We start from the raw sequence: 128,090 nt of genomic DNA, 5'->3' as shown, positions 1-128,090 counted from the left end.
TGCTGTGTTAATTTTGTTTTTTCCTAAAGACACTGTTTTTATGTAGTATTTCGAAACAGGAAAAAAATTATCCCTTTTTCTTAGCCATGCATTCCTCTCAATGCCTTTCTGTTTGCTTTGCAACCCAAAATACAAACATTCCTCTCATGCGTTTGTTGTTTTAGTAAAGATCGGGTGTTGCAACTTGTAGGTCACCATTCATGTAAGTGTATTTCTTTACTCAGGTGTAAAATAGGTGAAACGACAGTAGTCATGTACTGAATTACAGGTGCTTTTTACGGCAGATGTGCAGTTATTGATCAGAAGTATTTTGTTGTGGATAGAACACGAGTGTGGAAAACTGGCAAAATTCTGGTGGAGATGCATCACCTCGTTAACGGTGACCACTAAATAGAGGAATGCTGCTGAAAAGCCACCAAGAAAAAACTCTTGCTGTATGACCCCACAAGGCCTTCTTACGACCTGCTATGAACTGCCTTCCTCTGTTATCTCTAGTTTTCCTCAGTGTTGGGCTAACTGATTTAAATCACTAAAATAGCAGAAAACTGATTACTAAAATGGGTGAATAACACTTCCAATTTAGTGAGCTGAATCATCTTGTGGAAAGTGTTGGACAAGTGGCTGAGCCAGAACAAAGGGCGAGGAACAGAACTGACCAGAGATTAAGGAGAGAAGGAGTTTGAATTTGGAAATCAGGGGGATGGGAACACCTTGCCATTGACAGTAAACAGATAAGTCAGCTCAGCTGCAGGTCAAGATGCGGTTCTAAGAGAAAGCAAAAAACGAACAAAGAACCTCAACAGATTCTAGAATACATTTCCTAGCAGAAACACCTTCTAAGAATCCAAACTTTAGCAACCTACTTCAATCAAAAGGGATAATACTGGTTTTAACATAATTTGAGAAATGGATTGCTATTTATTCTGGTGTGTGGTCTTCAGATTTTTGTGAAACGTTACTAAGAAGTGGAAAATCACTACAATTCAATGAATTACCTTTTAACACCTTACTTGCAGAGTCACTGAAAATAACGAGAGTTTCAAACTACTTCATGTTGCTTGTTATTTTGAATTATGTTCCTTATCATATTGTTCACGTGTGAAGTATATTCAATTGATATATGTAAATGATATTCCCCTAGGACTTTTTTGGAACTACAATGTGTATGACAGAATTAATATTTAAATATGTGAAAGTAGTAGAAAATAAAAGGCTACAAGAAAGAATGATAAGAGCATGTTGCTTTGTGCTTTGTAAGGAACATATTGATGCTGAGAAAAGATGATGCAATTTTCCTGCGCTTCTGATTTTATAGAGGCTAATGTTGCTTCCTGGAAAAAAACCAAAACCTTGTGATTATGAATCTACCAAAGATTGTTCACAGTGAGAGAGAGACCACCTCTTTTCTTTCTCCACTCCTCCTTCCCCTGACATCCAATCATTCTGGAGTCTTTTTAAGGTGGCTTTCACTGCCTTGTAATAGAGGATTTTGTTGTGTATCTGTGAAAGAGATGTGTACAGTTAAAATTCTCTGAGGATTCACTTACCAAATTATCACATCTGACAGTTTTGATGATGGTTGTGTGGTGTATTTTCTACCTCTAGCAGAAGCCATCCCTCCCTCCTATTCTGCCTCCTCTCCATTTTATTTCTGTCTCAGGAGCTATAGAGGAGAAAGTGAAAATGGAAATGCTTGGTCATCATACTCTTAGGTTAGGTTACAAAAAAATCAGGATGGAAGCAAAAATGTTTCACAGAGCTATACAGCATGATAGGAAGAAGAAATTTAGGAAAAGCTGTAATGAAGCAACCATGGAAAAAGGAGGGGGGAATCAGTAAGACATTCTTTCCTTTCCTACCCTGTGAAATAAATTTCTACCTGGCAAAATGATCTTGTCAATGTATGGGAACAGTCATTCCATACAGTGTTTTCCAAAATGTAACTGTGAATAGGAGCTGATGTTAATCATGCCCAGCAAACTTAAAAGCCTCATTTTCTCCTACCTCACCCAACCTGTAGATGTTTATCTAAGCAACTTAAATATAAGGTCTTCCCTAACTATCAAATTGTAAGTTTTAAAGTTAAAAGTACGTTCTCTTACCTAAAAGTACCATTCTGATTTGATAGGATCTTATGTCCAGTGGCTGTTATGCTTTCAGAGGTAGGTATGACTATACAAGACAAAGACAATGAAGAATCAAGTCCATCAACTATGATGAGAAATAACATTGTTTCAGCTGTTGACTGTTACAACAGTTCTAACTTGAAAAAGCATTGCCAGCAGCTTAACTACATGTACGCTCAAGGGCAAAGACATCATCTCATTGGCGAAATAATGTCATTTCCTAATACAGGCAAGATCTACATCCCTCTGCTGCCCTGGGGTGATGCCAAAGTGCAGACCCTGAGAGGGCTTTGAGTCAGCTATGCTGTGCTGGCCAAGGAGGCACCACCAGGGAAAGGAACCTCCTCAGCACAGCTGGTTGGCAATCGCAGGAATGGAGTCTTGGTTTCTCTCGCGTTCTGCACCTCTTCGCTTTCTGATGTGCTTTGATTATTCTGTACTCCTCTGCTTGTTCTTAACATGGGGCTCCTTGTTGCTTTTCTTCACATAAAAACTTTTGTCTGAGTTAGCGTTGTATGAAATCCAAAAAGTGATGGTCCATCTTCTCTGTCTGCATCTATTGTCAGTGGCCAAATACTATAAAATTGGTTGCAAATTTAGAAGGCTTTCTTTTTTCTTAAGCGTATGGAAATGAATTGTTGTAGTTCAATTACATTTAAAAGATCTGGTTTGGGTTCTCCCAGAGATTTTGCCTTTAAGGCAAAACTGGCTTCTTAGCAATGCTGACCTTGTTGTTGAAATCAAAATTATAAAGGTCACAGTGCTTAATATTTACTTGGAGTTCACTGTGCAGAAAGCATCTCCTTGAAAAGGCAGCAATGAAGAAGCAGAATACACAAAATTTCCAACAAGATGTTTTGTTGCCTTCGGCTGTAGTGTATTCAAAAGTGTAAAACTAAACTCTTTAAAAGAGAAAGATAAGATTATTTGTCATTATTTGTGGGTCTGAATTTGTGTGCAATTAACATTCAGAAAGCATTCATGAAGATGGTAATGATTTTTGAAAGTGCCTTTTTTGTAGTATTAACAGTCATCTGAAATTTAATCTTGAAAGTGAACTACTGATTATTTTCTTGTTTACAACATTCAAGTTATTCTGTCGGGAAATGAGAAAATAGTGTGTGCTTTAGCTGAATAGTTGCAATAAAACAAATTACAAATGGGTAACTTCAGCACAGAATTAATTTTTCAATCTGAAATTTGTTAATATAAACTGTATAGATAATAAGAATAGCAAATATGTCTCAGGAGTCTTAATGGGAAGAATCCATAAGATATTATTAGACTATGACCAGCTTTGTGTATCGCATTTCTATTTTTCATTTGATCACCTGTAAATCTTGTAATTCATCTAGTTATGGTTTGTGCTTGTGGGTACCATAAGCTCTGCAGACCATGCGGCAATGTACCACTTATTTCTAAATTTATTTTCTGCATACTGCGCTGTAAATTTTTAAGAATGTGCATGGCTAACTAACTTTATGAAGTAGTGTATTATGGCCTGCTGCAAAGGAGACAAAGACTGTTCTATTTCACAGAGACAGTGTTTCATTTATTTAACCTAAATTGGTTACCATTCTGCAGCAGATGCAGAACCTTAAACATGTGTTTAAGTACACCCTTACTTGGAATCTGTGGGATTTAAAATGTGCTCTACGTCTGGTTGTTTAAAAATATGTGCTTGCTATGTATTATTATGGTTTAAATCCATTGGAAGACAATGTATATTCCCTCTCAAGACACATTCAGTTCTTTCAGGGCCACATGGTGTAAAACTGTTCCATTGGTTTTAGCAGGATCATTTCTTCAAAGAAAGAACTGTCATTGGTTTTGTTTGTTTTCAATACAATACTGTTTATTCATAAAAAAATATATGAATGAATATTTCCCAGCAGCAGGCACTTTTCTTGTGCATTATTTACAATTCTATTCCTTTAGTCAGTTGTTTACCTTGGGGAGCTGAGTGACTGCTTCTCAAGTAGCTGGCTTTCTTTATACTGGCTTTTTGTTTGTCAGATGGCATGGCTACTTGGATAGGCTACCATAAAACAAGGAAGGATGTGTGTTCGTGGTGTGGTAGCTGCTTCATGCAAGTTGTCCCAAAGTGAAAATTTGTGTTTGCTCTGTCTTCAGTAGGAATAAAGTAAGACATTAACTGCAAAATAAGAGTGTTCACGGAGGCAATTACTGCAGAGTAGCTAAAGTAGTGTAAACCTCTACTCAGGCTACCTTGCAGTGATTTATGTAAACATGCTCTTCTAAGCAGGGACTGCTGAACAGTCACTCAACTGCTCTGTTGTGTGGTCTGAGAATCTCATCTACTGGACTTGGTTTCTAATTGTTCATTTCCCTCTGGCCCAGTCCTTGGGTGGTATTTCCAAAACTGTGTATAAAAACTGTAAAAGGGGCTAATGTTACAAAATCTGGAGTCCTTTGAAGACACTGAGCATTTTTAGCTGCCACCTAAGTAAGCATTCTAGAGTACTTAGCTTGGAAAGAAATATTGTGGTTATGTGAGTATTAAATATGTTTGGGTTAGGTTTTCATCATCTCAGTGGCTTAATGATCTTGACACATACTCCTGTTTTATGCTGCCTCTGCACAGGAGAGTTTACATTTTTTGTTACAGCTTTTGTTCTCTCTCTTCAGTTTGCTATCTGTTAAAAAGCAAAAACTTTGCAATATGTTTTATTTAGTTACACAAACCAATGTGAGTCTCTCCATTTTTCGCTTTCAAAGTCTAGTCATTGAAAGCCTGCAGAGTTCAGAGATATATATACTTCCTTAAACTACTGGGTTAGAAATTGCTATTTTAGCTAAGTAGTATATTGTTTCTTGTGTTGTTTCATGGTTGGAGGAGGATATTCTTTCCCATATGACTCTTTCTGTGAATTGTGCATAGTATCTCTGATAAGGATGATGTCCTTTTAAATAAAATTTCATGCTAAAATCATCTTGATCCTCACAACTCCATAAATGGATGACTTTGATTGTTATAATCAAGTTATGAATGTAAGACCAACCTGTGCTCTTACTTTCCGTGAATTGATAGAAAAAATGCAGCCCAAACAAAATATAAACAAAAATTGGCAATAGGGAGAATTGCCCTAGAATAGCCTCACAATGTCTTAGAATGATTAACAGAAAAACAAATAAAAAAGTTATTAATGGGGTGAGAGTGGAAACACTGGCAGTAAGAGTTCTCACTTGAAAGCCAACCTTAGAGAAATTATATATTCAGTAAACAGAATTAAAAAGGTTCTTTGGAGTGGAAGGGGGCCTGTTTTGGGTTTTTTTTGGCATTTGTTTAAATCCTGATAAAACCTATCCATATGTTGTATTAAGAGATGTGATGCACAAAAACAATTAGCAGAACTGCACCCAGAGTGCCAAGATTATGCATTGCTGAGACACATTTCTAACATATAAGGCAACAGTTAAAAAATAGGGATGGGGATATCATGTCATGACTGGAGTACATGAGATCTCGGCAGGAGGCATTTGTAGCTGTCCTTGAGATAAACAGAGTAATGGGACAGGGCCATCATGGCCCTTTGCCTAGCTGGTTAAAAATAAACACTGCACACATTTCATATGCATCTCTCCCTTCAGTGTGTGGGAGGAGAGAAAAATCCACACAGAACAGATGCTTTGTTCTTGTCCCTTTTGTGGCACCCTCCCAGGTTCTTATCCCTGCCCTTGGCTCAGTGATGCTACAGTCAAGGGAAAGGCCTCTGTTTAATTCTTAATCTCTGTGTGATGGGAGCAGGTCTGTGGATATAGCTGAGGATTAACTGATTATTTTATATGTTTATTTACTCGTAATAAAGGAATAAATCTTGCATCTTGTGGATAATAAAAACAATTCCTCATTACTTTGGTAAGAATCTTGACAGAGTAAAGAAAAAGGATCAAATCTAAATTCAGAGAAGTACCGTCCTATGAAACTGATTCACAGCAAGGATACCTGGGTGAGAAAAAGTACCAAAGAAAATAAAGGAAAGAAAAATTCTAGGTTTATTCAGTGTGACACACTTTGTAAGACAATCGGAATTTTTTTTTGTCAAAACCAAATATATAGCTGTCCAACATTCTGTTTTGCGTTAGGGGTTGCTGGATTTGGTTTAATTTTTTTCCTTCAAATTATTTGCAAACTGCCAATGCAGCTTCTGTCTTTAAGATGATGATTTATGGTGAAAATTCCCTGACCCTCTACTGTAGGACTAAAGTGAAAGTGTTCTAGCTAGATACTCTGAAAGTTTTGAAGTGAGTGTGGATATTTATTAATGCAATGTTCTGTGTTTGGGAAAGAGATTAACGGTGGCGCTTCAGTTGAAGATTTGTCTGGCTCACATCACATTACATTCAGATTGCATCTGGAATCTCTGATCGCTTTGTTTTGCCTTTGGACAGGCATTCAGAATGCTGGTCAGGAACGTTAAGGCCATGTTGCACAGGTGTATGGGCTCAGTGGTGGTGAGGCTGATTCTTCTCTTGACTTGAACTAAATCAAGTGAAACCTCTGTTAAGCCAGAGGTATTGCTGCAACGCAAAACAAGCGTGAAAGAATACTGCAGCACAGAGACTTCCTGCAGGCTTTCCTCTTATTCATTCATTTCTTCAGTGTGTAAGGAACACAGAAGTCAGCTACAGTGGCAGTAGGACATTATGATGGCAGAAAGGGAATGAGGAAGTACCACTGTCCTGCTTCCTCTGCTAAGCAAATACAGATCTTTCTAATTACATGGTCTGATTTCAGATATGTGTTATATATTTCCAAAATATATGTTAAGGTATAAATTACATCATTTTGTGGTTTCATATTGGGGTAAATACATATAGTCTTCATATTCAACTTCAGTAACATTTTGCTTGCTTTTGTAAGATTAAATACGTGTACACAGCTATTATTGTTATGTGGTGATACTCAAAAACTAAATTTAAATTTGTGCAGAAGACCACACATTTAAAAATATAAAATCTCCATTTTGAATGTTTTTCAGTCTGTCCTTTCTCTTAAGCCACTTTGTTTTTCACAGCCCCTTTCTAATTAATTTATAAAACATGAATGCCCCTCATACTCCCATCCACCAAGTTGTTCTAGGTCAGTAGGGTCCTGGAGCTTCACATGTTGTGCTGCTTAGGGACCTGGTTTAGTGGTGGACCTGTCAGTGTTAGGTTAATGGTTGGACTCAGTGATCTTAGAGGTCTTTTTCAACCTAAATGATTATATGATACTATATCTCATTTGCTTTGTGATAAAACTTTTCTTACTGTATCCCTGCGTTTTGGAGCCCTTTTATGCCTTCAAATCCTTCTGTAAGACTTTTGTTGCTCTTTGTGCTGGTCTTCCCTTCATGCTTGTGTCAGGATAGAATCCATTGCCCAAGCAATTGCTCTCATTCCCACTCCTAGTCCCTGCCCTTCCTGAATTCATAAAAAGTGCTGATATGACAGTGAAGCATCCAGTCAGATAAGTGGTAGACTTCCTGAAACTGTGTTCTCTATGCAGTGTCTGTTAGTAGGAGTGACTTGCAGCAACAAATCTGCAGTGTGGAACAGAGCCAGAGAAACCACAAGGAATGAAAGATGTCCAGGTTAACTAAGCAAATTGGCTTGTACAGGGGAAAGATTGGAATGTGTGAGAAGTTAAGATAGACTGCTCTTAAAAAGTGCAGAACCATGGTCAAGGGTTCTGTCAATCTTAATTTCCTACTGTTTTAACGTCATTTCTTCCTTTCTCAGGCATCTCTTAGGAAGTCAGTGATAGTGATACCAGTTATCTACCACTACTATATTAGGGAGAGGTTTCTTCCAAAATGATAAGAAGTGATGTCATTCTCATAATAGAGTTGTCACTAAGCTTCAGAATAATTGTAGTGACTCGCAGGGCTCAGCATTCCAGCAAAGGCATCGGTGCAAACTGAAAATCTTTTCAGTTTGCATGCCAAAGATTATCATAGACTTTGAGAAGTATGAAAAAATTGGAGTCTGTTCCGTGGAAATTCTGCATTCCAGAAAGGCAAATCAGTACAAAATCAGTGAGGAGAAAGAGCATGGTGATCCATGGGATTAGAAGTGTACAGTGTGAGTCTGGGAGCATAATTACACTACACAGTGAAGTATGGTATAGAAATAATTGATCTAACCACCACTAAACTATTTCCAGAAGTGAATTAGTACAGCCACGTTAGTTTGGCTTTGAATACATGTTGAAGAAGACTGGCTGTCTTGGTGACAGGGCACATTGGTTTGAAAGGAATGTGCTAACATATCTGTACCACTCTTAGAACAAGGGGCATGTGGGTATAGAATGTCCACAGTGTCTGCACTGACTGGCGTGGTGTCCCAGTCAGCTTGGACCTCTTCACATTGCATACCATGTTGTAAGAGAGCTGTGCTGTAACAGAGCTTGACTTGAGCCAAGCAAAATGAGTATGAACAGATGATACGAGTCCTTTCTCTGAACGTACCACCAAAGAGGTAGAGCTCTGTTTAAATTAAGGGACTGCGTTAGGAAAGAGTGTAAGTTGTTGACTGACTAGGAATACATGAAGTCTAAAAATCAAAATGAATTTTCAGTCAGGGCAGAGACACCTTGAGACTGCCATCTGATCGAGTTATGAAAGGGGCTTTGGTCAGCTTCTGAAAGGGATTGAGTGATATGACTGCAAGTGTAAGAGTTGATTATTTGCAGTGATTCAGGAGTTCCCTTCTAGTCCTGTGTTCCGGTGTCTCACAGTTCTGTTCAAGTGGCACAGTCAACAATATATTCCACTATTGAATCATCTGGGAAGAGCAGGGTCCTAATTATAACCTTGTGGAGTTGTATTCTTCTTTTATCTTTCATATATTTATTATCTCGATATATTTCAACTATTTTTAACTATTGTGTGTGTGTGCGTGTGTATATATATATATTTCAGTTAAGGTGTGAAAGGAGTGATTTGTCTGGTAGCCAGAGTATATAACTTTAAAAATGTGTAGGGAATTAGGCTTCTTCAGTTGTACATTTAATGAAACAATTTTGTTTCATCTTGGTTCTTTTTAAATAGCAATGATAGAACCAGGGAGGTCCTGGTCAAATTTCTTGTAAAAATACACCAAACAATATACATCATGATTTCAGTCATTTTAGTCATTAGGTTTTAAGAACTGCTGATTTCAGCCAGATGACAAGTCTCCCTAACCTAGTAACTAGATACTTATGGAAAAACATGTCTGGAAGCAGTCATGCTTACAGTGATTTTTCCATCATGCTCTTCTAGCCTTCAGTGGCTAGGAGACTCTTTTGTTTAATAGTTACTGCTGACCTACTGAATAGAACTGCTGAATCAATGAAGTCATGATTTTTTTGATCCATGTACAGTTTCTGCCTCACACTATCTAATGAAAATTAGTTTAATTTATTACTACCAAAAAAATGCATGCCTTCAAGTATTTATATTATGAAAACTAGTGAATAACAATTCCCAGCTTACCTTTTTACTAAAATCCATGGCTTAATACATTGCTGTCATATTCTTTTTTACATATTTTTCTAATTCTACCATAATAACCTTTTTGATAATGGAATGACTAAAACTCCATAGAGTATTCATAACGTGTCTGTGGCCTGAGCGTTTACAGGGCAGATTTTTCATGTTTTTCTCTATTAATTTTTAAATAATTCCTAAGTTTGTTTGCTTCTTTAAGCACCAGATGTTTTCAGATTTCTTTCCTGGTGATACTAGCACCTTATGGATATACATATGTGTGTACTTTCTCTTCCTCTCTTGATGTGCATTGCACTTAATGGCACCGAATAGCCTCTGGCATTTTATCACCCATTCAGTATTGAACCAAACTCTAAAGCTTTTCATAGCCAGCCCTAGATTTTCTCAGCCTAATAGTTTTGTGTCATCTGATTTTTTTTCTTTGTCTTATTGTGGGTGTACTTTTCCACATTGTTTATGAATATATTGAAGGGCCCTCATCTCTCAGTCGAGCCTGTGTCAGTGAATCCTGAGAAAGAATACAACCAATATAAAATCTGACCTGTAAAAATCACTCAGCTTTTTTTTTTCTTCCTAAAATGAATCTTACCATTTTAGTTTTATTATTTATTTATTGCTTAAGTAGATGTATTTTAAATTAATTTTCATGGTGCAGTTCTGCTTTTCAAAGCGTTTATAGGATAATGGGAAAAGAAGACAACAGAAATTCACTGCTTTCTGATGATTTAAATATCACACATGTTGACTTTAATGACTCTAATTAACGTTTTTATTTCATCACTGTATGGGATTCTGACCCATACTGACAATTGAGAGCAATTGTCAGGAAAAAAAGTATACAAAAGAAACTGTTCTTTTTATTTTTTGAATGTTAGCATGTAATGGTTGTCTTTGACTGTCTACAATCTTCTATTGGTTTAATCCACTATGCTTACTTATTAAGCTATGAATACCTGCAAATCCTTTAAAGGATTAACTGTATCTGCCTGCTAAGCTTTCCAAGGCAGTTAAAAATAACTGCAGGCTGATTCTACTGACACACTAAAAATGGGACCTACTCTACATTTTATGTTGTATTTGCTGCTGCTTTGACAGATGTAATACAGTCTGGAGGTACTTAAACCTATGCAGTTTGGTCTCAAAACCCCCATTTATAACTAGCAGCTGTTTTCCCTTACAGCCCATAGAGAATTAGCATTTGCTTTGTCATATAAAAAATACCAGTGACTGAGGACATGCAAGGTGGAAAAAAAAATTCAGCTTAATATCAGTTCATGAAATAAAGGTATTCTCTGACGAAAAGGCCTTGACTTGCCCAAGTGATCTGCAGTGTATGAGGTGGCTTTTGCTAGCTGCAGTCATTGACTTCAAAAAATGTGTCTCTTTTCCACATTTACAAAATTGTTATATTCTAATACAGTATGAGCATGTTTGCGGGGTGCTGGTTGGTATTATTAGGAGGAGAGCCAAACAGATGAGATTCACTAGAGTGGAAGCCTTACAAGTAACACACAGTTTTTCTCTTGATGGTCCAGAGTGCATGAGACAGCAGTACATTAAAGGTACCTCTATGCTCTGCTATTCCTTCTGGCTCTCAGGGAAGAAGAGTTGGCAGTCACCACCTTCCTTGGTCAGATATTTTCTATCTTGCCAGATATTTTCTCTCTGAAGTCTTGTACTGGTACAGCAGAAATTCCAAATTGCAAAAGAGATGCTGGTATTTTCTTGTTGTCAAAGGACAGAATGCCTGATGTGGATCCTTCTTTGCTTCAGTGATTCCTGCTTTCCTTAACAGATTCTTTAGGTTCTGGCAAAAAAAAAAAAAAATAGAAGAGCTGAAACTGGTTCTCACACTTTTAAGAGCTGAAGGAATATAACGTAGCATAAAGCTATTTTGGTCCCAAGTGTTAGGCCTCGGGCTAATTAATACTAAAGGGGGTGTATGAAACCAGCATTTGTTTCAAATGGTGAAGGGGAAATACTGAAAACAAAATGCAGCGAGATTGAGGTACTCAAAAGGGACGACTCTGTCAGCATTCCTTTCTAGTGAACTCCTGACTGCAAAGCAATATGAACTTGGTTTGTGGCTTGCCAGCCACCCTGTCAGGGTGTAAAGCATTGACACAAGTGCAGAAGGAATATTGGATTGATCAGTGTGGATTCAACCTTCAATCCCCAAATAATATTTTACACGGCTGAAGGCTGCTAAAATTCTTCAGTTTAGCTACTGCAAGAGCTAAGTTGTTGCTACTTAATTATTCTTCTGTTCAGTAATGGGAGGTCTGTAGATTTTCCTTCTCTTCTAAATAGGTAAGCAAACTGCAGAATCCAAGCCGAAGGTTCTAGCTCAGACACAATATTCAGTGTAACTCTGTTAACATGTGCTACTTTATGTCTAAAATACTGATTAAATTTTGTGCTGAGACAACTTCATACTGAGCTGTATCAGCAGATTACATTATCCTTTTACTAATTCTTGCGTAGGGAAGTTAACAAAAACTTGGGAGAGTTACAACATTTGAAACCATTATTATAGTCAATGTCTGCCCATGTGTGGCCCTAGCATGCCTGAGGAGGTGCCACAGTAGAGCAGCTTCATTGCTTCTGATACTTCAGCAGTGTTTCTTAGAACTATTTGCAGAACTTCTACAGTATTGCACTACTCTGGCAATAGATGACACAGACTTACTAGGTATATTGTACAGTTCTTATTTCAATACTAATTTTTCTAATTAGGCATATATTGTTTGTTTTTATCTGACCTTCATGGCAAACTGTCAAGTTAAATTTTACTCAACATACATTTTGGAGACAGGAAATGGACTTTTACAAGGTGCACTTCCTAACATAAACTACTTGGAACTTTGGTATGAATAGAAACTAGCATTCTTATGTTTTAAAAATAAAAAAATCACGTGGAACCCAAGCTTGTCAGATTTTTGTCAGAAACTTGCTGGTTGCCTGCCAGCTTATCTACCCATCCACTTGGCAGGTGGCCCAGCCTTCCAAGAGCTGCAGCTGCCTCTGCGTCAGGGATGGCAGCACTTCCAGGGCTGCCGGCTCCAAAGCAGGTGGCCAGATGGACTTCCTCTCAGGTACCACCCAAAGGGTCCCTGTCATCAGGGGGTAATGTGCTGCATGTGCAGCCTGTCTCCTGGCAGGGTGGAGAGCTAAGGAACTTTCAGGTCTGGAAATGTTTTCTCTTGTGCCAGCTTTTGGTAGTTTTCTAATAAATTGTTTTGTAAGTGGACATCCTATTTCTGACACTATCTGAAAAGAGGGATGTATGCCTTTAACACATCATTTTGTGGCAGTCCTGCTTCCAAGGTTCATGTAGAAATAATACAAAATCCAACAGCATGTCTAGAGGAATGTTGCTTTTTAAGTTGGAATTTGGCTTCCGACAGAGCATTGGGTTTCATTCAGGTTTTGTGCTTTCGCTTTTTCTTAACAGACATTCTTGATTCTCCTACAAATATCTAATCTTGTTTTAGATTGAATCAGACCTCAGCAGTATCTTGTGGACCTACATGCAAGTTTTTAATCAGTTAGGTATTCATGGTAGTTGATACAACCTTGGTATTAATAATGTATTGTGAAAGAACTGTAAGAATAAATAAAAGCTGATAAGCTTTATGTTGGTGTGTACATGGTTGTTGACCTTAATAGTTTTTCTCCTATCTTTTTAGGGCTGAGAACAGTACAGTTTAATAGCACAGAGTATTATGGGGCTTGTAACTCTTCGTGTTTGTATAAAAGTAAGTGCTAACTCAAACAGGTTAATAAATAATAAAAGCACAAAGCAATTTTTCTTTCTTTTCCTGATTGTTCTTTAATATTTTACTGCATTTTGAATAGCTTGCTAGAAAACGTATCTTTCCTAATGGAGCTCTAAAATAAATCAATTCACAATAATAGGCATGGTTGGAGAAGAACCATTTTTTCTGCTCCAGCTATTGCTTGTAGATTGCTACTAGATGCCATATAAATAAATAAATCTCAACTTTATTGAAGCTAAATAATGATATTGAAAGACACATGTTAATGAAATAAAGCAACTATGATACACCAAATATTTTATAGACTGTTGTCTGGAGATGATACCTTTTTTTATGATTGCCCTCAGTGAAATTTAATGAAGAACTTTTAATTAACATAATACACTACAGCATAAGATAATGCTTCTTATAATTAATTTGTCAAACAGAAACATGATACTACAGAAGATAATATTCTGATAAAATTTCTCCAGCTTGGTAACTTTTTCAGAAACTTAGTGATTTAACTTTATACCTTGCCCCACTAAAGTTAGTAAGTTCGTTCCTGAAGTTCCTAGTGGGGTAGAATAACAGTTTCAGGATCAAGGTGGATAGTCTTTTTGCTTGTATCTACAATGCAAGAAGTGAAGGAGCAAACATTGTCTTCTTTAATGGGTCCAATGGCCTGTCAAAATCAATACAAAAGATGGAAGCATTATAATTAAAAAAAAAAAATCCTCTCCTGTTTTTCATCTATTATAATATGTTGGGGTAGAGAAAGTTGGTTGTCTTGTACATTTAGCAGATGCTTCCAATGCTGTCCAAAATGAAACCAAGCTCAATTGATTTGCCTCTGTGCTATGCTGGCTTTATGTGCATTGAAAGCATTGGAGCTCTGTTAATAATAAAATTGGAATGAAACAGAAATAAATCGTGCACACTGTTTCTTGCTGACGTGATGACAAGTAGTTTCTCTTTGATTTTATTATTCTTTTGCACTAGCCAATATAAAAATTTTGCTAATATGTTTTTCACAACACTTACAAATAGTTGCCTAACTCCATTTCTGCTTACGAACTTAGTAACAACATGCTTACCTGAAGTAAACTAGGATGGTCACATCTTCGGCTGCACACTGGCATAGCTCCAACAGCATAGCTGTTGACTTCAGAAGGATTTAGATACAAACTTAAAGTTAAGCCCATGCTTAACTGTTTTGTCAGTATGTCTCTCTTCCTGTCTTATGGCTCTTACTATCAAATAACATCTATGAAATTTAGCTCATGTGACATATGAGTGAATGTTCGGGTATTCCTGTATGCTCTTTGTACCCAAGACCGTGGTGGATTTATTTACTCTTGTTTCAAGCCTGAAGAAAAGACTGTATCCACTGTGACTTCCAGGGTGGTGTGACCCATGTGTGCTCTGGGTGTGAGCATGTGTGTGTGTATCTGTTTTCAAAGGCAATGTATGTGCCTCTCATCTAACCAAAACTTCTGTAAGCAGGTAGATTGTATTTCAGAATAAAACCTTATCTGGGAATCTGCTCTAAAACTCATGCTTTTTGCAGCAGTTCTAAATTAAATCCCCTTTTTTGTGGCTTTTGATTTAAATCACAGGCATCAATAACTTGATAAACATTTTTAAATTGTATTTAAAAACGTTTACAGCAAAATACTACACCAGTAATAGCAGCAAAGATTTAGAAAGTGAGTTGTGTAAGAACTATTTTATAGCCTGAGATTGTAATCTCATACACAAACCAAAAGTTATTACACAAAGGAAAGTGTAATCAAATTATGACTGTATGCAGTGGCTTTCATAAAGATGTAAGTTTTTCTAATACTTAATAAACTAAGAGATTTTATCAAAAGTGCAACCTTGTATTTTTGTGATTTATGTGCATTCTTCCCCAAAATACCATTCAGATACAATAAAGTTTAGTTGGGCATTTATGCATGAATGAATGAGTGTGGTATTTGACTGTCTGGAGAGCTGTGGATATATTTAAACAAAAAGTTTTATAACTGCTTTAATTATCTTGATAAATCGGGAGCTAAGTGTTATTGGCATATATTAGAGTAAAAAAAAAATATTTTAAGCACACATTTCCTTAAATTTTAGTTCCTAAAAAGCATGTCCACATATCTCTTCATATTTTACTATTTGCTAGATATACTGCAGTTTCCCCTGGCATGTGTGTCCTGTAAGACAAGGGACAACAGAATCAAGAAATAAACATCTGACCATGTCACAAATCCAATTAACTCTGACAAGGGCTAGTAAAGTCAAGTGAATAACAAAGCACTGCTGTCTGGAAGCAGCTTTGTGGACAGTAGAACACCAGCTGGACAAAGCAAAAGTACTTCAGGCAGCTGAATTTTCTGCATCCACTAAGACCATCTTATACCCTGTTGAGGTCACAGCACTGTAGCATTTTCAAGTGTCAGATCTCATCTCTTCACTGTTTCTTAGCAGCAGAGAGGAGGGGGGAAGCATTCCCCTCACAGAATGTAAAATATTTGCTAATGTCATTACAAGGTAATGCAGTGAAGCAGAAACTGCTGTTAACATCACACGGCCTCTCCTCAGCCACCACTGTGGTGGGTTATGGTAAACCTTCAGTAGATTTCAGTGCAGCAATCCTCAGGCAGAAATTCTGGTGGTTGTCTAATGCCAGGACCCGTGCACGTTAAAAGTAGCTCTCCTTTCCCTAGCTCTTGACACACATAGTTATTTTTTTTATGTCCCGTGTAACGGAACCAAACGATTAAATGAGTACTTTGCTGCATTCATTCATGCTTGAGACTCAAAAACGTGGGTGAATTTCTCATCTTGAGTATAGCAGGGTCAATCTAGTGACATTCCTTTGGCAAAGTTATTTTGGATTTATCTTGAGAGGAGAATCCGATCCCTGACCTTCTGACTGGAAATTGAAATTTTTCACTGCTTGTTTCCAGATAGAAAGGAAATATGTGCTCTGTTTACTTCATCTGTGTAACTCAGACAACACTATTACACTTGGAAGTTCTACAGCTTGGTTTCTTTTCTTGCTCTAGCCTATTTCACAGTCGTGCAGTATCCCTATGCAAAATGCTCGCTTGCCATTTACACTGGAGTAACGGAAGAAATTTTAGACCCACCAAGTATTATACAATATTCAGTGTTATTACTGCTAATTGTCAGAATTATTTGCAGCTCCTAATAACCTACTTTTCTAGTTGCCAGAACAGTCAAATGTGTAGTTTCTCAGTTTTAACATGGGCACTAAAACTGAAACAAACAGCTATCCTCAGCTTTGGGATGGAGGAAGAAATGTTTCTTCGGGAAACAACATGAGAATTTGGGTTAGCTCATATCTCACAGCTAGTTTGCAGCTGACTAGCACTGGAAATTTCCCAGCACTTTTCTAATATTTCTATTTAATTGAAACTAACATTATATTAACTTCAGCAAAATTTTCCAAAGGGAGAGTTCTCAGGTTTAGAATGGGATTTCTGTTCTAGAAACCAGAGAAAAATACACACAATGACTCAGTGGTTAGGTTATTAAATTATTAGATTTAGAGCAGGAAGCTGAAACTGTTTCCTCTCTCCTAATTCTACATGCTTGTATTCACAGCACCTTTTGAATCTTGCAGAGGGGCAAAAAGTCTGTGTTTTTTTCTAGTTAATCTTAGTGTTGGTCCTATCTTTCCTGACACTGAGAAATTAACATGGGGTGAGATGGGAAAATTTACTTATAAGCATCAGGATGGTCTCTGAAGTCAGGAAAAGGAGCAAGGAAATAATAATGTGCAAGATTACTTCTACAGAAAATCAAAAATTAAACATATCATCATGCTTCTACATTGAAACTTGATCTTCTTGCTACAACTTTGGACACAAATAGAATTTAGCAAATGGATATATGCTGTAGATGCAGCACAGGCATATGCTGACATACGATTACCATATGTCAGTCCACAGTGATTCTCGAGCTCCTGAGACATGTTTTGTTCTTTAAATAGCTTTCTGTCTTTTTAACATTTTGGAACACATTGACTACTTTCATTATGCTTTTTTCTCTTTCCTTTGAAGCCACACGCATTTATGACTGACTTAGATTAGGCAAAAAGGACTGATAGAACGAAGGTAAATTAGCTTTTGGAGATTACTACTACAGTCAAATATATTTAGCACTCTAAGAGTCAACATGAACTATTGAAATAAAATGAAGTCTACATTAATCTTTATAAATAAAGAAAACATATGGATTGGGATTTTTGTCCTGAGTTCATCCAGGATCACCTACAGTATTTTATTCCTGGTATGTAACATGGCAAGTTAAAATTTAATTTAAAAAAAACCAAACCAAAAACTTTTGTATTTAATTACGTATCATTAAAACCTGAGATTTTGACTTGAACTGGACACCATCTGAGTCAGAAGCTCACAGACTCACAGAGAGAACAATGGTATCTGTCAACTGGTATTTCCTGTTGGTTTTCACTACAAACAAACAAATTTGATATTTTCATATGATCTGCAGATGTGCCACATGAAGGCATTTAGATGCAAGTTTTAGAGAGGCCTACAATTTTAGGCAAATAATAGGTAAACAAACTTCCTATCTCCTAAAAAAACCTCTATCACAATAGTGTTAACATATTTCAACAAATGGTGTGACGTTCTTATGTTCATAAGTTCCTACAAGTTTTACAGGAAAAAATACTTTAAATTTACTTAAATGCCTGTGAGAACTCTAAAGAAGTAAGGAAGAATAATGAGAACATACACAAAGATTCTAATGCACCGTGTGAAGGTAAAAGAATTGTACTGAACACATTCTTTGGCTTTTGCAACATCTTATATAGGCTTTATTGGCAACATAATTTGTATCTTTAGTGAAAAAGGAATTGCTTTATACTTCTCAAGAGAGAAGTCATCTTTTTCTGAATGTCTGAAAAAATGCTGAGAATAATAACTACCATAAACAAGTCATTAGTAAGAATTTACTTTTCCCATTTAAAGATTATTCCTGCCTGGAGACATAATTTCTCAATAAACTTCAGCCTCCTAGGAACTGCAAACCAAAGACAGCAAGTGTTAGACTTCCCTACAAAGTGTACATAGCAGCTGAGGCCGGCACAGGAAGAATTTTTAAGACTGTGCTGAAAGAAGCAGCGTTTCCTCAAAGCCTCTGATTTGACACAGGTACATTGGCTTTCTATTTCAGTGTCTCAGAAAGGGTCAAAGCTCTGCAGTGTGGAAGGGCATAAAGTAGCGCTTGACACATTGGACATAAACACATATGTCATGCAGACATCCTCCTGTTATGAATAAATCAATTCCTGCTTGCACTAAAAGGCACTGATGTAATCACAAAATGTTTTAGAGACCTTTTACTCCTGTGTAACACTGGAAATTTTGCCCCTCTGCAAGTTATTGATTGGGCCTTAGTATCCTTCTGTTGAAATAAAGGCACTTCTGTCAATTTGAGTAAGTGGAAACCAAAGGCCCCTAAGCTTTGGGTTAGCCTTCTGTACAGGAAAGGAAACAACCCCAAAGGTATGGGGATATGGGGATAGTTCTCCTCCCACAAACTCTTTGGTTTCCAGATTCATTGTAAGTGGGTGCACAGATTTCTTCTGGATGACACTGGAAGGGAAAAAGGACAAAGATGATATGAGGCCATGTTTTGTTTCTTATCCTAGGAAAGCCTTGGCACAATTTGGGTGTTCTCTGGACTTAAACCCATTAGCAGAAAAATATAATGATGCTATTATGAGACCAAATGGAGGGACAACACATAATACCATATACAAGCAAAATCAGAGCAGAGCTAGAATGTGGAAAGGGGGAGGTAAATAATGGCATGAGTTATTTATCAGGTACTATAATGTGAGGAAAAGAAGAGCACCTCTTTTCAAAAGGGAATCATAGAAATTTATTGAGGATATTATGACATCGTTCCTCTAAATCCCTTATGTTCCACTGTTCTCTATGTTTCTCAGTGGTACCCCCTTGCTCTCAGGAGTTTTGCACCTGCTTGTTCTATTTCTACATCCCAATATTGGCAAGGTCCTGTCTGTCTAAGCTTGTCTCTCAGGCTCAGCATCTCTATTTGACTGTGAGCAAAACTGTCACAGTGGTAAACACTGTCAGAAAAATATTATCTTTTTTTTTTTGCATGTGAAAGCAAGGGGTAAGAAGGCCTTACTCAAGATATTTTCCTGGCAATGTGGCTGCAAGGCAAAGGCTTTTGTTCCTCCCCTGCACCACCAAGCAACGCATGTTCCAGCATCAGAGTGAAAAGCAGGATCTGAAACAAGTAAAACAGTGTCACTCAGAAACTGCAGGAGTGAGAAAAATTAGAGGACTTCCTTCTGCCTGTTTCTGTTTGTGTAGACAGTAGAGGCTGGTGTGAAACATATCTACATGAGACAGGTGAAAGGGGAACTTGATGCTTCTTAGAAGTCCCGTGGTTGAAGTTTTGTGAGATCGCTTTATTTCAGGTGGTTTCAAAATGGTGATAGAGATGTGTGGTATTGTGCCAGTTCTCACCTGATGCAAAATAATTTCTGTGTGAAGATATACTGGAGATGTGAGGAACCTCAGCTCCTGCTGTTTACAGCTATCAGTCTACTCCTGCTGCTCTGAGTGACTTGCTAAAGTAAACATAGCCTATGCTGGTTTATTCACTGCACACAGACAGAACAAAAACTAATAGCTTGTGATGCACCATAATTTTCCAGGAAAATATAGCACTCTGAAAGCAAAAATACTGAATTTAGATGAGATTCACATCAGTGTGTTTTACTGACTTAGAGAAACAGTTTCAGAAAAAGAGGATTACCTAGCTGAGACTAATAGCTACATTCAGCATACTTACACTAGTTTACATTGTAAATAAGAATTCCATCAGCCCAGCAGAAAAGGACCTGGGGGTGCTGGTCGATGGCCAGTTGAACACGAGCCAGCGGTGTGTGCAGGTGGCCAAAAAGGCCAGGGGAATCCTGGCCTATATCAGGAATAGTGTGGCCAGCAGGACCAGGAAGGGATTGTCCCCCCGTAATTGGCACTGGTGAGGCCGCACCTGGAGTACTGTGTTCAGTTCTGGGCCCCTCTCTACGAGAAAGACATTGAGGTGCTGGAGGGAGTCCAGGAAAGGGCAATGGAACTGGTGAAGGGTCTATAGAGTAAGTCCTATGAGGAGCAGCTGAGGGAGCTGGGATTGTTTAGCCTGGAGAAAAGGAGGCCCAGGAGTGACTTCATCACTCTCTCCAACTACCTGAAAAGGAGGTTCTAGCCAGTTGGGGGTCAGCCTCTTCTCCCGGGCAACCAGCAACAGGACAAGAGGAATTGCCTCAAACTGTGCCAGGGGAGGTTCAGGTGGGACACTGGGAATAATTTTTTTACTGAAAGGGTGGTTAAGCATTGCAACAGACTGCTGATCCAGGTAGTGGAGCCACTATCCCTGGAAGTATTCAAGAAACGACTGGATGTGACACCTAGTGCTATGGTTTAGTTTGTATGGTGGTGTTCTGTCAAAGGTTGGACTCGATGAACTTTTAGGTCTTTTCCAACCTTAGTGACTATGATTCTGTCACCTGTAGGGGGAAAACAGTATTTAAACATGCCTTGCTTTATTGTATAGTGCCACCTAGGGGGTAAAGACTTTTAAACTTTACAGTGGCAAAGGAGAGGGACCTCTATTAATAACAGAGAAAATATTTCTTACATTAAATCATTTGTCTTTTGGAATGTGGGCAAACAAATTGCTGCTGAGATTTCCACACTGTGGAATCTGGCAAAAGAATTGTAACTTTCACAGCTCCCTCTGGAGCTGGCCATACTCTCTTCCATAGTCTGACAGTGATTGAAGGTGTCACAAATCCTGATTTTCTCCTCTACTAGCCAGGTCTTGCTCATATGATCAGTGGAGAGGTTATCTACATCTCATCTACTGCTGCAAAGCTGGGTAGGAGATTGCTGTATTACTGCTTTTGAATCTCCAAGAACTTAAAGTAGAGCCTTGAAAAGTTTGCTTTCTGGGGCCAAAAGCAGAGAGGAAACCCTGGCCTACTTCTGCTTAATCTAGTCTGCTGAAGGAAGGTACTGTACAAGGCAGGAATGAGATGCTGGGACTACTCTCTGTCTGGGAGCAGCTTTGTTTTATTCCCCTGAAACTTCCCCCCCTCCCCTCCCACATTACAAATTACATTTGGCTCCTTTGGGCTTCTTATGATTCAGCCTAGAAATGGGCAAAAGAAACCTAGAAAAATCTGCCTGTCTCTGTACCATATTTGTTTTCTTCAAAATGAGTTTTGGATTAAAAGCCTGAATTGTGGAAATTTCTTTCCTGAAAGAACAAAACTCCAGGAGAGCTAATATTTTAGAAGTGGGGTTCCCCCCCACTACCACTTTTTTAGTCTCTCAAATAGTATTTGATTTTATTCTGTACCTTCCACAGCAGATGGCGTGCCTGCCTCCCTGAGTCCAGAGACCCCAAGCAGAATGCAAATTATACCTTCATGTAGGCAAGAAACCCACTTCCTTGTCCTTAGAGGAAGGTAGTGATGCTACCACAATATTTTTGAAGGAAAAATGTCAACATTTTTGATTGCACGACTGTATGTTTGAACTGCAATAAAGGGCAGGTGTCTCTTCCTTTCCTTTAGTACTCTCCACAACATAAACAATTAAGATTTTATTATTAATAAGAAGAGAGGAAATACCTGATTTTATTTAAGTTCCTTTTTAAAATCATACATACCGAAAAAAAGAAAAAAAGGCCAGCTGACACAAATGCTTTGTCTGTCCCTTAGAAATGGAAAAAAAGAAATTATTTTGGAACTACAAGCCACAAACGTGGTAAAATGATGCGGGAAGATATACCAAAGCTTGCTGTAAGTACCCCTCAGGTAAATAAGTTCTGTGGTAAAATAATGGCAAGATGGATAAAGCAAACTCATACAACTGTCCTCTAGATGTCATGATGTAGAATAGAGAAGCAGCTGGATACCAGGGCTGCCACACTTGAAGCTAAATGGGTTTTGACAGGATTGTTAGAGAAAAGCTACAGTAGGGAATGGTAAATTCACAGTGGTGCCCATCCTGATGCGGAATGCTCCAGAACAAACAGGCTACTGCTCAGGTACTGGCAGTAAACACTGTACCAAGCCTAAGGGAGAGGGACACACATCCACATCAGGTCCACATAGGGCATTCCAGCTCTGTCACTCAGGGTGAATTTTTGGTGACTTTATTGTTTTGATAAAAGTCAGAGAGAATATGCAGCTACTCTCATAACACAGTGCTTTTGCCTCTATTTCTTACCAAAACAGCATGGTTTTTACATATATATGTACCTATAAATAAAATGACAACATAATAGCGGTGATAATAGAAGTTGTTAAACACAATTTGGAGTATTCAGAACTTCAGTTATAAAACAGAAAGAATCATACCGCTGTCCAAATTCTTGAAATAACCTTTTCAGAATCTTTCATTTTACAGGGCCTGGCTCATTAAAAGCTGTGGCTTAAAGGTATTCAGAGCTAATCTGTCTTAAAGTGTGTTTCTTTTTTTCCAACTGTATCCCTCTGTTAAAGGAAGCATCACCTACCCTTGCCTACAAACCTTACCTCTCTGAAGTAAACCTTTATCTAATGTACCAGAGGCATACCATAGGTGCAGTCTGCCTCAGATAGTCTGGTCTTTCTTGACAAACATTGTCTGCTGGCAGCAAGGCCAAAATCATATAATGTAAAACCTGTTAATCAGAACTGGGTATATCTACACTTGCTGTCACAAGTAGAAAAACAAGTCAATGTTTAACAGGAATAAATGAAGAAGAGGCAGAGGAAGTCTTGGAGAACCACATCTGGAGAAATAATACAAGGAAGTGTTCCCATATTAAGAGGTGACAATATTGTGGAAGCAGTGTCCACACTGTGACACAGAGCAAGCACACAGAGGTGCAGCACGATGATGGTGGCAATTAAGGGTAACTGTCCCTGTGTCTCAGGAGCTTGACTCCAAGGGACAGACGCACAGGAAGCCTTTTGGTGCCTGAGAGGGGACACCCCTGGGGCCTTTTCTTACCTCATCCCTCCTCCCATTGTATATATATGGGGGTTGAAAAAAGAACCCCCTGTCTGGCTCCTCTGCACTAATCCAGAGAGACCCTACCCAAGAATCTGAACAACACGTGGCTGCTGAGCCCACAAAGATACCTCTTAGCACAGGTGAATGCTTAAATGCTGTAGATAGTATATCCAAGTCATCACAGAATCAATTAGGTTGAAAAAGACCTCTGAGACCATCGAGTCCAACCTGTGACTGAACACCACCATGTCAACTAGACCAAAGCACCAAGTCATTTCCTGAACACCTTCAGAGATGGTGACTCCACCACCCAGAGCAGCAGCCTGTACCAGTGTTTAACCACCCTTTCATTGAAGAAATTCTTCCTAATGTCCCACCTAAACCTCCCTTGACACAGCTTAAGACTATGTCCTCTTGTCCTGTTGCTGGTTGTCAGGGAGAAGAGGCTGACTCCCATCTTGCTACAAACTCCTTTCAGGTAGTTGTAGAGAGCAATAAGGTCTCCCCTGAGCCTCCTCCAGGCTAAGCAACCCCAGCTCCCTCAGCTGCTCCTCATAGGAATTGTGCTCCAGACCCTTCACCAGCTTTGTTGCTGTTCTCAGGACCCACTCCAGCACCCCAGTGTGCTTCCTGAACTGAGGGGCCCAGAACTGAACACAGTACTCCAGGTGTGGCCTCACTAGTGCCACAGAGGTACAATAATTTCACAAACATTTAAAAATCTTTAATATTCATGACTCTGGCAATGCCATTTATCCCATGCCTGGTACTTTAATGACAAAGATAATGACAACCACCACAGATGCGATTTGGACATGACAAAGGAGGTGCTTTGCCCCTTTCCCCCTCCCCACCCCAGCACTGAATTCCAGGGACACTTCAAACTCCTGGTGTGAACCTGGGCTTCCTCAGGTCTCTGGTGCCCAAACAGCCACTTGGGAAAGAATATAGGATGCAGACACCGGGCCACATTGTCTCTTTAAACTACTATGGTGATGAGCACCTTTACAATACTTTAGATAGTCAGGCTGATAATCCACATAAACTAGTGAATATGTTGAAGGTTTCACCATCAGCAGCTGGTGACACCTGATGGAAGCCTCCAGGTCACCACTACCAGCAACTGGCTGCTCCGGAGGGAATCACAGAATCAAAGAATGGGCAGGGCTGGATGGGGCCACAGTGGGTCCAACCCCCTGCTCCAGCAAGGTCATCCTAGAGCACATTGCACAGGATTGCATCCAGACAGCTCTTAAGTATCTTTAGTGAGGGAGACTCCACAACCTCTCTGGGCAACCTGTTCTAGTGCTCAGTCACCCACACAGTAAAGAAGTTCCTCCTTTTCAGGTGGAAGTTCTCGTGCATCAGTTTCTGCCCGTTCCCTCTTGTCCTACTGCTGGGCACCACAGAGAATAGCCTGGCTCCACCCTACTGGCACCCCTCTTTTAGATATTTATACACATTGATTAGGATCCGGCACGTCCGAACCTGACAGCAAAGACAAAACCCATCCGAGACAGCAGCGCCAGGGCACTTCGTGCCGCCGCAGTCCCGGCCAGTGCCCCCCCCGGCCGCTCCCGGCCCCTACACGCCAACATGGCGACCCCGCCCCTCCCCGCTCCCCGTCGGCGTCCTGACGTCACGTCCGCGCTGCCCCGGTAACGGCCGGACGTCGCGGGCGCGCCGGGAACCCGGAAGCGGCGGCGAATCGGTGCGGGCGGCGCATCGGCGGGGCGGGCCAGGCGCGCGCAGGGCGGCGGCGGCAAAGTAGTCCCGGGGGGACAGTGGCCGGGTGTCGGCGGCGGTGGTTGAGGTCGGTCAGCGCCTGTGGCGCAGCGCGAAGGGGACTCTCGGCAACTACCGGCGCGCTCGGGCTGCGTGGTCGGGCACGGAGCGGCAGCGGAGATGGCGGCGGACAAGTCTGCGGGTGAGTGCGGGGGGAGCGGCGCGGCCCTGCCGTGCCCGCCCCGGGCCCGGGCCGCCCGCGCGGAGGGATACGCGGCCGCGCGGGGGGCGGTGAGCACCGCGAGAAACGGTTGCTGGGATTGCGGCATGCTGTGCCCTTCCGCCGAGGAAGTAGTGCCCCGCTGTCCGGGGCCGCGGTGGCCGCCTTGAGGGGGCCCGTGTGACACCTGCCGGGTCACCGGCCGGCCCGTGTGCGGACGGGGCCCTCCGTGCCCTCGGCAAGCGGCGCTGGGCTGTTGCCCCCTTCTGGCCTGGAAGGGTTCGGTGGGGAGCGCCCTATGGACTTACTGGCGGGGAGGGGGTGTTTTCCAGGGTTTAATAACCCCTACAGAAGTCGAGCTTCTGGGTTAATTTGTTAAACTGGGGCATGCGGAAGGTGCGACAGAGATTATAACTCCTAGTGGTGCTGCTGGAGTTCAGTCAGATTCCCTCAGGGATGCTGCTTTGGTTCCAGGGCACGAGTGGGTCCTCACTGAACTCGGGCCGGAAAGGACCCTGTAGAGAGAAATCACCGAGATCGCTAAAAAATAAGTCGTCATCTGGTAAACAGGCAAAATAAATTTCAAATGCAGTTGCTGTGTAGCTCCCTAGCACTGATAAGCTCCTGTTTGTCCCTCCCCCATAAGATTCCCCATCGTGCAAGAAGTCCTCGTTGCAGGAATGGTCCTTCCCTCAGATGGCAGCTCAGGACAGGTTGGAGAAGAGGGCGATGAGGAGGAAAGCCTTACTTACGGAATTACACGATTCTACTTAATAGAATTGTAGAATATCCTGAGTTGGAAGGGACCCACAAGGATCATCGAAGTCCAACTCCTGGCCCTGCACAGGACCATCCCCAAGAATCACACTATGTGCCTGAGAGCATTGTCCAAACATTTCTTGAACTCTGTCAGGCTTAGTGCTGTGACCACTTCCCTGGGGACCCTGTCCTAGTGCCTGAATACACTCTAGGTAAAAAAGTCTTTTCCTGATATCCAACCTAAACCTCCCCTGACACAGCTTCATGCCGTTCCCTTGGGTCCTGTCACTGGTCACCTGTGTTCTTTGGGTTCTTTCAGTTGGTTTTATGTGATGGGAGCATTATTTAAAATCATGTTAAGCATTTTTTTCTCTGGATGCTAAATATGAAATGCCTCAGTATCTGGAAAATAATTATGGGGAAGATTAGTATACTGTATTGAGTGATGTTTATTAAACTATCATGTGTATTTTATAAGAACTGTAAGTGACTCCTAAACTACAAGAAAAAAATTGGCATTAATTTTTCAATATGTTTTATTGCTGTTCTTTGAAGTGTTGAAAGAACTTTTCAGTTCCTTGAGAGATGTGAGCTATGGCAAGATATTCTGCATGCTGTACTTGTTCATAACAGCAAGCTACAATTAGCTTTCCACTGAGAAGAGTTTGCTTTTTATTGCACAACACAAAAGAAGCCTATTATACCTATACTGCTAGTGAAGGGCTTCATACAAAAACTAAAGTGTAAGTCTTGGTGCCACGAACTGTTATTATCTTATAAAGGCTGGACACCAGCTGGTCTTCATACCTTTCAAAATGCTTTTGGAGCAAGAGTCACGTGATAGATTCCTCACCTTTCAAGAAAGAGATTATCCCCCTGCCTGTAGAGTTTGGAAATAAAAAATAATTCCAGAGATACTCTGGTGTTCAACAGCACAGTTCATGCAAGATGTAATTTACAGGGCGTAGGAACAAGAGAGCTCAGGAACAGCAGTCCTTGGAGAAACGGAGAGCAGGTATGAGAAGGATAATGATTGCAGTCACTCTCAGGTGTCTTCAGGTATGTGTATGTGGGAGATGTGACTTCTTGTTGCTTTTATGATATTGTGGCAGCAAGCCCATGAGGAGAGCAATCTCCCATGTCAGGTGGCAGTCTCATGCTTTTCCTTGTTCTCCTCTCATAGAGCCAGTTTTCCTGAAGTTCTGCTGTCCACCATGATGTAACTTCTCCACTAGGAGCAGCTGCCTGCTTGTGCAAAGCAAACCAGCCCCCGTGACACAGTGTTTCTGCTTCTCAGCCCCAGGATCAATAGCTAGGAAGATAATTCCCTAGCTTGATTCTTTGACTTCCAGCTCAGTGCAGCAGCTTCCTCCAGATCAAAATCTGAGTGGTTGATTTTTACATACTTTTCCAGGTTGCCCTTTTTTTGCCCCTCATCACGAGCCTGACAAGTTTTAGTTTTGGAGTTGTTCTGTGCTCATGAAGGTTGGACGAATGGAAAGTTAAACAAACGGGTCCATACGTTAATACAATTTACAGACACAAATCAAGTCCTGTCATTTGTGAAGCAGAGAGTGTGCCCAGTTCTGGATATTTCAGCTGATGGTTGTAGCTGCCGTACGGATGGGAGCGTGTCGGAGGTGACTGGTGTGCCGGGTGTTACCCACACCAGGGGCTTCTGCGAGAACGCCGGATGTCTGTAGGTCAGAGCAAGCAAGCGGCGTGCTGTATCTTTTGCCAAGGAACAATTTTCCTACCTCTTTCACTTTGAAATGCCTCAAGGAGTATGGAAGTAATAGTTTTATTTGCAAGCACTGAGACAGTCATTTGCAGCCAAGAGGAGTACTTTCCCCACCCATGTAGGTGGAATTGGTGGGTTCTGTTCAGTATCTTGTGCCGGCTTTCAGGTGACTCCTGTTGGAGGGATCTCTTGCTAATAAAGATGAGCTGAAGCAGTAGATCCCAGGCTAAACAAGAATGTCCATATTATATTAGACTGGAATGACTTTTAAGTCTTTAACATGTTTCAAGTGTGTTTGGACAAAAAGGGTAGAGAGTATCCAAAGCATTTTTTTTCCAAAGGATAAAACTATGCTGTGAAATAAGTCAGCTGGACTTGAGTTTTGTTTTCTTGATAAGCTTCCAGTTCAGGTTTCACAAACCTGCTTTGTTTACTGAGTGGTAGTAGGCGTGATTGATTGGATTACAGCCATACAACTGACTCTACACGAGAAGGGACAGCTCTGTTTTTGCTTAAAGTAGGGGTTTTTTTTTAATGTACCAGCAGGCTAACAGACACAGTGAAATCTGAAGACCTGTCCTGATTTTTTCCCTAGGAAATATATAAAACAGCTGTGTAAGCAGTGCTTTTATTGCAGACCTTAGGCAAGTGTCTCTTGGTTTATCTGTAACTTAACTGAAGACATTTTACTTCAGGATTACTTCATTTGAGATGCTGGTTTTACGAACCCTACGTACAATGGCAGTAATCAGTAATGCACTTGGTAGTTGATGGCTCTCTGCTAGGTAAACTTGTATGTGAGGAACCTGTTGGTCAGACTGAGTGTTATCAGCTTCAAAAGTTTTGGAGTCCCAAGGCTCTGCACTGTGTTTACCTTTACTAGCACAATGTCGAAGTCATGCTGAGCAAGTAAAGCAGATATTGCCACTGTTAGTGTGAAAGTTTGAGGGAAGTTGCATTTGCTTATTTGCTGCTGTTCTAGAGATCCTTGGAGGGAGATAGCTTTCTGTTCATCTGTATAAACCAGAAGGTTTAGAAGGTTTAGAATGGGAATTAAATCTGTGCTATATTTAGCTTGAAGGAGAGGTGCTTCTTGTTCCTTTCCTTTTTTGTTGCAGAAAGCCTTTGGCACATCAAAAATTTTCTGAGCTTTTTTGTGGTTTAAATCTCTCTTCTGCCTTTCCCTTTCAAGGAGAAGGCAGTGCAAGTGGTGTTGATCAATGCCTTATGCAGTCAGATTTTATAGCAGGTGTAGGCTCCTGGGGGTCCATCCCTCCAGAGTACTGAAGTTGCTGAATCCTGAATTTTGTCTAAATCACAGTGGGTCATGCTTGCAGGTGTAAGATTGTTGAGATTTTAAAATCTCAACTTTGTTGACATCTTTATGAAGGATGAAAGTCACAACCAATTTATGATTCTTGTTCAAATATGTTATTGCAGAGGGCAGTGGAAGGGATGTCACCATCTTCCCAGCAACAGGCACAAACTTGATAGATTAGTAAGTCTGTTTTATGCTCACTGTGGATGTTAATTGATGAATCTTCTGAATTTTGGCTGCCCCTTACTGTTGTTGTTTGTCCTATATTTGTAAATTTTCCTAGTCGCTGCAAGGCGATCCAGATATATTGGTGATGATGGGGAATGGATTTTGCAGAGGAGCTCATAGCTAAGTGTTTTCATTTGTTCAAAGTGAAAACAAAATTAGCAGAGTTTGCATTATGTCTCTGAATTCTAGGGAAGAGAAAGAAGGCATTAATTTTAGAAAGCCTACCTAGACTGTTAAGATAGCAAAAGGTAGCTTAGAGCAAATCTTCCACTGTGAAATTCAAGAAAAAATTTTCTGCAAAAGTGGAAACCATTGCTGTTTTATAAAGTCTTTGTTTGAAAAACGTTAAATGATTTTTGTACGTTCTGGCACATTAGTTAACGCTCTTAGAAATAATCTGTCTGGTGTGGTGGTTGTGTGGTTGGGTTATTTTCTCCAGTAGTTTGTGTTCAGCACAAGGAAGGGCTTAGTGATTTGGGGTTTTTTTCAGCTTCTTTGACATGGAATATCCTTACTGTGCTTTTTAATGCAACCTCAGTGAATTCTTAATTACATCATGAGAAAAGGATTTAGTTGACTTCTTTCTGAAAAATATACTCAATGGTGAGTGAAACAAACTATTAGGAATTCTATTAAAATAAATTGAAGACAGTTATAACCTTATTACATTGCTATATAAATGCATAAAGGGTCCACCATTATAACTGCTGCAGGTTGTTCTTGGTGTCTTAGTCTGGAAAAGGATATAGCAGAACTGGAAGAGATTCTGAGAAAAAAAATGTGAGGAAGATACAGAATAAACTGCTCCTGCTTACCTTGAAAGAGAGATGATTCAAAGAAAGTTCTGTAAGATTTGGAGTGAGGCTGAAAGAGTGAATAGGCAGTATTTGCTTGTGCCTTGCAGTATAATCACCAGACAGCATTGGATGGAATATATTGAAGGGTACAAAAGTATAGAGAGTTTTCTTAAATAATGTTTCAGGTCTGTCAGTGATTATTAACAATGATGGTTCTGTTGCAGCCTCTTGTTTAAGGAGATACTTTTCCACAGGGAGCTGTGTGGAAGTTCCAGTGTTTACTCTGGTTTTTGTTGATCCCTAGAGCGTCCCTTGCTTGCTGTTTAGGAAGCAGTGTACAGGATGCATGGGTTTTTCATCTCGCCCACTGTGTGGTACCTATTTTATGATGCATGGCCCTCACTGCTGGTTTTTGAGCAAAATAAGACAATCCTAGTGTATGGTTGCAGCTTTAAAGAGAAATCTAAAATGTATGGATTGTCAGTTAACTTGGAGGAGTTTGGTTATTGATTGAGCACAGTAATTTACATTTTATGGAGAGGAATTCACTAGTATAGAGTAACTTGGGATACTGTAGTAGGAGATGTAACTTGGGATATAGATAGTGAGTGTAGTAGGGAGATTGCTGGAGTTATCTGGAAAATTGTTTGTACTGGCAGGAGGATCTTGAGAACTGGAAGAAGCAAAATGTTTAAGCTGCATAGCTGTCATCACACTTGCAAACTTTCTTGTAATCTTCTGTCCACTTTACAGATCAAGGTACTGAGAAACATGAAGGAGCAGGTACTTCTGGGATTACTGATCAGGAGAAGGAATTGTCGAGCAGTGCATTACAAGCTTTTCAGGTGAGACAAAGCCAAACTCTGAGACTTCTAATTTACCACATAACTGCTAAGTGGGCTTCAATAATTGTTTTTGCTGTTTTCTTAATACAGTTGCAAATGCATCAAGAGAATATTATATCAAAGTAGCATTAGTTGGGTTGTAAAACCAGCACATGCATTTTCTGTGTGATGTGAGAAGACTGAACGGGACACTTGAACAAGAGCATGTTTAATCTTGATTCTAAAAACTTAGTAACCTTCAAAGCTGTATGATGATTTAATTAGAAGAAGCAGGCTGCTATTCTGTGTCAGCATTGGAAATGCATGATCTCTGAAGAATTAATCACTTCAAACTAAAAATGTTAAAGGGTCTAAAGGAACCACATGTATTTAAAAAACAGCAAGGAAGCAAACCTTTTTGTGTTTTAGCATCATTCTTCCACATAAAGCATTATATATACTGTTCTGTCACTTCGCATTAAAACATATTCTTCTATGCATAACATCTACAGGAAATATTTACTGCCTGTTTTGTGTTTCTCAGAAGATTTTTTTTTTGTGTGTGTTAAAATTCAGGTACCCGGACTTCTGGTTTATTTCTTTCCTTATATTGTCTCCTATTTATATTTAGTGTGACAGGAAGTATAATTGCTTTTCTTTTCAGTTGTTGTATCTCTGTCTCCAAAATGCCTTGTGTTAATTCAGTTTTGGATATGTGAAATAAATTGGGGGGAAGAATTTAAATACTCTCTTTTGAGATTCCTGCTTGTATGTGTCACTCAGTACTTTAATTTTGCCTGGAATGTTGTCATATGAAGTGCATGCAGTTGGTCATTAAGCTGACTGTAGCTGATGCTGTTCACCAATGTCTTCTTGAATGCTGTCTAGCTCAATTATTCTTTTTCAATAACGTTTTTATCCCTGTCATTTGATCCTGAGAACTGAAGGCACATGAAAGAGTAGCTTGTTCTCCACCTTGCCCACAGATCTACATGCCTAAAATACTTTTGATCTGCTATCGACTTCACTTTTACTTTTATACTGGTCCAGTGTATCTGGTCTATCTCATGATGTTTTTCTTGCTTTAAGAACTCCCTAAATTCATGAAGTTCTGAGGTAGCAACAGATGAGAGCAGAATTAATCTGATGCCTTGTTTGCCAATTTTCTTACACTTGAGTAGCTGTGAATAGCGTTGTGGACTGTCTTGCATGCTGCTTTTTCATATTACGCTTCCAATTTCAGTCTTGATAGAATTCCCATAAAGTTGGTTATTGTATTCTAGATCTTGTCTAGTAGAGGGGCATAAAGGATGCTTAGCTGATAAAAAACCATCACAAAATAAGCTGAGCATTCAAAGGTTCAAGGTTTGTAGTCCAACCATGATTAGAAGCTGTGTTGCTGTGATCTGAAAGCTACTCCTGATGAAGAGAAGCTCGGAGCGTGAGCACGGGAAGAGAATCACTGGGAGATGAACTATCTCAACTTAAGAACACACCAGCAGTTGAGTTCCAAGTCCCCATGTTTGTGCACATGATCACTAGGCAATCCATGCTGTTGGTGCTTAGAGCTGTGAAAATGCCTGTCAAGGTCCTGCTGCATCTCTCTGTAGGTTGTGTGACTGTGCTTTCATGGGAGACTGAAGAAACTGGAACGGTTCCGTTGAGAGTAACTGCAGAATGGCAACTTTCTTGGGAAGAGGAGAAGGACCCCAGAACCCTTCTCTGTTGTATTCTTTCCTTAATAGAGGAAGTTAGTCAGGAGCCCAGGAGAACCTCTATGGAACAGAACTTAAAAAGGAGGAGGAAGTGGAGGGTGGTTATGGTACTTAAGAGCTTAGCTTTTGGTTGTGAAGCACTGACAGAGATGGAAATGAATCTGCTTATCTGTCTGACCAGATTGGAGGTACCCCTGATATGGAAGAGCTGAATGTGATTATTACTGTGTAGGAATTGAGCAGTTCAGAGTGAAGCGTCATTTAGGCTTAATGTAGTTGAAAGAGTCAGGAATTCTCTTTCATTCCTTGATGCCACTAAATTCCTCCTGTACCAACACAGAAAAGACCAAAACTGAAAGCAGGCAGAGGTGAGCCTTTCTGAAGTCTTTGTTTATTCCTGAGGTCAAAGAAAGGGATTTTTCGATTAAATCACACATCAGCAGAGCATCATGCTTGGCTCCTGGTTTCTGTTTAGGCGTGCCTGGGTGATTGAATACTTCATCCAACAGCTGAAGCTTGTAAAAATGTTTTTTAAACCTATACTGGGAAAGTGGCAACCTTTTTTTTCCAACCTATCTTAAGCTGACTTACATAGATTAAATTGTAATTCGCTATATATCCAGATGAAGTGAAGGATGAACATAAAATGTTGGGCTGGGACTTGTGTAAGCAACTGCAACCACTCAACGTTCACATAATCGAGAAAAGTTTATGAAAACTGAGGAAATAAGAGTATTGAAATTTAACACTTTTCATGGAAACATCTGTTTATAATAATCAACTGCATAATTTGTCCTTCCTCCACCAAATTATTTTTGAAGTTTGGATATTTATATTTAGTTCTCATACTTGTTAATCTGCATAAATAATGAAATGTGTGTTTAGTCATTTAGTTCACTTAACTTGCTATGGATAAAGGAAACACTTTGTATTTTCTAATGCATGTTTCTGGTATGTGTGCAATTTCCAGGCTGGAAACTATGATGCTTGCTTACAACACCTAAATACCCTTCAAGACATCAACAAAGATGACTACAAAATAACTTTGAATACTGCTGTTGCAGAATTCTGTAGAAGTAACCAGACTACAACGGACAATTTGAGACAAACCCTTAACCAGCTGAAAAACCAGGTAATGCAAATATATTGACATGGTATTTGATTTTGAGTACTACTAAGGATGGTGAAATCTTCCATGAAATAGGAGTAAAACTTCTGCCCCTTGTCCCTTGGATTTAATAAAAGAATAAGAAAGTAACATTACTTTTAAACATCTGAGTCAGTTTAATCTTTTATAACATATTTGGTAGTTATGTTTTTAGTTATTGTTGCAACTGATATGAGGTTATAACAGTAGAAAGACCTGCTGTGTTCTTTCAGTAGAAAGTTCCTTAGCCTGGAATAGTTTGTGAAATAATAAAAAAGTGAAAATATTATTTTACTACTCAGTTGACAGCTTTCTATTGGATTGTATATTTTTTTGCTGGGTTTATGTGCAACAACAGTAAAGTTTATTAGATTGTAACTCCTACATATCTTTAGAGAAATTCATAGTTTTGGATTATTTTTTTGTTTAATATCTGACACTTTAAAATCATAGGTACTGAAAGTCTGTAGTGAAATGAATGGGGGTTTTTTCAGGTTCACTCTGTTGTTGAAGAAATGGATGGTTTGGATGATGTTGAAAACAGTATGCTCTACTACAATCAAGCTGTTATTCTGTATCATCTGCGTCAGTATACTGAAGCTATATCAGTTGGGGAGAAGCTGTACCAGTTTATAGAGCCTTTTGGTATGTAGACAGAAAGAAGGTTTTTGTTCACACAATAACTACAGAAAGATCATTCAGTCTTTCTCACTGTCAGACAAGTGATTTTTTTTTTATTTGCCTAATATGCTTTTAAAAAAGTAGATAGGGTTTGGAATGAAGAATGTTTTACTTATATCAAGGACAACAACCAAATTTGGGGGGAAGGTACTTCAGACACATTTAGCAGACAAGTATAAGGAAACTGAAATGGGTTTTTTGCAACTTGAAAAGGTATTTATGTAAATGATATGTACAAATTAGTGAAATTATTTTAAATCTGGTATTTTGAGTCATTGTGTGTCGATGTCTATTTTTCAAGGGACTCACATTTTTAAATACCTGCACTAGGTCATACATAATTGTATGTGCTCATATGTGAATATATATAAAGTCTGCAGCTCTTATGAGCTATGAGACCTTGTGTAGTGGAATTGCCATACTTGTATGAAATAACTTCATAATCCCTGTTGAATTTTAGAAGTGAGAAGGCTGAAGAATGTGTGTTCTTATCAATAAATTAAGTAAATGCTACTGTGTTTCTCCTTCAGTTCCTCACAGTTTTCAGTATGCATAATTGGGACTTACTCTGTTGAAGTCAGATATATTTGTACAGAATCTTTTCAAATTCTGTGAGATTCTGTGTTTTCATGTGACTCTCTCTATTCATCTTTGGTGCTGATCTGCCTAGATCAATTCTCAGAATCTGAACATGAAATACTTGTTAAGCTGTCTTTAGTCTATGCTTCTATGCTGATGCCATTTGAATGAATGAGCTTTGTTTTCAGTATATGTACCTATCTACGTGTTTCACTATATATATTTATTTAGATGGCTGCATTTTTTTTTCTTATGTAATATATTGATTTTTCTCATAATGTTGCATAAATGCACTTTGTGGTAAATTTTTTTTTTCTTAGTCATGTTTGGAAGGATTAGTATTAGAGCTGTAAAATCATTTTTACTTCTTTGCTTTATACAGAAGAGAAGTTTGCCCAGGCTGTGTGCTTCTTGCTTGTAGACTTATACCTGTTAACTTACCAAGCTGAGAAAGCCTTGCATCTGCTTGCTGTTCTGGAAAAAATGATTTCACAGGGCAACAATAACAGCAAGAATGGAAAAAATGAGGTAAGCTTAAAATCATATGAATGCCACTAAAACTTTATCAGAAGTATGCTTTAACTCAATCCAAATTTAGTCTTTTAAAATACTTTTGAATTTTAAAACTCTGGTAGATCATCTGTAGCTTTAGACACCAACTTAGACCTGTTGATAACTGAGTTAATTATGTACAGCAGTTGTTTATTCCTTCTCTTTCACCCTTTTCTCTTACACTGAGGGAGCTAAGATGTCTTTGAGTCAGAGACAGGCATTGGAAAGACAGCTGTCTTCAGGGTCAAATATACATGGTTTTCCTTGTTTGTCTTGGATTATGACCACATGAGACCCTAAATTTGAGAGGGAAGGGTCAGTGTCAAAGAGGCATTGTAACTATGTAGCATGGGATGGGAAATCAAGTATCTCTCTTGCACAGTATCTGAAAGTATGAGGCATACTTTCAAGTGAAATCTTTTATGTGTCTTTTGGAAAAATCAGTAGAATCAGTAGTGACTTGGAAGTGAAAAAGGGACACTTCAGTCTTTTCCTGTTGATGGCATGTTACACTTAAGATAAAATATTTTATCTTTAAGTATATAGTAATTCTGCTAAAGGAAATATTAAAGAGGTACTCTAGAATGTGCAAATCATCCTTCTGGGTAAAAGAATTCTTCTCAACTGCAGAGCAATGTAATTTAACACTAATGTTAATATAGAATTTTGCTCTTCATAGACTGGTGTGGTTGTTTGTGGATTTTGATTGTTAAGTTCAAGTTACAATTTTTGGTGGTATGTGTATATTTTGATGTTAAATACTGTGGAATACTATTAAATACACATTTGTCTTTGTGTGAGTTTGAGTCTGTCAACTGAACTCAAAAGGTGACTAACAGTAACAGTTCCATTTTTTTGTTTGACAGTCAGGTAATAATACAAATAAAGATTCTTCGAATCAAAAAGCTGAAAGTGGAGCTTTAATAGAAGTTGCTAAGTCTAAGATACATCAGGTTAGTGTCTGCATATTATTTATACAAGAACATTACTTCAAGGGGTTTTTTTAACATGAAGTCCCATCTCCAAATCTAGTTCAGCATGAATTGTGATACCCCATCTATCCTTGTTGTAAAACAAAGGAATGAATTTATCTAACTCTTCTGTTTTGTACAGGAAAAACTGGCCTAACACACAACCCCTTCCCCCATTTCAGTCCCTGCAGTTTATGAAAATTTCTTTAAACTGCGGTTGGCTGCACTGATTTTGTATCTGTTAGACCTCCAACAGTCTAAATCAGCTGACATTTTATTTCATTGTACTGTTCTGTTGAAAAACACATGAAGAAACAGAATGCTTCTCTATCAGCATTCACTTACTGGTACTTTCAGTTTAGTAGATAAATATCTGGAGATTAAGAGGTTAGATTATTTTAATTAGTTTGTCATTTTAACTGCTAGTATCTGTGTTTGAATATAGAGTAGCCGTTGAGCAGTGAACAAAATGTTCATCTGCTTATTGTAAATACAAGGACTATAAATGTGTTGTTTTAAAGTCTGAATAGAATTTCTTTTTTATGAAGACTTTTTGAACAGCTTTTTACTACCCAAAATTGTATATAAAATATTCCATAGTAAATCCCTAGATACAGGTCATCTTGCAAACTGCACCAGTTATTGTATATTATTTAACAAATTTCATTTTTTAACAGTATAAGGTGAGAGCCTATATCCAAATGAAGTCCCTAAAAGCATGCAAAAGGGAGATCAAGTCTGTTATGAATACAGCTGGGAATGTAAGTATTCTTAAGGCTATTGTTTTTCACATCTAGATCTGTTCTCTATCTTAAAACTGAATTTGCTAATGTTCTTTACCAAAAAAAGGTCTTATTGAGGGTAGATGTCTGAAGCAATGCTTTATGTAGTGAGTTAATTACACTTTTTACAAGTGTAATTAATGTAGAATTTTCTTATTTGAGCTGTTTTCAGTTGCTAAAAAATGTCCTGTGTTGTTTGCGATACAAAAATAACAGTGAAACAGTGTATAATGAACAGGTTCAGCTTGCTTTTTAACTGAAATGGCACAAAACAGGTTTTAGTTTACTACAGATGTTATGGTTATTACAAATTTTGTCATTGGTGATTTAAACCGGTTCGTAGAAGATTAATTCTGGCATACACAGAAAGCACTTCCCTTTTGTTGCCCGTTTCAACAGCTGCTAGTTTAACAGAAATCCTTCTGGATCATGAGGTCTCTGTTGGCAGACCAGGAAGATTACAGTCCAGGAGTAATTGCAGGGAGGGAAGTGTGGGGAGAAATGTACTAGAATACAGGTGGAAGAAAGTTTGGAGATCCTCTGCACTTAGCCACTGCCATAACAGAGTTCTCTAGAATAACAGTGGGTTTGAGAGCAGTCATAAAGAGTTTGGTAATTCGGAGGTGACTGTTAATCATGTGTTCAACAAAGAAATGCTACTTCTTGAAAGTAATTGGGCCTAAGCCCATTTATTTTTAAAATGGCAGCAGAGGCAAGCTGTTTGTGAAGTGATTTAACACTAGCAGTAGAAACCATAAACCAAAAGAGGACTAACTGTTGTTTTCTCCTTCACAGTCAGCTCCTTCTCTTTTTCTTAAGAGCAATTTTGAATATTTGAGAGGCAATTATCGTAAAGCTGTCAAACTTTTAAACAGTGCAAACATTGCTGAACATCCAGACTTCATGAAAACAGGTAAAATAGAAACCCTTCATCCTGCAAATACTTAAATGTGTAGTATAATAGGACTACTTGTTGATATTGAATTCAATCATTAATAGATTACTTAATTGAGAAGGCCCTGAATGTCATGAGTTTATATGCTGGATATGTTTTTAACACTGTGGTGTTTTTCACTGAATGTTCTTGTAGACAATGCTGTGATTGTCTACGAAAATGGATTTGTGAAGGTGTAATATTTGCAAGGCTCATAACTGAGTCTCTAAATCAAGAAATGAAACAAAAGGCAACTTACTAGATCTAGAATTGAGATCTCAGACTGTACTTGGAGAGGAGACTGTAGATGTTGTAATGATCATAGAATCATAGAATAGATTGGGTTGGAAAAGACCTCCAAGATCATCAAGTCCAACCCCTGATCCAACTCCAGTTACTATATCATGGCACTAAGGGCCACGTCCAATCTCTTTTTAAAAACCTCCAGGGATGGTGAATCCACCACCTCTCTGGGTAGGCTGTTCCAATGCCTGATAACCCTCTCTGTAAAGAATTTCTCCCTAACATCTAACCTAAACCTCCCCTGCCAGAGCTTGAGCCCATATCCCCTTGTCCTATTGTTGGTTGCCTGGGAGAAGAGACCAACCCCCGCCTGGCTATAACCTCCCTTCAGGTAGTTGAAGAGAGTGATGAGATCGCCTCTAAGCCTTCTCTTCTCCAGACTAAACAACCCCAGCTCCCTCAGCCTCTCCCCATAGGACTTGTGCTCAAGTCCCTTCACCAGCCTCGTTGCTCTTCTCTGGACCCGCTCCAGCACCTCAATATCCTTCCTGAACTGGGGGGCCCAGAGCTGAACACAATACTCAAGGTGTGGCCTCACCAATGCAGAGTACAGGGGAAGGATCACTTCCCTGCTCCTGCTGGCCACACTGTTCCTGATGCAGGCTAGGATGCCATTGGCCTTCTTGGCCACCTGGGCACACTGCTGGCTCATATTCAGCTTCCTGTCAATCAGCACCCCCAGGTCCCTTTCCACCTGGCTGCTCTCCAACCACTCTGTGCCCAGCCTGTAGCACTGCAGGGGGTTGTTGTGGCCAAAGTGCAGGACCCGGCACTTGACCTTGTTGAACTTCATTCCATTGGAGTCAACCCATCTCTCCAGTCTATCCAGATCCCTCTGCAGAGCCCTCCTGCCTTCCAGCAGGTCAACACTCCCTCCCAACTTGGTGTTATCTGCAAATTTACTGATGATGGACTCAATCCCCTCATCTAAATCATCGATAAAGATGTTAAAAATAACTGGGCCCAGCACTGACCCCTGGGAAACACCACTGGTGACCGGCCGCCAACTGGATGCAGCTCCATTCACCAGCACTCTCTGGGCCTGGCCCTCCAGCCAGTTCCTGACCCAGCACAGGGTGCCCCTGTCCAAGCCATGGGCTGCCAGCTTTTCCAGGAGCATGCTATGGGAGACAGTGTCAAAGGCTTTGCTGAAGTCCAGATAGACACATCCACAGCCTTTCCCTCATCCACCAGGTGGGTCACCTGATCGTAAAAGGAGATCAGGTTGGTCAAACAGGATCTGCCCCTCCTAAACCCATGTTGACTGGGTCTGATCCCTTGTCCATCCTGTAGCTGCTGTATGATTTCACACAGGATAATCTGCTCCATAACTCTGCCAGGCACTGAAAGGCCTGTAGTTACCAGGGTCAGCCTTGCAGCTTTTTTTATGGATTGGGGTGATATTTGCCAACTTCCAGTCATAAGGGACCTCCCCAGTGAGCCAGGATTGTTGGAAGATGATGGAGAGCAGCTTGGCAAGCTCTTCTGCCAGCTCCCTCATTACCCTAGGATGGATCCCGTCTGGTCCCATAGACATGTGAGGATCCAGATGACTCAGTAAGTCACTATTTCCTCCTGGAATACAAGGGGACTATTTGGTTTCCTATCTGTCTACCAACTCCAGAGGCCAGTTGCCTTGAGGGCCACCTGTCCTACTGGTAAAAACTGTGAGGGAAATGTTGTTTCATGAAGTGTTAAAGTTTGGCTTCTATTGTATGTGATTTTAAATTACTTTTATCTCTAGAAGGTATATGTGGACATGCTCAGACACAGAACAGCACGTAAACGTGTAATTTTTTGGACAGAAAAGTTATTTGTATACTATAAGTATATCCTCTGTATATATACACTCACTGTATACAGTACTTAAATTTATTTGAGATTTAATTGACAGTTTAAAACTTCAGTTGAAAAATACAGAGAGAAAGCTGTCTTGGGTCAGTAAAGAGCTAGGATTTAAAAAAGTGCTTGTGCTGTAAAACTAACTGAATTTCTTTGCTACTTTGTTCAATGCTGTTTTTGTGATAGTACTATGAATTTCTTGTCCTGTAGGACTTTTTTTTACCTAGTAGGTATGGCTGCATAAATTACTGTTAGATGATAGAAGTTTGAGTTGACCCTCTCAGTAAATTGTTTAAACTTCTGTATTTTACAGATAAGTTTCATAGAAAACATTAAAAAAAATTGCCAGAGTGCCTATTTGCACAGTAGAATGTTCACTTAATAGTCTTCCTATGTTTTGGCTAAAATAACATCTGTTGAATTTGTTAATGATCTGTTTCTTGGTTATTTGGATTTTTAGGGTGAGTTTTTTTCTTTATTTCTTTTTTATCAATGGTAACCCTTCAAAGATTGTTACCAGCAAATAAGTTTTAAAGTTTAAATTTTTGTCCTTTATTATTTAGAAGGAACTTTTTACAGTGTTACCTGAACGTGATATATTTAGAAAGAGTGTATTTCCTGCTTGTGTGGTTGGGTTGGCTTATTTGTTTACTTTATAAAACTTAGGCAGGTAACGTTACTTGAGAATTTTGCTTTTACAAGAGTCATCTATTAGAAAACTTGAGGTGCTTGCTTGCTAATTTCTATGGAAACCTCCAGGTGAATTCACTTCAACTTGCAGTCTGTCAAACTGGCTTTATATCTGGCTCTCCTAGAATATGGTGCACAAGATCTGGAAGTCTGTGACTGCCTACATATAGGTCAACTCTCCAAGAGAACTAGAATGGTGTGCAGAAATGTATGTTATTAAAGCTGATGTGACACTGGGACGTAGTTCCTTAATCCATGAGCATCTCACTGAAGAACATGTTTAATAGACTGCCATAATATGCTGACCCGTGAGAGAGTGGTTGGAGCATTTCATGGGCTCACCAACAATTTTCAGTTTCTGGAAATGGTCTTTGCTTGTTCTCCTAGGTGAATGCCTAAGGTGTATGTTCTGGAACAATCTTGGCTGCATCCACTTTGCAATGGGAAAGCACAATTTAGGAATTTTTTACTTTAAAAAAGCCTTGCAAGAAAATGATAATGCGTGTGCACAGCTGGGAACAGGCAGCTCAGATCCAGGTAAGGAAGAGATTGTAATAAGTGGTGGAAGAGGGGTGGGTGAATCAAGAAAATAGAGGGCAGAAGGTTTCAGTAGTTATCAGCAAAATTTGTGTTCCATCTCTTTGTGGAAGACAGTAAGGTGAGAATTCTGATGATAACTTGATTTCAGAATATAGTTGCTATTTCCAGAAATACATGATGACATGGTGATAATGAAATATGTTCTTTTGTTTTTCCTGTTTTCCTTGATATTCCTTGGAGGGACTGGGACAACTATGTCCCTCATTTATAGACTTTGACAATAAGTTAGGGAGGAATTACAAAATAAAGTTTTTGTGACATATTTTGTATAGGTTATTTGTAGTCCTGCTGACTGGGTAGAATCGTCAGGGCATGAAGGATAAGTGGGGTTTTGTTGTGTTTTGTTGTTTGGTTTTTTTTAACATGGAAGCTATAGAAAATGTGGAGTATAATACTGTTAAATTAGCATCTGGAAGATGATGTGTTTCTCAAACTTTCCTACTGAACAATTTCCTACTTGCATGAGACATGTTTATCTATTGTTTAGTTCTATGGGTACTTTTATCCATCAACTTTTGTTGTAAGGATACAAAAGCAAGAAAATAAACATAATGAGTTTTCTTGCTTTGCTTAATAATACTTAAGTTTGGCTGGGTTTTTTTTTCCCAAGTAAATGATTTCATAAAATCATAAAATGGTTTGGGTTGCAAGGTACCTTAAAGAACATGTAGTTCCAACCTCCCTGCCATGGGCAGGGATACCCTCCACTAGACCAGGTTGCTCAAAACTCCATCCAACCTGGCCTTGAGCACTTCCAAAGATGGGACATCCACAACTTCTCTGAGCAACCTGTTACAGTGTTTCACCACTCTCAGAATAAAGAATTTCTTCTTAATATCTAATCTAAACCTACCCTCTTGTCAGTTTAAAGGCATTCCCCCTTGTCCTATCACTCCATGCCATTGGAAAAAGTCCCTCTCAAGCTTTCTTGAAGCCCCTTTTAGGTACTGAAGGGTCTTCCCACAGCCTTCTTTTCCCCAGGCTGAACAGCCCCAGCTCTCTCATCCTGTCTCATAGGAGAGGTGCTCCAGCCCTCTGATCATCTTCCCAGTCCACCAGTTCATGCCCAGCTGTGTTGTCCCTTCAACAGATAGCAGAACCAGGGCCTGTGAATGTGAGGCCGCTCCCATCTGACTATAGAGGGCCTCATTACTCAGTCTTCATCATTTCATGATCAAGTTATAACTTTTTTCATTTCTTGTTTTCTTTAAAATCATGCATTTCATTGTTTTTCCTGTTCCTCCCCTGGACCTAAGTGCAGCCTTAGGTATCAGTGTGAAGACAAGAAAACGTTTCATGCTTGTTAGCAGCAAAGTGGTTTTCTTCTGGAATTTCTATGAGTAACAAACGTGTATTCTCACATATCTGGGATTCAGTATTATTGTGTAACATTTATCTTGAGTGACAAGGAACATTCGTGGTTAGCATTTAATGTACTTCAGTCTTTATTAACAATACAATTAATTTGACACCAGTTGTGATGTGAAAGAAATTTGTTTACAGAGGGAGCCTAGTGAATTTCTGCAATGAAAGGGGTTTTTGGTAATTTTGGGGTGTTTCCCACAGCTTCCCTCTTCCTCTTGGAGTTATATTTTCTGCTCTCCTGAGTTGCACATCCAATATGATGTAATCCTTTTCTGCAGGTAAAAAATTTTCAGGGAGACCCATGTGTACACTACTGACTAACAAACGGTATGAGTTGCTCTATAATTGTGGAATTCAGCTCTTGCATATTGGGAGGCCCTTAGCTGCCTTTGAGTGCCTGATTGAGGCAGTCCAGGTATATCACTCAAACCCTCGTCTGTGGCTGAGAATAGCAGAATGCTGCATTGCTGCCAACAAAGGGGTAAGTAGCTTTGCAAACTTCTTTTAAAAAAATGACATGTGGTCATGGGTAGAATTGATACCTAGAGTTAAGCTATGCATTTTAAAGACCTAATATTGCAACACCTCTGTGTAAGTCCAGATTTATTATTTTTTGTGTACATGTATTTTGCATGTTTAATCTGAAGCTGCAACAGGTGGAGGGAAATCTTTGCATGTGATCTTCTCTTCATGCAACCAAAGCCCATCTAAAGTTTCAACGTTTCCTCACTCATTTGCCACTGGAGATTTGAGAGGGGTGAGACTGTGCTGTGGGTAGCCTGAAAGTGGCATAGTCTTAGGGAACGGTGATCAGCCTTCTCCATCCTGAAGCTCTTGTGATCACAGCTGATGGGGAACTGAATGTCTTAACTGCTGAGACTTCACCTTCTTCTGCAGGCAAAGTTGGTGGAAACCTGCTGATGGCAGCGTATTGCGTGTCCTCTGGGGCATCTTGGTTTCAAGTCTATTTAGGATAAACCCCTATGTTAAAATTCAGAGAAGTGGGGACAGGATTGTTTGCTCTTAGAAGAGCAAACTGCACTAAAATAGTATGTCTGTGAAACTGATTCCCTGTGAAACTGTAATTCACCCCTTATGTGTGGGGGAGTGAGGTTGTAATCTGTGATTGCATGATCCTATGCAGTTATTTCCACAGTGTGCCCATTTCACTCACTGCACAGGATGTGTGGGATTAATTGAACAAATACCTAAATTGAACAAATACCTATATCACTCTGTTTTCCCCTCACCCCCTGAATTCTATTTTCCTTCTCTGGGTGGTCTCTGTGCATTTATTTACAGCACATTATCAAAATCTTTCCAAATACAAAATTTGTAACTCTTCCCTTGGGAATTTCAAAGGTACTCATTATTTTGGTATCTCTATTTCAGAAAATTTAGGAAAGATATAACTTTATAGCTTGATAGAGATTTGCTTATACCCCCATTTCAAAGGCACGGCACTGAAGTTTCAAGAGTGTGGGGTCAAAAATGGGCTAACTTTGATTGTATATGTGCTAGCTGTAGTCAGATTGCTCAAGTTTTATAAAGCACAGAGAATGCAGGAAGAACAGCTTTCTTCATGCTCATTTTGCAGTTTTCTGCATCTGTCCTACTGGCTACAGGTCACACATAGATAAAGAAGACACATGTGATCATCTCTAGTGAAAAGCTGAGTATGAAAGAGCGGATTAGCTTAGGTTTTGTGGCAAAAAAGCCAGTGCTAGGATTCCTTTCACAAGGATAGTGTTTAGCAGTCTGGAAAAGGGAAATACAGATCATTATGGAGCACTTCTCTGTTTACTGCAGAGTAGCCAAAGCAGTTGATTATGCCAGACTCCTGAAGCTTTCTTCCTGCTACGGTCATGATCTTGTGTGGTGTACCAGAGAGCCTTGAATTCATGTCACAAAACCAACTGGTTGTTTCCTAAATGCATGATCTCAGAAGAAAAAAATTAACTTTGGATGCAGTTAATATTATAGGCAATGAGGAAGTGTCTTTAAATTATAAATTAGATTTGTAACATGACAAGTGAATCTCTAAAGTCAATACTGTGCTTAATTTGACCTTGTAACTCAATTTGCAATAATATTTCTTGCAATATATGTGTGGATTCATATTTATGCTCTGAATACCATGTAGAAAAGTAATTTCACTGAAGCTAGTTTTACCCACTTTAATATTTTCGTTTATAAAATATAGATGGAAGAATATTCCCTCTTAAATGCCTGCATTTTAAACACCTTTTTTGAAATATGCGCTTTGTATCCAAACTCATTGTATTTTTATTTGACATCAAATGCCATTGTTTCAATATTCTTTTTCACAATAGATTCTGATAAATTTTCTGAGAAGTGATAGCTGTTTAAATTGGAGATTTAGCATAAATTTTTCCTTACAACTGTGACTCTTCATCACTGATTCTGCTTACCAGTGAAGTTAAGATGGCTCATCCTAAAGCAACCAAACAAACCCCAGAGTAAATATGGTGTAGAGATAATTTTTGTGACTGACAATTAGAGTGTTTTAAGTTCATTTGACCCCCAGAATGTCTACATACTCAAAAATCTGTTAAACCAGTTAATTTAATGTATCTTTGCATGTATTGTTGTTCAGCTTCTTGCTCCTCATGGAACTGTTTGAGACCAGCTTTTTCGGAGAGCGTTTTGAATGCTGTGTAAGCAGGGAGAGAAGATGGCAAGCGTTGCAGTGTCAATTCTGAATATTACTTGGCAGATCATATTATTTCTTTTTAGATATCCTGTCAGTTCTTTTAATACGACTTGGTTCATTGTTTTTGTGCTTTCAAAACAGAGGAGAAACTAGGTCAGTAGGCTATCAGACAAGCTGTCAGAACTAATCTGTGCTTACACTGTGTGCAGTAAAACCCCTCAGCAACACAAAGACAATAGAAGGTACTTGATCCTTCATTGTACTTAAGATTTAAAACTGTACCCATTATTAATTCTTACATTTTAGCAGGGTTCAAGGTCTTCTAGCTTTCACTTATTTGTCAACCTCTCATTCAACAGCCTTGATATTTTAGTTCATTTTCCCTTTTCCTTTTAGACATCAGAGCAAGAGACTAAAGGTCTTCCCAGCAAAAAGGGTATTGTGCAATCTATAGTGGGTCAAGGCTACCACCGTAAGATAGTCCTAGCATCCCAGTCCATACAGAATGTTGTTTATAAGTAAGTATGTTTTCCATGGGTTATTTATTTCGTTGTTATAGCTTTGATATGTATCTGTTTATCAGAGGTTTTAAAAGTGGTGTGGAATAACTGTTCATTCATGTAGTGAAGAGAGAGGCGTGCTAAAATGCATTGTGAGTCCCTACTTAAACATCATTTTGTGCCTCCTCTGTGATGGCCAGCAGAGGGCTTAACTGTGTGTTCCTTGTAACTAAGAGGAGCATTAAAGCTTGAAATTGATTATCTGAAATTTATATTTCCTGCTTACTAAATCTGGCCTCTTTTTCTCACTTAAATCTTTATTTTTAGTAATCCACTTTACAAAAGTGCAGGAAGAATCTAGTTGTTCTGCCATAAAACTTCAGGAAGTGAAATCAGGGAAAACAAGAGAACTTCTTAGAATTACATGGTTGAATCTATTTGGGCATCGTGTTGTGCTTTCAATATGTAAAAATAGCAAGATACATGCATCCTCATAAGTTAAATTTGTTATATTAAAACATTATTTAACATTTTTAGGATAAAGTTTTCTCTGCATTCAGGTATTTCCAGAGCTTTGTTTTTATCTTTTAATTTAGTAGGATTGCTACTTACTGGTTAAAACTTCTGTGTCTTTTTAAGTGATGGGCAGTCCTCAGCAATACCTGTAGCCAGTATGGAGTTTGCAGCAATTTGTCTAAGAAATGCCTTGCTGCTACTGCCAGAAGATCAACAGGAGCCAAAGCAGGAAAATGGATCTAAAACTACTAGTCAACTGGGGGGAAATGCAGAAAACAGTGAAAGCAGTGAAGCATGCAGGTAAACAGAATTGGATATAAACCTTTTTTTTTTTGTCCAGAGTAACTCTGGGCTGACAGTCTGTGTCTGCTACTTATCCTGTTTGGCTAGCAGAAAAAAATAACATATTTGTAAATTGTCTTAGCAGTGTTGGCCTCTCCAAGGAAATTGTTTAGCTGCTCATTGTTCAATTGCTGGTATGCTAGTTTAAGAATAAAATACTGAGTTGATTCCTGCTATTCCTAACAACCTTATTAAATTAGACAGTGAAATTATTTTTTTCACTGACCATCTTTTTTTCTGTGCTGCAAATGTTATGTTTTCCCACACCCTCCCGCTGTGCATATTGGTATTTCTCTAATTGTAAGTGAAGTTTCACATGTTACAGTGATTTAGTGTGCATGTGCACGTGCACGGTGTACTTGATTCAATATATATATATAAATGTCTGGCAACTCAGTTGTAAACATTTCCCCGTGATCAGATTTGACATTCATCAGCCCTAGTATGCTTTGTTGTGTTTGTTTTAGACTAAAAATGGGAAATGAGATTTAGAAGGTAAGAAGGAAAGCAGCATGGAGCTATTGCTTAATAAATCGTATTTTACAAAAAAAGAGTTTAAGAAAAACCTTTTTTTTTGTCCTTAGTTTCAGAAAATATAACTTGTAGACAGTGTATGTCAAAGGAAAATGTCTTAATTTTTTGCATCAGTCCTGATGCATTCTGGACTTCCTTTTGAAGAGTAACTTTGAGCATAGTCTGCACTTTCATTACAGACTATTTTGAAAGGGAAAGTGTTACAATAATTAATCTGGAAAGTGTGTTAGAACTTGAACTACTTAGAGAGTAATGAAAAAACAAAGTGTTTTTGTCAGACCCAAGTACAGATAAATTTTAAGAAGTTAAAATCCATTTGTCACATGGCAGGATTTACTGCACACATGCTGTATTGCATAGGCACAAAGTGCATCCTTATATATTCAGAAGTTGACTGGACATAGAGTGGCTGTTACTGCTACAACAGTATTTGAAAGCTATTCTCTGTAACCCTTTATTTTCCCAGTTACAGTTTATCTTTTAAAGTGACCAATGATTTATGAAAGTCTGGGTGGGATTGTAGTTTGTTGTTGTTGTGGGGGGTTTTGGTTTTTGTTTGGTTTGGGTTTTTGTGGATTTTTTTTTTTGTTTTGGGTTTTTGTGGATTTTTTTTTTTTGTTTTGGGTTTTTGTGGATTTTTTTTTTTTGTTTTGGGTTTTTGTGGATTTTTTTTTGTTTTGGGTTTTTGTGGATTTTTTTTTTGTTTTGGGTTTTTGTGGATTTTTTTTTTGTTTTGGGTTTTTGTGGATTTTTTTTTGTTTTGGGTTTTTGTGGATTTTTTTTTTTTTGTTTTGGGTTTTTGTGGATTTTTTTTTGTTTTGGGTTTTTGTGGATTTTTTTTTGGTTGGTTTTGGGTTTTTGGGGATTTTTTATATTTTTCGGTGGTTTTTCTTTGGTTGGTTGGGTGGGTGGGTTTGTGGGTTTTTTTGTGGTGTTTTTTGTTTTTTATTTTTTCCTTGCTGAGGTTGGAGGTTGTGAACTAACTTCCCCTGGCAAGTATGTATGCAGCCTATTGAGACGAAGCTTCTCTTGTTTAACTGTGACTTCAGTTTTAAGCTTATGGGGCTCACTAAGGAGCAGTGATGAAAACAAAATGGTGGCCCTCATTCAGACAAACCCCCTTTCTTGTTTTTTGTTGGGGTGGGTTTTGTTTATTTTTGTAGGAGTGAAAAAAGGAAAACATGTCTTGTATGGGAAGATCCTTTACTACCTTCTGTTTTCAAAACCAGATGCTTCTTCAACTGAAAAAAAGCTAAAGAAAGGACTCCCTCATATCTCCCAGCGGTCACTGCCAATTGCAAAATATCCACAACAAAGGAGGCTGTTCTTGAATTTGTGTGTCACATTCTGAAAGGTTCTCTAAGGATTTGTTTCTTCTGACAAGGGAAGCTCTGTGAGAGAACAGTAAAACATATAAGGCATTTGAAGAAAATCACACTAATTGAACAGGATGGTTTTGAAGCAAATCCCACTAATTGAGCAGGCCGACTCTTAAGGCAAATTCTTATTCACAAGAAAACAGTGAACACTTTTAGTGGTTAAGGGTATTTTTTTAATCTAATTTTTGGCAAAGGCATTAAGTATATACTCTACAGCAGTATTGAGTATAGATTTCTTTGGAGTTTTTTTGCTATCTGGTTTGAAAGTCTAAGCTGGTGTTATCTTACCTGTTTGCAATAGACAGATATAAAACTCATCAATGAAAAAGTTCTCATTAAGTGGATGGACTCAGTTTCAATTCTGAATTTTTTTTTAATCAGTTTCCAAACCTTAGTGTCTCTCTCTGCCAAGGTACAGCTATTATCCATCTCTTCAATTCTCATTCCAGGAGGTTCTTTCAGCTTATTGGAAAGTGAAGTTTCATGCTCTTAAAATAGAATGAATATGTGCTCCCCCAAAAAAGCCAAACATAATTTTAAGACAGTGGAATTTTATTTTTTAAAAAAGGCATTTTGAAATAAAAATAGAGGGAACTAGGAGTCTAAAGAAAGATGTAGCACTTTGTGGGTTATCTTTCTAGAATATTTATGTAACTAGTTTTTAGATGTCTAGAGAGAGAACTAGTTTACTGCTTTTCTTACAGTCTGAAAGAAGAGGCTACAAATGCAGCGAATTCTGTGTCCCTCCAGTTAAAAATGCATATCTTACACTGAACTTCAAAAATAGCTCAAGGCTGTGGAGAATGGTGTGGGTTGTTTGGTCTGTCAGTCAAATCCTTTCTAGCAAATGTCCCACTTCTTCCTTCTCAAATAGAATGGTTAGAATAAGAGCACATACCTCAGTCTCTGCATTGCCTCAATTCCCTGTATTTTAGGCTGCAGAATTTGTGTCCTTTTAAATGGAGTGAATAAATACCAATGCTTTTTACACTGAGAATTTTTTAATTAATTACTATAATAAGTCATTCATTATCATTAATACACTGTTTTTATTCTAGCAATAAAAGTCATGAAGGGGATAAATTCATTGCAGCTCCTCCTTCTTCGCCTTTGAAGAAACAGGAATTAGAGAATTTAAGGCAAGTAAATAATATAAAATATTCACCACTAAATGAGCCTCCTCCTAAACTGTGATTCCCAGCTTTTTTTGTAGGCACTTGGCACGTTGCATTGTAGCTGTTAGCGTAATCTCTTTTCAAATGTGTGTGCTTCCTTTCTTCTGGGCTTTGAGTCTAAACAAGTAGAAGCCATCCAGAATTTCAATTTAGGAGGTAGATAAATCTACTTGATCCCACTATTGGAAGTTCGACGCTATATATTGGGCAAAACTAATATCAAGTTCCATAAACAACAAAACTAAAACCCTGACAATGGCTGTTGTCATTGGTGGAAGGGGATGGAAAGTATTGTATGGTACCTTTTCCCTTTCAAGCTATGATAAGGCTAGTTTGGAATTCATTCCCTGTGGAAAGCGGCATAGCTACTTTAAACCAATGAGAATGGTGTTCCTTTCAGCAGTTTGCATAAAATAGGAAACAAAAATGCCTCTATCCCAGCATTTGACTTTCTTACCATGGAACAACACTGGTAAAATTTGACTGTAGATTTTTTCATGTTCTCAAAGATCCTCAGACTACTTTTTCAGCAGTCATAGTGTTCTCCAAACAGAGTAACTTGCATGTGTCTAAATAAGCATGACATTATCTGGAACCTCTTTACTTGTCCACAACAAGATTATAATTTGCTGGCAATGTTAGTTATTCCAGGTGGCTGCCAGCCCATTGAAAATCTCTTACGATAGCGCTTGCACCTGTTAAGAAAAAAGAAATCTGTTTTAAGTTTCTATATACTGGTTTTCATACAGTAATTTCCCACTTGAACTCTTGAGCAAACACTCTGTTCCAGCCTAGCTCCAGGTAACTTGTATTTCATAATGACCAGCTTAACCTTTACTTTGCTCCCTATGTGTAGCAAATCTACTTGTATTCACTTAAAAGCACTTTAGAAGGAATCTGTGAGGAGATGCTACTGAGACCTTGATTATTTATTCTGAAGTGGTGCAAGTGTGCTACCCGAAATAGAAAGCGCTAGATTAAAAAAACAGTGATGTGGGTTGGTCGTGGGTTTTGTGGGTTTTTTGTTTTTGTTTTTTTTTTCTCTCCTCCTGACTGTTGAAAATGTGGCTGCCATGTGTCAAAATTACGTGGTGTCACTTTGTGATTATTTTTTTTTTTAATACGTAGTCTTTTCTTTCACAATCAGCTTTTGTTATCTACTGATGAAGTCTGACAACATATCAGAAAAAACCTATCAGTTTAGCAAGAAGTACACTTCTTGATGCAAGAACATCATATAAGGAAGGGAAAAGCATTGATTTATTTTTTTGCGCTACTTGCTTTGGTTTAATTTTGAGGACTTGAAATCCCTAGAAAGTGATTCTGCTGAAACTGTTTCTAAATTTCTGAAGATAGTTGTGAAAAGCAAAATACGTTACACTCAAATAGTAGACTTGTATGTATATATTGTATATAGTTAGAGTGTTCCTGTAGTCTTGCTCACTAAGGAACTAAGTGAGAAAATTTAAATTCTTGTCGAGTCAGGGAAAATGAAGAAAAAAATTCTGGATATTATCAAGGATTATCCTAAGGAATAAGTGTCTGTTGAATTCAGTTTTTCCCTCTTAAGTCACTGGACTGAGAAACCTCTATTGCTTCTAGAACTGAAACGGGCAACTTAAGTGCCCTTTTTTCATGATTTTGTGCAGTTGCACATCCTGGTAAGAGTTCAAAATGACTGAGTTAACTTTACCCCTGAACAGTTCTTAAAAAAGTTTACATGTCATATGTGTTGTTTGGTACTTGTGCCTGAATTCGTTGAGTGGACTGTTCTCATAATAAACAGTAATTCAATTGCAGGATTTTAAAAGTAACAAGCAGAAGTCTGAGTACACCAAACATTGCTAAGAATGTATGCATTCAAAGTAGAAACTCCAGATTTTTCTTCTGAGTTTCTTCTAAACAATTCTCCTCCTTGCTACTTCTCATCCTCCAAGAAGCCAACTCTATGGTCTGCTCTAAGCCTGTGTATGTTCCAGCACACCAGAAGAACCCAACACTGTTAGGGTACTTTGAGAGTAAAGGAGTTCTGGTAGACCACAGTGCTACATTTGGAAAATTTTTTGGATTTTATTATAAAAGTTAAGGTGGATAGCAACAGACTTCTTGTAATCTTTTTCTCCCTAGATTGAAGGTCTTTGTGTGAGAACGTTAAATTTACCCTTCAAAGCAGCTGGAAATAAAGGAATCATTTGATCACCCACTTTGTCTTGAATAGATTTGATCTGTAAGCCCTTGCTATAAGGCATGTGATCCAATTTGACCCTTTTTTTCTTTTCTTTGACTCTTCCATTGGCCATTTCAAGCCCATCATTATCCTTTATTTATTTTATTTACCTACTTATATTTTTCAAGCATATATACCTGGTATTGTATATGGTATTCCAAGAACATCACTGACATTGCTAATAACTTTACAGGTAAGTTTGTAAGAACTACCACTACCAACCAGTGCATTATCTCTTCTCCATACCTTCCCAGTTTCACCTTATTTCTCTGTTTAAAGGTTGCAGTGGTCTGTTTGGCCCTGTCACAATACTGAAAGCTTACAATGCTTTCAGTATTGTGAAATATTGATCAGCTTACAATGATCATCACCTGTAGCTGTTTCACACTTTTCTTCCTCACTCAGACACTGTAGTTCTTCCCTATCTCCCCTTTGCTGGTGCTGAATTTCCCCATTGACTAAGCACAGTCTGCATTCTGTATTTCTTAGCATTTTCTATTGTTTGCTTGTGTTGAAACATAAAAAGTAGATAGTTTGTATCCACTGTTGTGCTTAGTTAGGTATTTGAAATTACTTCAGGTTAGTGATGTTCTCAAATGGTTTATAAGTGTCATTTTTGGTAAGTTTTGAAGAACTAGATTGGCTCTGGCTCACCCTTTTCCTGAGAAATAAGGCAAGTCAGATGTGGAGTTCAGGTTCCATAAACTTGCAGTCTGTGTGGGCTGACAAATCTTGTTGCCTAGACCTACACAAGAGGCTGTTTGACATAATCTGGCAGTTTAAAAAAACATTTTTCTTTTTCCTACTGCAAAGGCAGTTTTATTTAGGGCATGCGGAGGCTCGGTGATGCTGGAAGTCTGCCGTGCTCAAAGGCGACCTGTGGAGTTTTGTCAGAATCCTGACCGGGGTGAAAAACTAGTTTGTCTTTTCCCTTGTGGTGCAATTCTTCTGCTCCGGTTAGCTGTCAGCTCTCCTGAGCATTTGGTTCAGCCAACTCAACAATGGATCCAAGTGTGCAGGAACATTACTGCAGGGAAGAAAACCTGGATATTTCCCTCTTCAGATGGCTGTTGCTGAAGAATTTTGCCAGCTCTTACGTAGCTTTAACAGTGACGAGTCCTTAGAGCAGAGGAGTAGGTTTCAGTTTTGCTGGACTTGCCTATGGTGTGATTGGAGCATGTCTTGCAATTGAATTTACACTTTCAGAAATAAAAATAGGCTTTAACAAAGTTGTGGGAAGTATAAAACACATTGATGTAAAGGGCAGTAGCAACCCACTCTGCAGGGCCTGGCTTGTCTAAGAGTATTTTGCTGGTGACACTCAGCATCTCTGCTGATTTGCACTGTGCTTCCTTGAGGCAGAGACAAAAAGAGGCTAGTTAGAAGCAGGCTGTTATTACAGAGACTTTGTTTCCCAGTTCCATCCCCCTTCCCCAGTCACAACCTTTCAGAAATATTTTAGGTTTGGGACTTGAGCTGGGGAAGCTTTCCTCTCCCTCTCTCAAGCTTTTGTGTGTGTTCAGATTTGATGTGACATCTGGGCACAGTGGAGAGGAAGTGGGGGGTAGGGAGAAACACTGGAGAAGTTTCTTATCCTGCTTGTGCATAATTAAGGAGCATGCCTCCTGGGAAAGGGGAATAAAGACACCCCAGGTCCTGCCACGAATTACATGACTTACTGCTGGACCGAAAGTGGGCTTGACAGTTGCCAGAAGGTTGGCATAATAATAGCCCTCCTACCAGCGGGAGAGGCGAAGGCTCTCCTCCCATCGCTCCCAACGTGAGACCCCACTCAGAGGATCCACTTGTTCTCCCTGGAGAAGAACAGAGTCCTGCTCACAGCAGGGTGTTGTGGACAGAGGCTTGTGCCCTGAGGACAAGGCAGGCTGCACTGAATGATGTTTTACCAAGTGGAAAATATCCCCAAGTGCTGTGTTTGGGAAGGGGGGGAGTTATTACAAAGTGTGAAGCTTGGCCTAATGATCGCATCCTGACGTTGGGTTATTGTTTGAAGGTGGAAGATGTGAGTAGTTCAGATTTCGTTACAGAAACTGGCAACGATTTTGTGGTTTTGGAAAGACAAAAAAGTCTGCGACAGCAACAAATGGCATGGATCAATCAGAATCTTGGCACCGGGTTACAGGTCTCAGTTGAGCACAAAACTGGAAACACCAAATTCTCCAGTGTTTAGTGTCTCCCTCTGTGAAGACACTGTACAATAGATGAGTGAAATATGTTACAGCTTAACTGATTGCTACTGTGTCTGTAGGTTGTGCCTTACTACAGACATCTAAAAATCTGCTACCCTTTGCTGCAGCAGAAGGTGAGGGCAGGGAAGTACAAATGAGAGTCCAAGGCAAAACAATAATAAGACCATAAGAAAGGGAAACTGTCCATGAGAAAAATGACACATGGTGAAGTCCCATCTTTTTTTTTAATCTGATATTTATGATCAAAACTTCAAAATCTTATTTAGCATACCATGGTGATCCTTGGTTTATACTGTAGAACAATTGAGCCCATGGGTAATGAACACTAACTCTTAAAATGATTATTGAAAGTTTGTGATTTATTTCTTCAGCACTTAACAAGAAAGAAAATTTAACAGCTGCTTTTGGAATCACAGAATTCTTCATTTAACATATTGTCTTTCTCCCCTTCCCTTTTTTTTTCTTTTTTTTTGTCTGTTTCCCTCCAGGTGCTCAATACTTGCATGTAGTGCTTACGTGGCTCTGGCTTTGGGGGATAACCTTATGGCATTGAATCACGCAGATAAACTTCTTCAGCAACCAAAGCTGTCAGGGTCTCTTAAGTAAGTCTGATGGGGTAATTTCTTCTTTCTCAGCCCTTCTTTTTGCTGGAGAGTTGAGTTGAAGCTTCAAATGTCTGTAGTTGCTTGCCAATTCAGTATCTGATGCAAAGAATTGCTTGGCTTGCTCCTGTTCTTGTTGAAGCCCTGACTGAATGTCCATTGACACACAGCAACATGAATTCCCTTCTTTGTGTATGAATTCCATGTAATTCAGAATCTATTGCTGCTTTTGTTGCTATTTTTCCAGCTCTGGGTCCTATGCCACAGCAGGACCATCAGGTCTCTGTCGTGATTCACTGTGGGATTGCACGTGCTTGTGTTGGCACAGCACAAGGGGCAGGAACGTGCAGCTGGGAGTAGGCAAACCAGCCCAAACCAGCATGCTGTTGAAAGATCACTATGAAACTACAGCCTTGGAGGGGAAGATTTGCTCAGTCACTTGGGTACCAGGTCTTGTGTGTGCAGGACTGTCGCTTCACCTGCTACCATTGCTTATATAGGTTCCATTCTTCTGTTTCTCTTCTTCAGCTCTCATTTGGCACTGTATTTTTTGAAGGATATTCAAAGCTTATTCTGTTTCTACCCACTAGTTGTCATACAGCTCTACAAATTCAAAAAAGGCAACTTTAGCCCCATCCTTCTGACCTTGTTTGTCCATTTATTACCTATGTCATACACAGGGTAAAATATAGCAGGGGTTTTAAGGTAGTAATATTTTTCAAAACTGGTTATGTACTTGTAGAAGGCAGGGTAACTTTTCTTATTTTTATATGCTGGCAGCATACTTTAAAAATGGTCCATGCCAATTAAATTTGTTGGCTCCTGTGCTTCAGACTACTGCAGGAGCTCATCTTTTTGCACAGTCATTGTACAAGCAAGATTTTTGAGGAGTTTGCAAGGTACCAGATAATTTTATGTTACCATTATGTAATGCAAGAAATACTAAATGACAGTTTTTTCGCGAAGACGAAGAGCCATATGTCTTGATCTCAGGAAAATAGGCTTTTTTAATTGAATCTGAAGACATTTAACACTTTAAATTATAGATATATCTGTATTCTGGGGTGGCTTTTTTTAATTCTCTGAGATAAACCCATACCAAGGTACTTTCTTTGTGGAATGGCAATTCCTGTGCATGGATTAATTGTCTTTACTGAGGTGCAGATTTTTTTTTTTTACAGCTTTAGTGCCTAAAAGCAGTAAATGGTAGAACTGGGTTATTTTGACAATACTTTATGAGCAAGTTAACTTCCATACAAGTGTTTCAAGTAATAGTTTCCATGTGCTCATGTTAAAAACTGCATTCAGTTTGTCTTGCATAACAAACTGTGGGGATTGCTGTGCTGATATTTGTACCTAACCCTTTGCTGTTGTAGGTTTCTCGGGCATTTGTATGCAGCAGAAGCTCTCATCTCTCTAGACAGAATATCTGATGCTATCACTCACTTGAATCCTGAGAATGTCACTGATGTTTCCCTTGGGATCTCTTCAAATGAGCAGGACCAAGGTTAATGCATCCACACTTCATTACAACTGGTTATGCCTTCAACAGCCTTACTGCTGTAACTTTCTAGACACAAATATGATGATGATTAAGACACTTTGTTTTAAGACCATAGGTTGTTCGGGGTGGGGGGTTGTTTGTGTTTTTGTCGGTGAGTTTTCAGTTTCCTGGCTTTAGTTCCTACTTTGTGTTTGGTGTGTCTTTTCCCTGTTCTTATGGGGTGGTTAATTCTGTAATGTAAATAGAACTGTATATTGTAGCATTCTAGCTTGTTTGAAGGGAACTTCAGAAAGCTGCTTTTAAGAAATGTGCAGTTATGGTTACGTTTGAGCTTCATACTGTCTCTTCCAGCCTTTTAGTCTCAAAACCAGGCTTTGGAGTACCAGTGAAGTCTACTTGAGTGAGAGAGAGAAGTGGGGAGAATTTAGTTAATCTATATCTTAATTTTCTTGATGGGTGTGTATTCTTTAAGAGAAAAATACTTCAGAGTCCATCTGTATAATGAAGTCTACAACAGCTCTGATTTCAGTGACATGTCTGCAGTTTAAACTTCACTGTACTCATCTGCAAATCTGAAACTGCAGCATTGAAGATAGGAAGTCTTAAGTGACATAAACTCTTGAGCAGATTGATATGTTTTCCCTCTTTAATGTTAGACTGTGAAGAGAGGAGCAAATTTGTATCTTTGTATTATTTTTGTAATAAGCTTTAAAAAAGCTCACAGAACATGATGGTTTTTGTGGTTTGGTTTTTCTTTTTTTTTCTTTGCAGGGTCTGACAAAGGAGAGAATGAGGCAATGGAATCTTGTAAGTACCAGCCACTGTATTCAGCAGAATACAAGAATTTACTTGGCCAGTTAGGAATAAAAGTGTAAGAAAATTTTTTTTTTTTATTGCAGCTGGCAAGCAGACCCCACAGTGCTACCCCAGTTCAGTCACGTCTGCACGAACAATGATGTTATTTAACCTTGGAAGTGCTTACTGTTTGAGAAGTGAATATGACAAAGCTCGAAAGTGTCTTCATCAGGTAGGAAAAACAAATCTCAAGGCAGCATTAGGGACAAATGTACTTCCTTCAAAGTGCCATTTAGATCACAGCAAATTCTGGTGATTTCATAGCCCAGGTCTATTTGTGGACTTTGCTGAGGTGGTGACTCTCTTCTATCTTTATGAACCAGTCTCTATTAGTTACATAAAATGCAGGATTCCAAATTTCTTACTTGTGTAAAAAGTTCAGCACCATCATAGGAAGCTTTTTCCCCCCTTAGGTCATATCAAAATAGGGGAACATGACTAGGAAGCCTTTTCACTTTTTCTAAGTTTGCTTGTTTGGATTTTTTTGTGGATTTTTTAATGGTCCAATGGTAATTATTATATTTTGGAGGCGGTTTTCTCCCTAGTTAGTTAATAACTCACCATCAGAGATACTATCTTTAGGGCTGTGAGAATAAACTGCAATTCCACTAGAAGTATGTTCCTTGTCTCCCTCTTGTCTCAAGAATTTTCAAGTACTGCTTTTGAAATGCTGTCTTCACTTAGCCTGTGTCATGTCACTTGGTCTTTCTCATGGCTGGGACTCACCTCTTTCAGTGATGATGTTTGTCTCTTTCTGCAGCCACTCCTGTCTGTCAGGAAGACTATTCGGATGCATTGTTGAGCTACACACAGCAATAGCAGTCTTCCAAATTACTTCACATTAGTTGTGTAGGTGAACAGATTCGAATTCTGTGAGGCTGTCAATTACTTAAGGCAGTTGTCCAGCCCTTTTTCCTCCTGAGGCTTCTTATGACGGGGCAGGTGTCTGTGCTCAGGCTCTGTAGCACCTGTGTAAAGCCCAAAGGAGTGCAAGGCCACCCATGGATGTAAAATATAGGTCTCTGCATCTATAACAAACTCATTGACTTCATAGCTGAAAAATAGTTGTATCTGGAAAGCTAATGAATGATCCTTGTTATTGCATTCTGAGCTTTGGAGCAGTGGAGGTTACCTCTTTCACCTGTTCTCTCACCAAGAAACCACAGTAGGCTGGCCCAAGAATTACAGATGCATAGGAACATAAGCACACAGCAGATGGTCTTGCTAATTAGTGTGAAACAGTCTTGCCGTGCAGATAATCAATCTTGTGGTCTCTCCTTGCATGCTTCAACCTGATAGAGTGTATTAGTTTGAAAAAATGTGATTTTAGTTAATGAATTATCTTCCTTGGTTTTGTTACCTAAGATGGTGGTAGCAATCTTGTCAAGGGACACTTTGTGCTGGATCTTTCTCTTAAGCACTTTTTCTCCCCGCCCTCTTCTTTTTCAATAAGGCTGCTTCACTGATCCACCCCAAAGAGATCCCTCCAGAAGCTATCCTGCTGGCTGTATATCTGGAATTACAGAATGGTAAGTCTGGAAATGTTCTGTCAACCTAAATTTTGGATACAAAGGGAAGAGGGCAGTAGTCATTATTCCTACTCTACAGAGAAATGTGCCAGTGTTTTGAATTATACCCTTTAGGCCCCGCCTCCATTTTAGACTGCTATGGATCCATGTATCCACACCTTCATTTCCACAGTTTATTGCTGTCCCGTTCTTACACACTCCACATTCATTGCCTGAAGTCTTCTATGCTTTGTGTAGAATTGGATAGCCTATTAAAACCCTTGATGAGGTATATACTATAAAGAGGATTTGAAAGGCTTTCCATTTAAAAGACAACTACAATCCAGTTTCCCAAAGAAGCCATGTCAAGGCCTGTGTAGCAAGTATAGCAGCAAAGCTTGTAATATTGACAACTCACTCTTCCAAAATGCTTCCTTTTGAAGGTTCACTGTGTTTGTATGGGGGGAAAAACTCTACATAATGGGAAACTGGAAAGGTTGCATCTGAATTCTGCAGTGTGAGCAGACTGGTGCAGCTGCTGATTGAAGCTGTCATGGTTGCAGATCTGTGCCCCTTGGGACTTGATATCCAAGTGTTGTGAAATGTTCTGTTCTCCTTCAGTTGTCTTGCATTGCAGGCAGACAGAGGACTCGAGTATTTGCATTCAGAATTGAGACTTCTGCAAAGCTGTTCTTACAAAGATATTTCTAAGTTGGAATTTTGGAAACCTTTCTGCAAAAAGATGTATGGAGCAGAAGAGAGTAGAAAGTGGGATTTACATCTCCCACCCCCTTTTAAGTATATAACAAAAAAAGACTGAAGACATTTTTTGTTCTATAAATGACAACAATCTCTTCTGAAACTAAAACTTTAGTGAAAGAAAAGTATTTGTAAGAGGAAGAAATATTCCTTCAGAACTCAGCATCTTTTCTCCTAAATTGTACAGGTTTAATTTTGAACAAAGAATAGGTTTTCCATTTATGTTGGTGTTTATTTGATGGGCCATGCATACAGTTGAAAATGAGGTTTCTTGTTTTAAAAATGTTTTATATACACCCTCAACATTTGCATTACTGTCTGCAATGTCACAATGTGAGGGCATTTTGTGAGAGATCTAGAGTCTAACAACACAGCTGGGAGAGGGAAGAGGTGCCCTTCAGGAATGTAGAAGGTGCTCTGGCATCTTCCAGCTCTGAGGTAAACAACTGATGTCTTCAGCCAAGAATAGGTAGACTCAAGCAGAAGTATTTTTTTCAAGTTAACTGTTTTCTAATGCTTTTCATGTCCATGTCAGCGTTTCACTGACTAGGAAGACTGCTGGAGTCTGTGGGCTGGGCTCAGGGCTGGCTCCTCAGCTCTGTCCCTAGAACAGCAATTCATAACTCATAGAATGGTATTTTGTTTTTTTAAATCAAATTTGTCTTGTAGGTAACACACAGCTGGCACTGCAGATCATCAAGAGGAACCAGCTGCTCCCTTCCGTGAAAACACTCTCTGACATGCGGAAAAAGCCTGTTTTCCAGCCAGTCCACTCAATCCAGCCCATTCAGATGCCAGCTTTCACTACTGTTCAAAGGAAGTGAGGTTGTTCTTCAACTTGCTGCTGCTGTGCCCATGAGGGCTTGGGATTTTGTATATTTTTTTAACCTAGGACACCTGAATACCCCAATTGCTGGAGTGTGTTTATGTAAATTTTTAATAAAACATATAACCAAAACCACTTGTTTTTAAAGGTTATTTCATGAACAATGAGAGATGGGTATCTGCTTTGAATGGGAGTGGCACTTTACTTACCAAGAAGAATTGGTTAACCAAGTGTGTAATTCAGCTCTTTTTGAAGAGAATGGGGGGAGGGAAGTGACTGGAAGGAGAAAATCATTTACTTGAACTAAAGTTCTTGAAAGACCAGTTGAACTGTTGTGTTGGCTGCTGTGTTTTAACATCTACGAGCCATGATATTATTCCTTAAAGAGGCCTTTGCCCAACTCGATGTAGCTACACTCCTCTACCCTGCAGCAGCTGGGAGTTGGGGCCCTGCCATTGCTGAAGCTGCCTCTTCAGCTGTGGGGGTGGATGATGCCTGAGGGAGAGTGTACTGGTGTGATGGGGGGGTGTCCTGGGTGGGGGGCTGTGCTGTTAGGTGAATGCCCCTTCAACGGTGCTTCCCTCTCACACTGGAGGGACTCTGACTGCTCCTCCTGTCTCTGTAGCAACACAGGGGGCAAGAGCTAAAAGGCTGTTTGCCGAAATAATGGATCAGCACCTGCAAAGCATTTATCAGTGCTGGGCAACAGTAGCACTTTAGCTGGATAGGGGCCTGTTGGCTTTTTCTTTTGGTTGGTTTTCTTCTCCCTGGTTTTCTTTGCCCAAAAGAAAGATGTAATGGTGCAGGTATAGTGGAAAAGTGCTTGGGCTGTAAGGAAAAGGTATTTTGGTTTCTGGTTGGGTTTGCTGTGGTGGGTTTTTTTTTCAAATGCAGCTTCCACTGTAGAGGAATACCTCTCAGGAAAAAAAAAAAATCTGCCTTTTACTCAAACCAAGAGTTTGTAAGATACTCAAGGACTCTGGTTACTCATTGCAAGCATAGGCAAAGCAGTGAGCCATCCTGCCTTGGGACTTAATGGGGGCATAAGATAATTGGTGCCCAGCATGGAGCCCAGCACCTCTCCTCACATTCCCTCCTGGGCTGTTTTGTGCTGTTCCAGCTATTTGAGCCTTTGCCCTGATAATCTCCTAGATAGAGCTGAGCTAACACTTTATCTCCTGGTGCTGCTGGCACTGTACTTTGCCTCCAGCCACCACCAAGAAAATCACTTTTCCAAGCAGCACCTGGGATGTGAGGCCTGCAAGTTCTGCGCTCAGTCTCGAGCACGAGGCAGTGCAGATGTGTGCAGCAGAGTAGTCTTGGGTTTGTGTCCTTGAAGAAACAAGCCACAACTGACAGAAGCAGAACAGTGAGTATTGAGCAATGTGCAAATTCTGGAATGAGCACAGATGTGTCTCCTGCAGGAAGCAGTACATCAGCAAGCTTGGGACCTGCTACTAGCCCTCCTGTTAGATAACTGGCTTCCCTGTTTTTCATACCTTTGAGAGCAACGATGAAGTAGCTGCCTCTTTCAGTAACTTTTCTATCACTACAGGAGGTGGCACACACCCTGTCCTCAGCTAGGGCCAAGCAGTTTAGAAATAGTAGCAGTTAAAAAAAAATCAGTAAAAAATAGGTAGAAATCGCTCAAGTCAAAGTAGATTGACTGACGAAATACAAAAAAGGTTAAAGATGCTCCCTGTGTGGTCCCAGGCCCTGAATAGAGAATATTCTTCCCTGCCCTTCCCCGCCCCCCAGGAATGCAGGGCATTCACATGCAAAAGATGCTCATGTCTTGCTCCAGCAGTGGCCAGCTCGGGCGGGAGCCATCCAGCGCTCCCCCCCTGCCCCCCCTTCCGGGCTCGGGGAAGGATGCAGTTGTGAAGGATGCAGTTGTTCCCCAGATAACACTGATAACACAGATAACATAACACAGATAACACAGATAACACTGCATCTTACTACAGCCGTATTTTGCATATGCAAGCCACAGCCTTTTCAACCCCAGCTCTCCCCTCTACTGCCTGCTCCTCTGCCCTAGGGCAGCTGCAGTCACCACAGCAGCTCCGAACTTTTCTCTCCTCCCCACCCCCGCGTTGCGACTCGAAGGCAGGGATGGATGAGTGGAGATGATGGCTTTCAGTTTTACTATTAACAGAGAGGAAAAAAATAAGTGTAAAAACACAGCTCAGGAGGGAGCAGTCAAGGACTTGGCTTCCTCTCTGGCACTGCCATAGAGCCACAGTCCACTTTCTCTTCCCTCTGTTTCTTTTAGGCTCTGGTAGTAAGGAAGTGAAGGTCAAGTAAAACTGCAAGCTAGCCTGTGATAGCAGCAGGGGAGAACAGGAGCAGCACAGGCTCAGCTGTGTGTTAAGTTAGTAAACTCATCAGTGCATATAATTTTGGTTTGGGCTACTTCTTAAAGGGAAGGCTGCCTGTCCCTTTCTCCCCCTCTCCTCCCATTACCCTGTGGCCATGCACTGGCTCACATTCCCACAGAAAGAGAAAGGGGTTGCATTCCCTTTCCCCCCACCAAGCACCAAAAGCCTTGTTGCTGCCTCAGCACAGTTCTTGCACCAGGGCCATGGGCATTGCTGTCCACTTCCTTGTCAGAACCTTTAGCTGAGCCCATGGCTCTGGTGCAAGAACTGGACAGCACTTGTTTAGCAGCACCCAGAGCCATTAGTGTTCAACTGAGCTTCTAGGTTCCAGCTGTTTTCAGGGAGAGAGCACAGAGGAGCCAAGGGAATACAGAGTAACACATGAAGCTGGACAAACTCACCTGGGCAGCCCTTTGTCCTCTTCTTCACAGGTCCTTCCCTCTCCCTCCCTCCCTTCAAATTGAAGTGTTCTCTGTACTGCTGACGTGTTGCCAGCTGCTCCAGCAGGAAGAGCAAGCAATGGTCTGGTCAAGGATTTTGATGGAGCCCAGCATAGTGCTGAGAGTCCTACAGTTGTTCAGGGCCAGAAAGCACCTCGGCTTTGAAGAACTAAAGCAGTCAGCACTTTCAGAGCCTGGAACCCACCTCCACTACTGCCCGTGCTGGGAATTCAAGCAGTGGCCTTAATTCTCAAACTTTACTTGAAGAGCATCTTCCTCTGCTCACTATTTCTTCTTAAAACATTTTCCAAAGCAGTAAAGGAAAAGGGCACCTTTTCCCCTTACCCAATTTGTGATGGCAGTCTGCCCTGCAAGGTGCTAGAAACACCTACTGAATGTTGGGGGGGCTTTGCTTTATTTACACTGCCGCTCAGAAGCAGCATTCCTTCACAGTTGCAAAGGTGAAGAAATGGAAGCCTAGAAATGGACCTAACAAAGTTAAACCAGGAACCTTCTGGCAAAATACTGTGAAAAATGCATGGAGTTACAGGCAGTGAGTTCAGTATCAGAACTCTTTTCTCCAGTCATGACAGTGACGATTTTTTTCTAATAGCACAGACAACTAAGAGTTTTTAACACTTTATCACCACTTTTTTTTTTTTTTTGTAACCCCACTTCAGTATTTTTCCTCCTCTCCCCTTTCAAAGCAGATGCTTCTGGTTAAAGTTTTCAGCAGTCACTATCTGGAGATAGCCAGGTTCAAATTTAGGCAGAGGCTTTTCTTTTTTGCATTCTGACAGAAGAGAAGGCTTTATCTGGGTAATACTGAAACACACATACACAGATTTGCCATGGAAAAAACCCCTCACATTTATTTGATTAAACAAAAATAAAATAAACTGCATAGGAACATTTTAAAGTCCAGAGAGACACTGACTTTGTTTTAAGGCTGCCAGTAGCTGATACATTGTCTCCTTGCTACATCCTTCAGCCTTCCCTATGGACCACAAAGATACATTCAGAAACCTCCATTAACACAAGGGTTCTAACAGTTTTGCTCACTTATTCTACATAAAAGTTTGCACATAACCTGTCATGCTTTCTTTTCTGCAATACTCAACATCTGTCAACTAAAAATTATGTCACTTTTTGTCCAAGTGGAAATGTGATGCTTGTTTGCAGCATAGCAGTTCTTGCCACAGCCTGTCTCATTTTCAATTAGATACAAAAGCTCTGAGAAGGTCATTAAAAGCAGAGCACTGTCTGTTCTCCTGAGATATTTTATTATTAGGAGAGCAGCATGATTAATCTACTAAGGCAGAAAAAAATCCAACTGCAACAAAGGAGGAAACTACAAAACCAAATCAACTCAAGACATCCAGCGTCCAAGGACTGACGAAATCATCCCGGATTCCAATGCAATCCTGCACCAAGGCAATGCTTCTTATAAATAAGCAGGGAAAATTTTGTAAGATGGGGCCATACATCTACAGTCAATTAAATAAGGGGAGAAAAATGCACGTTTTACATTGTTTTCACATGGATGAGCTTTACTTTGTTCAAGGCTTCCAATTTCTATTTGAGTTAAATCACAGGCGTGTGTTCGACACCCTCACTACTGCAACAAACTGTGCAGGAACCAAGCAGTGCATGACAGGTAATGCACAGTACAAACAAGAGTCACATACATAAGAAACCCCCACCAACTCAGGTGACTACGCAAACCTTACAAACTAGTTAAAAACTTCTTAGTCATATTAGGAAAAAAAACCTAAAACCAAAACCCAGAAACAGACATCTCTCCCTCTGAAGGAAAAACTACTACATTGTCTGAAAAGTACTCTACAAACCTATAAAAGGACTTTTTTTTTAACTAGTCTGGTAGTTCAAAAGGAAGTTACTTAACTACATCAGTACACAGACACTTAACATTCAGTCAGTAAGGCTCTACAAAAAGAGCTTAACAAATTATCTACCTGAGTTTGTAAGTTGATACAATCATTAATAGAAGGTCTAAGACCATGCAGGTACACAAAGCATTTTTAGAACCATTACTGGTTGAACAATGATGGAAAAAGATGCCAGTCTGGCTCGTTAACCCGTAAGATCACTTAGAGACATCAATGTATATTTTCCACCACAACATTTACCAAACCCAGCACAGCCTATTGTTATTAGGGTACCCTGTGCCCACTTAGCCACCCCTTAATATGAACTGGGGAGGAAAAAGGATTCCCCCCCCTCAGTTGAGTAGTCTGAAAATGTACTTCTGCAACTCTACTCCACAGGTAAAACACAGGGTATGTTCCACATCACTACTAAAGTTGCATAAACCCCCAAGACAGTGGTTTTAAACTGCCTCTCCTGAGTATGTTTGAACTTAAACTGCCCTCCTGGAATAGGAACTTGGTTGCTTTGTCATGGTGGAAAAAATCCCATTGAGTCAAGAAAGCTAATACAATCACCAAAGTCAATTAAAAAAAAAAAAATCAGGATCTTATTCCCTTCAAGCATTTGGTATAGCATTGTGTTTACAGCAATCGTAACACCAGTCTTTCCAAGCAGGACACATCGGTAGGCATGCGTAAGTTTTTCTCTTGTAGAGAGAAGACCTAAAGGTCTTACGGGCATAGGAACACTGCAAATGAACATGAAGTATGTCATGTCAGCTAGTAGTGTCATAATACTGAACAAAAGTTTACGCTTCCATGCCTCATAGTGAAACCAGAACAAACTTGGAAGTGTTTCGGGTCTCAGTCCAGTTTGCCTGAACATTTGGTTTTATTTACAGATTCTCTAGCAAGGGCAGCTTAATATCTCCATAGGCAGGCAGCAAAAACAAAAGCAAACACAAAAGCAAGCAGTCACCACATAGTACACACTTAGCATCTCCATTTTAATTAAAATGCTTTTCCAATAGGCAGGATGAATCCTTCCCCCAGGCAGATTATCAACTCAAACCTGTCAGATGCTAAATTGAGGTAGATGATTTACTTCTGCTAAGTGAGGTAGAACTTCAAACAAAAGATAGTGGCATCTCTAGTTGTGCATTTTGTACCACAGCAAACTGGGTTTCAAACTCCCAAGGACTCAAAGACCAAAGGTACAATATTTGTCTAACTCAAGTACCAGTGTTCCTTTTTTATACAGTTCCAAACTGTTTGTTAAATATATCTACTTTTAAATACCCTATTACCTTTTGGCACCATTTGGCTTACACTCCTTTAAAAAATAAACAAAACTTTGGCACAGTATTTTTTTAACCTAGAACTGAACAATGAAATCTTATGATCAAAGTTATGGCAAGATGAGCCTATAAACCTTCTCTCTTCAGAAATTAATTTTGGTTTAACTGTAACATAAACAGACTGGGCCCACTTTCCTGCAATTCCAAGGGAATGCCACATCCAAGTGCCTCGTTCTTTCTTCCAGCTTGATTATGTCTGGCCCCAACACATATTAGTTTTCAGGTACTGCCTTCCTTCCCTTGCTTTCTTTAAACGTTTAAGGTTTATGGGCTTCCTTAAATAAGTTATATTTAAAAGGTACTAAATAAAAAGGAGTGAGTTATCTGAAGGACCTGTGTTATCGAGTACTGAATCGGCTTCAGTTTGCTACTGAAGTTCCTGCTTAAATAATTCTGAGAAAGGACAAGATTGCTCCTAGGCTGAACACCCAAACCAGCCATACTGACTGCTGATAACATTTTGTCAAACAAAAGGTTTACCTAGAGCCACTGGTTTAACCTGGCATAGTGAAAATCCTTTGGGAGTTCTAGCAGACAGCTCTGTCACCCACATTTGCTGTTCCCCAACGCAGAGGCACATGCTCACTTCAACCTTTCTCCAGGCTATTTCCCCTAGCTAAGAAGGTTACTCTGAATGCTTATTTGGTTTGCAATCCAGTTTCCAAGCCTTGCTTTTCCTTTCTGCATGTATGTTATGATACTTGGGCATTAACCTGAGAACATGCATGGAAAAGCACAGCAAGATTTGAATCTCATTTAAGTCCATTACTTTTTAAAGGCCCCTATGGGGCAGCTGATGTTGGCATTGTATATTAGCACTGCTTCTTTTCATTGCATATAAACCACTCCATTTTATAAGCTACACTACCACTTTTCAATGAGACCAAGTGTGCTTAGCACTATCTATGACAAAGATAAGAAATTCTTTTTGGGTAGCTAAATAGTAGTGTTTTTAAAACGAAAAAGCTCCTCAATACATGAGGTCAAACACTTGAGGTTCAGTTTGCAAGCAAATCCCACTGAGTTAAATAGACAGCAACTTATAAAGAGTTCAAGTCACTTCTCTTCCTGACTGACCTGGACTGGGGGTTTGTGCGATGGCTCCATACAAATCAGCAAAGGGCAACTTGTCTGCCACCTACGCTGTGCAGGCTGGAGAGGGGCAAAGGGTTCCTCCAGTCCAACACAATCCCGACTGCACACTTCTTCTTTTAATGTCTGGAAAAACAACTCCCTTCTAGCCCCAGAAAAGGGTGAACCTGACAGTCATTAAAGCACAGGAGCATTTCTAGGACACTCCAACACTGTCAGCCACTCTGGTCAAAGTATTAAGAGACCTGGCATTTTCATTAAGACATGATAGGATAAATGTGAGGACACTGCAAACTATACATTAAAGCTTTTTTAACCAGTTTTCTTTGGTATTTAGATCTTGAAGGGTATTAGTTTTCAAAGCCCATGTTGCTGAATTCTTGGGCTGAATAATACAAGACAAACATGGACATCTGTCACAGCTGTAGGCCACCCCCAGGAAGGGAGGCATGTTCACAAGCAGAACTTGCAAAAGTTGATGGTAAACTAGCTTTCTCTCATACACATATTTTGAGTGGCCACAGAAATTTAATGACAGACATCCACAAAAAACATCATCCTTTAAAGACTGTTTTTAAACCATGCCATCCTAAAATTAAGCCTAACTGAAACACACTGCTTTGAAGAGTTTGTTTCCCTGAGGCTTTGGCTGAAAGGCAGCACAGTTGTTTTATCTCATTTAATTTAGGTGTTTTTCCTCACCCTTCTTTAGAAAGGTTTTGCCATCTCATTAATCTTTGTCTCCTTCTGGTCCTTTAGTTTAAACCTCCTCTAAAGTGGCAGCTATATCTGTCTGCACACGTCATCAGTATTTCTACAAAACCCAGAAAGTTAATGCTCCTTGGAGGGAAAAGCAGCAAGAAGGAAAGTGCACCTTGTGATTCTCACAAACTTGTAAAGAGCCTTTCAATCTCAGGTCACTTTTGTGCAGGGTGGCTGGCAGAGATGAACCCTTTCCTTGGAGGATGGTTAAGGCTCTTCAGACTTTTTGACAATGACCATGTTTATGTTTCAGAGATCTCTTGCAAACAGTAAGGTGAATCCTGTGGCATTTCCAAGCCTTAAAGAGTACTGATACAAGAGTTTTTCCACTGCAGAGAGAAAGAAGAGCCCTCTGTTCCCTACTTTAATGATTCTTGTTTGCCAACAACAGAAGGTGAAGCTACACATCTGTAGAGGTCGTATCTGCATTAACAGCTAAACTGGAATGCAAGAAATTGAAGAATAAAACCAAATCCTTCCAGGGACTCAAAGTCACATTTTGCTGAAGAGATCTCTATCTTCCCCAAAGGTTTCTGCTTTTCACAAAACGCGTTTTTACATCCCCAAAAGGGCAAACTTTCCATGCCTCCAAGCTTTTAAGGATCATATACGTGGATTTTACACAGAATTCTTTGGTACTGCCCTGGGAAAAAAGCAGCAAAGTTTCATCTTGATGCAGTTTGCCCTTACGCTGGTACTGATAACTCTTCACTTGGATCTGTAGCAAGAAATCCTGTAGCAGGGAGCTACAGGCCCACCCTAAAAGCTACAGTAGACATTCCTAAATTCTTCAGTCCAGCTCTTTGGGGAAGCCAGAATAAAAAAAAAAAAAATATATATATTTTTGTCACTGATAGAGTTATTGCAATCCTCTTTAAACAACAACAACAAAAAACCTCGATCAGCTGACTTCTCCAAAACACACCCTGAATCTCCAAAGCTGTGCTTATTTCTTACTTTTGGAAAAAGGTACCACTTCTGTTCTAACAAATTCAAATGTTATTTCCCTTAAAGTCTCTCTCTATGGGGAGGGGTAAAAAAAGCTAGTAATTTCAAAGAAAGTAAATCAAAAGGGTTTTGATTTTCCCTGTTTCAATGCTCCTTGTAACCTCTTGTTACCCAGATTAGGTGCACTGATAAGAAACACTAACTTTTTTAAAACTAATTTAGCTTTCAGGTGAAAAGGAATAAAAAGAAATACTCAATGACAGAATACATTAAAGGAAGCCTTGCTTTTTATCTAACCTTTACAACAACAGCACTAAGTCACTAAAATGAACAATTTGGTTTAAACTTAAAGAATTTTTGTGCATTTTCATCAGCTTCACTTTGTGCTGTTATATTACTGTCTTTCAGAAAAAAATATACAGAAATGCCAAAAAGATGCAAACTTGCTCTTCCCGGCGAGTGAATCGCGCTCACTTTCACAAAACGTTCAAAGTCATCTGGGAACAAGATGCTGTGCTCACCAGTAAATCAAACACACTGAGGTATAAAAAGGAGAACAGGAAAAAGTTCTCTGCTGCAGCAGCAATTCAAAAAAAAAAAAAAAAACCCAACAAAACAAAAGTTCCGCCCTCCCATATCCCCACCCACAGAACTGCAGTATGGTCAAGAAAAACAAATTCTCTACAAACACCTACTACCATTTTCTCCACTTAAAAACTTACATAGCGCCTTTTTTGGCTTAGTCTAACAGAACTCACCACACAAACCACCTAATGTGCACAGCAACACTTGTTTGTGCATGAAACCCCATTGGGGGGAAAAGAGGTAAAATGTTCTGAACTATGAGTGTGTGGGGATGGGGAGAGGGCGAGAAACTGGGGAGGGAAAGGAGGACGATGAGGTAGATAGAATTCATTTTTACAGGCTCACTCCCTGCAGAAAAGATAAGTACATTCATCTGTAAAAAAATTAAAGATGAGGTAGGTTTGAATTAACGTTGTATTTTTCATTTTCTCTTAGAAGAATTTCCCTGAGACAGTTTCTTCCTAATTCAAACACAGATTAGAAGACGAGAATTCGATTGTTTCCAAAGTCGACCACAACAATCATGCCATCAGGGGTGACAGCTATACCTGAAGGACGGTCCATCTGACCAAAGCCGCTTCCCTGAGTGCCAAACTTGCATAAAAAGCTACCATTTGACTCGAATATCTGCACCCGGTGGTTTCTGGAGTCGGCCACGATGATGCGCCCTTCTTGATCCACCGCCACTCCCTGCGGGCGCAGGAACTGGCCATTCCCGGTGCCCTCCGAGCCCAGAAAGCGTGCTGACTGGCAATCTGGATGGATGACCAGAAGGCGATGGTTGTTGAAGTCTGTCACTACCAAGTGGCCCTCGTGATTGAAAGTCACACCTCTGGGGGAATCAAAGTGCTTCCAGAGTGCCCCTTCGAAGCCATACTTGTTAAGGAACACGCCGTCGGGCCCAAACAGCTGAACGCGATGGTTCCTCGTGTCAGAGACCAGAATCTTGCCCTCTGTGTTGACGGCCACATCCCACGGGTAATTGAATTGCCCGTTCTTCGTTCCTTTCTCCCCAAACTTCAGAATGAACTGCCCCTCAAATGTGAAGATCTGGATGCGATGATTGTCCTTGTCAGCCACAACGATCCTACGCGAAACGTCACAGGCCACGCCGGCAGGGCGATCGAACTGTCCTGGCCGGCAGCCCAGCGTGCCAAACTTGTGATGGAAGGTCCCACACGGCTTGAACACCTGGATGCGGTTATTACTGCGGTCGGCAACAATGATGTAGCCTTCTTTGTCGACGCTGACCCCCCAGGGGCGGCAAAGCTTGCCGTCGCTGTCTCCCTCGCTGCCAAAGGAGAGCCCCGGCAGCCCAATGCCTATGTAGCTGCGCCCAGACTTCACCACCACTTTGAAGGGGCTGTTCTCAATGTGTTGGTTGCACATCATCACGGACACCAAGTGCTCTCCCTCGAGCTGTGGACGGTAGCTGACCAGGTAGGTCCCATTCTGCTGATCGCTGACATCTGCCCCGAAAAGGTTTCCATCTGGGCCCATCACCACTGCAGAGATCATGTCGCCTCCTGAAAGGCGAGGCTCACCATCGTGGTCGTAGCCGATCACGGTGAAAGAGGCCACTTTGCCCTGCAGCGCACGCTTGAGACCTTCCCCAGTGGCTTTGGTCAGAGGAGCAAAAGCCCCACTGCTGACAAAGCCCATTGATTTAATGGCCATATACAATGCCTGGTCAGGGGGAGTGAACATGATCCTGTCGTCTTCCTGTGGTTGGAGAAGGCCTCTCACATTCTTCAGCTCCTGCACCTGAGCCAGCATGCGGTCCCGAGCCAGAAGAATATCCATGGTACGACCCTCCTCCAGGACCTGCTGAACAGCACTAATGGTGTTATCCAGCTTGTTTAGGTTCTGACGTAACTTTTCAACTTGCAAGTAGAGTGACTTAGCCTTGACTTGACGAATCTTTTCCACCTTGCAGGGGACAAGGGAGAGAGAAAAGCACATTTACATTAGGAAAGACAGCCCACACCACAGACATTACCTAGTGTCACCCTTCTACATAAAAACAGCTGACCAGGTGTTAGATCACGTTGACACCGCTGCAGAACAAACCTCCAAAAGCCACAATGTAGACAAGTAGAAATGAGGAAAAGTAATTCATTATCCAAATTCAGGATTATTACTATTTCCTACTCTCCACGCAAAACCATACATTCTTATCCTGCAGATCTGCTGCAGAGTGCCAGTTGAAAGGGAGAGTCACTTGCTTACTAATAAATATTTGCTTCCTCAAATGCTATTCTGTTTTCTAGTTGCAAGGTATTTGACAGATCAACTGAAAGCACATCTCATTTAGCCCCCAGGGAGAACAGAGGTTACCACAGGCTCTCAAGAAGGAGCAGAGGCTGAGGCTTCGCTAACCAGAATTGAGACCAACCTCAGAAAGTGGACTATTATCACACAGAGTTGAGGCTCAGAGTCGGCATCAGCTAACACATGTGGGCTCCTGTCATTCCCCTGCCTGCCAGCAATGTTTTCATCCGACTAGCAATACCAGACATTTATCTCCAGGGATTTTCAGGGTCCTAATATTTTAATATTTTCTTGTAAATACTGGCAGTCATACTGAGCTCATGCTCTACAACAGGATGCTTTGTAAATGTCACTTCAAATGACACAGAAGGTTGCTGCCAGTCCCTGTTTGGGGGACTGAAGTTTGTGCAAAAACGATTGGCTTGTAACTCCTTTATATAAGCCTCTGTTTATCTTTACTTGTGAAAAACCACTTTGGACCATCTGGCAGAGACACCTGCTTTGTGAAACTAATGAAATGTATTTGCTTTTTTGTTGCAAAAATACATTTCCTGATGTCTGAATACCTACTTGGCTGCAGAACAATACCTGAAATGTATTTTAATGAAGGAAGACTCAATGTCTGAAGACTCCTTGGCTATGCACTGTCTAGATAACATATGTACAAGCATACTATTTCCTTTAAAGCTCAGGCATGCAGGTTTTACCAAACTATTTAAAAAAAAAAAATTAGAGAGCCTTCCTCCAACAGATTTCCAAGACAAATTACTAATCTTAGGTCTCAGCTCAATCCTTAGAATCAGCTTTGGTATCCAAAATTGTTCATTAACACACTTGATACAAGGGCTTGGATAGCTTGTTTTGCTAGAATCATTTACCATCACCACCAAGTTTCCATCTTAAAATAATGTTTTATAACTTGAAGAAAACTTGCTATCAGTGCAGATATTACAATGAAGTGCATTTATACAACCTCTTGGGATAAAAATAGCTTAGGGGCAGCTCTTACTCCTCCTATACTAGGAATACCTCAAAAGAGAAAGCTGCCAAGCTTCTTGGAGAAGGTTAATAGTGGAAAGTGAACTTGTCTCCCTCAATACAAAACCTCAGAAAAAGCAGCATTAGAAGTACAGTAACTCTATAAAGTGTATTTTTAATCTTGCCACTGACACTTATAAGAAGAACTGCAGAAAAACAAAACTTCTCCTGTAGGGGATTAGTCTCACTGTAGCTAGAGCAGTTCCACACCATAAATCCTTACCAGATTAGCCATTTTGCTGACGAGAGATATTAAACCAGAAAATTACTGTTTCAGTTAATGTTGATGGAGAAGAGGGCAGAAATGCTTTAGCAGGATGACACTGCTTCTGGGCAGCATGTGCCTCATCAAGGACATGTACAAGCCGTCCTGCCTGGCCCCGCTAGTACAGGCAGCAGCCACACAGCACCTGGTTTCCAGCCACACTATCTGGTGTGACTGCCTATTACAGGAGCATTCTCAGTTTACTCATAAACCTCTCCCATCTTGACCACACGTTTTTTTGCTCCCCTTTAATAGTCCTAGCAATCATGTGGTCACAGGACAAGTCAGCTTGACTCACTTATCTAAGAGACCTAATCCTACAGCAGAGTGTTTCTGTTCAATTCTGCAAGTGGGACCCACAGGGCCTATCCAAGCTAATCTGTGCTAAACAAGCAGAGAAGAGCCACGACCACTAAGTTACCTTTCCAGAATAAGGAACTTGGCTGTTACTTCCTTTCCTCCTCTCAAAATACCACACATGCATCATGGCTGAAATTAGGCCATGAGCTTGGCATTGTGCAGATACTCTTGCTGGAAAGTATTCTTTTGTTATGCTAGTTTAAAAAAAAATAATCAGAGGGAAGACGCTACCTTGATTAAGAGTAAAGGTTTGTAGTTATGGGCACAATGAAAGTTAGTCTCACAGAATTTCTACTAGTCTTTTTTTTTAAAAAAAGGGCAACATACACAGCTTTGGTCCTGTCCTTTATGAGAAGTGGACTGGAAAACCCAAACACTATATACCTAATTCTACAGCAACATATTAAAGATGTTTTGAAGAGTTTCTTTAAACATGGTGTTTAAAGGGGATCTCCTCCCTGGCCAGCTGCTGAGCCAGCAGGGGGAGTGCCCACCTCATGTGTGGGGCTGCTCTGAGGATACAGCAGCCCCTACAAAAACCTCCAGCACAATATCAACCAGGGCCAGAACCCAGCACCCTGCTACCTACAGAAAAAATAATTCATGGTAAATTGTAGTGTTTCGATCCAGTTTTCCTTGGATATCAGATTCTGACCATATACTAGTTTAAGTACTTTTTCAGTTTGAAAAGGCACTTGTCAGCAGTACAAACCACAAATGTAAGGGTGCATACCTTCCAGAGCAGCTCACACTCCCGCTCTTCCAAGGCCTTCTTATGTCTAGTAGTCACGACTTTGACTTCAGACTGTACCACCTTCGCTTTCATCTCAACCTGCTCCGCCACAGCCTGGGCCTGTTCAATACTCAGCTGTGGAGAAAAAAAAAGACAAACACACTTAAGGCTCGACCAAACCAATTAAAAATGCATCAGAGGACTGCTGCTTACATTTCACTACACCTTCAAGGGAAGGCATAAAGTGACAACTCTTACTTTCTTATCAGGCCTTCATCTGTTTCATACACTGGAGCTTAAAGACTGACATTAGTTTTTAAATACATCTATTACATGGAGTTTACACCTTCAATGTATCATGCATGAACACCCTAGGACTAAATTCCCTGTGCAATTCCAGCAAGCAGCTAGTATGGTAAACAAGAGACTGGCACAGAAATTCATACTAATGTTTTACTACATATAGAGAACCTGGTTTGTCTACTCCCTCCAAACAGTTCAGACTCTCACTGTGTGATGGGTCTGCTTCCAGTAACAAATTACACTGTAGGGAACAGACTATGTTGTCTATGCATCTGAAATACCCCCAACAGAACGTGAAGTTAATCAATTTTAAAAGAAAAATCAAAGATCAGACAGTTATCGTTAAAGAGCAGTCATACAGTTGTTTACAACTCAGAGACCATTCTTTCTAGTGTAACCTCGCAATACTAGTATTTGAAAAACATTCTGTAGTAGTATTTTGCAAATATGCATAATGCACCTGAAAGGAATACATCTCTCTTCTCCTCTCAAATTAAGAACGGTTTCCTCAAAAAATCCTTCCCAAACTACTCGCAGTTTCATAGAATATTACAGAAAGAGGCATAAAATCAAATAAAAAAAAGCAGGCAAATCTTATCTTTTTCTTACACATCTGAGGAACTAGTCCATTTCATAACTGGGGGTAGACCTCAACCTGCCTTCTCACAGTTTCTGGCAGGCAAATTTGACTTAACATTTAAAGTTGACAAAAAATTAAAATCTCATTACACATTTAGCAAATGAAGGCAGAAATGGCCCCAGATTAAAGATTCGTAAGAGCCAGCAAACCTCAGGCCTAGCTGGAAGAGTCCACATGTAAGAATACTGTGCCTCTGTCAGCTCTGCTTTGCCATTCAAATACAGAACCTGCTTCTACTGCAGGGAAAAGGTATGCATTTCTTCCAAAACAGACCTGGATTCCCATCAAGTAGGGCAAAATCCCCTCATTCTCTTACAAAGAGAAAGATGCATCTCCCTGAGAAGTGTTGTGCTATCCAGTCATATTCCAGTTCTAACAAGGATGTCTGTGAAAGCATGAAAGTCTGGGTTACTTATTTGTGCTTTGTGTATAGCAGTACCCATTAGAACCAGGAGCTGTGTATATGCTTCCTTCATACCTTACAGATAAGAGCAATCCCAATTTCCCTCGTGATTCTCCACTAAAACCAGAGTCCACCTTTCAAGAACTCCACCATAGCAGGAGAGGTAGCAATTCCCCATGGATGCTGCAATCTTTCAACTTTAGGAACCAGTTATGGGTAGGGCAAGTAGCTAAACTCAATAGCACAAGGTTGTCCATCAACAATTTATGTCATCATCTGAATTTATTTTTACTTGCCCAAGTATCAACAGCTCAGATCAGTGAGAGATGCCCAAAACACTAAAGCTCTAATATTGTCCAGGATATTAGTAAAGCTTTGGTAAAATTCAGATGATTCTGGACTCTGCTCATTTAGGCTACAACAGCCTAGGAAGGATGACCAGCTGACCAAATATGCAGAGGTATGGGGGGGGGGGGGAATAGCAATAGACAAGTTATCTATATTTGAAGCAAAAGCAAAGAGCATTAAGTATAACTTTTGGGAGCCTACTTTACATGGAAATCCCTTGTTCACTTTGATTCCTGTAAGATGTCAGAGTTCCGCCACAAAAACTCACTCCTGCTGTTCTGCAGGCATTTCCTGTGTGGAACTTGTCTCAGAGAGGTCAACTTTTTAGGAAACATGCTAAGTAGCAGTGTTTCTTGTTCTGGTCAAACACCACAGAATCTTTTTAATAACTTCTTGTAAAGAAAAACTGCTTTTATGATGCACTCTCCTCATGGTATGTCATGATTTTTCCAGCGCTAGTGAATAAGATGGTCAACCAGTTCACATGCTTGGGAGATAGAAGGCAAGGCCTGTGTTTAAGCCAAGAATTGTGCTGAGTGATTGAATCTGAGATGGAGAACAACTGCTTTGTTTATTGCTGTTGGCCAATACAGTAAATCGCCTATTTGCAGCTGTGCCTATTCACTTGTGGTTTCTCAGGGTTCCAAAGACAGCCAATACCACCCCTCATTTTATTAGAGATGTCACCAGTGCCTTGTGTTTGTTAAAAACAAGTAGAACACTTTGCAATGTATCTTGTAAACCTTAGGGCTGAAAATGGTACTTCTAATTCCTCAGAGTAAAATTTAAGTAGCAACAGTGCTTATGCAGGTGATATGATATGGTTCCAGAGGGCCACAACACAAGGAAACTTTGCACATGGAGCTTCCAATGGAGCAGACAAAACTGTTCTCATGAAGGAAAGCAGTGTGGACATCCATTACTAGCTATTGCTACCAGCACATTTCAGTTTTGAGTAACAAGTGAAGGGCAAAGTTGTATTGGAATCCAGGCATCCTTTGCAAGCTCCCTTTAGGTGGGCACCTCCGTGAGATCCCCTTCATCTACACTTTATTGCCTGAGAGAAAAAGTAGTAATGATCTTACTACAGTGACACTGACACAGTTACTGATGCTACAACACAAATCTATGAATAAACCAACTGCAAGAGTCAGAAGAAGCAAAGTAGCATTGTAGAACTTGGCTGCACTTCTGGATGTCTGTCTGGGTTGGCCACAGAGGGGCCCAAATCAGGATTTGCCATTCTGTAGAATGGCAGTTTCAGTCAGTTTTCACACTTCCTGTCTGCTGTTGGACATTAGGAAATGGACCCTCAAGTTACAAAAAACTTCCTACAATTTCATGTTAAACATTCCCACGGAATATTTAGTGTTCTAGAAATATCGCTGCTCCAAGTTTTCACTACTGGTTCTTTAAATTAAAAATTACGATCGGAAACATATAACACTTCAGGAGAAAGAAAAAACTATTACAAAGCTTGTGTTCTGACAGACTACAAACAAGAACAGAGTGACTTTAAGGGTGCTGATGCTCTCACTTCATGGTTTCCACTGTCCAATACTCAAACTAAATCAGTACGTCCACAGTTATGTCCACACAGCACACAGTTATTTGAAGAGGTTAACTTAGGTCTCTGTTAATCCAGATGCTGAGCCATGATGATAGATTACATCAATTCAGTTCTGAAAATTATCCAGTTGAACAAACTACAGCCCAACATGCCACTGTACCAGCACCATGAGACATGTAAAGGCTGCTTTATAGTAACTGTATTGCAATGCTGGTTTGTGCGGACATTTTTGAAAAGGTCCCTAGGATTTTTTATTCCACCCCTCTGAAGAAGAGATGGATGCATAATTTCTCAGGCATTAATTCCTATATTTAAGTCTCCTATTTTAAGTTTTCCAACGAAGGTGCAAACACTGGAGAGAAAATTCAAACTTAAAAGCAAATTTTGTTTTCTTCTGAGGAATTCTTCAATATTTCAGGGGTGAATGGACCACAGGTATTGGCTAAAGAATCTTGACTATACACTTCCCTACATCACTAGGGAGGATTTACACTTCAAGGAATTTAAGACTAAGTTATCCCTGCTTAAGGGGGGGAAAAAGCCAAGATGCCTATTCATTAACAAACTCCTCTCCGGCTTTTAAAAGCACATTAAATAATAATAAAAAGAAAAAACAAAACAAAAACCAAACCACTCAAGGAAACCTTTTGGTATGTCTCAAGTTATCCCTCTTCCACCAAATGGAAGGTGTTCCAGCCATAAATGGTTTGTTTTCAGTTCCTTATGGTAACAAAAAGATACAATGGGTTTGTTTCACTAAGTTTCCAGTTACTTATCACTGTTTCAGAGCAGGATAAAACCAGGACATAACAGCAGCCTTCCTTCAGCACCAAGAACTGGATATAAATTTCCTAGCGTTCTTATACTAGAAAAATTAACTGGAAGATCCTACAGAGTATAGTTACAGTAAAGACACTAGTATTAACAAGTTTAGTAGTGCATTTGCAGTAATATTGGTGCAGATATAGCACAAATCACAGTAGCTGGACCAATTTACATGTTTCAGCCTAATAAGCATAAAACACTAAACCATTCTGAAAGTTCCCAACAAAGACAATTTTAAAAGAAGCTTTGATGGAGGGAGGGCTAGAGGCCAGGTGACCTCATGTCAGATACCACTAAACAATCATTTTGGTTTTTATGGCAAGAACAGACTTTTTGCCTACAGTTCTAGGCAGAACAATAGTTCGGACAGCGAAACACATCAAATTCATCTTCCCCAATAATCATCTGCTCATATGCTGCACTAAGGAACCCACTGAAATACAACACAAAACAATAACTAGAAGTACGAAGAAATTCAGCCTCTACTGATAAAAATCCCAGATTTAGAAAAGCACAATTGACTCCATTTTGTTTACAAAGTTTCATTTCAGATTCTCAAACCCGCAAACCTGACTTCAAAGCCACACACAAGGGGGCCTGAGCTAACTCAAAGTGACAACCCAAAACCGATCCCTTGCAGCACAGCGGTGCCATCCTTCTCAGGTATCGACCTCCCAGCAGCACAGATCCATATGGCAACCCACAGGGAAGCTTCCACTGAAGGGCAGAGGCTCAAGGCAACAGATCAGCTTCCTCTTGTGGCTGGCTGAGTTTCTTACAGTATCCCCTCGCCCCCCATAAAGGCGCTAATCTACTTCATACCACCTCCTCCACAATTTGGGAGGGAAGAGGCATTGCCTTAATGTCTGACCTGCCTTACCACCCGCTCCTAAGCTTTTCATGACAGTAGATAAGAGAGTAGCTCCCACTGTGTTCTGCACATGACCAGTCTCACTGGTCAGTGAGAAGCTTGCACTGTCAAACATCCCAGCAAAACCAATTATAGGCTCAGCTATAGAGGAATTTGTTTGTTTTCCAACAAAACCACTTTTAAGACAACTGAGATGAATAAATCAAATCTTATTGTAATATGTTCACCTGGAAAATTAACCCTAAATGGGAGTGAGCACTCAGTGCTTTACTGTTAGGCAAGTGCATTAGATTACACGCATACATACATACATATATACAGTTACACACGTATAGATGTATTTTAAGAACGTGACATTTTGAAGAAGCCATCTATCTTTCATCATAACAGATTTACGTTCAGTTTGTGACCTAGTCCTTGGAAAAAAATCTGAAAGAAGACAGCTAAGTGTGCACTTTCACGAGGTAAAACAAGGCAGCAGGACATGCTCCCCGCATAGAAAGGCAGCAAGCAGTCCTGATTCCTCCCACCTCATTAATCCAGTGTCAGCTTTGGCTTTCATATCATCCTATGAATCCATCTGAGTCTCTGAAAAGGCTGGAAAAGTATCCCAGCAAGGAGGATAGCTTTCCACTGAGATAAGAAAGAGGTCCTACAAGCAACTGAGTTGGGTGTTTCTGCTTCATTCCCTGGCACCATCACCAGTCCTTGTAGCACTACAACCAGGGGGCTGACCCAGCCAAAAATTAATCCCATGGAAAGGTTACCCATTCAGCTGGATCAGCTCACCACACAGGCACACAACCACAAATTCTTGTGTTAGGGACAGGTTTAGAAATGCATGATTCTGACCATCGTGGCACAGGAAAGCAGAGAAAGCTTTCCATTGCTACAGAATTTCACTGAGAAAAAAAAAGAGCAAGCCACTCGCTATCAAGGCTTGCTATTTCTTACAGAGGATTTCGACTCCTTTGAAAAGTGAGGTTTGGACTTTTCTGGAGTGACAGACTACATCAGGTTTCAGTGGATCAAGAGGCTGAAATGTATCCCAACTCACAGCAAATTTTTTAAGTCTGAAAAACAATCTTTCCTCCAAAGCCACAGGAAGAGTTTAAATAAACATTTCTTCCTAAAAGCCTTCAACTTTGGTTAACCAGATACTCTCCAGCCAGTTGACTCATGGCTTGATTTCCTCTCTCCTGCAACGCCCTTCAAATTCCACCTTTTCCCCTTTACTCTCAACTATCCCTCCTCATCCATCCTCAACATCTCATGTCAGGGGAGCTATCACTTTCAGAGCCTATTAAGAGTTTCTAGTACAGCATTAGGAATCAGTCAAACTAAGAAGTGTTACTACAACATATTACTTTTCAAGCCTCTTAGAGCTCCAGTCTGAGAGGAGCTCTAAAGTAATATGTTCCTCATATTACAGCTTGTACTGGCATTTAATTCTCTGTTGACTATTTCCATACTTTAAGAAAACCACACAAGCCAATTTCTTTTAATTTAGAGTCTAGTTAACTTTAGAGTTTGTTTCAAATTCATTTTGACATGCTGTCTTCCTCCTTAGGATAAACTTATAGCTTCACAGTCCTGTTGTCCCAACAAGGAAAGTTCTGCTTTATGTAAACTTGATGCAGTTTCATTGCATCAACCCTTTGAATTGGGCACCTTTGATTTTAAGTCATGTGCTCTTTTAGTTGCTGCTGATGTTGCTTCAGCAGTAGCTGTCTAGAACTGAACAATCTTCCCATTCCTGCATATGCACATACAGATTACCACCCCCTCAAATTTATAATCTGTTTGCTGACTACCCTTCTTCTTTACAGTGATCCAGATTAAAAAGACCACTAAACCAATAAAATAACTCAGCTCTTGAAAGCATGGTTCATTTTACAGATCTTTACAAGATGCCCATTTAACACTTCCAAGATAGCCTCTTCACCTGGATGGGCTGTGTAGTGAGACCAGGGCGAAACTGTACAAACTTAAATTCAGCAGAACTGCTTGTTCCAGTTACATGAACATAACCAGTACCATCACATTTTATCTGCCCCATCAATGCAATAATCAGCTCACCACAATGGCAGGAGCCTCCACCATAAAAGCCAGAAGAAAATGGGGAAGGACCTCACAAAGTAAACCCAGTAGGAAGGAAACCAGGCACAGGAGCATTCATGCAATACTAGCAGAGTGGTACTCAATGCTATCCCTGCTCGTTTTTACTCCAAGGCACAGTCCCTTCTTCAGTGATTTAGCCTCACCTGTTAGATGATTAAGAGCCCTGGAGGTCAAAAGTAATAATTTAATTACTAACAGACAAGCCCTTGTCTAGGACAGCCTGGAGAAGTTCAGAACGCTGCACCACTGCACTGAACTGATGATCTTTAAACTAGCATAATCCCTTTCTTCTTGCTCATTTTGGGGACGTGTGGGATATTTTGGGGACAGTATGGATACTGCTGGCGAGCCTTATGATTCAGATTAAAACAAATCTTGGAAGAAATTAAGTTTTGCAGGACTCTGCCTTAAGGTAGAGTTTTAAATTAACCACCCACCTGAAAAACTTGGTGTTTACTGTTCTGTTGTAACAAGTTAACATTGCAAGCTAAACTGAGACACCAACAACTGTTTACTATCTATACCATCAAGTATTATTTCATTCCACAGAGGTAAAGATTAATGAGCAAAGGGTTAGCTGCTCCTGTCCCATGGAACAAGTTTACTTCCCTCATCTACTAGAAAGCAGTGACTGGTGGACAGTGAGCTTTGGTCTATTTTAATTATTGTTTATACCATGCATGTGCCAGGAAAGCACACCTAATTCAGAAACTTAGTCTACTTCCTATCCATGACATTCTACAAACGTTTACTCAAAAAAATCTTATTAGTTAAAGCACATAAAACTGTTGAGTTTTGTTATATCCAGCTCAAGTTTAGAACATGAGATTCACAAAACTACAAGGCAGTAGATACGGAGTGAAGTTTCCCACTATGCTTTCCAGATCCAAAGTCTACCTATACAAATAAAATTACTGCTAGTATCATAGTAGTTACTGCTAGGTATTACTCAGCAAAAGTATCTACATGCCACTGCAGTTCAATTCCCTGTGTAAATTCCTTTTCTAGTTTGAAGCACTATACTACCCTCATTCCAGATATTTATATTTGCATTATTAAACATAGCTGAGGTAGAATAGAATAACAGGCATACTATACATCTGTGTGTGCAGAATAATCCTTGAACAGAGATAGCTCTAGGTGGTCTCTGCACATGCAGGTTAGAAATTTCACACTAATTCCAACAGCTGATTAGTATTTTGTATTTGGTGGCAACACTTAAGACATAACTAGTCAAAGGTAGTTAAAGTGCTAGATGCTGTACAGGCAGGAAAGATGCTAAAAAGAAGTCTTTGTGATAAAAACAAAACCAGGTTTGGCACCGCTACACAAGACCAGAGCTTTCTTCATAATGCTTCACACCCAAGTGCATTTGTACAGAGCTTCATATATATTGTGATTTACATGACAGGATTATGCTGCAAGAATGCAAAACTCATAACAGCACTTTATTTTCAGCTCCACCACCACTTCTGTCAGAGATCTGAGAAAACAGAAGGGGTGAGAAGACTGACAGCAGAAGCAGAGAGCTTTTTGCCTTGACACCTTGCCCTGTAACAGACAAGCTGGGGGGGAGGGGGGAGAAGGAGGGGGAAATAAAGTACTCAAGTTGGGAGTATCTTACTTGAATAGCCTGTCGTCCTTGCTGAGCATCTGCCAGGAGCTGAATGGTGAGAGTCCTGGAATCCTGTAGGGCATCTTGGAGGTAGATAAAGCTGTGACCCACATGTCGTCCCATGGTACATTCACGACATATGGGGACAGAACAGGTATCACAGTAGAAATGCAGTACCTTTAAGGAGAAAAAAAGAAATCTGTGTCATTATTTAATGAAGAATTAAAAAGAAAACAGAACCAGAATGTAAAAAAATCCAAAAGCTCGACTATAAAGGAGATGGTTAGAGGCAGTAGCAATAGGCAAAGACCTCACAATAGTTCCTCCACAGAGGAAGAGCTATCCTTCCCAGTAAACTCCAAATCATACCCTAACAGTTAGATGGAAGTATCCTTGTTTTCTTTGCAATACAATAGTAGGAAGAGTGTCCACAACAGCTCCTCTTAAGAGCGGAAGCCATCTGCCAACACTTGCAGATTGGAGATGCCATCTAAGGCAAGTTTCAGGTGAAGACTTTTCCTGCATAAACAAACACCACATTCTCTTAAGTGGGTCATTCAATAATCAATACACTGGAGAACCACAGCACCAGCACTCCCACTCCCCAATAAAGAGAAAACAAAATCATGCATGCAGAAAACCATCCTCTATGTTTTCAAAATATGCAAATCCCTTATGTCCAGGGCAGCAACAATATTAGGCAAAACTGCCCCCCTGCCACTCCCAACAGCAAAGCAAAAAACCTTTGCTATGATGGTGTTTCCATGCTAGTGATGCTTCAAGATGCTCGAGCTGGAAGAGACTGGAACCTTAGCATGCCCATCATTTGAATGCCACAGTGAACTGTGGGTAACCACTAATATCCCATTCTATTCACAAAGCATTTACAAACCCTACAGTCAAATCACAATGAAAGTCTTACACCAAGATGTTAGCCTAGGAAGCAGGATTCATTCATCAGCTGTAACTGTTTCCATTCCATCCAGTAGAGGGAAGTAGCACACAGAATTAGCATCTTCCATGGACATGTATTTTCTTACAGGGGAGCAGAAGCCAGCTGTATTGGTTTTTGTTTTCAAAAATCCAAATGAATGAGTACAACACTTCAACACGAGAAGGTTCTGTACTGAAGTCTTGCCCTTAACTACATACACTACTTTTCTCAACAGCATAATGTCAGAAAATCTAGATTATCGTGGAAGAGTACAATGTTACAAGGTTTTGTTCTGCAAACAACTTTTCCATCACCAGATATTTCAAGTCTACCTCACAGAAAGGAGCAAGAGCAGAACAAAGATTGGACATGTGTTTGATATGCCTGTCTTCTCCCAGCTGTCATCCAGCCACTCCCAATTCCAGCTAGCAGTTTGTGATATGGTGCATAACATCCCCCTTTCTGTTCTCCCTCAAAAGGAAGGGGAAGGACAGGACAGGTGATTCCCTTGGACTGCCTGTGCTGCATAAAGTGACATTTTAAGCTCCTGTAAGTGCAACAGCTGAAGTGGTATATGGATTAATTTCTCAAAGGGTTATGTGTGTGTTTGTGCACACACATTAGATTTTACTAAAACTCCTTGTTTTTCTTTAAGTTTTACTGTAGGGAAACTGAATGGACTTATGTTTTGCTTCTGTTCAAGTAGTAAACCCTCAAGCAGTAAGTATCTCAGAATCTGACTTTACCAAGTAAAAAGCTGCCTTGGCTCCAAAATGCATTGCTTAAATGCATCATCTTCCTCAACCAGAGGCCTCCTTGTCTTTATGTGGCAGTTGTCTAAATCTGTATACAATGTTCACTTGCACATGCAGTTCTGTAATTTTTCTGTTGAAATTACAGGGAACTTTTATTACATATGCCCGAATAACTCCACTTAGACAACTGAGAAGTTGAGAGAGAATGAAAACCAAGACAGGGTATCAAGTTAAAGTCATATGAATCTGATATACTTTAAAAACATACAGCAGGGATTTGGGGCCTCAGTCAAGTAGAGCAGCTGAAAGGAAAATGGTGACCATATGACAGAAGACCAGAAGCAAATCAAATCTGTTATTAGTCCTCCACAACAGTCAATACCAGAAGCAAAAGCTTGGTCACTCCTGCTGCAAGGAGTCACCCCAGGCACTCCTGCTGAAAGGTAACAGCATCCACTGGGACAAAGAAAAACCAAGTTTAAGCTGTTCATTTGCCTCTTGTCACCCACCAAAATGTGGTGGGAAACATCATTCTTAAATTTAGAATGAAGAGTGACAAGAGCCATAATCTCATTTCAGAAATATGTAGATTACATAGGACATGGCAGGGGAAGGTCTTGGGTAAATACTACAGAGCCATTGATAAAGCCTCACATTTGTTCCTTTGTAAAACAAAACCAGTAAAAACAACCTAGATTTAATCTAAGAGCAAAAGAGTTAACAGGCTTGGGCAAAAAGAAGCATACCGTGATGGATGGACCTCCATCATTACACTGTTACCTTAAACATATGCAAAAGCACAAATGTGTTACCCCTACTGCTCTCAGTGGGGTAGGGAGCTAGTCACCAGAAGAGAATTTAAAGTCAGCCAGCTTCAAGATGAACTAGCAACTCCTCAGAATCTCCTTTCTGCACACAAAGACTACAACAGAATCCCCAAACTTGGCAGAGGTACAAGGGCAATCTCACATACTTGTCAGGAGCATCCAACAGGCTGTACATCAGCTTTACCCAGCAAAGGGGGCACGCTCCCAGAGAATAAAACTGATAAGTCCCCAGATGTGCAGGGCACAACAGGGAGGGGGATTTGTGCCAGCTGAGCTAAGGGGTTTGGGCACAGCATCCAGCTTGCCTGTGCTTCCAACCACAACCAGGCATTTACTGTTAAGCTCAAGCCTGCTCACATCCCAGTCCCTAGGTCATGGCCACAAAGGTCACATACTGCTAGATTAAGTTTCTGTGCCTGTTTCTAAATGGGGGGAGGGGGAAGGGAAGAGGGAGGAGAGGAAGCCAAATCTCCCCCTTTACCCCCCACCCACCAAACAAGCAACTCCCTGTAAAAATCATACCAACAATATATGTAGGGCAATCCACAAATGTGTTCTCAGCTCAGATCTGATGCACGTACAGCGTACCTAAAATGTTGGCAGAGTTTCCCCTTCTTCCAATTTCAGCAATGTGAGAAGGCCACCCTACATTTCATTTGCACTGTTACTATAGCATCATCCTGCTCTTCCTATGCTCATTGTAAGACAAATAACAGGACTCATATTTAAGTGTGGATAGGCAGGAATAGTAGGAGGAAATGGAAGAGTAATACTAGGCCTTCCTTAGCAGACATCAACTTATAATACTCAGCTTTAAATAAAATAAAAAAAAAAATCCCCAAATACCCTAAAAAAAAAAAAAAAAACACCCAGAAAAGACAAACAAACAAACCCCACATAACAGTACTTCAGAGGAAAGTTCCCCCTTCCACATCTGAAGAGGCAAAGATGATACAAACCAAAAGATCTATCAAGCTGTAAATTAACTATCATCCTGTTAATTTCACTATTTACCCAAACATATGAAAAAATGGTTTATAAGCAAATACCTTCAAATAATGCTTGTTTTTTCAAACCATGCAAATGTTTTGATGGGCAGCAAGGAAAGAAAGGAGAAAGCAGAGACAGACTTCTCCTTTCAAAAAAATTAACAGTGTGAATTGCATTTCATGAACTCTTTCTTTCTGTGGTATAATTAAGTAATTAAGTAAAAATATAATTAAGATAAAAACCGCTGCCTTTCCAACACCCATTTTGTTAACGATCCAGTAAGGGGAAGAAGATTAATAAGCAAGTTAAGTAGCTTTTTTTTTTAAACTGCTCCACTACGTTAATTAGTATTTTAGAATTTCCAACAGAATTAAATGAAGATAGAAGTCAGAAGGAAGAGAGGACTAGTTTTAGAGATAGTTAAAAGTGATTTATTTTAAAATAAATCAGCTGTGGGTTGATTACTTCCCAAACAGGAAATATTTCCTGAATTGGTGGCATACAATTTTAGACACAAAACAATAAAGGGAGCCTACTTCAATTTAAACAGAATCAGTGAACCATGTTACAGGGCTATTCATCTTTTACAGCCACAGCAGCCCAAGAAATACAACAGCAAGGCCATAAATGTGATTGCTTCAGGAAAGGCTGTACAGTGCACCGTAAAAACATTTTACAACAGCAGGAATTCCTGGGTGTCGCTCTCCCCATTTTTTGGTCCATCTGCTTTCAAAGGGGGCAGGGGGATGGGCGGAGATGTTGTTAAACGTCCCCCGGGACTGCACAGCAATCAATCATCATCTGATGAATGGCCACTAAAGTTAAACCCTGACCCCACTCCACAATTCCCACACCAGCCCTTCTCTCCTTACTGTTGACCAGCTTCCAGCATGCCCCCCCACCTTCCAGCCCTCACCAAAATTTCCCAAATACCAAGCCCAGACAAAAGCAATGGAATGTAGTAGGCACCATGACAGAGGAGAATTCAGCAGAAACAGCATCTGAGGAGGCTTATCCTTAACCTGTGTTTAAATAAGTGTTCTTTCGGCAATACTCACAGTGCCCTTCTCCTCCCAGCTAGAAAACACTTAAATTCTCTCATTTTCAGAGCTTGCATGCAAGCAATCGACAGTAATGCATGGGGAATCTAGTCACGTAAAAAAACATTTGTTTCTGTCATGACTTTTCAGTGTCTTGCGAGGATTTTATTTAAGCCTACAGTGTTAAGAATTTGTGTAAGGCAACAACACATAAGGTCACATTACTTTTAAAATGCAAGTCTCATGCTCTAAAAAGCTACCCCATAATCTTAATCAACAATAAAAAAAAAGCCTACAGACAAAACAGTGGCCTCTTGGTTTCTACTTTTGGAAAAGTTTCAGTATGGCACTTGTAGGTTAACTTAGTTTTATTTTATGATTCCCCCCCAAAAAGAAGTCATACTTACCATAGCCAAGTTTTCCATTACTGAAGGTGTTTTATTATCAAGTTCCCTTGACAGTAACTCAAACACCAGTGGCTTTGTTAGGTAGTGTGTAAGGCTTAGATGACTGGGTTTAGTAAAAAGTAGTGTTCCAATGAATTTTGGTCCTACTTCCTTAGCACTTTGGGTGTTTTTTTGCTTCCCTCCCTGGAGAAAAAGCTGCTTCCCTGCATGCAGCAATTTTTTTTTTTCCCCTAACAGCATATAAATGAACCAGTCATCCTGGGCGGTGTAGAGTTTGGTACAGATAATTGTTGCAGGTTTAAGTGAAAATAGGTAATATTTTTACTCTGTAGGAAGCTGGTCCTTAGCTTTCACTTTAAATGGCAATTCGTGACAATTAGTTTGCTTCACACCACAATGAGAGTAGTATTTTAGGAACCTTAACTTCTGCACTGATATAACTCTTGAAATTTGAATGCTAAATATAAAGACTAAAGAGATGAACAAGTAATGTGATACACATCACAGCTACAGGCTGTTTCCCAGTATACCTGAAACATGTGGTATCCAGAGATACCTAAAACCCTCACATTTCTGTGTACCAGTTAGTGATCAAATTGCTCTTAGAACTTGTATTTTAACTTGATGCTCTGGTGTAGAAGAGACTGGCTTAACACCAATCTTCCTCATTGCATCCAGTGGTAATGGGAAACGGTATACCATCTCCAGAAGGTCTCCACAGCAGAAAAGAGAGTTACTTCTCAAATTCAGCTCAACATTCTAACAGAACTTCTACAAAAATACGGGCACCTCGAAGCACTACAGCCCTACACCACACAGGGTATGCAGCATGCACAGAAAGTTGTACCAAGCGGGAATAGTGAAACTAGTTTACTATTACCTTCCTTTGCCACTTGGATGAACAGAGATGGGTTTTGGTCCATTTAGAAGTTCAAGTGCAAGAGGATCATTCAGCCTTCCCATTAAATTCACCTTGATTTCCTTACCCCACCCAATAAAACAATAAAAGCCCAGCTAACAGATAAGTAAGACTGTTTGTAGGAAATAAAGCTGTAATTCCACATGCTTTTTTTCCTCACCATAACCCTTCCCTCCCCACATGCTCTAGTGAGTTCTGTTCCTTGTTTCTCAGCCACATAGGTATTTCTTGGCCCAGCAAACGAAGGGGAAGGAAGCTCACAAATAAACCCCAAATGTGAAACCACACACAGCTCAAGGCTGTCCTTTCACTTCACAGTTAAACTGACAGCTGCTCCACAGGGAAGCCCTATACTTCCCCTGCCTTGCTCCTCACCTCCCCTTTACTGCTCCTCCAGTCTCAGTGAATAGATTTGGGTATTTTTATAAACAGCAGAAAATTAATTTTTGAATAAACTATTTTTAATCAGCTGAGTCTGGGATTAGAAGTTCAGTAGGACCAGCACAAGGAAGGAGGAAGAACCCATAATTAAGGCCACAGAGACATTTGATGACAACTATCTGGTACTTTGCCAACCTCACAGCTGGAAATCAGTGTAAATCTTTCACTGATAGCATTTGTCTCATGTTCTAACTGGAAGAATAGTATCTAACTGGAGCTAAGTTAAATAGGCTGTTAAATCAAACAGACTACTATGCTCTTACAATTCTTAATTTTTACCTTCTTTAATCCTGCTGTGAGATCATGAATCCAGTAAAAACAGCTGCCTATTTTAGAGTGGTGACAAGATTGGGTCAGTCTAGGTTAAAAGCAAAGTTTTTTGAATGACACATAGTCCTATTAAGTTTAGAAGACCCAATAGGTATTAACAGTCAGCTGGACATGGAGCAGAGACCAAGTTGTCTTTGCCAAAGCAAACAGCATTTGCAAATTCAAATGGATTTGGGTTAGAAGTGACAATCAAGATCCACTTCACTCTGAAGGCCAAAACATCACTGGAATGGTGCGACAACAGGCTGCTAACTGGGGCTGGGAGACAGGAAGTCACACCACTGACAAAGGTGTTTTAAGGATCTGCTGGCTTCAGTCCACTATAGAATTGCACCCTCTGTGTTTTAAGTTAAAAATCTTGTAAATAAAAATTCATGTGATAACAGTAGCTCCTGGATATAGGCACCCACCTGGAATTGCAGCATCCCAAGTATTTCTCTCAGCAGCACCCCTGCACGCCTTGTTCATCCACTCTGAATATGGGGAGGGACCACCACAGCACTTGCCTGGCCCTTGCCCATCCCATCAGCTAACTTTCTAAAAGCTCTTGGGTACAAGGTAACTTGGTCATCTCATCTAATACCTCAGAGATTCCAGTTACTAATGAACCGGAATGGACATCTCGAATACAATTTAACTCATTGGCCCAATTCTTCCTAAACAGGGATAAGCAAGCCTTAATTTTCTTCTAATGTCAACACTGAAGTGATGCAGGTATAGTTATCCTACTACAGGCTATCATTAAATTACTACATAACACTAAATCTACATTTAGCAATTTTCTTTTAAATAGGTTGTTTGGGGTAAGAAAATCTATATTTTGTTTTTAAAAAAACTCACAGTATCTGTTCCATCACTGCAGCACGTAAAGTAGCCAGTCTACAGAAAGATGCAATGGTATCAGTAGCTAGTAGATTACTCAGTCCAAGATAAGTCACAGCTCTTTTATGGGATTTCAATAGGGGAGACCAGCCTGTGCTTCAACATGCAACTCATTAGCTGTTTAAATGCAGCTTCTGTGCCAAATCTGCATGACACGAGTAGCAGCAGGGTGGTCTTGGCACAGGGGACAGTGGGTGGATCTAAATATTCAACAGTTCAAGCATGCAAGCTAATAGTCTGCTGTGGAAGCAGACAGAGTGTGTCAGGACCCAGTTCTACTTTCAAGCCCATCTATCTGAGTCACTGCTGTAAGTCCCTGCAAATCCTTCCCTGAGCTTTCCTAACTCTTCAACTCTCCGAAAGCCAGAGTGTTTTAAAGTTCTCAGCCAAAGTTTGGCCATGAGTTCAGTGATGCTGTAAATAAAAAAGGGTTGATAATTTCTTTGCTGTTGCACAGGTGTTTGGTATTTTACAGAGAATCAAACTTTAACATATCTACGAACTCCTTAGGTTAACATGTTTTCCCCTTTCCTGCACAGCTCAGCATAAGAGCTTCTGAAATTTTTCCTTCTATGCATAGGAAGGGTTAAGTCTAGGAGCCACGGTACACTTAAGGCTCCTACATCCTCTTTGTGACTACAGGCCTCACTTTTTAATATCCATATTCCTCAACTCCATGCTGTTCCTTCACCACGGCAGAGAACACCACATCCATTCAGGTCCTTGGTAATTGTTGAACTTTGTATGAAAATCTGATGGCAAGGATACCATTACACATTGCAATCAAATATCTATAAAACATTTTTCTCTCTGAATACACTGGAGACAAACCTTACTCTTTTTTGATTTGATGGGGGAAGGGAGTGGAAAGACAAACAAACAACCCTAGAGTTCCCAGTTTTCACTCAAGGGCAGCTCGGCAGAAGACAAGCCAATTGTGAAACATCTTAAGCAGATGGGCTGTGTGCAGTTTGCCAGAGAGGTTCCCTGATCCCAACACAAACAGGTCTTTTGTAGGATTAATTTTCTTATACAGCTAGTCTATAGTCAAAACACCACTACCTATGAAAATTCACTTTGGTGCAACCGATTTCCATTAATATTGTTAGAAGGTTTCTCTGTGTGTATTTGAAAACTCCCACAATTGAACCACCACATGAATAACCTGTAACTCAAACTGCAGTAGCTAGAGAATACTGAAAAACTTAAGAACCAGAAAACTAAGCAAGCATGAATTCTGAGTCCACTTTGCATCTTTGTCTAATTGTTCCTGCTTACTTAAGTGGCCAATAACAGGGGAAAAGCAAAAGAACTCAGAGTCAAAACAACTAATATAGAACAGCGCTCAAAAAATAATAACTTTCAGCTAAAGATAATTTTACGTGGAAGTAACATGAACATAAAACCAGCAGTAAAAGGCAGCTCAACATGTTTAATTTCTATCTTCAATGTATGCGTTATTTGGGGAGAGTTGTCTCTGTACTGACTGTTTAAAATAATTTTAATAACAGTACATAATCTCTACAGAATTAAAAAAGCATCTCTTTATACATTTTAAAGGAATATTTCTGTTAGAATGAAAGAAAAAATATCAACTTCTAGACTAACAAAATCTCAAAGCCCTTTTACCAAAGAGGTTGTTAGCACACATTTAGCAAAACGAAGCAATGCAGATATCTAACACCACCGCTACTAAGACTCTGGTAATTCCACTTTGAGTAACTACCTGGTAAGCAAAAATCAGTCCATGTAACTTGTACAAGACACTTTCCTTCCCCCTCTTTCCAGTATCACGTCTAGTTAGTATTATGCAAGTTAATATCACTACAGAGATAGCACAGCAACTACTCAAAAGGAATTGGGCTGCTTACAATGAGATTTGGAATTTTACATATACAAAACATTAAATACCTCTTATCAGCTTTACACTTAAACCATAGCAATCCTACAGCAGTTTCTATGTGGAAGAAAATAACAGCAAAAGAAATTTACCCATTAGGGCATAAGCTGATCAACTGGGACACTTTAGGACAGAATTCCTCCTCCCCAACATGCATTTTCTCAGTGGGAAACTGCCCAGTTAGCCAAGTGTGTGAGGCAGACCCCGGAGAGCGGAGAAGCGTCATCCTTTTCTCTTCTTCTCCCCACACCACCCCAGCATCAGTCACTGGATACTGTTGCAGCCCACATATCTAATGGGAGCAGCACAGTTCCGCTGTTCCTCCCATTTCTGCCTTGAATCTCTGTCTTCAGAGAAAAGCTGTAACAGGAACAGCCATGGTACTGAGCCCCCCACAGCAGGAAGTGTTAATTTCTCCTTCTTTAATTGTGAAACAATCCACTCCTATTAAACAAGTCCAGTTACTACCAGTACCATATGCACATCAAACTCATGTCAAAGCGAGTATGACCAACTATAGCCTTTTATTAGGAAATACAGCCAAGTCTGCTGTCTGGGAGAACTGACATATAAACCCACTGCAAGTGTTTTATACTGCAATGTTTTTAGTTACTGCTTATGTGGAACAGCTTTTGTGGAAAGCACAAAGGCAGCACTGAATTGACCCACTCTGTTCTTTGCCTTCCCTTCTTCTCTTGCCTTACTCTGTCTCAAACACTATTTTTACAACAACTATATACCCACACACCAAACTCCTTACAGAATAAGGCCTTTGAGGGAACTTTGCTTCACTAAACCCCAAAAATGGCTAACACGAACATTTGGAAGGTTATCTTCTCAAAAAGCATTCAAGCTCTACCCCTTTACCATCATCCTCTTAGACGCTCACACACCAAAAATATGCAAGTGTAAAATTTTTACTAGCTTAACTGCACATGTTTCAGAGCAGGAAGAAAAGTTACAACAGGTTGAGGTTTCATTTGGGATTCCCCATAAATGAGGAATCTTAATTAAGCAAAACCAAATTTGGATAGCATTGAAAGAAAAAACAAAATTGGTTTGCTCCAGACCCAAGTAGTAGTTTCTGAAAGTGTATTATATGCATACTGTATCAGGCTTCCTCAGCTAAGATCATCAAATTGTACTATCCACATCAAAAATAATCATTATCTGCTCCCAGCATAGGACTTGGCACATACACTGGAGTATCTTATTCAGAGAAACAATGTTGTCCTTGAGGAACAGAGCTTTGCTGCTTCTAGTAGAATGTCAGACTACATTTGTCATATTAATATGCTTGTTATAATTCCTCTTAATTTTAAGGAGGATTATACAATCACATTTTATGAAAGATACCTCATTAAAGTGTTATCCTATGGGTGCTAGTGCACTATTACTTCCAACTGAACTCTAGTATTTAATGTTTATTTTGGAAGACCTAGCTGTCTTAACAGCCACAGGGCATTTCAATAATCATATAACAAACACTACTGCAGGTTACTCTTTAATCCCTTGCGAGTGAATGAGTAAATTCTTGTCCATCTATCATATAATTACACAGCTCTGTAGTTACTGCCAGAAAGGAAATGTAAATCATAAAGGAAAGACATCCAAGAATAAGAAGAACTGTTCCAGGAAGTCGAGAAAGTGTTTACTCAGAATCATTTTTTTTCTCCATTACCATAAAAAAGCAAGACACTTTTTGTTTACAAGCCATTAACAGAGAATGAGAGGCAATTTTATTTACATATGAATATTTAAGCCAAGTCCTGGTGGACAATTTAAGTGTGCCTTCATTTATCTCTATGTTTTCCTCTCTGTATCTTTCAGAACTCTAAATTAATCACTTACCTCTCTCATACTTATTTCCAAATGGGCAAAATACAAGTACAAGCAAGTTTAAAAGCCTGTCGTTTCTCCCCGCCCCCACCTTCCCGAGTGGTCTTTGTGTGTTTTTTTTTTTTTATTTTAACCTCTTAAAACATACTTTCTGCCCTTCCATTGTAGATTTAAGAGCTGCACATAATAAACCCTCTTCTTCACAGAGAGGACTTAGGATTGCTTTCTGAATTTGGGAGAAAGGTGGGAAGAGGTAAGCATTCCAGGATGACTATTCAATGAAGTGGAGACTGACAGCACAATTACTACTCCTTCAAACTGCAGGATAGATTTGAAGTGCTTACAGATAATAAGAAACACTAATAACTTCACTTTGTCATTGTGCCATAGATGCTGTTATTGAGTAGTAGGTTCAGTTTTGGTAGAATGAGGATAATCTTCTATCCCAGTCAAGGTTTTAAGTTATGATTGATACACACTATTTTTAATCCATTCCATGGTGCTCCCACAGGTCAAGTGTATAGCAAACACACTCATTCAGCCACCAAAAAGATCCTGTTGTGGAGCATTATAGTTTTGGTCTAACTGAACTACAGTGGTTTGATTCCACCAGTCATGGTTCAGCAATATATTTCAAGGACCTTTCAAGAATTTAAAAGCATTCTTAATTTTTAGAATGCTTAAATGATTTGAATCCTTCAGTGAAAGCACCAGCCTTTTCCATAGCAGCATCCATCATTCGACATTACACTAGCTTTAGATTGCTTCTGCATTGTGCAGGCAAGTTAGCCTTACCCCAAACTTTAACTATAGCCTTGTTTAAGCTTTAAATCAGGGTAAACATAAATACAGAAGACTTGCTCCATCATCAGTGAAGGGAAGAAAAGCTATCCAGGCTGAATTAGAGGGAAAGATTTAAATGTGACTCACTTTACCAAAGGAAGAAAAAAAGAGGGTAGGGATGGCTAAGAAGGTTAAACCCTTGCCCAATTCTTCAAGAGAAAAATACCATTAGTCTTACTACAAAACAAACAATCCCCCCAACCTTTTGCACTGTCTTATTATATACAATTCTAAGGAAGAGACCATTCTTAAATGGCCTTCACCATGAATATCTAAATTAGAAATAGGTCCCTTTTGACAAGGATCAGCAGGAGTTTGACTGCAGTGTAGGTATGTGAAGTAGCCAAAAGGCCAGATTCACACAAGGTACGGTCTCACACGCCACACACACGTCCTGAGAGAGGAAGCAGGTAGGCAAGGCAGAAGAAATTTTATCATCTGCACAATCAGCAGGTTGTTTTCATGAATACTCTTGTGTACACAAGTCTTGCATGTTATGCTATGATCATTAATTTTTTATGTATTGCCAAACAAGTCCTACATGTCCCTTGTCTGCTAAGAAGAAAGTCTGAGCAGGTTATAGATCAGATTTATTCTCTCTAAGGAGGAAAACTACTTTCTGCAATCCAAACAGAAGAACAAAACACGCTTAACTAGATTTCTAAGCACAAGACAATTAACCTGTTGAGTCAAGTCTGCTTGGTCAAGCAACTTTCAATGAAGCTGCCTGCCTGCCTCTAGAAGATTCTTTTATTGTACTGTTTTCTCCCAAAGACAGTTATGCTTGATTAAAAAAAGAGGATGGCCAGGCTCTTGGGCAGTGTTGTCATGTAGTTCTCTCAGCAACTATGTGCACAGCGCTAAGCTGGTTTCCTATATAAATTACAAGGTTAATTTACTTTAAGACAGAAATAAGTACTGGGGCAGTACAATAGGCATGTGTGACCAAGAGTGCAAGGGAGAATTTAAACACCCTAAGTTAACACAATAAAGAGCTCAGGAAATGCTGCATTTCTACCTTTGTTCTCTACCAAAACGTTAACTTCTTGCACCCCACATACCACCTTTGCTATCAAAGTAAGGGAGCAGCTTTAAGAGCCACACACAGACAAGTACCTCTGGTAGCTTACTGCCAAGACAGACCTACTGCATCAGGAACATCACTTCCTGTAACACTGCTTTCAAGTAATAACCAGACCCACTGATTCACTTAAGATTTAATGAGATTACAGCTTGAGGTGATTTGACTGGAAACCATAAAAGTTTTAGGAGCCCATCTGCTCTGCAAAACTAATCTCACACACAAGCCCGGGTACGAGCTGACCTTTGAGAGCTGCAGTGTAGTTAAGGCAGGAATCAAGTCCAATCAGTATTTGTGATGGGTGCACAGACCAGGCAAAACGGGAGATTTGCACTTTCAGGCAAAGAGTTTTCATATGCATCACTACCCAAGGGGGAGCTTCCCAAACAATCAGCAGTCTTTTCATTATGAAAAGGAGAGCCACCTCAGGGTTCTTTCCTTGCCATTATCACACCATTAACAGGGAATGCAAACTGTACTGACAATGCTTGCAAAATTACCGGTATTGCAAAATCCTAATGCAATATTCACCTTGTGTATACACAAGAAATCCATGACAAAGTACTCTGGAGTAGTGCTTTAAAAAAAAAAAAAAAAAAAAAAAAAAGGAACTTCCTAGTCGCACTAAAAGGGTCAGTCACTGCTGCTTTCCACCTCACTTTACACTTCTTCCAATTCCCCAACCCATGACAAGCACACACATTTTCAAGAACCAAGTGGTTATTTTTCTGATATTTCCCAGAATCAGAGCAAACACTGACTTTTCTTCCGGGGAAGAAAAAAAAAAGAAAAATACTTATTTTGAGAGATTAAGGGCAGAAGAGGGGGAAGGAGCTACTGTTTTAACTCTGTTACTTTTTACAGACCCGTAAAATAACAGCATTTCAGTGAGACTTCTGTTAACATACTTTAAGTCTAGATGTGAATATTTGTCCCAACATTCACATGTTGTTATTCTAAACCTGACCTTGCTAGCTGTAGAAGAGTCGGTATCATTGGACAGCTGTATTTTGTTGAATAAAAAGTAGGTGCTGTTATTTTTCCTTCCCCTTGTAGGCTGAGATGTTTTGTTGTTTTGTTCTCACTTGAGTAACAGGCCTCAATATGCAAGTTACATCTGGAAACAGACAAAAGCCAACTGCCCAGCAGTATTGGAAAATTAAAACATTGGGTCAGACTCAAACGGACTAAGAAGCCAAAGGTCAAAGCAGCATTAAATCATTAGTTTCCCAGCTGCCACCAAGGCATGGAGTTGACCTTTGATTTTGTAAGAAGTGGTCCAAGCAATTTTCTGGTGGCAATATGGGCAATCTGGCACAGTGGAATATTATCCTTGAAAGGGGTGGGTGGGAAGGAAAGAGTTTAAGGTCTTGCAAGCAAAGATTAAACTAACTTTAATCTCTCTAAACCAAATTTACACTGTGAATCTGTAAGTGCAAATAATTCATATTAAATTATCAAGCTTTAAAGAAGAGCATTTGAATCATTCAAGTATCTTTCATTCATCCAACAGGGAGAGCAAGTAGAATTTAAGAACATAATGAATTCACTGAAAAGAATATTAGAATATTGTATTTCTTTCCTGGAACGAGTTAAGTTTTCAGAAATTACACTGGAAAGCAGTTAACTTAGTTCTATCTTTAAAACAATACATCTGAGATAGAGCTCATGCTTCTTCAGATGAAAGACCAGAACACTGCTTAGAGTCTACCTGTATCCCCATTAATGATTACTTTTTTACATAGTTGAGGTAGCAAAGGCAGACAAAGTAGGAAACCGGCGTTTGCTTGCTTTCTTTTGCCTCCATGATCTTAAATGTCATCTGCTAGTGCCCTCTGGTAACAGTTCTCAACTGGTCCTTATAAACTGTTCTGCTGAATGTTTGCCTTGTGCATGCAGAGTTCTGGTCTGGCTGCTTCCAAGTTCCTAGAAAGGGGTTGGTTTTACTGCTTGGCAAAGCGCAGCACAGGTATCAAAGAGGTTTCCGACACAACCAAGGTACATCTGAAGAGCATGTCTGATCCTCCATGAGCAGCTGAGCACATGCACACCCACTGAAAACCAGTTTGCGTGCAATCAGCTGTTATTTCTATGTGGATTTAAGACATTTCTGTGAATATTTTTTAAGCAACTTCAAGTAATTTCTTTAGTCTAAAAGGGTCACACAAACCAGGTTTTAATGCAAGGGCAATAAAATTATAAGCTACTGTTTTACTTTGGGACAACAGCACAAGTTGTCCAAACAGAACACAAAGAGCTCCCCTCCCCCATCCTATGACAGTGTCCCTGAATTAGTCATACCAGATCTTCATGTGAGAAACCAACTTGTAGCAGTGACTTTAGGCATGGTCTAAGTCATATATCTGATACCTCTGATAGGGAAGGGGGAGGAGGAGAAGTATTTTCAGAGAACCATAATTAGGCATTAACCACTTCAGTAAAATACATTCCTGTGCTGCTAGCCACACGGATGTGTTGGTCAGGTTTTTTTATATATAATCACTATTTTCACTGGCATGGTGAAAAGCACACCACCTTTAACACACACCTTAGTGAATAAGGATGAGCAGAAGAACCTCTCTTCTCAGACCCTTTCTTTCTAGGAAAGGTTCACGATCACATAGCCAACACAAACATAACACGTTCTGAACATATAGACTGTTATATACAGGTCACCACAGAGCTAACCACAAGAAATAAGACTTTCAGAGAACCTAAAACTAGTGAAAGAATATTCTGCTTTAATAACAAATACTACCAATAGAACACAAAAAGACCACACTGGTAATTGCTTGGAGGAAGCAACTTCAAACTTTACATAGTTGGTAAATCAAAGAGATACAGATGGCACCAATCTCAATCCTTTCTGCAGGTACTCAATTCAGATAGAAGCAAAACAAGTAACCAGAAACCTTCTATTACAGTGACTTAAAAGATACACACTTTCTCATCAAGACCATTCTGAGAAAAATAACTGATTTTTTTTTTTCTAGGTTAGTGTTCTGGTTTACTCACATTAAGACAAGCTAAAATTCACTACTGAGACACCACGGAAGTATTACACACTCATTTCATGCAGCCTGCACATGCTCACTATTTCTTTCCTAGAGGATAGGTTCTACCACTGCACACTTCCCTCTAACAGAGAAAGATCAAAGCTTGCATCAGGTCTGCAAGCTACAACTTAACTCTTACGGTTGTTGCTGCACTACCCTTCTATGGTCCCAAGAGGGGTATAAGACATCACAGAATCATAAAACGGTTTGGGTTGGAAGGGACCTTAAAAATCATCTAGTTCCAGTCCCCCTGCCATGAGCAGGGACACCTTCCACTACATCAGCTTGCTCAGAGCCCCAGCCAAGCCAGCCTTGAACAGCTTCCAGGGATAGGGCATCCACAACTTCTCTGGGCAACTTGTTCCATTGCCTCACCACCCCCTGTGGTGTACAAAGATGTATAAAAGCTAAAAAGAGGTCTCTCTAAAAATAGCTATTCCTCACATTTCTAGTTTTAAAAAATAGTTCTCATACAGACATGCCAGACATCAAATTATATTTGTTTCAGAGTGGATAATAAGGCTATTTCTGGAATTGGATACTGCACTGACACAGCTCCAGCCACAAAAACTTATAAAATCCAGCTACCTGGATACCTTCTTTCCTGAAAAGATAGTTCTGTTTATTGTTTGAGCTAGAAATAAGACAGGACTATGCTCTAGAGTTCTTTGGGTGTTCATGTGCACTCTCTGGACTATAACTAGCCAAGTGCTGGCCTGGCACTGCAGGTGCTCTTCAACAGAAGATGGCATGGGAGTAGAACAAGATACAAATCACACAAGTGACTGACTGACTGGCCCTGATCTTGCCTCAGCCCTATTCTGACTGCCATGTGAAACTGAAAAATCTCTTTTCTGCTTATACTAGAAAAAATATTTTCCATTAGACCTCAATTCTCATCTCTGTAAATAGACTAGTGCCAGAACTTTAAGTTTACAGTGGAAAGACAGCCTAAATCTTGAAACCATTCACAAGAAACTCTTGGAGAATCACCAACATAATGTTTTTTTGCAAGCATCTAGTCTCAGTGATGAAAAGAAATTTATGTATGCCCACACAGCTAAAATTTGAACAAGTCAATAGACCTTTTTTTTTTTTCTGATTGAGCAGGCTAGTAACTGCCAACACAGTCCATCAAGATAACACACAAAGAGAGCAGAGAGTATTATGCAACTGCCCCTTTCCACAGGGCCCATTTGATATCAACCAATGACAGTAAGGGACCCTGTAGCCTTCTACAGGAAAGCTCAGGCAAGAGGAAGACAGACCTTTGGGGGCTGGACCACAGGCAAATAAGAGGCCCCCTTCCATGACTGCACAGTCCTCCTCATCTTTGCTACTGTGTCCCTTATCACTGGAGCCAGATGCTGGGGGAGACTGTGGAGAGCACAACAGCCAGCAGCAGCAGCCAGGGACAACAGCCCAGACATTCGGGTGTGGTGGCCAACAGCAGCTAAAAACAACTACTTAATGCAAAGTCTTGGGCATGGCTGAAAGCACCTCCACCCCACAGAGAGGACAAGCAGTAAACACGTGTGGCTCCCTGCACCTAGTGCCACACCTCCCATGCACAATGCCAGAACTGTCAGCCTGAACCCTCCTTCAGTTTGTTTTACTTTGTATGCTACCAAGCAGACAACAGGCCCACTTCCATCTCCACAGAGGTGTTCTTGTGAAAGATCTTGCCTAACACTTAACAAAAATTATGTCAGTAAAGACAAACATGGAGTTGTATCTGCTAGGAGGTATCCTGTATTATCTCAGAATTCTTGCCTCCAAATCCTTTGTGATGCACACAACACAACAAAATGGTGTTTTGTGATGTGGTCTTTTTGCTTGGTCCTAACATGCAGCTCTGGGAAGTGAGAAGACATTACTAGCCATCATAGTTTTTTTACTGGGAGGACAATCCCACAACACTAGTTCAGGGCAGGAAACAACGGAATTTGGAGATTCCTCCAAAACCAGCAGTTAACAAAAGCTAATAATTCCCACAGTTTCGAGAACAAAGGGCTATTATGTCTCATGCTCAGACTCCACGGGTTTAGTGGATGGGGTTTCTAAATCAGAGATCTCGCTCCACAGGACTATGAATTTATGACCAGATAAATAGAGTTTCCAATCTGTTTGCTTTTGATTGGACAACCACAACCAGTTCCACTTTCCAGCGCATGGTCTACTTCTAGCTTTGTCATTTCTGCTATTCAGTAATCTTTGTTCAGGTCTATGCATTGTCAGTCACATGGTTCAGTGCCCTTTGGAACCATTCTGAGTCTCAACTGGGATACAAAGATGAATCCCAGGTAGCCCAGAACAGCACAGAAGTACTCCTGGGAATGGGTACAGCCATTTTAGCATTCCTCTGATCTGAGCAAGGCCATTCACCTATAACAGTTTATCAGCCAGCATCACTGTCCAGAGATACAAAGCAGGTTAAATGATTTATTTTGAGGAGATGTTAAGTCTTACACATGGCCAAGAGTGGAAGACGTGCAGCCTCACAGAAGAGGTTCTACAAGAACAGGAAACAGACCTCTGCTTTTATCCCATTGGCTTTCTTCAGCTTAACTCTCTCCCTTGGAGCTGCTGTTAACACCTTAAAAAAGGAAGCACAGGCCACAGCAGGCTTCTCAAAAGCCAGATCACACTTGCACACACTGGGTCAGAACAACTAAGGCAGAAGTGAAACTTGACATCTAGAGAGGTCTGCTCCTGGGAAGTTTGGTTCTGCTGCCAGTGACAGGTAGTAGGGGAATACAGGGACCCACGGGTAATTCGAACAGAACAAGTATTCCTTTCTGCTACTGATATAATCTGGGACTGGCTGGCAGCAGACCCTTGTACCTTAAAGTCAACAGCTCTCTTAAAGGCATAACAAAGATGTTGTCAGTGAAGACAAACACAGAGCTTTCTCTACTAGGAGGTACTCCATATGATCCCATAAATACCTTCCTCTGCTAGCATTAAAAAAACTAAGAGGGAAATTAAGAATCACATGCAGCATTCTTGACACTGCCTTACTTATGATTTAAATACTGCAGATAAAGATTAATATAGTGTTCTAATCTGGCAGATCAGTAGCTGAAAACCTCAGATAGGTAAAGCTTTAAATGTGACCCTTATAAGCAAAGCTGATCTTGCAGGAAGTCGCATGCCCCAAAAAAGGTAATTCCATTGAAACAGGCACTCAAGATGCTTGAGATCTGGAGCTAATACATACCAGGAAGGGATTTCTTTTCTTGGGAGAAGGGAGGAGCCAAGCAGGAAAAAAGGAATAAAGCTTACTAAGAATGTTAACAGCAGACATTATATCTAATTTCTTTGCATTCCTTCCCCCCTCCTTTTCCTCCCATTTTTAAAAAACAGGAGCAAACTTGTGAGTTAAGGATTCTGATCAATGCAACATGTTAGGAAAAGAGAGCAGGAGGTCAAGAGGAAATGATTAATCCTGTGCAGAAGACTGGCAGGATGGGTCCTGGAATGGCTTACCAGAACAATGCCCCCACTAATAAGCAGGTCAAAAGACCCTTACAGTGAACAGAAGCCCCAGTTACACTGTACATTAATATTCTTCCCTTAACACTAAGTTACATTTGTTCATTAAAGCCAGATTCAAAAAAAACCAAGTACTGAATTAGAAGACAGGTGAAAAGTTGCCAGACAAAAGCAGCCAATCTGACAGATAAAGGATTACAACTTAAGAACTCCAAAAGTGTTAAGAGCCCCATTCTAAAATGGTATTTGCAGAAGGCTTTTGTAAACTGAGGGACAAGGCAAGATTTTACACTGACTTTGTGCTCAGCTCATGCAGCAGGCCAGTGCCTCTACTCGGTAAAGACTGCTCTTCTGTTAGCGGCATAGCTTAATGTGCTGAAAAAAAAAAACCAGCAACTCCATTGCAGGCAATACTTTGGACTTGAAGGCGCATGTGGTTCAAGGTTTACTGCAAGAGAGAGCTGTTAGCACTGTGGTTACATGGTATCAAACAGAAGCTACGCAATCATGCGAGATTCTAAGTTTCAGGTAATTATCCCAATGCCACACCATTTCTCCCCTCTAGTTCAGTCAGCATTACAATCTCAGGACTGCACTGTGGATGCAACAAGGGGAAGCCAAGGCTACTTCCCAAGTATTTATCTATTCCATGATGCAGCATCCCGTACAACCTCGCAGATTTGCGTTCACAAATACACAGTGGAGGTTTCACAACCGCTTGAAGCTGTTTCCTTGACTGGCCCAAGCAAACCCACCTTTTCCAGAACCGCCACCCTATCAGCATCCCCCCAGCTTAGACAACTCCCTCATGGAAGCACGAGCACTTTGTAGTGCCACCAGAGAACTCATCTGAAGACTATAAAGAATGAAGTCATGAAGTCAGCTCAGTTCCCTCATAGAGCTTGTTGTACTGATGCTGGCGAAGCGACAGGAATACCACCACAGGTGTAAAAGCTGGTGCTGATGCACAAGCTGTTGGGAAGAGCCACGCCGAGAGGGCGAGGGCCGGCGCGCCCCTCCTCCCCGGCGCAGCAGCGGCATCGCCCTTCGCTCGCCGGGGCCACCGCAGGAACACCGCCTGGAGGAGCCAAGCGGTGGGGAGGGAACGCCCTCCGGCAGCAGCAGCATCGCTGATTGCCTTTGTATCAGCAAACAGCCTCCATTTTGAGGAGCTGGAGGCGTTCAGGGCGGGCTGGAGAGGCCCTGAACTTCAGCTGCCAATGAGGAGGATTAAAAATGGCAGATTCGTATTAGCGCTTTCTGGCACAGGGTATGGTTAATGCCCAGTGTTCCCCCAGCTGTACACTACTCCTGTATGTAGTGAATATTTATCCTCCCACCCCACGCCAGAGGAACAGGGCTGCACACAGAGCTACCTATAGGCCAAGTACAGGGTTTTGGCAATGAGACCAATTCTCACAAGCATGATATGACAAACTCAAAATCCCTCAGCTTCTACCAAATGAAAATTGAAGCAAAGGCTTATCATTAATATATTCATCTCCATCACTACCTTCCAGCACCCCATTTTTTGAAGGGGAAAGACGCAGGATGTCAAACAGGACACAGGTTTCAAAACAGGGAGGCCTTTGCCATTAGCGGGTCGTTTCAGGCAGGAAAACCCACATCTCTCAAGAGCAGTCTAAAGACAAACCTACAGCTTAATCACAAGAGTGTTAGGACAGAGCTCTCTTGGTTAAGACAAAATCTTGATAGTGTACATGTCAGCTTGTGCCAGCACTGTTAACCCCACTAGTACAGGCACAACCCATTTCAGTTTGTGACCTCTCTCAGGTCTGCTGTGAATCAACAGATGTTGGGCCACTATTTTTTATTAAATCAGTGAATTAAATTGAAATTTACTCCTTTAAGTCTGGAGGAAATGGAGTCAGTTATTAAATTCATTTTTTGCAAATCAGCTTCCCTATTTAATCCACCCTTTCACAGGGAAACACATTTTAAAAGCACTCCTTTAGTTTTAGGCCTTAGTTACCCATTCTACAACAAATCCTGCAGCAGTATTAAGAGACTGCCTTGAAGTAGAGACTGTCCCTGCAATGCATCCTAGACCCATGCTTCAGAATCTTTGTTCCCTGACACAGGTTGAAGCCATCTCAGGGCTGGGTATGGTTATACATCTCTGCACAGAATCATAAGCCAGTTTGCAGCACCACAAGGTTAATGGAAATTAAAGCTCCAGCAAGCTATGTTACTTCCTGCACCTTGTGCAGAAATACATACATAGGACAACCCCAGGTGGCTGGTTCAACATGCCAAATACAAGGATGTTAAAAAGCCAAATAATTGTTATCTGAAGCTCAGTGCACGTGCTGAGTTCAGCGCAAACATCCATTTTGCTCTGCCTCCCCACACAAAAGCCAGTAAAGTGGATTCCAAAGTTCAAGCACTGTTACTACAGAGGAAACACTGAAATGAAACCCAGAGAGTCTCATTCTAGCAACATTTCCACAAAATTTGAAGGGCAGAGTTCTTGGACACCCAAGTCACACCAGTAACATGCCAACTATCCAGGTTGCATCTCCTACATACATATTTTTTCCTTATTCCATGACTCTTTAAAATCATCACAGCAAACAGTAAAATAGAGGTCATACATGCATAATTATTTACTGCCGTACAGGCCTATTAAAAACAAAATGGTCAATAAGTTCTTGAAACAATTAAAGTAGCAGTAACCATTACTTAATCAAGGGGTAAAATGAACTCATAAAAGAACAATTTCTTCTGCTGCTATCTGTTTCTCCTCTGTTCCCTGAAGTTTATTACAAGAAGCATTTTCATGGGTGGGGGGTGGTAAAGGGACTACTAACTAAAAGTTAGCACCTCCACCTTAGACACACAGGTTGTGATGCAAAAACATCAGCATGTTCTCATGCATTAAGACAGTCTCCTCCTATTTTGTGTGTATCAAGATCTTTTCACAAGGACAAATCTATTTCAACTGTGGTTGAATTTTATGAACAGGATCAAGTTGCATGGCTTCCCTCCACCCAGCTGATGAACCTTTAAAAAGCAGAACCACCACCCCACAAGTTTTTAACACAGTTCTTGAGTGGCATTGTTCCAGTCTTCATCCTGCACTTGAAAAATATTAGAAAATTCCTCCAAAAATAGGAACTACTGTGTCCTCCATCTGCCCCACATAATTACTCTTTCCTTGACAGTCACCATCTTTTTCACCCAATCGCCACAAAACATCAAGCACTGCTCAGGCCCAAAATAAGTTTTTAATGCTGTCCCTTTTAATGCAAGCACAAAAGCCCAGTCTGCTGTCAGTGCAAGCATTTTATGGAGTTGCAAACCTCCAAATTCCACCCAGAGTCACAGTATCCTCTTTGAAACTTTTCCCAATAGCTGTCTCAAAGCAAGAGCCCATAAAGAGTTTATTTCATCAAACTGGAAGTTGTATGAAGGGAAACAGTCAGTGAACACCACCATATTTAACTCGTTAAGACTTTTCAAATGCTTTGGATTTTGACTATTTCAGGGAGGGAGGGAAGAGAAGGCATTTACCAGCACTAGCCATGATTGATTTAAAAACAGTTTAGAGAAACAGGCAGAAGCAAGTGCGGGGCTTCCTTTCAAATTTGAAAAGAAACATATCTTGTTGTTGGCCCTCCGGTCACATTCAGTGCTGTTTTTCCTTAGGACCATCTAAATAAGACAGATGTAGCCAGTATCCAGGCAGCAGCTGAAGCCTGAGCACTAGAAAGGCACTCTGGGGTGGGGGATGGAAGGGAAAAGAGGGAGAAGAGAAGGAGGAAGCCATTTGGCTATAAAAAGGATCTTTCTTTCCTGTTGAAATGCAATGGTAAAGAGTGTCAAAATGGCTTAAGGGTGGGGAGGTCAAACATGTTTTGAGATGTTAAAAACTCTTAAGCTTTGTCAAAAAGACTGGAAAAAAATCCTCAAGGTAGAGGTTTTTGTTCTTCCATTCAAAATACTTAGCCATTATAATAGCTGCAAGCAATTCTGAAATTTCCATTATCTGTTCACTTTTATCACAAATTAGCGAAAACTATTAACATTTTATCCTAATGAATCTGCCACTAAAGAAACACTTGAAAAAATTGTTTTCCAGTAATTTTTAGATACACCACATTTGCCAATCCTTCCACCCTCCAGCAAGCCTCCATTTTAAAAATCAGTACTGCTTATACAGGATTACTGACTCTGCAATAACAAGGATGCTGAAAAATAGACACTAAACAGTGCCTATTAATGCCACAGCACCAGCACAATACACCTTTAATCTGTATGCCATCAAAACTAAACACAACACAGGGGATTTTTTTTTTCTGCTGAACAAAAATATTTTAGTAACTTCTGGACTGTCCTATTACTTGCCATTTAAATCCAAGAATGAAATTTCAGCTGTTCAAAATCTTGATTCACAAAGCTAAACTAATGGTATTTACTACATGTCAAGAAATGAGAGAAGGCTTAATGTATAGTAACTTTCACCTTTTTCTATCTCCTCACCCTAAAATCTGCAAAAAAGAAGCATATACCTTGCACAGTGAAGCCTTATTTGCTATGGCTACAGAAGGTCTTAAAACAACTGCAGCTTATGTTCTAGGTTATACTGCAGTAACACAAGAGTCTAGGACCTCTTTTTTTTTTTTTTAACTCATGATAAGGAATTTATTTACATGAAATAAAAGCCACTGCAACACAGACTGGCACCCCAAACCCCCCTCCTCTCCTAGGAAACTTTGTTCTCTCTCTCAGGCCAGTCACTCAGGTTTTGTTCTATAAAACGTTGAACAGCTCCCACAAACGACTTCAAACCATTATCTCAGAAGTTAGATTTAGAAGTTCATTCACAGGAAATTGGATTTACACCTGCCTCATTTTTGAAGCATGCATACAACAGGAATACAAAAGTGCAAAGCTCCATCATGACCTCCCACCCACACCTGAAGGGGCTGGGGTATGGGGTGTAAGAAAGAGACTACTTTTGGGAAAGGGTTTTGAGCTGCAACTTATAAACAGATATTGGAAACCCAGATCCTCTATCCCCATTATGGAGCTTAAGTTACACATCAAGAAATTAATTCCAGTTGCTAATACAGAAGTCAGGACGTTGTTAGCATCCTGACAATCCCACTCAACTGCTGAAGTTCTCTCATGTGCTGTACACACCTTTGTCAAGTTTCTATGTTCCACTAAAACTTGCTGCTTGAGGTGGGGATTACCCTAGCTTCTACTACAGCCCTTTGGGATATGAGTGTCACTGCTTTGCACCAGAATTGTTCTATGGGAAAAGTCCTCTGAGAGTGGCACATCAGACTTCTCTCTCACTTGGGCAGGTTTAAGTAAGAATTCTTCTCAGCACTCACTGGATTGGCTTGTTAGAGTAAAAGCCAACATCATGGGTCTTCTTCAAGGCTCATTTCATATCTGGAAGGTTAACTGGGCTGAAGAAGTCACCCTTCTGTATGTATTATTAAGAAAAAGGTTCACTGCACAACCAGAAACATGTGACCAGCAAAACACTAGACAGTTATAGAAAAAGACAAGGCTGCTTACAACAAGTAAAGGTTTTTGGGTGGAAGCATAAACTTCCCTCTTAACTGGGAAGTGTTCTGGAATTAAGGGTTAGTTACTATAACCCCATACAATAAAGGTAATCCTTTAACTGCAACATTTTAAACTACTCAAGACAACTTCACTAAAACTGTTATCAGAAACACAGTCAGAACCAAGCCTTCTTTCCCCAACTCTGCAGAACTCGGCATTTGATCAACTAAAATCAAATAAACAAAGATCAGTAGAAAATACTTGGTCAATCCCTTTTAAGGGCATAAAAGCTGAATCCCTTTGTGCCAGACATTACTTTCAGATGCCAATACTGTTGCCAAATTGTCTGGTCAGCTAATCTAATAAGGGCAGAAGCCCATCTCAGCTCAGTATATTTTTAAGGAAGGTATACTCAAATGGGTAAGAGTTGAGAGCCACTCAATCAAGTAGTACTCCATCTTCCTTTTGTTCCAGGCTACAATCAGTAAATAATTGAGATCTCCATACAAATTCTTAAGTCTAAAGTATGTTATATTAAGACTTTCACTACACAACCACCTGCATTATTCAAAAAACACAGTCTCAGAAAACATCAAGAAATTACAAAATTGTTTAAAAAGGTCAGGTGAGTGAATAGCCAAGAGGTGGCAGTGTTTCTATCTGGTAAACAAGAAATGGACTAATTGTTTATAGCATTCTAGCAGAGTAGGAAGTCCAGAGACATCAAACAGCGATATACTGCAAGAGGCACAGTTTTAAACTGCTTCTCTCCCACTTTCAGCTGCAGCCCAGTTAAAGTGAACAGCCTCTTCAGGCACTACATCCAGTTCTTGGTTAAAGCAATTGCCTTAAAAAGCAGTAGTAGTATAGTAGTACAGACATTCAAACGAGGAGTTGTTGATGCTTCTAGACAAGAAGGTGGCAATATTTTAATACCTTACTAGGTTTCCATAAATTAAAGCATTAAGAGTCTGTCTATGCAATTGTTGAGGGCTTTTTAATTGATAAAGAATTTTCAGATTTACAATATAAATTGTAGCTTAGACTTACAAAAAAAAAAAAAAGGGAAGAGTAACTGCATAAATCAGTATTTAAATTTCACTTGGCATTTAAGCTAGCCTAAGAAAGTCCCAAGACTGCCTCACCTCTGAATTTTTAACATGGTTATTGAACACTGGAAGATGAAGTTTCAGTTCACATGTTCAGTGCAAAGGTCACAAGCTCTGCAAGACCATGATCAGAAACATTCCAGGGCAGTGTTGCTTAATTCATGGCAACAGCTTTATTTAACAAAAGCACTCGAGGAATGGTTTCCCTCCATAACTCCATATGGGATCAAACACGAAACAAGTCAGCTTACTCCAAGAAGTGGCTTCTCTGACCACATGAGAGCTGGGTGTTTTGAGAATTTGTTTTGGCTGGTTTTGTCTCTTTTTGTTTGTTTAAACTTTGATTTACAAAGATCTTTCATTCTGAAAGCATTTCCACCTCATTGTAGCAGAAAAAGAGCTACAGCATACATATTTGGCAGGAATGTCTCCCCTGCTTGGAGAAAAACAGATACATGAAATGGGGAAAAACAATCCACACTGTCACTGATCTAGGAAAGTATCTTCCAAGAACAGTCATTTGCTCCTAGTGAACGGCTGGCAACAGTTTGCTTGGGTCAGACAGGGGTTTCTGAAGACGAGTTTCTTTTCTTAGATAATTAGTATTTTTTATCATTTCCCATCATGCTGCTCAGAAACTTGTGCTATTTCATATGTGCATCTAAAACAACTTACTAGATTTAGAGCTGTGGAAGTCACCTTGGATTATTTCCCTTCACTTCCCCCCTCCTTCAGCAAGGGACTACAGAGATGTCTGTTGAATTATCTCTGCCACAGAAGCCAAATGGAAAAAAACTGCCCATCTATACCCAAAATGAGAATCCACTAATACAGGTGCTAAATATTTCTTTACACATACCTTAGGAAAATTCATACTGGAAGCTTTGGAGTAAAATCATAAGCCACAACATAGGAGATAACTGTTCTCAAAGGGAGGAATAAACTGAATTCTGGTCAGTTCCTCAAGAACTGACAACTAAAACACAGTTATAACAGGGATATACTCATCCAGAGTACTTTGTCTGATTTCCATCCCAAAGTAAGCCATATACAAGTGCACCTGAATTCTGCAAGAAGGTTAATACCGTGTTCTCATATACTGAGGAACACCTGGAAAAAACAAACAAGACTTCCAAGACAGCATTCCATTTCAGTGAGTCTCATCTGCTGACAGTACATTGGGATAGCAGACAGTAATTTTACACTTCCCCCCTGGATGGTATCAAAACGAATTTAAAGTTCAAACAATAACGATATTGATGAAAATACTGTTTTCTCCTCTAGACAAGATGATATTAAATTTCATGCATTATATGGTACTTTCAGATGAGATCATGGTTTTTTTCTGTTGCTTATATTAGTAAAGTAATATTAAAATAGCATAAGACAGGACATCGTCAAGGTTTTCCCATGATAATTTCAAAATTAAAATGGAAGGATACCCTGGGGACCAGTTACTTTAGAAATATATACTATAAACAGCTTTCCTTTTTTTTTTTTTCGAAACAGCTGTATTGAACATTGGTAAAGACAAAACAGCAGTTCTGACAAGGAAACTGGTTCAATACATTATTCCTAGATTGATTAACTGTCAAGATTTATCTTTCATTTAGGAAAAAAATAAGTCAGTCTTGCTATGCTAGCCAAACCCTCATAAATACTATATAAAAGTGATGTTTACATACATATACTGACAATATATAACAAAGACAAATGAATAGCAACAGACAAAAAAGCACATTACTGAACAGCTGAGAGGCATAAACACTTTCCATGTTTACACAGTGACTTGCACTAGATGTTTAGTCACAAGAAGGCTTTCTAATGAAAAGCTCAACTATGGCTTTAACCAAAAATTCATTCAAAGTACACATGTTGTTTAATTTCCCTTTCAAAGTTTTGGTTGTTCAGTGTAAGGCAGAGCTGGGGAAGGAAAAGAGATGAACAGGTTTGGAAGAGAGAAAGGGAACTTCAGTGCTTTTTCTCCTTCCCTAGAGCATCTTCAGCTGCAGGATTTTGCTACCTCCATTGTCCAATGACTTCAGTGAGCCTGGCACTGGCTTCTTTTCTCTTAGATTTGAGCCAGTTCACCCTGCTATTTGTTGCTGATCAGCGCACAAGGGATCAGATACAGAGCACAAGACTTGCTGAAGAAGGCTGAAGCAGAAAAGAAATGCACATTTAGATAATAACTGATACCTGTGACAAAGCTAGTGAGGCAACTAGCTGGTTTTGTGCAACCACTTTGCTTTGCCTGCATAGCAAACACTGTCACTTCTCTATGCCTATAATGAACACAGTTTTCTGTTCCTGTACCCCACCTGGGAGAGTCCACACCACTGAGGGGTTTCATCAACTTAAGCTCCTTAGTGGTCCTGTTCTTTGCTGAATGGTATAGGCTGGCATTAAGAACAAGTTTCAGAAGTGATATCATATACAGAATAAAAATGCTGACCTTGAATTGTATTTACAAGGATGTTAATTAAGAGGCATGACTTCACTGTAAGAAACTGGTTGCCAAATGAGCAGCTGAGTAAGTCTTCCACACTAAGTTTTTTTAGCTAGGCAAGCAAATGGGAAACCAATTAAAATAAAGCTATAAGTAGTTTAACACCCTAAATTACTTCTATAACTACAAAAATTATGGTACTCTCTGAAGATAAATACAATTCAATCGCTTGCAGCATCCAAAGACTGAGATATGAAAATGAATATTAACTCAAAAAATGGCCCAAGGTGATTTGTGTTGTAAAAGTAAGTTTCATGTTAACACCTGCACTTTTAAATTAAGGTTCTCCTATTTGTTCTCTCAGTGTATAAAAGTTGGGGTTTTTTTTCCATTTTTGCCAAGAGACCAAGACAGGAGCACTAGTAAAAATTGTCAGTAATCATGTACTACTTGAACTCACTTCACTGACTCTGAGGCATAGGAAAAGTAAGTAAGGAAAGGACTGACAAGGAAGTGTTCCAGTGAAAGAAGAGCCTTTAGATCTAAGCCAAGCCCGAGTGTATAGTATGCCACTACAAGCTTAAGTGGCCAGCCACAGAACCCAGCTACTCCAGTCTTTACAAAGACATGCTGACCTAACCTATATCCAAGTCAATGCTGAAGTCTCTTACAAGGGGAAATGAAGTGTACACATTATAATAATTTTAGCTGTGGTGCTTCAGAACTAGCAAAATCTCTAGTAGTTCTGTAGAAGACCTACCTTCCTATATCATAAAGAATTTTTAATTCTAAAAACAGTGGAAGAGTACATAACTTTCATGTAACAATACATAACAACATATGCAACCAAAGCATACAATTGCTCCCTGAAAATATTATTTCAAGGATAAGCCACTTGGAATGAAAGGCCCACATGCACCTCTTCAGGTTCAGGTGAACATTGCCTTAGAAGTTTTCCACTTGTTTTTGTACAGAGACAAAGAAGTCAGACTGACACAGCTGCTACTGTTTAGCATAATAGTTCAGATTCAGAGGTTCTTACTCAACTACTTTTTGATAATATGAAAAGATGGGATAAACACCACCTTTGCCAGAAAGGCAATAACATGCAGATTAAGTCTTTTGTTTTGACAAATCACAATGTCTAAAGCTTGTGAAGTTTATCAGATATGTGTGCATTTGCATGCACTGGGAAAATGCATACAAATGGGAAAAGCAACTCTCAGGAGTGGCTGGAGATTTGGAGTGGACAGCTCTCCAGCAGCATGCCAGCTATGCAGAGAAAGTCATCTCAAGATCCTTCAAGTCTTGCTTCCACTAACAGCAAGTCTGCTTAGACTGCCCACTAAACCCCCTATGAACCATCCCACCAACAACCCTGCAGGATAATTCCAGTAAGGGAGCTATGCTTCAGCAACAGGAAGCTCAAGGGTCATGTTAGTTACCTAGTAAGAGGCTCAGAGCTCATGAAAAAATTAGTAATGCTAGAAGAGAGGAAGAGCTACGATGAAATAATATTGTCAATTTAAATATATGTTGTCTAGAATGGAGAAGGCAGATAGCACCCAAGAAAGGGCATGTTGTTACCTTTTCGGACATTGTCAACAGCCACCATTTATAACTCTAATCCAATTCCTAATTCTAATCTTATCAATGTTTTCATGATATTGGGGGAAGGGGGATTATTACATCCCCTCTCTCATTTCTAATTGTATCAAGTACAAGAGGGGAAGAAGCAAGGAGAGCATTAAATCTTCCCCCTTACCATTTTACTATATACAAAAGCAGAATTAGAAGCATTGGGACCTCAGTGTTCCAGAATCCACTCCAGAACACTGTTTAAGCTTTCTACTACCAATGTCTTTGTTATACTAATTTTTGGTAAGTTCTTTTTCCACAATCTGTCCCTCCTTTTTTCCCCAAAATACTTGGCCATCCATTTAAAAGCCTTTAACAGAAGTTGACACCAAATACATTGTTATGGGGCACAGTTGCATCACTTGTAGCTGCTTCTACAGTAACTAAATGGGGGAAGTTATTTGCCATTCGTTCAGTCTATTTAAATTGTCTGTTGTATCATTATCTGCATGATAGTCTCCACAACTAACATGCACTTCAGTGGGAGAATCACAATTTTCAGCGGAGTGGTTATTTGTAGGGGAAAATGAAGGGAGACAGTTCTCACAACTTTAGCTGGCTTGCTTGTCAGTCAGTCATCAGCTTAAGAAAATCTGGTTTCCAATTTGCTCATCTAGCCACAAAAGCTGTGTTTGGGACATTCAGTCGGCTCATTTGGCAACCAGTTTCTTACAGAGAAGCTATGCCTTTCTCAAGTAACATCCTTGTATGGATCAAGTATTCCTGAAATTTGAGTGACTTTGTCTAGCAGCCTGCAGACCCCCTTCACGCTCCAACTTCAATGTATTAAATCTCCAGTGCCTTTGGGCACACCATATATAGTGGTGGGGGCGGGGTGTGCTGCAGGGGGGTGGAATTTAACCCTTTACCAGCGCTGCTTTTTAAGGGGAAAAAAAAGGCAGCTTGGAGGCCCGATGCTCCTTCTTTCCATTCTCTAACTCTCTTTGAGTTTTTCCTCAAAGTAACAGACCCACTCTGCCTTACATATACATGCACTTACTAAAGCATTTTAGAACTATATAGTTGACCTCCAAACCACAGAAAGACGCAGAAGCAGCAAGACCCCAGGAGCTCCCTGATCATTATCTCTTACACCCCCCACGACCTGACATGGCATTATTCAAGGTTACAGAGAATCAGGAACAGTAACCTTGTCAGGCGACTAGTACTGACTCGCTCACTGGCGATTCACAAACCACACTACCAACACTCGCACAGGACAGCAGCATTTCTCTAGTCTCTGATGCAGCACTAGGTTGGATTACTAATCTTAAAGGCACAGCCTTCAAGCTTTACTTGCACCCAATATTTAAGGTTAGGTCTTTTCATTATGTATTAAGTGACAGTGTGAATGGCGGAGTGATAAGAACGACTGAAGTGAAGAGGGAGGGAAAAGGGGAGGATTTGAAGTTTGATAGCTGACATTTTCCCATAAATAATAGTTTAGCTTTTGTTAACCAAGAGCAGCTGAACAAAAGGCTGTATAAAATTAGTCTTGTAGCATATGCCTGCCACTCTGGACAGCAAGTATATAGACATGCAGACTGAACCCACAAAACCCCAGACAACATGGGACATGGGGAAGATACAGCAACAAGCTCCAACATTACCACTGAGAATCCCATTGAGGTTTGATTCCTGTATTTCAGGTCCCTGCCAGCCTTTTAATCCAGCCAAACACAGCATTTGGTAGTTCTGTACATTTACAATACCTTAATTGGCAAAAAGTAGTTTATAGCAAAAAGGTAGATGGTAGTTTATAACATTGGTTATCCACAAAAATATATGGGATGGACATGCAATACAAGCAAAGAAAAGATAAAATTTAGTCAACTTGACAGGACACCTTTAAATATTTTGGTAATGCATGGAGACCAAACAACAGTAAAGGGAAAATGATGCCACACAAGTTCAGCTATTACTTTTAGCTCACTAAAGGACCCTTCTCCCCTCCCAGCACTGAGATTCAAAGGCAAGCAGTTGCTATTCTGACAACCCTGGAAAGCAGTGGTATGAGAGCAGCCTAGGTTTGCTTGCATGTGTGATCTTAGCAGATATTATACTATAGTAACAAACAGGAGTAAAACACAGGAGGTTACAACAGCAGCCTCTGGTTGCATTAATCTATTTCAGGAGTGAGTATAAGAAATTTCACATGTTTGTTTGTTCAGTAGAGTTCATTTCCACCACAGCATTCAAGACATACTTCACAGTCCCCAGAATTTTAAGTATTCAACTCTGAAGAGTGACCTGCATCCATTGCCGGTCCAACAAGTTTAGAAATTGCCTCCCTGGTGCTGGGAGGTAACCCATTTTCTCCAATTTGGCACCAGTGCAGAGGCATACCGCACAAAGCATGCAGAACTATAAAACAATAAATATTCGAGATTCCCAGTTCAAGTCTTAGTCACTTCAAAAATATTTCAACTATATATGTAGGAAAACTGCTGACTAGGTATCATCCCACCCAACAAATTCACCATCTGAGGTTTTAAAAAAATGCATGTTATACAAGCAAATGAAATAACAGTAATGGAGCTCTTGTTTCTTAGAGCTGAACATAGAAGTATTAATTTATTCTTATTAATAAATGTCAGTATTGCACACACGGGTACCAAGTCTTACTCTTTTTCTTATTATACTATAAAGCCAGAGCATTCAAAGCTGGCCAACATCTTTAGTTGCTAAATAAGATTATTAGTTATGGACTCTATAGCTGAAAAATTATTTTGTTGAGGACTGACAGAAAGAGAGGACGAAAGAAGTAGCTTAGTGACAAAAGAACTTTAGGAAAGAAGTACTACTCCTGTCTTAGCCACATACGCTTTTTTTTCTTCAAGATGGGAGGGCAAAGGTGAAAGAGAAAGAAAAAGTTGTCCAAGGTGACACTGCATAGTAAAAAAGTTTTTGAACTCAAGTTAGAAAACAGTTAGCAGATAGTGTAGCTCCAATTCCTTAGCACATTTTTTATCTGTTCCCATGACTTTCAAAATTGATTTGGATGCACAAGCCTAATTTGTTAGGAGGACCAAGCCCATCTCACCCACACAGCCCTTCTTCAAGCACAGACAGGGAAAGTAGAAAACCCATGGAAGGAGCTGCAGCTGAGCCCATGAGAACAGCTAAAACAAGGACATATGCTTAACATATTTTAGGAACAGGGACATCCATTCATTACATTAACCAATACTTGCATTGCCAAGCAGTAGTCCCATTCCCATCCAGTATTTCTACACTTTAATTAAGACTTAGAATTATAGGGTAAAAGCATTAGTAAAAATTATGTACTACATAATTATGATCCAAGATTATATACATAACTGCTCTATTGAAATTGGATTACAGCTGAAGACAATAAACCCCTTCTGTGAAATCTTATCTGTGGCAACATTAGTCTTGCATTCAGTGCATTGTTTGTGCAGCTTAAGATCTGTGCTCTCAACACATCATGATTCTTTGTCTGATGGAAAGACACCAACAACTTTGCAGGAAGGAAGGGAGTATGGGAGGAAAACTAGGAAGAGACAGGGTCAAGACAGTACTGAAAGAGGAATGATACCTCCTTAACTTTAAAACAGAGGAACTAGGTAGTTTTCCTCTAAGGAAGCATGGTCTAGCAAGCGTGTTTACATGCCCTGAAGATTTAGCTGAAAGGAGAAACTGCTACACATGATGCAAAAGTTCATCACTAAATTGAGGCAAAAATTCAGCCAGACCTTCTCCCAGTTATGAGATACACTTCAAGACACTGGTTTTAACAGAACTGTAGTTAAAAACCACTAAATTATGGGTATAGTTGACTAGTTTCATGCCTATTTGTTGTATGCACATCTTCAGTCATATTTTCTCAAGAAAGTCACCATAGCCTTAGAGGTCTATGCTGCAGTCTGCAAGCATTAACACTCTTACATGTAGTAATACTCCTGGTTTTTCAGAGACATGCTCTAAGTAAAAACAGTCCACAATAGTTGCCTGAACGGCATTTCTGCTTCTTTCAATTTTTATTCACTGAAAACTGTCTGAAGTCATGTTTACCTAATGTCGTATAATATATCAGATTATCACCAGCAGCAAAACCTGACAACTTTGCTGTATTTACCCTAAAACTTTAGGTGTATTTCAGCATTAGTCAAAGCAAAGCAGAGGAGGTTTTGATTCTGTCCAGTGTGGTATTAAAGCCAAAAGTTTTCATTCTCTTACTAAAGAGAACCAATTCAATAAAAAAAGACTTCTGCATGCAGGGAAGAGCCAGGAGCTAAAGAGGTGACTCGGCTAAAAGGAAGGTAAGGCAGAATAAACCAAGAGGTAACTGTTTAGCACCAAATACCTGAACATTATTGTTAAGTTAAAAAATAGTGTGAAATTTAAAGACTATTAAAACCCCTTATCATTCCGAAGATGTTAACTCCACATTATGTAGATCACATATGAACAAAATAACTTACTCCTTTGCTTTTTTCACCAGGCAAAAAAAAAATAAAAAGGAAAATACAAGCATCAGTAACTTAATCTGAAGCATTGTCTTCAGATGGGCACCTGTATGTGCATTTGCACTTGATATCAGAAGTAAGACACAGCAAGTACGATAAATGACAGGTGCATCCGTACAAAGGAGAATACAGGGTTTCTCACATATACTTGAAGTATGAATTCCTCTAGTTCATGCACATTCTCCTCTAAGGCTGAAGCTCTAGCAGTCACAGCACCAGCAACACAATGAAGTATTGCATATTAAGACCAGGATACACTCCTAAAATTTTTAATCATTTTGTTAGGAGGCAAACCCCCTAATCATTACAAAATGGAATAGCAAAAGCCTGCATCACATTTGTATCCCATGTTGCAGTTTCATATAAGTAGCCCTTGAGCAAGAGACACAGAACTGGGAACACAGGCATATTCCCTTTGCATTAGCCAACTGTTTTGGTGAGAGGTGGGTGACTGGCATTAAGAGCACCATGGAGTAAAGCTCAGCATTTGGCAGTGACTGCAAGACATTACACGAAAGCAACCATGTTTAACCTACCATTCCTGCCTAACTACACTATTCCTTTTTCTCGTACCAGTTTAGCTTGGGCCAGATTCCTAACTTATACCAACACTAGAAGAAGGGAGAAAAGTTTTCTGGTTTCTGTCATGTTAAGTGAGTTAAACTGGCTCAGAGAAGCATCTCCTGAGTGCACGCCTGCGAGAGGAGAAATTGAGATCCCTTGTTCTCTGAGTAGCCATGAGATGTTAAGACAGCTTGCTCCCTCCTATTGTGAAACCAGAGCTTTACCCTACATTAGAGCAGCTTAGACATAAATTTAATCAGCAAATTTCTCCAAGGTACCATCAGATAAGTAGCTTTCCGTTCAGCTGACAGTTATGCATTTCAATGCCTTCCCCTATACCTGCACATTCCTCCAAAAGTTGCATCTTTTACAGTGATAGGACAAGAAGAAGGAATACATTCCATTTGTAACCTAAAGAGACAAAGAATCCAAGAATACATGCAAATCCAGAATTCAATAAAGCAATCTAATTTAACAAGTCTTGTCTACATGAGTTGACAGCCCTATGAACCACTGACATGCACTGATCTGGCAAGAAACTTAGGAGTTTGTCAATTAATCTGATCAGTTAAGATCCTGACCAAAGGATGCAAGCAAAAGGAAGGACCAGAGTGGCTCAGAGCAAGCAGAAAAAGACCTTAAAAATCCTTTCTTGCAGTGAAGGGAGCCATGGTGCTACAGGGTTATGCCTCTGTAGAGCAATATGAGAAGTAGAGGGTCACACACCATTAGGTTGACTGAATTTGGCAACTCCATGCTTTCCCTACAAAGTGTTAGAAGTCTGCTATTGAAGTGTTTTGACCATCCACCACTTATCACCAAATGATGCTAAAGCACACAGCAGCTGAGCCTTGGCATAATTGCAGGCATTACTTAACCTGCAACTCGTCGTGTTTTCCACTTTCTGCAAACTCACTTGAATCCAGGTAGTTTATCTACACAAGCCAAGTGTCCTACAGTTGTTTCAACGTTTTCTGAGATTATGGTTTAGTTTGCTGCCTATTGATATTTCTAAGAAAAACAGGTGCTCTTTCAGTCTGAGAGATGAAACAATCAAGCACATTCTGCATTTTGACTTATCAGTTAGCATACTTTACTTAAATACAAGTAAGACTACAGTAAAATCTTTTTCTAGTTTAAAGTCCTATTCTAGTTGGGTTTATTACAGTAACATCCAGTTAGTACTATAGCATTGACAGTTATGTCCACACAACAAACGTGGCCAGACAAAAGAAAATTTTCAGAGTTGCAACATTGTTACTTTTGTTGAAACAGAGCTGAAGCATTTCCCCTGCTGCCGTGGTAGGATTTTACCTCCGACAGTGAAGTTTAAAGTCGTGAGTTCACGGGTTCCACTTTCTTTAATGTTTGCCACTACTGTAACAGTCAATATTCTCTGCTTTAGACTGTATGCGCTCAGAACACGAGGCAACAGCTCAACTGAGACCAGAACCAACTCGACTAAAAAGAGACTGCTCCAGACATCCCAGTTAAGACATGAAATCTGCATTTCTCAGCATTCAAAGGATGACCAACTATCCTGATCTTGTCTGGCAAATGTGGATGTGTAGTCTTGTTCTGAGACTTGGAACATCCAATAATAACCACCCACACTGTTACTTTCCCCTTCTCACTTGATGGAGTCAAAAAAAAGGAGTGGAATGAGGAAAAATGCTGGGGAATGGACAGTGACTCCCAGGTGGAGAGGTGGAAAGACCAGAGAGGAACAGGACCAAAGGTAACAAATCAGTAGTGGTGTTAGGACAGGAATATCATGTTCTAGGCAAGAACATAAGGGAGCCAGTAACTTTTGTTGATAAAAACCTCAGGGACAGGGTCAAACTTCCTTATAACTCACCTCAAACAGGGTGAGGAGGATATATCCTGGGGAAGGAGAAACTGCATCCGAGAAAATTACTCTTTCAGCAGCTCACATATGAGATCTGCCTGTGCTCAAATCTTATCTGCATGACATTGGTCTGAGGGAATATCCTGCTCACCGGCTTTTCTCACATATGGAGCAGAGACAGAGTTTCTAACTACTAATATTAAGCTTTCAGGCTACCCTTTCTGCCTTGCATTTTAGGTTTGTTTTTACACTATTAGCCAAACAAAGAACTTAAGTGATGCACTAAGTACTCTTCTGGAAGGCTGCCTTTCTATTATCGTTGCTTTTATGAGGCTATAAATAGCATTCTTAGAATTAAACAAGCAATAACACTCACAGCTTTACAGCCACCCTCTTTCTCAAAAAAAAGTTTTTCACATTGCCCATATTTTTAGCCAAAGTGAGAAAGATTACAGTGTAAACTGTTCCCAACTCTCTCCCAAACAATTCCCTCTTGAGTGACTAATAAGTACTTGCAAATACTCATCAGGTACACCTGCATTCAGGAACCACCGAAAACCACTGATCAAGAACAATAGTAGATCATTAATTTGCAGAATAAAAGCCTTTCTCAACAGGAGCTGAAGGCTTGAAAATGCTTACTTGTTTTAACACAATTTCTAGGTCTACAGGACACAAGAACACCCAAAACCAATTCTATGAGACATGCACTCCTTTCGAAGCACACTGTTGAAAATAAAATTAGGTATGTAAAATAAATTAAGCTTCTTTAGAAGTTACTTCTAGAAAAGCTCTAGGGTTTAAGCAAGGCTAGAATATCTTTGTTCCCTTTGCAATTTAAAGATTTAAAGTCCACAAAATACTTTGGAGCTCCTGTCCCAAGTACTCTTCACTAAGTAATGGAGAATACATCACTTTAAAAGATGGATATTTTATGCTATGGCCAAAAGCCGTCAATTATTTCATTTTACACACTTCAACAAGAACTTTCATACTACTGAGAACACAAAAACTACAAGCTTTTCAGCCTGTACCAGAAGTCCAAAGTTATACTCCGAAATGAATGCAAAAAGCTAGCTTTTTTACTGTCTTAAGAACATCATGCCTCATTTCATTCTGGTTTTCAATATTACGTGTGTGCTCTAGGAAGCCCACGAGCAGGAAGATACTTTGATACCACAAAAACCTGTAAGCAGCCCAACTACAATAACGTTGCTGGGTTGGATTTCTTTTTTAAAACTTCACTGTCCATCAAGTACACCTCACATTCTCCAAACGTCATTTTAAGGTTTTTCTTTTTCCACAAAATTCGTACTTAGTCCTCTGACACTAGCAACTTGAAGAAACAAAAAATGCTCTTCCAGACCTTCCTAGAAAAATTATTTCTGAAGTACAGCAATATTAGAGTAGAAAAAGTGCCCCTGCAAACTGAAGACAAAGGCATCGCCAAATTTCCCTAGGCTAAACACCTTCATCTATCAGTTAAGCAAGCATCCCACAGGAAACTCATGTACTACCCCTGTCCTCAGGCAGATTTTCCCCTGAAGCCCCTTGTTGTTCATACTGGAAGGGATCTACATCCAACACTGAATTTACTGGAAAATTCCAGCAAAATCCCCCGCGTTGACCCCCAGAGCAGAAGGGGGAAAGACAGCAGATCGCCATTTTCCAGCCTCAAATGAAAAATCAAGTTTCAAACCATCACAGCAAGAAACTATCCCAATGAAACTTAAGACACTTTCAGTACATTTTGAAGAAGCCGCTGTCTCTTTTAAGATCTATGAAACAATAGTCAGGGTCAGCAGAAACAAAATTTAAAACGCTTTGGTTTTACAAGTTAAGACCACATAAAGCAAGTTCCCGTTTTTGTATCAGTAGATGTAGCTGGTATTCACAAGGGTGAGTACCTCTGCTAACTTTTAGACTACTTTTTATTTATTTATAAATAAATAAGCAAAAAGGAGTCCTTTCCTCGATACAGTTATCTTCCTTCCCTATTTATTCGTTTTTTCTTTCTCCGAGGGGTTACACGCAGAACACAGTTGTACAAAATAGACTCCACTTCGGATTAGAAGCGTTAGGAGCTCGGGGGAGGGGGTGAGGCGCCTCTAAACTTCTCTCTCTCGCATCTCCACGGCCCCGCAACCCCTCGGTACGCGCCCGACGAGCTCCCTCTGAGGGGCAGCGCCCGCAGCAGCCCGATGCCCCCTCCGCAAACCGCACACAGGCAGCCCGGAGCTCCGGCGACCGCCTCCGGGCACAGCGTCTCTCGCAGAGAGCCCCCCCGGCTCACCTTCACCGCCTCCTCCTCCTCCCGGGCGGCGGTGCGGAGCGACGCCCGGTGGGAGCAGGGCGCGGCCGGGACGCCGCACGCCCTCCCCCGGTGTTCCAGCGGCTCCCGCCCCCCGCACACGCCGCTGGCGGGGCGTCCTTGACCCCAACCCCGAGCCCATCCCCGGCTCCCGAGCCCCGCGCAAGAGCCCAGCGCCTCCGCGGGCTACGGGAGCTCTGCGGCCGGTCCCTACCGCCGCCCGGCCCCCGGGAGGCAGCAATGCGGGCGGGGGCCCTCTGGCGCCGGCCAGGGGCGGGAGCGCGGCCGCCCCCTCCGTCCTTTCCTCCCTCCCTCCCTCCCGCGCCGCGCACCGGCTCACCTCGTCGTCGTGGTGCTGGCAGTAGCTAGCCCGGTCGGGGAAGACGGAGAGGATGTTGTATGGCGAGGCAGGGTAGGGCGGGCTGAGGGCGAGCGGCGCGGCGGGGCCGGCGGCTGCGGGGCCGGCGGCGAAGCGCTCGATGAAGTGGTCCTTGGTGAGGCGGACGCGCTGGTGCGCCCGCACGCAGTTGTCGCACAGGTGCTCCTGGCAGTCGAGGCAGCGGGAGCTGGCGGCGTTGCCCTCATCGCAGGAGCTGCAGCGGGGCTCGCCCTGCCGGCTGTGGGGCCGCCGCAGCAGGAGCGCCGCCGAGCCGCCGCCCGAGGAGGAGGAGGACGAGGACGTCGAGGAGGGCGCGGCCGAGGCGGCGGCGGCGGCGGGCGAGGAGCCGGCGGCGCGGGGTGGCCCCGGCGGCGGGCGGCCGTGGTGCCGGTTGTTGCCGCCGCCGCCCCCGCCGCCCCCAGCGCCAGAGCTCCCGGCCGGGCCGGCCCCGGCGGCGCGGCCGTTCTTCTGCTCGTCGGCGGCCGCGGCCACCACGACGACGTCCAGCAGGTTGCTGAGAAGGAAGTTGGAGGAGGGCAGCGCGTCCATGCCCGAGGGCTCCGAGATCACCACCTTCTGGTCGCAAATGGGGCAGCGCAGCTTGAGCGCGTCCCCCGCGCCGGGGTGCCGCTGCGCCTCCAGGCACTGGCGGCAGAAGGCGTGCAGGCAGGGCAGGACGTGGAGCCGCCGCGGCGGGCCTCCGCAGGAGGAGCCGCCGCCGCCCCCGGAGGAGCTGGAGGTCTGCGAGGAGGACGAGGAGGTGGAGGAGTTGGAGGAGAGGGGAGCCGGCGACCCGCACATCTCCTTGCACAGCGGGCAGATCTGGAAGTCAGACTCGGGAAACGAAGCCATTTGCGACAAGCCTGACTCCCCGATGGGGGGCAAAAACGTGTCTCTCCTCACTCACCAAAAAAAAAAAAAAAAAAAAAAAAAAAAAAAAAAAAAGCGTGGGCGGAATAAACAGAGGCGCGGGGAGAAGGTAGTTCTGCAAGCAGCTTACGAGCAAGCTGGCATCGATCAGTCGTTTTGCCAAGTGGGATCGATTGGCCGTTTTTGCAAATACGGTGTCATCGATTCGGCGGTCTGCAGGGAGCTGGGTCCTCGCCTCGTACCTCGCTGCTGCCGGGCTGGCTGCTGCGGGGGTATTTTTGGTATCAAGGTGTAGCTGTCCCGTTCTCCCTCAGAAAATGAATCCTCTCTTCCCTCACACGTACTTAACCCCCGATCCCCCGTTGCATTAGACAAATTGTATCGATTCCCGGATCGGTCAATACCTCACACAGTCTTCTCATCTCCCCCTCGGGTCAGCAGTTTGACAACGTGGTTTAGTTACTTGTCTTCTTCCTAAACGGAAAGTGCATGGGCGCCGACCGCCCGATCCCCGCCGCATCCAGCGGGGACCGGACCTCTGTCCGCCGGGGCTCGGCTCCGGTTCCCACGGCCGCAGAACCGGGTCAGGGCGGCAGTGCAAGTCCCTCTCGGCCGGGCGGGGAGGAGGCGGATGGGGGGCAGCAAGGGCTTAACTCAAGTTTCGCTCTTTCTTCTTGGGGCGTTGGGTTTTTTCCTCTTTTCCTTTAAACCTGTGCTTGTCGGGGGGGAAGGGGAAATTTCGTTTCAGTTCCCCCCTCCACTTTTGCAATCCAGAGCAGCTCTAGGAGAGAGAGAGGCACTGAAACACAGTGGCCAGGCAGACTTCTCCGGCTCCAGTCCTCCCCCGCCGACGCCTGCTCCACCACCGCATGACTGGGGGGTGGGGATGGAGGGCGGCGTTGATGCCCACCCCACCGGCAGAGACTCACGCTGGCGGGACGTGGAGGAGAAGGAGGAGATGGGAAGAAAAGGGCTCCGAGGGCGGCCAAGAAGAGCAGTCCCCTCTGAGTCTCGGCTCTCGCCGGACGCCTTCCTTTACGCGGGGCTCCCCTCAGAGGGCAGCGCCGAGCCCGCAGCCTCCCCACCACACGCGGTGCCCGGCGGCTCGGGCGGCTCTCCCGGCCGGTCAGTGCCGCGGGCTCGGCGCGGCTCGCACAGGCTGCGGCGGCCGCGGCCGGGCAGAGGAGCAGCGGCAGGTCCCCGCCGGCCGCCCTGAATTATTCATGGGGGGTGTATTATATTCGCTCGCACAAATTGGAGCCGCTGTGCAATGCTATCCGAGAGCGCTACGCTCGCCCCCTCCTCCTCCTCTCCGGTTCTCGCTCGCTCTGAGCCCCTGCAGCGCCTAGGATCACATTTCCTTTGTCATCTCGCCTCTTCGCGTGGTGTTTTATTGAGAAAACAAAAATAATATAAAACCCGAAGAGGGGGAGGAAGGAGGGGCAGGGGTGGTAAAAAGCTGGGAAACCCAAAACGCCCGCCTCCCCCGCGATCTGCCGAGCCGGAGCCCACCGGCCCCGGGGGGTGAATTAGCAGGAATTACTCACTGATGCGGCAGCACCGTCCCGGGCGGCGTGGGATCCGGGGAGAGCCATCGCGCCGGGCGCCTTCCCCGCCCGGCGGGGTGCGGAGGGCGGCCCCGGGGTGCGGGGGGCGCGGGGCTGGTGGCGGCGCTGGCTCCGGCCCCGCTGCGGCCGCCGGCACTGGGGCGGCGCGGCGTGCGGGAGCCTTTTAAGCTCCGACGGCGCGGGCTGACTTCCGCCCGGCTGCGGGGGGCGGCCGGGGGGCGGCGGCGGCGGGCAGGAAACATTCGCCCTCCTCCCGCCCGACCTGCCCCCATCCGCCCGCATCCAGCCCTGCCGCCCACCCCCCGGTTTTTAATACCGCCGGTTTCGGCGCCGGGGACCCCCCTCCCACCGTGGGTCTGACGCGCCCCAGCCGCGGCTCGGGCGGTCGCCGGACCCTCGCGCCCTTTTTGTGTTTGGGATGCGAGCGGGGAAGGAGCGGGGCTTCGGGGCCCTTCTTTGAAAGCACCGGGGCGTTAATGCAGCTTTAAACATTAAGGCTCTCGATTAATTGTTTTCTGACGCCCAGTCTAGAGCTGACCGGCTCCTCTCCGTGGCGTTGCGGTTGCCGCCGGGTCCGGCGTGCCGGGGAGGGCGAGCCCGGGGGGGGGGGTGTGTTTGCTGCTGGCCAGGGGCAGGCGCTTCCTCTCCTTCAAACTGACGCGATGAAGTTAAGCAAAAATTGGAGGCGATGCCATTTGCGCTGCTGCGAGACGTAAATTAAGCGAAAAACCCGCCGCAATTATTTTGTTTTTAATGAAACGCCCCGCCACCAGCAACGGCATGGAGGAAAGTTTCGGCTGCAGCACGACTGAGTGGCCACCCTCTTGTTTAGTATGGCTTGTGGTAGCGAGAGAGGACGCATGGCATTGCACCCTTAACAAGGAAACTGGAAATATTGAGAAGTTTTAAAATGTGGAACTGGCTTAGGGATTGGAAAGCCAAAAAAAAACCAAGAAAAAGAATAAAAATTGGAAAATATACACATTAGTGAATGAAAGCATCTGTAAATAAGCAAATTAAACACAAAACAAATTAGTGTTCAGTAATGATAATAAATTTTCAAAACCACCACAGGACAGGAAAACTGGTTATCAAAATATATCCAGTTATGTTCCTCCTTTGTTTAGCCCTTAGATGGACAAAGAACTAATGCTATTTAGACCTTAGACTCACAAATAACACTAACTTGTGTACTTTATAATGTCTTTTGTCTTCTGCTGACAGGTACTAAACAAAACTCAAGCCATGCCTGTGAGGATCTCTCACCAAAAGCCCTTTAGAGAACTGAGAAACTCAGGAGCGCTAACGTCCATTAGGATGTCCATAAGCAAGACCACAAAATGGGAATTGCTGGTGGAGTCCATGGGGCAACCAACATGCATTAAGTTGTAAACAAGCATGAATATTTATTGTGCCCCTCTCCCCCCATTTATTCTGCTGAGAACTTGCCTTATGTATCACTGAAGGATTTGGCTGGGGGGCTGTGTTCTGTATATTACAAATCCATATATTCACATTTGAGCATGCAGGTGAAATCTACCACAGCCTTGACTATCAGAGGTTAAAAAATCATTGAGCCTTGCCTCTGCTCTGTTTATTTGTCCTGTGGTTGCTGCAGAGAGTTGTGATACTGCGGAGCTTGTCCTTTTCCAGATGAAGTCAGTTAGTTGTGAAGAACGGTAACTCCCCAAACAACAAACGTAAGGTAGATCCTTTTGGCTTTCCCAGACAATGCTTTGCACCAGCTCCCTCGGTAGAAACCGTCATCTTTTGTGTTCAGAAATATTTTAATTGGGCAGAAATTCCCAGATGCGTGTCTCCAGGCGTATCTGACACCCCTGCCTTCCTCGGTGACAGCTGTTTGCTTTCCAGCAAAGCGGCTGAAGAGGGCAATTCTGCACGTCAGT

The 128,090-nt window shown here is 40.8% G+C and overlaps 2 protein-coding genes across 10 annotated transcripts; one reads left to right on the top strand and one right to left on the bottom strand.

The window, feature by feature from the left end:
* Nucleotides 1–25,232: 25,232 nt before the first annotated feature.
* CNOT10 (CCR4-NOT transcription complex subunit 10) lies at nt 25,233–60,987 on the top strand. Of its 7 annotated transcripts, XM_051788985.1 has the most exons (21): nt 25,528–25,700; nt 27,137–27,190; nt 29,357–29,414; nt 31,013–31,104; nt 33,769–33,930; nt 34,440–34,590; nt 35,588–35,733; nt 36,624–36,710; nt 37,406–37,489; nt 38,306–38,423; nt 41,667–41,816; nt 43,523–43,725; nt 46,315–46,436; nt 47,058–47,234; nt 50,248–50,328; nt 55,290–55,403; nt 56,780–56,910; nt 57,679–57,714; nt 57,807–57,934; nt 59,216–59,291; nt 60,699–60,987. In XM_051788985.1, the coding sequence occupies exons 6-21, from the start codon at nt 34,461–34,463 to the stop codon at nt 60,851–60,853; spliced, it is 1,938 nt and encodes a 645-aa protein (XP_051644945.1). In that variant the 5' UTR covers nt 25,528–25,700; nt 27,137–27,190; nt 29,357–29,414; nt 31,013–31,104; nt 33,769–33,930; nt 34,440–34,460; the 3' UTR covers nt 60,854–60,987. The 7 variants fall into 7 exon arrangements, with proteins under 7 accessions (XP_051644942.1, XP_051644943.1, XP_051644945.1 ...); XM_051788982.1 differs by lacking the exons at nt 25,528–25,700; nt 29,357–29,414 and adding an exon at nt 25,233–25,398; XM_051788986.1 differs by lacking the exon at nt 29,357–29,414.
* Nucleotides 60,988–64,483: 3,496 nt separating this feature from the next.
* Nucleotides 64,484–126,307, bottom strand: TRIM71 (tripartite motif containing 71). 3 transcript variants are annotated; one of them, XM_051788973.1, is made up of 5 exons: nt 126,163–126,307; nt 123,707–125,396; nt 83,683–83,850; nt 74,978–75,112; nt 64,484–72,239 (listed from the first exon to the last, which is right to left on the bottom strand). In XM_051788973.1, exons 2-5 carry the CDS (start codon nt 124,595–124,597, stop codon nt 70,788–70,790), a joined length of 2,646 nt encoding a protein of 881 aa, XP_051644933.1. In that variant the 5' UTR covers nt 124,598–125,396; nt 126,163–126,307; the 3' UTR covers nt 64,484–70,787. The 3 variants fall into 3 exon arrangements, with proteins under 3 accessions (XP_051644933.1, XP_051644932.1, XP_051644934.1); XM_051788972.1 differs by having other exon boundaries at nt 123,707–125,991; nt 126,163–126,298; XM_051788974.1 differs by having other exon boundaries at nt 123,707–125,325; nt 126,163–126,298.
* Nucleotides 126,308–128,090: the final 1,783 nt, after the last annotated feature.

This window comes from Manacus candei, unplaced genomic scaffold (genome assembly GCF_025592945.1).
Source record: "Manacus candei isolate 608988 ecotype Guabito, Panama unplaced genomic scaffold, ASM2559294v1 h1tg000026l, whole genome shotgun sequence".
Lineage (NCBI taxonomy): Eukaryota > Metazoa > Chordata > Aves > Passeriformes > Pipridae > Manacus > Manacus candei.
The sequence above is the reverse complement of the archived record's forward strand: the minus strand, read 5'-3'. Positions and strand labels throughout refer to the sequence as shown.

Coding starts and splice junctions, on each gene's coding strand:
- TRIM71 (XM_051788973.1), bottom strand. CDS start 124,597: ATGGCTTCGTTTCCCGAGTCTGACTTCCAGATCTGCCCGCTGTGCAAG. Junction 83,851..123,706: donor GCCAGCACCACGACGACGAG/GTGAGCCGGTGC, acceptor TTCTCCTTAAAG/GTACTGCATTTCTACTGTGA. Junction 72,240..74,977: donor AGTGTGAGCTGCTCTGGAAG/GTATGCACCCTT, acceptor GTCCCCTGCAAG/GTGGAAAAGATTCGTCAAGT.
- CNOT10 (XM_051788980.1), top strand. CDS start 26,003: ATGCAGTTGCTGTGTAGCTCCCTAGCACTGATAAGCTCCTGTTTGTCC. Junction 34,591..35,587: donor CCAGTTTATAGAGCCTTTTG/GTATGTAGACAG, acceptor TGCTTTATACAG/AAGAGAAGTTTGCCCAGGCT. Junction 50,329..55,289: donor CAGGAATTAGAGAATTTAAG/GCAAGTAAATAA, acceptor GTTTCCCTCCAG/GTGCTCAATACTTGCATGTA.